The sequence below is a fragment of the Abramis brama genome, assembly GCF_963993115.1.
Source record: "Abramis brama genome assembly, chromosome: 21".
NCBI classification, from domain to species: domain Eukaryota; kingdom Metazoa; phylum Chordata; class Actinopteri; order Cypriniformes; family Leuciscidae; genus Abramis; species Abramis brama.
Genome location: NC_139983.1, coordinates 27,225,563 through 27,369,741, shown reverse-complemented (window position 1 = coordinate 27,369,741; position 144,179 = coordinate 27,225,563). Strand labels below are relative to the sequence as shown.

General features: G+C 37.8%; 3 protein-coding genes across 11 annotated transcripts; 1 reads left to right on the top strand and 2 right to left on the bottom strand.

Annotated features, from left to right (window-relative positions):
• Window positions 1–48,261: 48,261 nt before the first annotated feature.
• tmem229b (transmembrane protein 229B) lies at window positions 48,262–60,545 on the bottom strand. Of its 6 annotated transcripts, none has more exons than XR_014603989.1 (4): window positions 60,327–60,503; window positions 55,385–55,541; window positions 52,457–52,558; window positions 48,262–50,103 (listed from the first exon to the last, which is right to left on the bottom strand). XR_014603989.1 is itself a non-coding variant. In XM_084097251.1 (4 exons), the coding sequence occupies exon 4, from the start codon at window positions 50,097–50,099 to the stop codon at window positions 49,524–49,526; it is 576 nt and encodes a 191-aa protein (XP_083953377.1). In that variant the 5' UTR covers window positions 50,100–50,103; window positions 52,457–52,558; window positions 55,385–55,544; window positions 60,327–60,545; the 3' UTR covers window positions 48,262–49,523. The 6 variants fall into 6 exon arrangements, 5 of the variants coding, with proteins under 5 accessions (XP_083953377.1, XP_083953380.1, XP_083953378.1 ...); XM_084097251.1 differs by having other exon boundaries at window positions 55,385–55,544; window positions 60,327–60,545; XM_084097254.1 differs by having other exon boundaries at window positions 48,262–50,099; window positions 55,385–55,544; window positions 60,327–60,545.
• Window positions 60,546–62,628: 2,083 nt separating this feature from the next.
• On the bottom strand, window positions 62,629–107,624 carry mta1 (metastasis associated 1). Of its 4 annotated transcripts, none has more exons than XM_084097246.1 (19): window positions 107,254–107,411; window positions 93,391–93,458; window positions 92,179–92,272; window positions 86,540–86,599; window positions 83,278–83,404; window positions 81,394–81,457; window positions 79,576–79,693; window positions 78,828–78,930; window positions 78,498–78,597; window positions 76,238–76,426; window positions 74,470–74,544; window positions 74,319–74,377; window positions 74,075–74,202; window positions 71,502–71,653; window positions 71,002–71,191; window positions 68,037–68,126; window positions 67,793–67,945; window positions 65,938–66,091; window positions 62,629–64,393 (listed from the first exon to the last, which is right to left on the bottom strand). In XM_084097246.1, exons 1-18 carry the CDS (start codon window positions 107,279–107,281, stop codon window positions 65,982–65,984), a joined length of 1,908 nt encoding a protein of 635 aa, XP_083953372.1. In that variant the 5' UTR covers window positions 107,282–107,411; the 3' UTR covers window positions 62,629–64,393; window positions 65,938–65,981. The 4 variants fall into 4 exon arrangements, with proteins under 4 accessions (XP_083953372.1, XP_083953373.1, XP_083953374.1 ...); XM_084097247.1 differs by having other exon boundaries at window positions 62,629–64,337; XM_084097248.1 differs by lacking the exon at window positions 86,540–86,599 and having other exon boundaries at window positions 107,254–107,624.
• Window positions 107,625–121,161: 13,537 nt separating this feature from the next.
• crip2 (cysteine-rich protein 2) lies at window positions 121,162–139,617 on the top strand. Its single transcript, XM_084096814.1, has 8 exons — window positions 121,162–121,310; window positions 132,991–133,085; window positions 136,069–136,126; window positions 136,817–136,951; window positions 137,135–137,203; window positions 137,320–137,414; window positions 137,965–138,022; window positions 138,235–139,617. The coding sequence occupies exons 1-8, from the start codon at window positions 121,268–121,270 to the stop codon at window positions 138,300–138,302; spliced, it is 621 nt and encodes a 206-aa protein (XP_083952940.1). The 5' UTR covers window positions 121,162–121,267; the 3' UTR covers window positions 138,303–139,617.
• The last annotated feature ends 4,562 nt before the right edge of the window (window positions 139,618–144,179 follow it).

The window sequence follows — 144,179 nt, the reverse complement described above, 5'->3', positions numbered from 1 at the left end:
CGTACTAAAGCATTAGAGGTGTTGAGGTCAAAGCTCTGGCTCTTTTTGATTGGCACAGTTTGTTTATGTAGTTAGTGAACTTTTAGTGTTAAACAAGAGTGCTTTACTTATGCCTTGACCCCTTCATTTCAAATCGAGGAAGGAAAAACAACCTCTGAATGGGAAAGACAGAGACGGAGAGAAAGTGCACGCGAGAGAGATGCTGATGAAAGCAGAATGGAGGGAATATAAACTGAAGTCCCAGCAGCTGTGTCGAGGGCTACGGGGACGACTCTCCCAGCCAAGTTCCATGTCCGCTCTGATTATGAGCTTGGAACAATGTGGCCCATTGTGGGATCGCTGCTTCACCATTCTCTCATCATCTCCCACAACCCCCCACCCCATGCCTCTCAATCGGTCCATCTCACACAAACACTCGCTTTATAGATATGTGCACACTCTCATAAACCAGAAATTTAGGCAAAGAGATACTTTGAATCACCACATCTGTCCTGTGATTCTGCTTTTGGCAGGTGAGGCGGCTCTGAATTGGAAGCGTTGAAGTTAAATGGAAACACATCTAGGTGAGTCAGCCTATTTGACACAAGGGCCTTGTATAATCCTGAATCAACACGACCTTCTTTAAATAACACTCAGAGAAGTAAAGAGAAAGCCAATTACCTCCGTCCACAGAAATACAGTCCCCCTGAGCTATTAGCCTACATTTCACCACTCTTTGTTTTGTGACGCCATATATGGAAACAAAGTCATAACCTGCTTTTCATGTAATACTTATGATAAAAACGTGCTGTTCACACTGTCCTACTTTAAAGAGGAAGGTCCGTATTGTCAACGTGCCTTCCTATTGACGTATAGTCCTGAGTCAACAAGATTGTCGCTGTTTAACTTCTTATGCTCTGCAAAAACTACCAGTATTGCTAATTGACACACTAGCATTTTATTGCATAATGTGGCCTAATTCTTGCATAACCTGCGGTATAAGGGCTAACATGCATGAAAGAACATGCTGCTTTGAGTCAGATTAGATCTGGGAGTCTTACAGAGCTTTAAGTGACAATTTTGTTACACTCTTTAGCAAGGTGCACATGACCAATGTTGCTATGCAATATAGTTTAAACACCCATAAGGAAGTCATTTTAATTAAGTGTTAAAAGGTATAGTTAAGACAAAAATGAAAATGAATATCTTATCTTCATGTCATTCCAAACCTGTACAACTTCCTTCCTTTTCCCTGTCCATTTTCTTTTCATTGCAACATTACTCAAAATGGGAACTTGTTGGAACAACACGAGGCTGAGTAAATGTTTAAAAAATGCTCATTTTGGGTGAACTAACCCTTTAAGTTGTCTGTTATCATGAAATGAAGCTAACCAGCCACTTGTTGATTACAGGAATTGTGATAACATTCAAGGACAGCAAAATGAGCCTGAACTCAAACAAAAGCAGGTCACGGCACTCTGCACCCTAGTGAGCGGTAATCAGACCAAATCCTGCCTGAGGAACAACAGATGCAGAGGTGCTTTAATCACCAATATGCAACACCTGCGGTAAAGAGGCCTAGTTAAAATTTTACAGAACCTCTTGAGAAAGAAAGAGCAAGAGATAGACAGGCAGAGAGAGAGAGAGAGAGAGAGAGAGAGAGAGAGAGAGAGAGAGAGAGAGAGAGAGAGAGAGAGAGAGAGAGAGAGAGAGAGAGAGAGAGAGAGAAGAGAGAGAGACTGATTTTCATGAATGAGATATCCAGAAAAAGCGTGACGATGGTTGGTATTTTCAGGCTGTATTTGGTTTCAAGGTTCTGTGATTTGATTGGATGCAGCTGCAAGAGACACTCAGAGCACCATGGGAATGAAACAGCAGCTGGATTTGGTGCACAGCCTTAGAACCTAGAAAAACAAACTCTCTCTGTGTGTGTGTGTGTGTGCGTGGGTGCGTGCGTGCGTGCGTGTGTGTGTGTGTCAAGTAGTGCACAGTGTCCAAAGCTTTTCAGGATGGAATATTTGTGTACATATTACAAACAGATTTTAAACAAAGTAAAAAAACTTAAAGCCATTAATGTATAATGCATTATAAAAGTATTTTTAATGCATTAATTATGTCTTGTAATGAACCTTATAATGAATTGTATGGTCTCATGAATAATTGTAACCACAGTTATAATACATTATAATAAACCTTTAGAAAGTATAATGCACTAAAACACGACAAACAACCAATTTCAAATGCAACAAGGAATCTGTGAAAATTATAATGCATTAACTTTGGTTACATTTATTTATGAAAAGATATAATGCATTATGACGTACATTATGAATACCTTTATAATGCATTATACATAAAGGCTAAAGTGTTACCAAAATTAAAAGAAAATTAAAGTAAAAAAAAAATAAAAAAATCATGATTAATCTCATAATTTAATAATTTAATAATAATTAGCGGTTTCAGTTACAATGAAAACGAAATAATATGTGTAATATGTCTGGGCGGGCACCTTTTTTAACATTTCTTACTTAGGAAATTCTTAGGACATGTGACGTGTATTCCGATCACGTCATTTTTTTTGAAAATCAAAAAAGAACATATGTAAAAAAAAAAAAATTAAAAAGTGTAATGGAATAAATGCATTAATGGTTATGGGGGGGGGGTCAGACCCACCTCCACAATTATTATAATTATACACAGGGCCTTAAAATATGAATTTCTCTAAAGTGGCCCCACTTAAACTGGTCTGTTATTTTCTGAAAATCTTAGCTAACAGCAAGTCTCTGCACGTCTCTGGATATATGGCTGTAAAGTGTGGTGAAATCTAGGCGTGAAATAATTTCACAGCAGGGGCATGTGCAGGTATGCCAGCAGCCAACGGGCTTATAGAGTTCCACATCTACTATATGTCAGCAAGCGGTTGTGCAAGATCTGGCTGCGTGATGAGGCGATGATGGACATAATTTAACGCCGCGGGCCATCCAATGCCATTCACTTTACAATCTGCAGGACGAGGCTTGTAAGAGGTTGCCGGAGCAACAGGTTTTCACATGAAGTGAATATTGTCGGAGGAACAAAAGATATGACTGCTTGACCTGAATATGCTTACAGAATAAACATGTTTAATATGCCTTCATCAAACAAAGCTCTTACCTACAGTACTAATTCAATGTGATATTCTAATCTAATGAATGCTGGGAAATAAACCTATTCATTTAATCACGTGATGTCAGCGTGATTCATAGATTTCAACTTGAGATTTCTTATCGGTTGATCGCATACAGAAATAACACCTAAAGGGTTTAGCCGTGTACGTGTGGGTGTGAATATTCTTTCATGGGAGAGTGGCATGACTAAATCTCTCTAAGCCTTGAAAAAGTACGAGAGCAAAACAAGAGCACAACCCCCCCCCCCTCCCCATTCCAGCTTATTAAATATGCGGTTAACCTAAAATAGCTGTTGAGGGGAAAAAGAGTTGCTTGAAAAATCCTCCCAACCCCCAGTTAAGGTTGTGAATATGCAGGATAATACAGATTTTTTTTTGGCTGGATCTTACCTTCTGCTGAATAAACAACACAGAAGTCTATAAAAGACAGTGGGAAAAGTTGCACAAGACAGACAGTGAAGGAACTAAAGTAAAAACAAAGAAAGAATCCTAACATTCTAACATACTTTAACCTAAGACTGATTGAAAAACATATGAGAGAATGGAGCACATTAAGATAAGGAGAGAGCTGGTGGAGCGGCCAGAAGAGATACACAGGAAGAGAGAAGAGTGAGGCAGGACAACAGAGAGGGAGAGAGAAAGGGAGTGACGGAGCATTGCTTTTCAAGACCAGGCTGAACAAAGGAAGCTTTGTGTGGAGTGCTGAGAGAGTGGAGTGGAGCCAAGACTTAGGGAGGGTTGAGCGGTGTGCACTGACTGCATTCTTGCTCTGCCATTACTGGACAGATCTCATTTAGACCACTCCAGGAAACATGATTATCTCTCAATAACAAAAACAAGCTCCTCCCCTTTACATTTCTCTCTTTTGATGACTTGACATCGAGCGACATCTGGGCCAAATATAGCATTATCTGCAATCCCCAGAATCTCAATGTACTTATAAATAATATATATCCTTGAGCTGATAATAACACTCCAACTAAGATCAACTTTATGTGTGTGGCTTATGCCCCAGTGTGCCTTTTGTGGCTAGTAAATGTGATATGTAAATATGACAGCTAATGACAACATTTGACAGACTCATGAATGACAAAAGGGCATCTGAACTTTTTTCATGAGGTAATTTTGTAGCCGTTATTCTTTAAAGAGGCTCTTGCTTTGAGATGAGAGTGTACAGTCACGCCTTTATAAAGTATTGAATCCCTGCTGAAAACGCCACCATCATATGCTGTGACTTGGATGCCGGTCTCCAGCATGGGATGCTGGCATGTTGTTATCCCTACAATCCATAACTGCTTTTTTTGGAGAAATTTAAGCTGCTGTTGACCAAAATACTTGCACTCTAGCTTTCATTGAGAGCTCATGAGACAAATAGCAATGTCCAGGTCATCAGTGACGAAGAAAAAACATCAGTGAAAACTTGGAAAATCAGATTAACATGATTGAATCGAACAAATTAGTCTTACATTACTTAGTTACATTATGTAATGCATTGAAAAGTATATAGCCCCACACATGGCTTTCAGGGGAAATGGCCACAAATTAAGAATTAGTCTCCACAACTTACTAATTCATTCCCTCATTTTAGGTCAATTGTGTCCATGTTGTACTAATTTGATCACTCATTTGAGTTAAATTGAGGCCAAAAATAGCTGGAATGAATTCTTTATTTTTGAGCACAATTTCTATTTTTATTCACATGTGCAGGGCTCCAATGAAAAGATTTTACTCAGAATTATTTATTGGAATAAATCATTCTTTTGATCAAGATCTTCTCAATAAATGATTAGATGAATTGTTTTATCAGTTCAGATTTTTTCAATGAATCATTTGAATGAATCATTCTTTTGGGACAGATCTTTTCAATTAATCATTGAACCAGTTTCAATAATTTGTTCATGAATTGGACTGATCTGATTCTCCAGTTTAACTCACTTGCAACAACTGACACAGCATAAGATTATCAATTAGTAACGGCCAAAATTCCAGTCTGTTCGTCACACAAAGCTATTAAATCACTAACTTGCAATATAGCACACAATTCATGAAGACTACCTTTGAGATACTTTTATGGTGCTTTGGCATTTGAAACTTGAATGCTCCCTAGAGTTTCAAGGAAGAAAGTCATTTGGGCTTGGAACAACATGAGGGTGAGTAAATGATGACAACATTTTTATTTTTGGGTATAATTATCCTTTAACAAGCTTAACCAGCTAGACCAGCCCAAAATTTGGACCAACATGGAAATAAAGCTAGTCTAAGCAGGTCACTTCAACGGGAGTAACATGCTCAATAATGTCACAGGAAGCTTTTTGTGTCCACGTCATTTTAACCACTATCATTAAAGCCAAGACTTAATATCCCGTAATAGTGGCTCTGTCTTTCTCATTGCTCGGGTAGCTCTCCTCCCTCCAAAACTCATACACAGCCGCATTGTTCCACAAGCAGAGTGCTTCAAAATATAAGCGACTGCATTCACTATCTAATTTGGCAAATAAAATTTGGACTGCGAGCCACCTGACTTGGCCTGGTTTTCTTGGAAAGACAAAGAGGGATGTAAATAATGGAGAGCACACAAATACAAGTATCCTGAAAGTACATGAGTACGCTAATGACTTGTTGTACACTAGTGCCTGGAAGTCATGGTCAAAGTGTTTTGTCATTATCCAAAGGAAACATCTGATCTGGCATCATCTTAAACGGATGTTGCCCACTTCTTCCATTCTCCCTAGTCTGATCCCAGAGCGGTACAGCAGACTTACATAAGAGTCGTACTGGCTTGTACATTTCCCCTCAGTTTTTCCAGTGCCTGTAGTGATCCATGAAATGTGGTCTAATCATGCTTTTTATGTCATATTACCAATGCTGTTACAAGACCTCACATTTCTCCAGCTATTATTCAACTGATTTCTGAAGTGAAACCATTCCTGCACACCCTCTCCAAAGCCAACTTTTTAAATCCAGAACTGAGCCCGTAATCAGCCTCACAGACTGAGCCGAGCCCCCCCTCCCCATCGGCTTCTTTTGAGGTCCTCAGGAGAGTACGGAATAAAGGAGGAATAAATAATAATTGTGTGTAAAAAAGCAGATAGGAAAAGAGAAGTGAATGAAAGACACAAAGAAAAGAAAAGTGCTGAGATGCTGAGATTGAAGTGGCGGGACGAGACCCCCTATCAACCACCCCTCCCCATCTCCCTGTTGGACAAAGAAGAGGCATTTCCTTCAAGAGAGGAAGAAAAGTAATTAGTCCCCCCTCCCCACCACCACCACCCCCCATCCCCCACACACACGTACACACAATTTACACTCTCACTTCTTTCTTTTCATCTCTTTTTAATTCCTCTACTCAGCAATTTCTAAACCTTTTTGTTCCTCCTTACAACCCTACTTCTCTTTAAGACTCTCCTCTTGGACGACACTGGCAGAGATCGAGTGTGGAGTCTGAACCGTGTGTGTGCATTGTGAATTTAAAGCAGTGTCTCCTTCAGGGGTTTTGCATTTGTATGGAGAGGCGAGGCGGTTGGATTTGGCCGTAATCATGGCTTTTCTCTAACGCACACAGAGACGAACATTCTCAGAGTCTAATTAATGGCAGTGCTGCAGGGGTGCTTAAATCAAGATATTATAAAAGTTTTGAAGTTTTGTTGCTTCGTACCTCTGCTGTGAACTAAACTTTCCACCTATCCAGTGCTAACTAGCATCCTGAGGGTTGTTCCATAAAATACGCTTAGAAAAGCGGGGATTAAACTCCAAAACCGGACTTGAATGAGCCTAACAAATAAGTTGGGGCTAAAGTGGTTCCATAAAAGGTAATTGAAGTTCACGCAATCTCACTAATTTGATCCAGGTTTATCTAGTCTAGATAATTGCGTGTGCACGCGTTTCTTAAGCAGCCCTAGAGGTCGATCGTGGATCAAATCGATCCACCATCAAACAGCGTATATTTTGTGCTGTTTTATGCGTTTGTGACATGTTTTTTTTTTTCCTCAGTGCAAAATTTACATTTTACAGTTATATTCTCCATCTGTAAATGTTAGAAAGTCATGCAAATGTATCCATTTTGTTGCTAATCTTCATATTCATCTTCATTTTAGAGTAGATTTAGTTTCTAAAGTACACTATGGAGAGGATAACATGAAATTAAGAGCAAATGTATACATTTTGAAAAGATATGTGCAACTCTAAAATCAAAGAATATTCCATAAAATAAAGGAATATATATTAGCCTACATTAACTACATTTTTATATAACCCTCCCTCCCTTTTATTTCTAGTTTCTTGTTATTTTATTTATTTACTTATTTAATATTGAATATTTGATATTCAAATAATATTACTTGAATAACTATTAGTAATTATGTGTCATTATAAGAGTTTGATATAAATATGTGAATGTTAAATTTGTATTAATATTTATTTATTGTTTTTTGTCCCCTTAAATCATATGTAAAAGTGTCTAACTATGTACTTTTTGGTTATTGTTCTAATCATGTGTTTTTTAGGCTATGTGTTGGTGGGTATTATCACAAAAGAAAAAAAGTAGAAGGAAAAATAAGGAATATTTATTGGGGGAAAATATGATGTCTTTAAAGGAACTGTCAATTTGTATAATTGGGTTAAATGTGTTTGAATTGAAAGACATAATAAAGTACATTATAATATATATAATATATATATATATATATATATATATATATATATATATATATATATATATATTATATATATATAATCTAAATATATATAATATAATATATATAATTATAATATATATATATATATATATATATATATATTTATTATATAGTCATATTATATATTATATAATATACAAATATTTTAGCATATATATATATATATATATATATACTAAAATATTTGTTATTTGGACATTAGATGTGCCTTATTTAGAATTACAAGTGTATTTTTATGATAGCAATAACTGTAAAGGGACTATTGTAATGGGGTAAATCAAATGTAGGCTAATATACTGTCAATTACTAAGCTCAGATTCATCTTACCAGTTAAAATTTATACTGTGCTTTTGTAATTATTTATTTTTAATTTAGTGATTTTAACTTCTGCTTTACAAAGCTTTTTTTAGATTGTGTTCTAATGTTCTTCTAATCATAAACATGTACTACAGCTGCCAAACAAAACCAGAGAGAAATGTATTCATAAATCTTTAAAACAATCTAATTAAATCTTGGGCACAAAACATTCAGCCAGTAAAAAAAAGAAAACCTGTAGTATATATATTGTATTTAGGTGAGAGGATCTACCTATCTATCTATACTGTATATCTATATATATATATGCAGTGTATATATATTGTCTAATTTATCATTGTAGCCTTATTTAAGTTGATTTTCTGTATACTGTGTATTTATTTTTGGACTAATAGTGGTTAATAAAGTCCAATAATGGTACGAGAGAGTGTCAGTGGTAATATCATTGTGTTCTTGTCGGTCAGTGTTAGAGGATCTGTGTAACAACTGAGGCTTAGCCTGACAGTTAGCCTGCCCTGGACCAGGCTAGTTTCCCAGCATAAGTTGCCAGGGTAACTGAGTTTGAACTATTTTTAGTTTGCTTTATGAAACAGAATCCACCGAAAATAAGTCTGACTAACCAAAATAAGCCTGGCTTGTATTCTAATCTTGTTTTATGGAACAACCCTCTGGTCAACCTAATAAGGTCTACGTTGACAAGTTATTTGTCAATTAGCAGATGCTTTTTATCCAAAGCTTTACTAAAGGTACTATAGTTGTAACGCTGGTGAAAACTCAGAGATGAGGGAGAAGGATCCAAATGCAGTTTTATTTAGACAAACAACAATCCAAGCACAAGGAGCAGAAACTAGGAAGCACAGGACCCACCAAAGAACACAAGCAACACTGGTGTCTATAGACCCTTTTACTGTTTGTACACAATGATGACGTATGCGCGCGCATATTGGCAACGGAAGTATGGCGAGAATCAGCAGCGTGTCAAGCTACGCGAGCGGATTAAACAACAGACGCGAGCATTTTTTATTATGTCCTCGCTCCAATCAACACGTTTAATCGCCTGCAGCCACTATTCAGAAACGGCCGTGATCCTGTCGGAATCCTATAAAACGTAAGCCCCTTGGTGGAATATCGATTAATGCAACCGTAAACGCAACAACCAGACATTTTGATGCTGGGAAACCGTTTTGATAAACTTTCGGAGGTGCCAACACGTTAGAGCCAGTGGGGAAAAACACCACTTCCGTTGCCAAAATGCGCGCGCAACTATTTGATCACGTGGGCTGTAAAAGGGTCTATAGAAACAAGGGGTAATTGGCAAACAAGACACACCTGGGGACAGTCAGAAAACTAATCAAACCTACAAAATGACAAGAAATTGGCACTGGAAACAGGGAACTGGAAAAGAACCGGGCAGAATACAATAACAGTCCAAATAACAGAAATATAAGATACACAAACCAGAGAACAGGTAACAGTAGTGTTGCCGTGGTGCAGTTATGAACAGAACTTTATATACTACTGTATATGTATTTACATGGAACACCATGGCCCTTTAGATAAGACTATGGTGCACCATCATGGTGGTGTCTTACCAAGAATTACCATTTGATTGGTATTTGAATATGGTGTTTGAAAAATCTTGGCAATCCCTGCTAAAACTAAGACAATGATGACTTTCTACATATTGTCCATGAATTTCGGGCAGGTTAAATTTCAGTGCTAGTCTGATGCTAGTCTAGCTAGTAGATCATCATAAAAATGCTGTTGACTAACATGGTAGGCCTACATAAAGTTGCAATTATGAGAAAGAGTTTCAGTTGTGAGATATAAAGTCACAATAAAGTTGCAATTGCATTATATAAAGTGGCATTGTGAGATATAAAGTTGCATTATGAGATATAGCATCCCAATGAAAAGAAACAAAGTCAAAAGTGAGAGATATAAAGTTACAACTTGCAGATAAAAGACAACTACTTTTTTCATGCTTCAGGTTTTCAGCAGAGGAAATTAAATTTTCATACTAAATGGTGCCCAAGTTTATGTCAATTTAAAGGCAGACAAACAATGCAGGATGGACAGAGAGAGAGAGAGAGAGAGAGAGAGAGAGAGAGAGAGAAAGAGAGAGAGAGAGAGAGAGAGAGGCAGAAGCGTAGAGGGATAGAAGACGAAGTTTGGTAGGGGAGTGGTTTTTAACATTGATAAAAGTTAGGCCCTATGAAAATCCCCCTCTGCTCACATCAAAGCCCAGCCTGCCAGCTCAATTCAGAGAGCCAATCTGCATTCCCATAGGCTCCCCCTGTTTCCTGCCCCTACAAACACCCCCAGCCCATCTCCCGGCTCCCCCTGACCACGCTCTCTTAGAACAGGACCACCATTGTCCCTGCGCACTCCCTCCCTCTGCCCAGCGGGTGACCATTCAGACGTCCCCCACCTCGCTGAACTCCACGTCCAGGCCAGCAGACATCCTCCCTGCCCCCATGAGAGGACAGGGGACAGAGGCTTGCTTTGGGAAAAGACCGTTACATGCTGAGCAGATCAAAATGAAAGAGTCACGTGATTGTGTGTGTCATTGTGCGGGGAGGGACAGACTCTCATGTGGGGTGTGAGACAGGTCTTGACGAGGGTTAGAGGTTTGTGGCAATCTTGAAGAAGACAGATATAAGAGTGTGGGACCATGGGGTGCAAGACGTGCATGGAGAAGAAAGGTCAGGTGATGGATGGCGTATAAAACAAGATCTGACTGCCTTAACCGAAACAAAGAAAGGGAAGAGAAGAGAAATGAGATGAGACTGAGAGTGACAGAGAAACTGATCTGGAATATTTTAAGTAATTTATATTAGACTATTTTGAGACACTGATTCACTTTCAAATTGTCAACTGATAAAGGATCTATGCAGCATCTTAAAGGGATAGTTCAGCTCATCGTTCCAAACTTGTATAACTTTATTTCTTTAGTGGAACACAAAATAAGATATTCTGAAGAATGCTGAACCAGATTGGACTCCACTGACTTTTATAGTATGGACAAAAAAATGTTCCCCAAGACATTTTTCGAAATATCTTTTTTTGTGTTCCACTCTTGCTTGTACATCCTGTATGTTGAAGTAAAATTATTGAATACATACAATCTATGTGTCTTCTCTTCTTCGTCTCTTCCTGTAACTCAACTCAATTTGCCCCTGAAAGTCTACAGGTTCAGTCAAGGACAGAGTCAAACAGAGTGTTTTAAATGTCAAACCAAAAGAGCAGAATACCATGGATTCCTAAATGACATTTTAAGGCTTTACACCAGGTTGCCTAGTTGCTCAGGAAAGTTAATGAATGTAGGGCCCTGTAGGGCTCAAGTGAGGAAAGAGGCCTGTTGTACCATGCCATCTAAACAAGAAAATAAAGTGCAAAAGAGAATAAAAACAAGACAATCCCCATTACTTCACATTATAAAATTAATAATAATTTGGTTTAATGCAGAACAAAGAACTTTTGTCCTCAAAATATTGAACCTAACAAGTTCAAACGGCTTCCGAACAAAAGCCCCCAAAATTGAATACAATCCCTTTTAAGTCGGGCTTAGGGTTGTGCTTCCAGACACACTGGGGTGCTCACACTCATACACACATTTCCTCTGCTTTTCTGTTTATTGTGACAATAGGGGGATTTTGGGGATCAGCGTGCACTAGTCTGGATTTTACGCTCCCTTACTCAAAGAGAGCTTTGCTTTTCTGACCCCATAGTTTTCACTGCTGTCAATCAGCACGTTCTCATCATGTGTGATAAGACTGACTCACTTTCTTAATCTTTCTTGCATTTTTTTACCAATTCCTTCCTTTGCTTTTGTTTTGGTGATTGTATCACATCATCTGAAATTCCTTAGCACCCTATGCTAGCATGCTATTAGCAGTTCTTAGAATCACATTGATATGTGCATTCTTAGAACTTCATCCAATCTATTTCCCCTCACATTTTTCAGAATGTTATCAGTGTGCACACTATCTGTAACAGAAAAAATTACAACAAATGGATATGAATCTAACAGCTTTTTCCTCTATGAACTCTGCCCTCCTTCCTTAAAGTGACCTTGTTTGAAATCAGTGCTCTATTTAAACGATCTTAACCTTGCAGATAATGTGGCAGTGTATTTATTTACAGTATGTTACTCATATGTGTCCAGGGGTTAAATTGGGCCGAACAGTAGAACAGCGTTCTGGAACCAATATTGGTTTGTTTGTCAATCCAGTCCATCTATGTATAATGCAGTTTTTGTCTGATCCAGCAGTACACCAATTCTTTTTAAATTTAGTGTACTCGCTTGAAAAATTGTACGTTACTTGCATTGGCCACTAGAATCACCACCAGATTTTACAGTTCTCCAAACTCCAAAATCTCAGTTTAGCCCCGAGTATGGTACATTTCAGTAATGTGATGAATTTCACCACGGTAATGCAACAGTCCCGCATGTTTTTCTGAGAACAGTTTTAGATGAGATTTCCTTTTGTAAATAATTCTTATTAGAATGTCTATTCATCCTGTCACAAGTTGGACTTGTGTCAAAGAATTTAACAAATTAACACTTTCAGTGGATGTGGCCTGCCAGTCGTCATCGTACGAGAGCTTGTGGAATGAGATTGGTCTAGTTATTCGATAGGCACGAATCATCAATCGGTGTCTTTTTCTGACAGTTACCATGTCAATCGTTCTCAGCAGATCAACTACCTCACTGACTTGTGAGGTAATCTTCCAGTTATTCTTATGGGACATTATGCAAAGCTTGCCTCAGCAGAGGTCAGTGTAGCTAGTGTGAGACTGAGAACTAGAATAATGTCCCTCAGTATCACGTGGGTATGAGATACAGCGAACACCTTCTAATAACCAAGAGAAACTTTTCTGAATGGCAAGGGGGTGTTAGTTTACCTCTAATTTACGAGTCAGCAACAAGGAGAGAGTAAACCAAAGACTGTAAATACAAGGTAGCACACAAGCTAGAGTCATCTGAAGTCCTCTGATCTGCTCGATAGCTTCATGTTTGCTAAGCTTCCTATGGATGAGGTTCTAACAGTTGCTGTTCTTCAAACAACAGCACATATTCACATTTAAAATAAGACAAAGTGGCACTTGGTAATCTTTTTTTTTTTGCAAGGCAAGGTATGCGGGAATAATCAACCAACAATGCGGATTGATTCCAATGTATAATTCATGTGTCAGGGTGTATAATATGTCCGGATCTGAGGCAGGATGTCGGATAAATAAACATTCTTCTGTGGCATTGTGAGGTGGAGGACTCGAATACTGGTGACTTTGAACACGTCCATAGAGAGTAACAGGAGAAAGAGGAAATCTCAAAGATCCTGGAGATTTTAAATGTCTTCCTCTTAGCCTGATATAAGCACCTGGTGTCTCTCAATGAGTGAACAATGGTTGAATTAATTGGTTTCATTAGTGGCACTTTCTAAGGTAAACATCATTATGGCTCATACTTGGGATTTGGATTTTAAAAACTTAGGAACTTTGGCACATTAGTAGTCTTATAACAACAATAACAATGGGACACTTTCAAGTAAAGAGTTTACAGGGCCTCTGACAGGCCTGTCTGTTGTTTCTCATTTTGCTTGCATGTTCAAATAGCTACCTCACAGTTTAAGGCTAATGCTAATGTTCATACTAAAGTATTTTGTTGCCTGTTAGCACATTGCTGTTTGTTAGCATGTTGCTATTTGTTAGCATGCTCTGGGTGGTTACTTACTACCCATACACAAAATAAATATATTTGAAATATATTTTCAGTATATATTTTGGAATATATGCAAATATTTGAAATTGGTATTTATAAATATATATATTATATATATACACAATACATATATTTCACATTTAACATCATATATTTTTGTTATATTTCAGAATATATTTCAATGTATTTTTTTCTGTATGGGTCCCCAAAAGTGTCAAAATATATGTGCATATATTCCAAATACATTGAAATATATTCTGAAATATAACAAAAATATATGATGTTAAGTGTGAAATATATTTATTGGGCCAATTTCAAATATTTGCATATATTCCAAAATATATACTGAAAATTCAAATATATTTCTTTTGTGTATGGGTAGCCCAAGTCAAAAGAGCGCAAGTCTCAATGATATTTTTGTCCCTAAATATTTCAGACTACACAAGTGACACAGTTTCACATTCCCAAGACTTACATTTTCTCTTTATGAACAATAAAATACTTTATTGTCAAAAAGGCAAAGAAATCCTACACTGTAAAAAAATTGCTGTAGTTATGCAGCTGTTTGCCAGTAACTTACTGTAGATTTAAATTGATGTTATTTACTGGCAACAGTTTGTTCAAAGTTAAATGAACATTAAACATTAACAAGTCTTTGTCTTTACAGAATAAAACTATAAAATAACAATCTAATGCAAAGCATTCTGGGAACCAGAAATCTTCATCAACCTTTTTCTGTTGTTATTTTCCTTCAGATTTTGGTTCCCAGAATGCTTTGCATGAGGCTGTTATTTTAGTTTTATTCTGTAAAGACTTGTTAATGTTTAATGTTCATTTAAATTTTGAACAATCTGTTGCCAGTAAATAACATCAATTTAAATCTACAGTAAGTTACTGGCAAGCAGGGGTATTCTATTTTTGAAACAGTTTGTATTTCCTCAACGTTAAAGCTCATTAATTATCTCAGGAAATTATGTGTTTTGTATAACATTTAATTTGATTTGAGTTTTGAGATTCATTTGAGATCTTGAAAATAAATGAAAGGAAACAAGAAAGAACAAACTGTGAACTCTATGTGAACAGACAAGTGTATTCCATGACAAAGATTGGTTATTCTTTTAATTCTTATTGTATATTTTGAATGATATTAAAGTAGTTTAATATTTTATGAAATTGATGGTGCTCTTATCCATTAAAGAAAAAAAATACACAAACTCATTAGAGAATGTAAAACATGCTGAGAATGTTGTTTCGGTCTATTTGCATTCTACAGTGTAGGAATCGGAGTGTGACAGAATATAGTGGCACATCAACAAGTCTTCTCATACAGGCCAAGCTAAAGCACACATTCATCAAGAGTCAAACGTCGACACATATGGACAAGAATGTAAAGCTTCTAAGCGTCACAAGAAAGTGAAATTCTGAACACTTTATTTCCTTTTTTCCTTAAAACAACATTTTTAATTTGAAATCTTGAAAATAAATGAAAGGAAACAAGAAAGAACAAACTGTGAACTCTATGTGAACAGACAAGTGTATTCCATGACAAAGATTGGTTATTCTTTTAATTCTTATTGTATATTTTGAATGATGCTAAAGTAGTTTAATATTTTATGAAATTGATGGTGTGCTTATCCATTTTTTTGTGACACGCTCTTCTCATGTGATTTGTGAATTGGTGTGATTCGTGTCTTCTTGTCACATCTGATGTGGACAGAAAACTTGCTTGTCACTGGAATCTTTTTGGCTTTGACCCTGTGAACTCAGCCACACATCACTCACAGGTCACCAGCACAAAACAGGCGATTTAACGGCTAACGTGGTATTGAAGAACAGAGAATTTCCCAGAATAAGATTTTTTTTTTTTTTTTTCGTCATCCCTCCTGCTGTTGCAGTGTGGTTTCAAAGCCCCTGACCCTCATTACTGTCTTTTCTCTGCCTGTTTACAAAGCCTGTATAGACATACATACAAACCGGCACAAATCCAATATATTTAGTCCCAAATATTGGGAAAGAGTAGATTAATTTAATCTTACTATTAAGAATGCTACATCTATAAACGACTGCTGAACAGTGATTATTCTTCAAGAATTAGTTCATCAAGAAAAAAACACACAAACTCATTAGAGAATGTAAAGCATGCGGAGAATGTTGTTTCGGTCTATTTGCATTCTACAGTGTAGGAATCAGAGTGTGACAGAATATAGTGGCACATCAACAAGTCTTCTCATACAGGCCAAGCTAAAGCACACATTCATCAAGAGTCAAACGTCAACACATATGGACAAGAATGTAAAGCTTCTAAAGCGTCACAAGAAAGTGAAATTCTGAACACTTACTTTATTTCCTTTTGTCCTTAAAACAAAATGCTATGGTGTATATATATATATTTATAACATATTGGCATTTAATATATGTATGATTTAAAGATCTGTTAAGATTTTGTAATGTTTTTGAAAGAAGTCTCTTATGCTAATTTTTTAAGCAGCAATTACGCCAGTCTCATAAATAAAGAATTTATTTATTTATTTTTATATGTATTGCCTGGGAGCCTGTAAAGGATTTCACTTGCCTGATCAATAACACTATTAAAGCTTAATTCATTAAATGAGTGGCAAACTCGATTCAATACAGCGACCCTGTTAGGAAACAGGAAGCAGCAGCAGCACATCAAAGAGGGGCTTTGTGAAGAGAATCAGCAAATAGGTCCACTGACGCAGAGAAGGAGGGTCACACACACATCCTCAATGGCCTTTCCCCTACTCAATGTTATCGCTTTTGTCACTCTAATATCTCCTCTCTCTCTGACCATGCAAAGAACTATATAAGACCACCGTGACAAGCTCAAGATTAACACCAGAGGAGGGGGAAATACAGGGTCTCTGAGGGTGTCATTCATCATAATTACAGAAGAACTGTGCTCTTTATTTCCAAATGTGATTAAGATGATTTACACATATCTTTATGGAAATAAGGCAACAAAAAAAAAGGCACAAAGACGGCAGCAGCAATATTCCCTCTTTATGATGGAACATTCCTCTGATCTACTTTTCTCTTCATTCTTATTACATACAGTACATTGCATTATTTAGGTCAGTCGCCACAATGTATTTGAAAGCTGCTGCTTTTTTGTTGCTGTAGACTGCAGGACAGTGGCAATAATGTGAAAAGCAGTATATGGTTTGGTTTGGGTCATGTGAGCACTTCATTTAACAATAAAAACAAGAAATTATTAGTAGTAATTAATATTCATTAATCTAAAGGCCTGGGAGTTTTATACTTCTATGACACCATCTCCACAACCTAAGCTTCCTGTGCCCATACCCTCTCTCACACACACATATACCCCCCTCTATCTTTACGATGCTTTGTTTCCTAATAAACTTTTGTTGTGTTTGAAATTCATTAGAAACAATATCCTGCTTTACAAAAACATCCTGGCACAACAGTGGGAGGGGAGAAGGATTACTCTGATCACTCACTGAGGTGATTCTCATAGACCCCACATCAAAATGGATCTTTTATGGCATTTAGTTGTCTGTTAGCTTTAAACCCATCTATATAGGCTTCTAAAGCCCTATTCGGACGGGAGTAGTTTAACATGGAGAGGTGAGGTAAAGTAATAATTACCAGAGTTTCTCTGTGATTTTAGATATTAACTTGACAATGTCAGTAAAGATTATAGGGCGACTTTTACCTTTAGTAAAAAGGTCCGGAAAAATGACCTCAGGTAATAGGCTACTAATCCCGTGCGAATAGACCCGCTGTAAATATGTACGTAAATATTTCATCATGTCGTGTTTAAAAATAGTTTTACGCGTTTTTTCCAAGTATGGAGACGCTTGAAAAAGCATTCAGTTGCGTTCTAGACGCTGGGGCGAGTCTGTGGCAAAACTCAAGTGTTTTCCACATACCATTCAGATCAGAAAAAAGATCGAAAGCACTTGTTAGAGGCACGAAACATCTTTTAGCATTAGGTAAGTGCCTTTTAGAAACACAATCCAATCTGAAGTTAATTAATACATCGTTCGACCGGACAGAACGGTTTTATATATATAAATATAGGTTATATGTGTTTGCGCACTTGATATCAGGAAGCAACGTAGGCTAATACGCACATGACGACAGGAGGTTGACGGCGATGCGCAAATCGAGTTACTCTTCCCACTTCTGCTAGTTTCTGAGATATCTTATCCCGTGCGAAGAAAATGAAAATACATTTTCTTCTTCCAAGAAAATGTAAATATGAATTACTCATCCTGCACTCAGGGGAGTGTACAACTTTTTGCCCAATCAAATACTCTCTATGAGAATGTCCCTCCTCCTAATATTACCTGCCTCTGACTAGCAATAGCATGTAGCAGATGGCTATAATGTTAACCTTAACGCCTATTAGAAATTAAAAAAAGAGTCCTTTATCTAGCCCCTTTCACACAGATATTCCGGAAAATACACGGATAAAGTGACCCGGGATTTGACCCGGGTTCGTTTGATTTTGGTTCATTCACACTGCCAGTGATTTTCCGGAATCAGAGAGTGCGTTCACACACAACCCGTAAAAATCCCGTAAAGACACGTGACATCGATGTGACTTGTAATGTCTCAGCAGCGTCTTAAGTTTGCTTATGAGCTGCGATTTCTCTCTCGAGAAACCACGCTTGTGCATTTTTTTTTTCTCCGATTCAATCATAAACTTGCGCATTACGTACCGTTTCACAGCTAGCGAACGATCCCGCGCTTCAGCGTCATCACTACGACACGGCATTATTACGGCTTTTGTTCACACAGCGCGTGTTCCGGGACTGAACACGGCAATGTTACTAGGTCCCCAACCCGGCATCGATCCCGGATCGTGTTTGCGTTCACACAGAAGGCGCTCTGGCAATTTGCCGGCAATTTCCCGGGTTCAAAGCGCTGTGTGAAAGGGGCTTTATATTCCACCCCCAATTTCCTGGACCATCATGCCTAGAAACAAAACAAAAAAAAGACAACTTTTAAACACTTTTTTGATCTGTTGTCACTTGTTATAGTGACATCACACGATTTATCACCAGCAATAAACAAAACCATGGGCCACAGGAAGCACATGCGTAAACAGACTTGGTCACTGGGTATTTTGTGAGACGTGCAGACCGTGTCTCAGTGAGTACTGTCCTTAAAGCAGACTCATGTCTGTCTTGTGGTGATGTGCAAGACTCTGAGATGTCACTAAAGCACCTGAATGTTCTTGTTATGTGAGATATGTATCTGCAGAACCACCAGAGCTTAAAAACAAAAAGCTGGAAGGCTGCCAAAACAGCATGACTACACGATGAGCTGGAATACGACTGCTTAAGGAAGAAAACAACAGAGCACTTTCAACAATGTCACTTCCCGCCAAAGAATAGCAACAAAGCCTCTTCCTTTCTGCATGCCCCTTTGCATGCGCCCTCACTTCCTGTTTCAGAGCAGAGCCGGCGCTCAGACATGTGCCTGACGCACTCGCCAACTCCCACCCCCTCACAGCACTTACAAATATGCACTAGTCTATATTAGTGTTGTTTTTGTTAACTACAACTATTAAAAATTGTAAATTAATTAAATGAAGCTGAAAATATAAAAATATAAATATTAAATGAAAGACTTATAATGAAAATTACAAAGCTAACTGAAACTAAATAAGCAGAAATATAAAAAATGATTGTAATATTAGAAAACTGAAAATATAAAAAATAAAAACTAATTCAAAATAAAAATAAAAATAAATGCTATAATGATATATATATATATATATATATATATATATATATATATATATATATATATATATATATATATATATATATATATATAAAAACATTGAAATAACACTGGTCTAACACTAAAGGAATAGTTCACCCAACAATCTGATTCTGTCATCATTTCAGACCCATTTAACTTTCTTTCTTCCAAGGAACATAAGGTACATTTTAGAAGAATGTTCATATATCCCTCCTACATACTATATTGAAGCAGTGACTAATGTTTAATTCCAAAAGGAACAACAAAAAAAGCTTTTTTCAGCCTGCAAGTGGATTTTTTACATTTAGAGGCCATTTACATGACACCATTTTCAAATTAAAACACAAAACTTTTTATGCGTTTTGGCTGTCCATTTACACAAAAACAGCGTTTTGTGGGCCTGAAAACGCAAACTTGTGAAAATGGGGTTTCAAAGTGCAAGTTTTTGGAAACTGTACCGTTATCTTCTCTGTGTAAACTACGAAACAAATGCACATTACTTCAGTTTCTTTACAAAGTGACATCGCCAACTACTGGCCTGGCAGCATAATACAGCGTTTTTAGTCATTTTTAGTCATCCGTGTAAAATAGGATCGTTTTGACAATGTTTTCATCTGTGCGCAAAACAATGCAAAGGAAAAACTTTCAGTTTTTAGTACATCAGTATCGTATAAACGTACCCTTAAATACTTCAGCTAATTTCACTAATAATAAATTAAATTATAACAAGTCAAGTTTAATCGTGTAGATTTTTCAACAATTACAAAATTCAAATGACTAAATACAAAAAATACAGATTATCCCATTAAAAATGTAATCTAAAATACAAATGTACAAACTTTTCTCTCCATAAAAATCTGCTTCTTTTTCTGTTAAAATTATTAAACATTTTTACAGTATATATCAGTGCAACTTGCAGCAGTATAAATTAGAGTGTTCACTGAATACATTTTTAACACTGACATACCACATGCAAAAATGCCACAATTGTTTAATAAATTCGCTCCCACATCTTTTAAAGTAAAACGTAACAGCACAACCAACGTGAATCAATCGTCTTACTATTCGAAAACAGATTTTTAAAACCGTGGGCCACATGAAGCACATACGTAAACAGACTTAGTCACCGGGTATTTTGAAGGACATGCAGACCGCGTCTCAGTGAGTACTGTAGACTCATTTCTGTCTTGTGGTGATGTGCAAGACCCTGAGAGTGAAGATGCAAAGCAAGCGCCGTTATTTTATCGAGTACATTTTTATCTAAACAATAAGAAAGTTCCACTAAGACTAAGTCATCCTTAAGTGTACTATTGTTCTACAGAGTCTTCCTCTAAGGATACCTCCCATCTCTGGGCTTTGAGAGCAGCACGCTTTGATGAGGGAAGGGTTTCTGCAGGTAATAAAAAGAAAAGAGAAAAGGAGAACACCAGGGCTTGTGGGTAATTATGGCACAGGCGAGAGCGTTGGAGGGCCAGATGTGTGAGGAATGTTCTGGCTGGATCCGTCGACGGGGGAAGGGGTTAAGAATAGTCGACTCACCGTCTGCAGATGGTTACAGGGCTGTCGAGCCTCCAGTGGTCTATTTTATAACGTTTAGCTCAATGTCACCACCACAACGATGATAAAGATGCAGCACAACAATGAGTTATTTGCGACAATGGCCACGTTAAAAATGAATGGCCGAGATTCATTCACTCAATCTGGCAGTGTCGGCTAATGCAAAAGACATCACAGTGATTGAATGCACTGAAGTAAGTCACATGTTTTCAAAGGTGGAGTTTAGCATGAGAATGATAAATCTGCGACTAACGAAAATAAGCAAGTGGCTAATTGTTTTATCTCATCGGAAAAACAACATTAAAAGTGGAGTAAAGCAAATTAATTTGAAGTTTTATCTTATCTGTAAACAGTACCCTGGACACAAACCCCCACCCCTCATTCGCTCAGTGAGCCCATTAGTTATGTGCTGCTATGGTTGAGCAGTGCTCCAGAACAGCCTCTGTTTGTTCAGCTGTTTCAGACCGGCCGCATAAACCCTGGGAGGCCGCTGAGAATTCACAACCCCAACTCATCAAATGAAAGAGGAGATGGTGGAGGGAGAGAGGAAGAATGAGAGGGAGATGAAGAGGAAGGATGAGTGCAGCGGAGCCCAAAGATAAGATGACGATCATGATGATGCCTTCTTTTAATCACAGACCGAGAAAAGCTACTTGCCTATGATCTGAGAGAAAAAAAAAAAAATGCTTTTGGGAAACATAAGCCAGCCCCTGTGGAGCAGATTCTGGCATGTGTTGGATATATTGCAGTGAGAACTGCAAATTCATAATTCATACTTTAACCGCCTTTAACCCCTAACATTTTAGTGCTGGCTTCCACAAAATAAGAATAAGCCAGTTCCTCTCATTTGTTTGCAGTAGGCCTACTGCATGAATTTAAATGCAATGAAAACTGAATTAATGTGTCCATTGTGTTTCAGCAACCCCTTTTTGTAGTTAATATATATTTAACAGAATAATGGTTTATACATGTATTGCTGGTAAATTCAAACACAAGCAAACGCTCGGGGTTCAAAATGACTTTTTAGCATACCTGTCAATGGCGAGTAAATATTAGTCATATTTATGGTAAATATATTTACAGGCCACGAAAAAGTTTTACCCATGACCCATTTTTCCTTGCATGTTTGTGCCAAACAGCGCTCTCTTTTCAAACACAAAAAATTTTCCTCGTTTAATGCCAGGAATATTCCACATTTGTCATCATAAAATAAAATCCTTCAAAAGCTGATAACGCAAGATCATTAATCTGATTATTCTTCATAAGGTGGCAACGCAAGATCATTAAACTGTTTTTATTTTTATTTTATTTTTTAAGCAACCCTGATCAGCACGCCTAGATTTTTGCCTTTTAGCCTCATTTTTTTTTTTTACATGGTCTTCAGCATTCTGTCAGCTTATTAATTGTGTGTGTCTTTTGTACACGTCTTTTTACAGTTTGACATCAAGACCAGAGCAAAAAAACAGTACATCTTTGTCATCCAGTACATGCACTTTTTAACTTTGATCAATTGCCTGATACAGTGAAAGCCAGTCTTGAAAAGGCTCTCTGTTTGACTGATGAATTTGAGTTTTGCACACTATTTCTGGTCGTGCTGACAGATACATATGTTTTCGTAAGTGCTAAATAGGCAATCTAGTTCCATAGAGCGCAGAAGAGAATGAGTCAGTGTGTCCAGTTAGTGTTGGCATTTATATGTGCTTCCCAAAGCGCTGAACATTTCCCCAGTCATCACCAAGGCCAGCACACAGCCTCTATTCCATCCTGTTGTGTTCCGTCCTAAAGCGAGTATGGCCTTCCTTAAATGTCATGTCAGCAGCCCACACTTCCCCAAAACACTCCAGATCAGGTGAAAACACCTGAAGTCTGATGATATGCCAATCCACATGAGTGGCATATGGTGGTATGGTAAGACCAGTCAGGGTCATAAACCAGCCCATCTAAAATGCTATGCTGATTTAAGCTGAATATTTTTAGATATTCATTCCATGTTGCATTAAGGCAGCTTTGTGGTTTTTCTTGCGTAATGGACTGATAAAAAAGGAGAACAGAGACAAAGTAAGAAAAAGGCGGGAAACCCACACATCACAGTTGTTTTGAGAGCCAGGTCATTTATTGCCCTCGATTTGCAACGGGTTGAAATTTCAGCCTCGCTAAGCGGGGAAACTCGAACCGATGGTCCAGCTGTCCGCAGGCTGCCGTCCCACAGAGCCTACCGCCACACACGGTTCCCTCCCCTCTCTTATTCCATTCATCCCCTCTGTCCCAAAGAAGCAGGTGATCGATTGGAAGAACAGACCCAAACAAAACATGGTCCTGAGTGTTGAGCTGTTGCCCAGAACTCTGTTTCCCTAAACTCTTAATAAAAGCCCAGTTGAGACATGCTACTGCAGCTAAACAAATCTGTCATCATGCAAAACAGCTGTGTTTGATTCTATTAGTCAGTCATGTCTGACTTTTTTTAATCTTATTCATGCTATGGGTGGTTGCTAACAAGTCATTCATAATTGACTTTAGAATTACTTTTAAATTTCAAGTCAATTGCTGAATTTGAATTGAGGTAGCAAACGGGTTTCAGAATTGCAATAAATTGTGAATTTGAATGTGAGGAAGAAAAAATTAAATGATGTCATTTTTAACAAAGTTTCAGTGTTGGCTTCACAAAGCCATGTTTGAAACGTTTTATAAAGCAATTAAAAGGTCTATATATACTTAACAAAATGGAAATAAATTATGGACCAGAAGAACATTTCATTTCCTAGAATGCATTCTCTGTTGAATTTTTCAGTAAATTTCTCTTCATGTCATTCCAATTCAAATTCCAGCTGAACTTCCTGTGAGTTGTGGCCAATTTTCATTCAAATTCCAACTTATGATTTAAAAGGACCTTCCTTCAAAGTAAAGGTCCTTGCACACTGAGTCTGCAATTTTCGTATGCGTTTTCTCGTATTTGTCATCCTAAAAATTCCAACACTATCTCACGACCAATTCGTACGAATGATTAAAATGTGGCTAATTCGTACGAATTCGTACGACCTCACTCGTAGGAATTTGTACGATTTGTCTAAACCCACGTGATGGGTAGGTTTAGGGGCGGGGTCAGGGGTAGGTCATTCGTACGAATTCCTTAGAATTTGGCAACTCGTAAAATATGTACGATTTAGCACGAATTCGTACGAGTGAGGTCGTATGAATTGATATGAATTTGGATTTTTTTTTTATGACAGACGAAAGATTCGGAGGCAGTGTGTAAACGTGATTGACACAACGTGAGGTTTTCGGACGAGAATTTTCAGACTTCAAGGACCTTAAGTCTAAAGGATTCTTCTGTCAAGTTTATGGTCCACCAGTAAAAAAAAAAGAAAAGTCATGTCTGTAGCACTTATCATTACCAAATACAGATAATTCAAGTAAAACAATTATGAACGACTTTTGGCCAAGGTCACTAGCCTTTCACGTCTCATAGAAAGCTGGTTAATTCTTTGCTCAAGACTTATGACTAAAGTGCTTACCACTGTGGAACAAGTTGACACTGACCTGTGACATGTTATCCATGGTGGCACCAAGACACTAACAAAAAAAAACAAAAAAAACAAAAAAGGACAGAGATCGAGTTAAACCTGTCTGCAGATTTGTCAGTTGCACAAGATTTGTAAAGAATTTGAGTCAGAGTTTATTTGCTTGTTTGAACTGAGTCACGTCTGAAGTCACCAGTCATGCTGGTGTTATTACACAACCAGAACATGCCAGCTCAGATGGCGAGGGCTATATGGGACAAAACAGCTCAGCATGACAACACTGATCCCAGTAAATTGCACATACTCAGGGCTACAGGAAGGAAGACAAAATAAACTCGGGGACTGACTGACAGACTGACAGAACAATAGATAGAAGACAGACAGGCTGCAGGTTTGGTGGCTGTAACTTAAAAGGGATTTGGGTTTTATTTGATCATTTGATCAAAAATATAAAACACCAAATCAGATTAGCAATATAGTGTTAGAAACCCTAAACCAAGTTTGTGCAATAACAGTGTAAACGTGCTTTCCACTAAAGCTTGTGATGGAACTCCATGTTGCCAGAATTCGGTTTGCTTGATTGGTGTGACAGCTGTTATCTGAACAGCCTACTTGAAAAGGTGGTCTAGGGTTCAGTTCATAACCTAAATTACGGAAGTGAACCATAATAGATGACATATAATTTGTATTGCATTTCTTAACAAAAATTGCCTTTGAACTCGGCTTCGTACCAAGAAATTCAACCGAGTGTGAAAATAGCTTAAGACATAAAGTAGACAAATTTAGCCAAACACTTGTGACTGTTTGTCATCTGCTGAAGCTGTCATGACAAGCTTTGTATGCACATCTGTGCTTCAGCATCCGTTTCCTCTCGTGCAGTGCTGCGTATATGTCCTGTGGTAAACGAGTTATATGAGACAATTGCTTCAATATGGTTACATACAACTGATATCAATCTTAACTATTAATGTTCATCTAATTATGGTGTTCCTTTCACACTGTCTCTTACTATTCTTTTGGCATTGCACAGGATTGAATGGCAGGATATTACATGAAAGAGTGTGTGCAGGAACCCTTTCTTTGTCTTTCTCTTGCTCTACATCTTTAGTACTCGCTTTTTTCCTCACAAACACTCAAGGCAGAGTGAGACAGACAGTAGCTGCATTATCAGGCAGATGACTGGACAGCAACAGTGGCCTTCCCTCTGTCACACATAGTGAATTAGGGACCTCGGGTGGGACAATGAGGGATTGTTCTCTTTAAGTTCATAATCTTTCACGTCTCCATTGGAAGCCAGAAAGGCCAAAACTGCAGGAACGGTAAGAGGCAGAGAAATCTTATCTGATCATTTGATTTTTAGGTTATTCAAAAATGATGTTTTATTAAAGTTTGTGAGGATCATGTTCAGATAATCTACCCAATCAGCACGAGAGGAGGCATATATAGCCGACTTACCCACCTACTCTGGAATCGGGCCAAATTCCGAACTCGGAGCCCTCACCTCGGACAGCACACCAAATATGCATATTCTGTACTATATCTGTTTATATGCAAGTGTGAACTTATGAAATTAAAGTTCTGTCATTATAACAGTAAATGCAACTCCACTAACTCTCATTAATTTGCATCTACATGTCAGCTAACTCTCATTAGAGTATTAGACTTTTAGGTTAAGGTTAGGAGAATAAGTTGACATGGACTTGCAAAGTTACTTATACAGTAGTCAGTAGAATGTCAGTTGGGGACCATCAAAATAAAGTGTTCAAAATAAAAAAAAGGTGTTAAAATAAAGCAGACAGTCTACTAATACTCTAATGACTGGTAGTTGACCTGTAGTTGCAAAGTTACTCATAGTTAGTAGAATATCTAAAGTGCTACATTTTTCAAAAGATCTCTTCTACAGAAGATAGTCATAAGCCCAAAGTACACTTTGGTTTTTAATCGTACATTAGGGTATGTGTACAAAAAAAGAAATAAAGGAGACAGAACAGCCAACTTACTGAAGTTTGCAACAACAATAAACACCTGTGTGAGGTGGTTAAGAGATACACACAACTCTAGTTTAAATGAGTACAAAGACATTTTATCTATCATAACTTTTGGAGATAAATAGCATAGACACTGGATACTGTTCATGCAAGCTATCAAGGCTATACGTGTTGAACTGTACACGTTGGACTGTAAAGCGTTCATGTCAAAACTGAAGTAATTTGGACTATACATGTTTGGAACGATGACAGAATTTTCACTTTTGCATGAACTATCCCTATATCCCTTTGGGTGAATTATAGCTAGTCACCAGTTTATCTTGTCTGGGCTGTCTCAGTAGGGTAATAATAGAAAATGCTATTATTAAACAAATTACACTTAGTACATAAAAAATGTCTGCGTAGAAAACTTTCTCTTAGTGAGTGTGAGAACGTAACTGTCCTGTAATGGCCAGTCTGCTGGGAGGACAGGCTGGCATGGGTTCTAATTGTATATGGTGCAGGGCATGAACTGGAGAAGAGGAGAGGAAATCGGGATAGGAGGATGGGGGCCAACAGATGTTTCAGCTTTGAGTTTTTGGCTGGAAAGGGCAATTATGAGGCACTCTTAATGACGCTGGCAGCCGCCCCATAAACCTGGTTCAGTGGAAGAGCTGCTCATTAGGGTGACCCACCAAAAAACACTGCAACCTGTCCAAACTCTCCCATGTCCCCCCAAGCCAACCAAACACGCCAACGTCACGGCTACAGGAAGCACAGCTGCAAGAGTTGGGAACTGTACGGGTCCCATGGAATATGCAGACGATGGTGTTTGAGCATGTGGATCTAGGGTAACAGTAAAGCGCTCTAGACGGGAAGCGAGTGGCGTAATGATGTAGGTTTTCCATTATGCAGGTCTGTGCGCAGAGGTGTTGGAAGCTGGTGGACCAGACTGCAGAGAAAATGATAAACGGAGAGAAGGGAGAGGTGGGGTGACTGAGGGGGGTGTTGGGGAATTGGGCACATTAAAAAACTGAGTTAAGAGCCCAATATAAGACATCCTGTAATTTACACGACTGATTTTCCCACTCGTTCATACATATTAACTTCACCGGGCGCCATAAATCTGTTTAACGACCACAAGGCTCAGCACCAACATGGCTACCTCTACAAGGGGCTTCGGCTTTGGTGACGGCAGGCAGACTGCGACATGTTCCCTAGCGCAGGGGTTTACGAGAGATCTCCCCCATTCTCATGCACCTTGGCACGGCTAGACCTCAAACCTGTCTTTCTAGGCGAAACCGCTGGCACGCGAAAGCGCTTGGCACGGGCCCTGCTATTGAGTTTTCATGAAAGTAGGTCACTGCAAAGCTCCCGTTAGAGCTGTGGAGCATGAGGGAAAGAAAATAAATGAGGAGATGAATGAAGATAGAAAGAAGATACCAGCAACTTCCTATCCAGCAGTCTGGGAGGACACATAGGGACAGGAAGTTACGCAATATACTGATAACGGCCTTGTCTTCTGCTATCTTGAGACACCTTTGAAATGACAGCGAGAGATTAGGAAACACGTTTGCTAGCCATATGTTGCCATTGTTGTGGTTTGCTATGAGAACAAGCTGTGCTTGGCAGCTTTATTGGAACTATGATAGATTTAATCTACAAAGTACAATTTAAAATGTTAAAGCTCAACTACATGAGGTTTAGGTTAAGGCTCAACATGCACTGGTTTTGGTCAGTATGGACATGGAAAGGTCGAACCTGTTGAGAACGTAAAAATCTCAGTCAAAAGATTCAGCTGCAGCTGACGCATGTGTCTTCCACATGTTCAGAAGAATTAAAATAAAAAATAGCAGAAAGGTGCTATGGATCTGTGAAATAATTTTCATCCTAATTCATCTTAGCACATGTGTCTTTCCAATGCTGGACTTAACAGACACTTCATTTTCCATGTGTTTGATCTTGCACCCCATAGGTTTAACAAATCATTTGGGTCATGGAACTTTTAGGATCATTCACTCCCTCCGTCTTATTCCTGTCCATCACACATGTGGTTATCCTCCAATATCCCACAATTCCCTTGTGCCATCTCAGATACCAAATGGAATGGCGTAGATGGATGACATTTTAACAACCCGACGTGGAACAACGATTCTGAGAAAGAAAACTCAGAATTCTGTGGAGTAAATTTAAACCTAGTATAATCAAATATAAAAATAAACAAAACTACAAACTAAAATTAGTCATTTTAAATGCTACAAATTAAATGTAGGCATTACAACATTATAATGTAAGTATGAAAACTGGATATTCATTTTGAAAGATTACGGTAACACTTTGCAATCAATTTAGTAAACAAAACAATTCTAGAGCATGTATTAATCTTAGGTCATGTTAATTTCAACATTTACTAATACATTATTAAAATCAAAAGTTGCTTTCTGTGGAGTTCTTGGGTTCTTTCTTTGCAGATTCCATTCTAATAAAGTGTATATTATCAAATCATCTAATTACAGTAAAATGGGAGTACTAGATCGGATACAGGACATCAGGACAGCACTCCTCATGTCTCTTTCCCAATATGCGAGGCCAGATGGGAAAAGAGAAAAACACAGTTTTTACGTGACAGATCCAAAGTCTTGGATTTCAAAGAACACACACACCAACAGGTGTGTTAGATCATATTGTGGAGAGATTCAATTATACGCTGCGTGCATATGCACACACAGACACGTGCGAACATTCAACATGCTGGACATTCTGGCAGATATTTTTATATACGAGCATGTATTTTCAGCATGTAACATTTTTTGGCAATTAGAATGACATAAAGCACTTTTCAGTTCAGCTAAAAAAAAAAATTCACGCTTGTCCGCACGTGAAACTACTCATATCTGTATTCAGACAAAAATAATCACTTCCTCCTCTGCAACACCCATACACCCGCACATATCAAAACAGAGCCAGGCCACTGTCAGTGCGTAGGATAGGACGTTACATTACTTAATATAGACTCGTATCAAAATCCCCTTACGGTCACGTGAATCAATTGGGCTGTTACGAAACCAAATCAGAAGTGAAATTTGAATTATTTGTATACTGTACAAGTTGGTGTGTTTACAGAGTCTCATCTGAAAATGTTTTAAAGAAGTCGAAACCAGTCGGTTTGGAAATGTTGCAGTAGCATGTAGCAACTCTTTTAACCACGATATGACTAAGCTAAACTTAACCTATAACCAGTATAAAACATCATTCTCGCAGCATTCAAAACACATATTCATCACTATGGAAGAGTATAAAAAGAAGAAGGGAAAGAAGAAGTGGATAGAGGACAGTGCACTTGATAAAAGGAAGTGAGAGTGTTTCAGTGCAACATCTGCTCCTCCTGTGGCCCGTCTCACGGCGAGCCGCTCTGTTTGTCTACGGGTCACAAACGGCCAAAAAATACAAACACCAACAAAGGCATTCACGGACATGCGGACGCATAGAAAGCCAAGTTAATAAGTAAACAGGCAATGCTCCATATCTGATTTGGCATGGATGGAACTAGTCTCACTGAGAATAACAAAGGGGAGTGACAAAAATCAATGTTATCTTTTCATTTGGAAGGGAGAAGGCAAAAAGTGACGAGGGCCCACGTCAAGAAAGGAAGCGAGGGAGAGAAAGCCCCCTTCTGACTGCTTTAAACCCACATACATCTCCCCTGCTTAGCTTAACCTCCCTTTCTCTTGGCAACACAAAGTCCTGCACAAAGAATTCCAGCGTTCAGCCAAAGGTAAAAAACAGCTAAAGCTCCACCTCCCAGTTTGATAGACAGTTGCCCATGGAAACATGAGCTTGATAGATTTAACCTGTACTGTGGCTGGGATCTGTTGTAGAAAATACCCAGACATAGTATTTGTTGCAAAAACTCAAAACATTAGTTTGAGTTAGCATGGTGACTTCTTTTAGAAATGGGATAATTTGATTTAGCATAGCCGCGATGCTACAAGGGGCCTTTTTAGCATGTGGGTGTCCTTATTAGTAGTCCAAAGATGCTTTCTAACTCATTCACTGCTTTGTTATTCCACATACACACTCTCTTTAGCTCTGTTCCGAAACCTAGCAAGCTTTGCCTTGCTGTCTGCCAATGCCTTCTAAGGCAGCAAACTACATAAAATGGACCATTAAGTGACTGATTTGGAAAATTCTACATTAGTGGCAAATGTACGCAACACACAAATATAACACTTTACGTGAAGTGACCCAATTTACAATTGATTTGATGTTAGCATGTTGCTAAGCTAACAAACACAATACTTTTAATACTTGCAACAAAGAAAAAGCCATTAATTTCTAACAGTTATACGGGGGCTACATGGAGTTCTGACCAAAGGTTATTTGAACTTTTTATTATTGATATTTAACTGTTTGCATTTAAATATTTGATCTGGCGAGACTAAACAACATTTGTCTGAATGTAATGTATTCTAATCCAAATATGTGTGATAGGAGAATTGTCAATCATTTTTGTTTAACTTTATCTTACAAACATGTACCTGCTACATTGAGCAGACTTTTATACAATAAGAAATCAAAAGCAATTACTGTAAGTTAATACTCAAGCCTTGGGCAATTTATAATATGCTTCCTTCAGAAGTACTGGCAGCTAATTGTCCCAAATGGATAGCTATTCATTCATTATTCACACATCCCACAATGGTCAAAAAGTGGAAAGTAAATGGTCTTGCTTTCACACTCCTTAACAGGAGATGTAAACAAAAACTGCTTCATAAACAAATTGAATGTTGAGCTGTTGTCACTTGCAAAAAATACCCAGGCATCACTGACAGTGAACAGACAAAAATACTTTAAAAAAATAAAAATATATATATATTTTAAATAAAATAAAAATTAAATTAGAATTAATTACATTAGCATTATTTTTATCTATACTTTTCATTATATATATATATAAAAAAATAAACATTTCTCCTGACATTTCAGGTTTTGCAACACTGCTTTTCTTTCTCTTACAAACATATAGAACTGATTGAGCAGAGGTTAACTTAAGCTGATCCATCTGTTTGGACTGCATCAAGAGAACGGACATGCAGACAGGGCCCAAATAACCCACGCCACATGACACACACACATACACACACACACACACGCACGCACACACGGACGCATGCACACACACACACACACACAGCCCGCAAGCATACTGAACATAGTGAAGTGCTAGAACTGGACTTCTCGCTCATCACCCGCTTTCATCTTGGCGTTGGCAGAACTGTTCATTTTCAACGCGAGCCCACATTTGTGTCTGGTCTGGCCACTTCAGAACGACTGATGTACTCTTTACAGCTCCCTCCACCACTGCGGCTGCACTGGGCCAAAGCCACAGGCGTGCAGGAGAATCTGATAGTCGTGGAACCCGCGCTGCTCTCTCTCTGTGCTGGAATGCATTTTTGCAGCACTGCACTTTTCACCATATCAGGGGAATGATTGGAGGTCCCCACCAGAGCGATCAACTTCCATGTTCAGCCAGACAACCAAACCACCCACTCACTCACAGACACAGACACACAGACACAGACACAGACACACACACACACACACACACGCACGCACGCACTCTCCCTCTGATTCTGGACAACCTCAGCAGATTGAATGTGTGCTCACAAACATATGATTCACATGCAGAAAATGAAAATTTTTTGGAGTTCGGGTTTCACTTCTGCAAATTCTGGTGTTATAACATTTCAAGAAATCATTGTCAGTTTAGCAAACAAAAACACACGTACACTTGTACACATTGAAACACAAAGTATAATGGTCCAAGAACAAGTTACAGAAATAGTTCATTCAAAAACATAAATGATTCACATGACTCACTATCATGAAGCTTTCACATTCATGAGATTTCATGAGAAAAGTGAACATGAGAACTCAAGAACTTGTTCTTGGAGTCATATCTTTTCAATGATCTAGTTTGCTGATCTAGTTCACAAAAGCAGTCTGATTAAGTTTTTTCAAGAATTATACTCATCACTAACTGACTCAACGGTCTGGTCACAGGGGATGACTTCAAAAACTTGAAATAAAAGAACAATAATGGTGCTTTTTTGTATCTAATATCGGTCTCTCGTCTGAGATTGAAAACTGGATTTATTTATGGATACAGAGAAAAAGAAGGTGAACAAAGCAATCACTATTAAGATGTGTATGTTTTGAGTGAAATTTACATTTAGAAACTGTGTGCATGTGAAAAGTCAGTTTGCCATTTAAGACATAAAATCTATGAAACCTCAAGATCATGAACATGAATTTGTCTGACTTTTTTATGTTAAAGCCTATACTTCACTAGATGGTCTACAAAGAGAGATACCCCCCCCCCCTTAACATCCTCTGGAAACTGTTACATCGCCCCCTGCTGGATCAACTGCTATTAGCTGTTTTCAAGCTGTCTTTTCTACAGGTAAACTCCGTTAGCCTCTCAGATATAATTAAAAACACTTTTATATCCCTCTCATACTGGCTAAGCTCACAACCTTTGTCCTGCAGAGAGTTCCATCACATGATTCCGTACCTTTAAACGGCCTCAATCTTGAATACAGGCCACAACAATAATTTGTCGGTTATGAAACAAAGCACTCACAAAAATATGATGTATGACTTTTTCCACATTTTACAGCTCTTCACACAGGCCATGAAATATCTCAATGAGACAGGTTGAGGACACATGGAGTGTCCGAAACTTTTGACAAGAAATGGATTGTGTTTGGAGCATGGTTTTGCCATTTGCACTGCTTTTCTCCGTATCTAGCCATCTCTCTTTTTCCCTGAAGGTGAATGGGGGAATCTGACACCACAAACATGCACCACACCCTATTTAACTCCACACATCCTCATTTAGTTTTTCAGAGCATAAAAGGGGCAATAATCTCAGCTATATCAGAATCATTGTAAAGATATAAGGGAAATAGACTACTGTATTTTGCCCTGATTCGTTATCACTGCAAAACTCGGAATTCCCCACAAACTGGAAAGTTTCAAACTTAAAAAAACAACAACTATATATTTAAGTCAAGTCAAGTCAAGAATATTTGTATAGCGCTTTTCACAATACAGATTGTATCAAAGCAGCTTCACTGTATTAAATTAAAATAATAACAAGGTTTGATTCTAGTGGAATTTATTGATTGATAAAATTAAATTAAATATCCCCAAAATATCCCCAACTGAGCAAGCCAAATCAAGATTTACTTCATAATAACACTCAAAACTGAGAAACTCTTAATTTGGGGAGTGCAAAAATGCTTTTCCTTGGCTGTGCTCCAAATAACATGCTATTTTAGACTAAATATGCTTGGTCTGAGTATATGGCTATATGTGAATTTCTAAAGCACATAAAAACATAGATATGGCCACATTTATAAGCTATAGCTATATTTTGTGCATGTTATACACAGTTAATGTTTATTCATACAACAATGTTTTATGCATTATCGAAAAAATAACTTAATACCTATGCATTGCTGCTTCTCAAATTAGGAGGATTTTCAGGGATTTTTGATATTTTAACTGGAAATTACGACAAAAAAATATTTGTGAAGAGCAGAAGTCTTTGCAATGTATTTCTAGACTTCTGCTCCAGCGTTCTAAAAACAGAAGGTGTACAGGAATATCTTGTCAATTTGTTTTTCAAGAGCATGCGGACTTTACATTTCGGCACTTATTTCATTGACTTCACGAGTTGCCTGATGGCGGGGATTCCCAGCACTGTATTGTCATGAGATGATAATGGCTGTGGAAGCTGCTTTCCAGTGCATTCCAATTTTAATAAACTTGTTGAAAATCATTTTGTTTGTGTCCAGTAATTTCCTTTCTCTCTTTTAGAACAAAAATGTTTTGTTCTTACATACTGCGTTCAGTATCGAATGCTGTTTTTATGAATTGTATGCAGTATGGTAGGCAGTATGGATTGAATCCAAGCCCTGGCTCTCATTTCAGCTCGTAAATCTCACTGTGAGCTCTACAGCCAGTTCTGTGCAGCCGCTGAAGGTAATCTTATTGTAAAATATTTTAAAGTCCCAAATTACGTCCAGTTAAATGCAGATCTCACACCAAGTTTTACATCAACTTCAGCATGAAACTGTTGAGTAAAGACCTTGGAACATATAAAGATGCTCAGTCTTTTCCAAATCTTTTTCTTACTTTTATAAAGAAACATTATCACTGGCAAGTGTGGTGGAAAAAGAGTATTACAAGCCTTTGTTACAAGCAAACATTCTGGCTTGTTCACTTGTCAATCAGCGAATTGTTCAAGACGAAATAATGGATGAGCCGTAATGAATTGACTGGAGATTCCCCAGTGGTTTTAAGAAGGCGTGTGCTTACTGGTTTGATGGTCTGATTTCCAAGAGAACAATAGGTAGAAGAGAACACTACCTGATAAGGAAGTGAGAGGCACTGCTGTGATTTGTTTTTCCCAGCATGCTCAGAGTGCGTCCCATTCAGGTATGGTGACTCATCAAGTGCTCAGAACTGTGACAAAGTTTGTCTCAGGCAAACAGCCACAACAAAACACACAGGGCAGGCGAAAGAAAGCGACAGGGACAAACACCGTGCATCTTCAAACAAGTGATCCATCATATGCACTGGGCTGATGTACGGCCTGAAACTTTCGAGTCACTTACCACAAATCCTACCTAACCACTGAAGTAGATCTAACATCACATTTTACTATACTATGTAATGACAAGACCTACGCACAAGCGGGAAACACGTCGGTCATGTTGAAAGGGATGAGACAATATCTGAACAAACACGGGAATGGTTATACCACCCTCATTACATCTCCTCTGATCTCACACCTGCTTCAGACATCCATAAATTCTCCCATATACAGCTCAGCAATTCAGCTTCATGTAAAAGGAAACGCCGTCCTTATAAACACTAAGTAACAAAACACAGGCCTACATAGATTCGCCTGGACACTATTGACCTAAATACAAAACAAATGAGTGTTTAGAAGTCACAGTGTGTGTGCGTGTAACTTTTTGAGAGTGTACTTGATGTTACTGGATGTAAACAGAGATCGTCTGTCCATAATATGAGGAAATAGACTCTAGCTTAAGTCAAAGGTGAGTCTACGAAAACATCTCAAGGACCAAAACTGCGGATATGCTGTTAGCGAGATGTTATCACAAAGTTTTGTCTCAAGACATTGTTTGGATTTGCGTGTCATGAATTGATGTTTTCCAGTAACACTCCTTCCACCAGTATCAAGAAATCATGACTCATCATCGCAGCAACTTTTGCTACACTGACCACAGACACAAACAGCTCAAATCCGACCTTAAAAACCCCAAACAGGACTGAAAAGGTCTTGATCCCTTTTAATGGAGGCGACAGACCCTCATTGTCCAGACTGGAGATACTAGATAGGACAGATTCAATGTCTAGTGTTAGACCGGTCACGTATGCTTTGAACACGACGCAGGCTGTGCGAGCAGGCAGGTTAAGATGGATCCAGATGGGCCCGAGGGTTGGGGGCGAGGGGTCGAGGGAAAGGCACGGTAGAGATACGTAAACCTGGACGATCTAAAAACAGGGTGGTCTGTTATGTGGCTGAGGAATGTGAGGATCGCAGGAAAAGCAGACGCTCAGGAAAGCTGAGGAGCCCACATCAAACGTGATGACCAGGCGGGCGAATGTAGAGGTGACCCGATACAGTGTGTGTGCGTCTGTGTATCACCGACAATATGTCGGTCGCACGCTGCTCAAGCTGCTGTTCGTTGGATCACAGCAACCATTCTCAGATCTGTTACAGGGTCCCACGGGAAGAAAGAGCCACCCACCCACAGTGCCACTGTCAAGAGCATCAGCCCGCTATCTCTGAGCCTTAAGTACAAACACATGACCCCTGATATCTGACCCTAATATGACCCACATTATACAGTTCATTGATCTCATAAGAGTGCTGAAAAGCTTTCCTACAGAAAACAAACAAATATACGTTTTTTTTTTTTTGTGAAAACATTTTGTGTTTAAATGTTTGTGCCATTAGGTTGGTATCTATACAATAACTAACTCTTTTAAATGTTGCTCTGCCATGACAGTTGACATTAAAAAAAGATAAAATTGACCATAGAAGAAGACAATATATGCTAATGTAAACTATAGCGCCCCTTGTGTTTACATGGAGACCCCAGCATGTGGTGTTCTGACACATTTTGTGAGACAACTACATGTGAAATTAAACTTAAGCAGCTATAAGCGTTCCTGTTCACATACTAGCATGAAGTCAGGCCTAATTTCTGGAGCTAGCTGCTTTAGCATGAGGCTACTTTTGTCCGGGACATTTTTTTCTTTAAATACTCCTGTCATACAACTGTTTTTAGTTAAGCGCCCATTGTTTTGTTTTGACAATGGCTCAGGGATTGAAATTTTTGCCCCCATCTAACTCTTTTCAGATGTACTCTTTTCCCCATCTTCTATGATAACCCCAAGAACAAGGTCAGGCAGGATTAGGCCCAGTAAAAATATTTTTCCCTTATCAGTATTTTTGTCTTGTTTTGGGTAAAATATCTAAGGGTTAAATCAAGATTAATTTAATGTGTAAGATAATGGCCTGGTTTCACAGACAGGGCTTAGATTAAGCCAGGATTAGACCTTAGTTCAATTAGGACATTTAAGTAGCTTTTTCATAAACATGCAGTAGGAAAAAAAACATCACTGGTGTGCATCTTGAGACAAAACAATGGTTCTGACAAATTTTAGATATACTGTATCAGTGCAAGTTGCTTTCAGTTAAAACATGCATTTTATTTTGACTTAAGCCTTGTCGGTGAAACCGGCAGTAAATATTTCTGGAAACATTTTAATTGAATATATATTAAATTATTTGATAAATTATACACCAGTATATATATATTTTTGTTTTAAACATAAACTTAGATGTATGCTAAAAACAAGAAAATAATGATGAAGAAATAAAATTAACTGATATTGTTATGAACTGATATGATTTTTTTTTTTTTTTTTGCAAAAACATGACCGAATTTTGATTAGGAAAAAATATGTAAAGCTTTCTGCTCTGCCTGTTGACTCAACCTAGTTTCCTTTCATTGTCATCGGGGTGAAAAAGATGATTGACATCTTAGAAAAGCAAGAACAAACATGAATGAGGAGGCGTAGTAAGCTTATTAATAAGATAGGCTAAATGTCAGTAGGTGTGTTTGTGTGAGTGTGTGTCAAGTCAGTTTATCAGTGACAAAATAAAAGCCCCAAAACACAGAGCCATCTTAAAAGAGTTTTCCCACTGTTACATAATAATATATTTGGGCTTTGCTCCCTCTGTCTGGTGACGAGCTGTCAGCCAATCAAATCCTGCTGGGAAGCACCTCATTGACTGGTAAGCCTCACAACTATTGGCAGTCAAATGTAGAGGCCTGTTTCATAGCCCTAGTTACAGAAACAAAACATGATTTCTGTTATAGTCATATAGTGATCTGCGATAAGTAGATCAGTTGGCTTATGCATATAGCTTATGCAACATCAATTAATCTTTAACAATAAACAGATGAGGTGATAGTACTTGGGTTAGTAAAATTGTAATAAAACTGATCCTATTGACAGCTGTGATTTATTCACATGTAAGAAATCATGCAACCTCATCAGTCGCATGCACACAAAAAAAAGGTCTACAAAAGGCCTATCTATGACTTTGACCTGACCTAAACCTTGGAGCCGCTTCAAGTCGAACACACCTAAAAAGCTTGTGGAAAAACTGTAGTCGGTAATTAAAATGTAACAAAGGTGAGCGATGATTCCAACAAGTTGCTCAGGGGAACATAGTGACAGCAAAACCCTGTCCTGAGGGAAAAGTGCCAACACTGAACCAAACTCAAACTTGCTTCTGATCCAAGAACAACATTCCAAATGTAAGCATGGTCTTTTTTTAAACCAAACTAAATCACACTTTTTACAATCTGAAACTTTTTATAGAAACCCAAATGAGCCTCTCGCTTGAGCTCCTGTGGCTCTAGTGCGTTTTACAGGTCCACGGAGAGTCAATGAGCGCATTGGGACTACTATGTTCAGAGAGGAAAAGCACCTCGACCGCAAGACATTCAGCAAGTAGTTCAGCAGTGTATGAAGACCAACCCCTCTCTATGAGTGCAGAGGATTTGTAAATAATAGCGTCATGTTATGTTATATTGTAGGGATTTTTGAGGATGAGATTTTTTATTTTTTTATCAAAGTTGGTGGGTTGCCTGAATGACTAGTTGAATAATCAGTAGTAATGATGCGTTCGCATCATGTCGGAATTACTGTAATTAAAATTTTCTGTCTTGTAAAAATCCATTTGTGCCTGCGTCAACCTCATAATTATAGGTTGGAAATGGAATTTTCAAAGAGCTCTGACTTCTAGCACCTGACCGCTGTGATGTTGTGTTTAAACAACCAATATGGCAGAACTTTGCGCAGTAAAATGTATATCTGATGTGTATATCTGTATTTTGTAACAGCATACAAATGTGAATTAAAGTTATTGTGCTGTAGTCGACAACACAACCTCAAACATTAATTTTTGCATTAAGCGTTGTCAAAGAACAATCTTCAAGAAATCTCAATTGCATTCCGACATGACATGAGCACACCATAAGCACGTGGGACAAAACTCTCGGAAAATAATGAGAATCATAAAGACATCTATCTTTAAAAAAGGCTCATTAAAATATTGCTATAAATTTTTTTTAAAGAAAAGAGTCTACAAGTAGCTGAACAATTAGTCAACCACTGTTGACCCATCCCTAGTGGCCTATATTGTGCCTGTTTGGTTCAAACGGAATAAGAACTTTTATTAACACCCATTAAGGACAAAGACAGTGTTTATACACAAACACACATGACTTGGAGATTAGATCATAGATTACCCCACCTTTAGAGTCCATAATGCACCTCTCAGTCAGTCGTCATGCAGAAAACATTTCTTAAAATAAACCTCATCTTTTTCTCAGCTACCACATACTCTCACACATTTTCTCTCTCTCTCTGCGGCTCTCATGCGAGGAGCGGAAATTTCACTGCTTTTTTTAAAGCCTCAAATGGCCACTTTAACACCGACCGAGCTGTTGAAAAAACAGAGGTAGTGAAACGTCTCACATATTTCATAATCAGATGTAATATGCGCACACACCTGCAATAACACGGTTCACACTGTATCGTACACCCCAGCGGTGTGCTCTTACACCAAACACCCAAACCAAGACCGCTATACCGTAACTCTGTCCTCGGGCCTCATCGTCGCTCGCACCTCACTCTGCATCCCTGTACGCAGCCAAAATCTGGATTAAATCAGGATCAGACCACATTGAAATAATACAATAAAGTAAGAGCATGGTTGATACACAGTCACACATTTCAGTAAATAGTCAATACATCTAATGCTACAGTTGATGCTCTAAAGTCCTTGAATTTCATTTCCCGTCAAGGGCTGGTTTGGATGCTCTTTGTGGAAACAAATGCATAGATCTCACAACTGCCAGCTGTTCGCCTTAATACCTTATTAAAACCATACACACCCATTACACTTTAAAACTTGGATACTAATCATAAAGTTTGTACAGCTAGCAGCTGCTTTGAAGGAGACGCCCATCCGAAGTTCATTAAAAAACATAACCGATACCTTTATCTTTATTATAGTAATAATATATTTAGACTAATCTAGTTCCACTGAACCGAACGAAAACTGCCGACTTCCTGCAGTTCATTCGATAAATGATCGGTGGATATGGGAAAAGTAAGTAAGTAAACTGATCTTTTCTACATGACCTTTTGACTATCAAAGAAAACATACCGGTACAGCTGTTTGGTACCAACCGTTTGGATAGCCTAGAGCGGAACAAGCAAATCTGTTACCTGCTCTCACATGCACGGTTGCTCAACTTAAAGGGTTGGGATTAATGTCTTACGGCTTGAATCTGTCATTAGGACAAAAAAAAATGGTGTGTGACGGGAACTTTGAGAGACTTGGAGAAATGTTTCGGAAAATGGAAACAAAAAACAAAGATTAAGCCTATTGAGCCAAGATTGACTTTTGGGTTTTATGACGTCAGGTTGTACCAAATGCTTGTATTCCCACTTCAAAGGCCAAAGATGGGGGTGGATTTGTTCTTCAGGAACAAACTGGGTCTGTCGGCAGTCTTATGGAGCTTGTTAAGGACGTTAGGCAGAATGGGGCCAAGGACCGTCAAGTACCTGGCAAATGGCCTAACCATGCCATTGTGCCGAGCCAAACCAACTTCGGAAAAGTCCGGAGAGAGGGGGCTTTGACATGTAATGAGAAGACACATACAACATTGATGGAAGTGTAGGTACGAGACGGAAGAAAGTTGAGAGGCCTGGCTCTCCACCCCTGCCTGGGGTCTGGACCGCAGGATGAGCGGCAGCTATTCATTTTAATAACTGCACTTATTTTCTCCCCTGCCAGGAGCCATTACCATAATTCACACTTTCTGCACAGTACCTGGAGAGCTTTAGTGTGGTTTACAAGTTTTGGATTTAAAAAAGTCTGGATAAGTCTTTGAATTCTGAAACGGAGCAAGGCAGAGAGAAACGAACCAACAGTGCTACAGATGTTTAGCGCAGACATACAACAAAAAGAGCGAGTCAGGTTTTAGTTCACCCAAAAATGAAAACTCTAAGGTCGTTCCAAATCCGTATGATTTTCCGATTTTCCTTCTTTCTTGGAACGCAAAAGATGGATATAGAAAAAGTGTACCTGACACTCTTCCAATCAATTACAATGAACATGCACTTTCAAGCTGCAAAAAGGATGTGATACTTTCATTGTAGTAAACACAACTCTTGTGCTAATTTCAAGTCTTCTAAAGCTATATAATAGCTTTGGGCCAAAGATTAAATCATTATTTCCTGAAAATCTTGAAATTTCTCCTAGATCTAATTGGCACATTCAAGTGAGTTCATGATTAGAGCTGTAAAATTTGTAAATAAATCATTGTTTTGACTCTGATTTCTGACAAAACTGGATTTCCCCGCAAATCAGACCGGTTCGGTTTTCAAGTTAAACTCATTGACTTAAAGTGGCTGCAATAGTTAACAGCTCAATGAAGTTCAAGAGTATTCAGTGAATATTGACTAAAAAATGTTGATCTGTTTCCCACACATTACATGTAAAAGGAAAAAAAATTATATTGTAGCCATGAATTAAGAATTAATTTCCATGATTTATTCATTTGTGGCCTTGTTTTATTAATACATCCCCTAGTTTTAGGTGACATGAGGCCACATTGTACTAATTTGTTCCCTAGTTTTAATTTAGTTGAACCATGACTAAATTTTGACTAAAATGTGAGAACAAATTCTTAATTCAAGGCCATGACACTTTTAAAAAAATTATTTTCCCAAATGTCATGTGCGGGGTTCCGTACAAATCTGTAGTATGACTTCTAATGACTACTGCACGAATCATGTAGACCAGGGGTGTCCAAACTCTTGGAGGGCCACTGCCCTGTAGAGTTTAGCTCCAGCTTGCCTCAACACGCATGCCTGGAAGTTTGTAGTATGCCTAGAAAGGTCTTGATTAGCTGGTTCAGGTGTGTTTAATTGGGGTTGGAGCTAAACTTTGCAGGACAGTGGCCTTCCATGAGCAGGATTGGACACCCCTGATTTAGATTATTTTTGTATGCCTTCCTGAAAGTTGAAAGCTCACATCTGTTTATTGTAATTGCATGGAAAAGAGTGACCAGCACATTCAAAATATCTCTTTCTGTGTTCCACAGATTAAAGTATAAGTTTAAAATGTCATGAAAATGGATTTTCATTCTTAGGAACCATTCGTTTAAATTTGCCATCAACACTGAGGATTGTTTTTACAAGGCTTTGACAATATCTGCAAGATAGCGAATGGAGAGACCGCCTCCTTTAAATCACACCGTGCAGAGATAAAGCAAGGTTTCCATCCATGCTTGTGCAAATTCCTCTTCCCCATCCTCATCTACTCTGTCACACACATTGTACTGGAGCTATGGAACCTATAACAGTCATTCTGAGAACAGAGATGTGACAGCAGTTGACAACCACTTGGCATCTGCCTAACTGTTTACACAGAAGCCTTACCCTCAAGCAGCAAAGCACTAAATTTAACAGAAGATACATAAACCAGAAAGAAAAATGATGGGAAAGTTATTGCTCTTATCTCAAAAAAGAGAAAGAAAACTGCTGCTCAAATAGCCTGCTGCTCAAATACCCTGGTAAAAATGCAAAGCAGTGTGGGAAACCTCTGTGTAACGTTATGCAAAGCTGAGTGGGAGATAAGCGATGGCCGTTTACATAACAGCGACAAGCCAGAGTGAGAGGTACAGCTGTCCACCGTTTAAAAAACTGTCATAAGCACTCCTACAGGTGGCTGTTTGTTTTGGCTTTTGAAAATTACATTATTAGCGAACGATTTGGGCTTCATGTGGAGAAAAAACTGAAGGAGCCAAGGAGGAAAATAAAAATGGAGGTTTGCAGTATAATATTAAAATAATCACCCACATATAGCTCACAATACACTCAACCCTTAGATACAATCTTTTTAAATCCCATGTTAAGGCCACATTTACACTCTGGGTTAAGCAGCATTTAACCCTGGGTTATGAAGCCTGGCTCCAGAGAACTCTATTGGCAAGGGTGTACAATGTGAATTTCATACCCAGTAACAAACACAAATCTCATGGCAATTTGTAATTTTACATTTGGTGTCTCTTTTTTATTAATCTAATTTATACGTTTTCGTACAATCTGCTTGCACCCCACTGGTTAGTTTTATGGGTGGACCTTTATGCTAAATTTTTTCTTTTTTTAAATCAAACGATTTTGTTTTTGTATGGATCAAATCATATAAATCGTCACGTATGAATTTGTCATGAATTCACTAAAATGTTAAACAATGTAAAAACGTTATTTCATGAGATTTAGTTGGCACGAACAGTTTTTCACAATGAAAAGCCTATGTACATCCAATGTACAAACCATAACCACTATTTTTTCACTGTCGTGTAGAGAGGATACATACACAAAAATAAAAATTCTGATATATTTTTTAGTCAGTGGTGTTGTAAGTCAGTGGTGTTCAAACAACATTGTAAGGTCAAACAAACATATAACACAATATCTTCTGTTGTGTTTCAGAGAAGACAGTAAGTCATACAGGTTTGAAATGACATGATGGTGGTTATTTTGGTGTAAACTATCATTTTAACTACCAAATATTAACTAATATACAGTTTAAAGTGGTGACAAATTAACATGAATAATGATGTGTTGTAATATTCTAAATAACTTTTCTATCTCTAAGTGTATAATAATCTGATTGGCCAGTTTATAAACTGTCAATACCATCACTGTGTACCACATGTCAGGGTAAAAAACTGGTTTACAAAGCAGTTCCATTATGTAAAGCGAAAATAAGTAGGCCTACATGTAGTTGCTCTACTAGTCTTTTGTTAAAGGGATAGTTCACCCAAAAATTTAAATTCTGTCATTTACTCACCCTCAAGTTGTTCCAAACCTGTATGAATTTCTTTCTTCTGCAGAACACAGAAGAATGTCAGTAATCAAAACAGTTGACGGTAGCCATTGACTTACTAAAAAAATACTATGGAAGTCAATGGGGCCCATCATCTGTTTAATTGCCGACATTCTTCAAAATTTCTTCTTTTGTGGTCTGCAGAAGAAAGAAATTCATAGAGGTTTGGAACAACTTGAGGATGAGCAAATTTTCTTTTTGGGTCAACTATACCTTTAAAATGACTTAAAAACAGGCGAGAAGTGTCTCAAACCAAGCCAGTTTTTCTAGGGTCACTACCACTCTGCATCTCTAATAACTCACATAACATGAGCCCAGTTGTAAAGCAGGTTTCCTCCCATTGAATGTTTTATATGGTCTTTCTCCATTTTAAACCTGCTTTATTAATGGATCCGAGCCTTGACACTCAGATCTATTCAACATGGGCTGCTCTAGACACACACCCCTCAAATGCAGCATGAAGCCATCGTCTGCTCCACCGCTCTCCAACAGCTTTGATGACTGACATGTTTAAAGAATACTGTAGTGATAGCCCACCCCACACACTCGGTTCCCATGCAACACACTTCATTTAACATCCCCCCTTCCCAACCCAACCTCCTGGAGCTGTTTGAGCTGGAGTCTCCAATTGTGGGCCGCTTTGCTGCTTCATTAAACTGGAATGGATTAAAAAAAAAAGAGCACACAAATCAGACAGAGAGACTCTACACACACATCGGGAGGAAATAAAGGCTATTTATGTTTCACCTGCCTCTTAAAGGGTTAGGACCTGTCCATATTTGGAGTGTTGACATATGATTGGCTGCATCGCTGCTGGAGGCGGAGCCTGGGTGTGTTTTTTTAAGCAGACCACACCCACCACAGTCAGGTGAGCTCATAGGTGAGCTGTCACTGCAATCAAAGGAGATGAGAGAAGAGTTACCAAATCGCAAATGAAGGATTTGTGGTGACACATAATCGCCTTAGATAGCCGCAAGGGATTTTTGAGTCTACAAAAAGGGCAGGAAACTAGAGAAAAGAAAGAGAGTGCATAGGTTGAAAAGTCAAATTCCAATGATATATGGTGACACTTGGATTAAAATAAATTGTGATTAAGTGACAGCATGCAATCAAATTTAAATGTCTGAAGCTAAATGAGCTGGTAAATTTTCCGAAGTTCTGAAATGAATATTGAAAGAAGAAGAAAAAACAATCATAAGTTGTATAATCTGGCCTAAAGTCTCTATTATTTTGATAGAAAGCAAAACCGGCTAAATGGACTAAGATATCATGTTCATATAATAAACTGCAGATTCAAACCATTGTAGGTTATACAAGCTGACATGGGTTTGAGGTGTGACCAGTCTAACATAGAAATATACACACAGCTCACACAGCCTAAAGATATCATATTCTCTGAAAGATAACAAAACATACCACATACCCTGAAAAAAATCCTTAATGAAACTGCAAAAGTGTATGATTATGGTAGCCTATACTACATTTATGGTGGCTACTATACAATAATAATAACTTGGTATCATACCTGTCATCAAAATAAACCTGAAAGAACAAAATAAAAAGACAAAAAGGTTATTATGAGATTATTTTATAATGATTTTTATACTTGTAACAACAGCTGTAGAAACTGAGGTAGGTTAGCAGAAGCAATAATTACCTTCAACTTGTTGGTAAAGGCTCCAAAATCCAGGTTATTGTGGTGGTGCGACGCCATCTAGCGATCATGTGACAGCATCACATTTATAGACAACAATTTCAGTGCACAGATTAGATAACCGCTGATAAAAAATAATAATAAAGTCCTTCGCCGCTGGAGTTTTAACAGATTCGAGAAGCGTCAGCATGTTCACTTAACATCTCAGTGCAGCCCAACAAAAGCTAAAATCTGAGACCTCGTCACTCACAATAGTATAATTTGCACGATTTTGTGGTACTACGAATATAGGAAATTTTCAGGTAAACATCTTTCAAGTATCAGTTAGAGTTAGACAATAATTTTCTTCGGTGAATAACAGAGCAGGCGTTCCCCTCCCGTCCACATTAAGGGTCCGAAGGCCTCCATCTGAGGCGTTTGATTACCTGCCCTGAGTGCCCTCAGAAGACGACCACTAGCCAATTTCATTTATAAAGCATAGAAGGGGCTGTGAAGGAGCATTTCATTGGTTGAATATGTTTATTACGATACGCACCATTCACTGAACGAGTCGCTTTTTGGAGTCAGCCTGACTCGTGCGGCACTGAACGAGGTATAGTCACATGTAACTTTTACTTACTTGTTTTGTCGTGAATCGTGAACGACTCAGTTGAATGATTCACACCAGCAAAATGGAGTCAGAGACAGCACTTCGCTTGTTGTACCCAAAATTGCCCCCTATACACATTCACTATTCCATACATTACTGCACTATAGTCCACTGAATGAGGGAATGAAAACGAGTGTGTGAACTCGGACGCCATCTTCTGGTGAGACGCTCACAGTGCATGGATATTAGAGGCTAGCCGTTGGGTGCATAGACATAATACATACTTATTTATTATGTCTATGATTGAGTGTTCTAGTGCGTCTCAAAAAGAAAGGCCAGACCAATCTAGTGAGGGTGTGTCCATCCAGTCATTTGGAGGCTTAATGTTTAGTAAGTGCCCCCACGGTCACAACGCCTTACTATTAATGCAGTACAGGAAATTACAACAATCTTTACATTACGCACAGTTAAGCATTATGTGATTAATTTACAACAAAATCTACTATCTTTTTTTTTTTTGTGTGGAAAAGCTCAATGCAATTAATTTTTTGCTAATTCTTTTTTTAAAATTGGAATGTGTGCAAAGGATTGTGGGTGATTGGAGGACTCAAAGGATACACTTGATGCATCCTTCAAAACAGGCTGAATGAAGGATGCTAATTGCGAAACGAAGGCTGCCTTCAAAGGATCCATTAAATTGAGAAGTCCTTTGATGGAGCAGAGACATGCAGCCTTACTAGGACGCAGCCTTTCGATTAAGAAGCACCCTACATTGATTGTACACTTGTTGCTTGGCCTAAAATACTCTTGGTGAATTCTTTATACTTGAAAATATATAAGTGCCTTTTTTATCTTAAACTGGGGGTCCCTCACATGATGATGATGATGGTCCGTGGAATCGAAAAGATTGAAAACCCCTGCTGTAACCAATGCTTATTGGCTTTAGTGTCAGGTCTGCCATAAATTTGGTACTACTCACCTATCCAACAAACTAATACTAGTTGACTTTTCGGGACAGAAACAAGGGTAGAACACTGCCACACACTGGTCATCTTCCAGGCCATCTTCTGTCAGTCTCTTTAGTTGTTGTGTTTCTACTTACATGAGAAGGATCACTGTCACAGCCTTTCAACATTGACAATCTATATGTAAAACCATCACTGTTTTAATTGACTGAAAAAAAGAAAAGAAAACTGTCAAATGTATGAAAGTCTGAGTTGCAGGTTCTTATTTGCTTGAAATCACAAATTCAATTGAAATTCTAATAACAGCACTTATTGCATTGTTTCCGAACATCAAATTGTCATTGCCTGAATGCATGACCGAGGTGAACAGACATAGACATGGCATTTAGGAACGTCTCCATTTCTGCTGTACCTCTGTTGAAATGGTCCTTGTATGAGGGACTGATCTGTACAATGACATTATAGTACAGAGTGTGATAACAAAGCAGAAACACAAAAGCTGCACACCGCTTACAAATAGGAACGTGAAATTTCAAGGGGGCAGAATAGCGCTATTCATCAGTACTTGATAATCATTTAAAATTTATACATTTGACAATCATATAGCACAACAAAGAGACAGACATGCAAAGCGCTGTGACATTACAATAAACTTCAAAACAATAGATGCACAACTAAAGCTATATTGCACATTTTGTAGAAGGTTAAAATAAATACTAAGACTTTTTAACTTTAGAAATGTTTTATAATCAATAATATTGAAGAGAAATCTGACAGGACTTGCATTCAGAAATAGGTGGTTTTAATACATTTTTAGTTTGGTCAATAACAACATAACCAATACAGTTAAGCAAAACTTTCTGGCAAATCCACAACCTGTAACTGTAACCATGCGGGTAATACCAAGGTGATGTTGGCATTTAAAAAAAAATTGCCACAGTTTTTCTCAATTTTCATCCATTATTCAATGGCATATGAGAGACAATTAAAATTGACATACCTGAGGTCAATGAACCTACATATTAATGCCTTTATTGTGACCATTGTCAGATCCCTCAACACGACTCAATGAGGATCTAGCACCAGTTCATAAACACGCAATACCATTCTCTACAGTGAAAAAACAGGATACTGTGATGTTTTTATGGTTCCAGTGCTGAGCACCCGGACTCTATATATGTAACAATACAGTACTCCTTTGTGTGTTCATCTCCATGAGAAAATAATAATAAAAAATGGAGGAAATAAACTGTACACAACATCGAAGATCAGTCTCAGAATGAAACGAATCTCCTGGAAGACAACTTTCATGCACGTTCAAGCACTGAATATTTTGATGAATATAAAAAAACACCAAATTCAAGTACAAGGCATTGCTTTAGGTTATACAGTATATATACACAATACATTTTTAATATATTATCATTTCTTAACTACATTTTAGATATTAATAAATAGCACAAACTAACATTCAAAAGGTAAGCTTTTATCCTAACAGTTATTTTTGCATTTCCAACTACATATACATGATGGACAGTGTTTATAATCTAAAAGGACTCGCTTTGTTAAAAGCATTGATAGATCTCTTTTCAAATCTTTTCAAATTATGTGTCTGCGTTTAGTTTTTTTTTTTGGACGAGGGAACACAAGTCAATTTGTTTGTCCTCTCCCAGAGTGTCTGGAGTGGATGGACTGGTTTGGGAGGAATAGTGGAAGAGGTGGAGTGTTAATTCTCATTTTGCCACCGAGCACCACTCCTACTGACAAACCTTGAATTAACAGCCACTCGCCCGAAGTGAGGACAATACATTTTGAGCTCTAAGGTGGCAAATGAACATCCCTCCACGTGAACGAAGAACGCCAGCTGGACGATCTATATTAAATCAGAAAGTTCCTTACAGTTGTGCAACTGTCTCAGTTGGAGCTGCACCAACTGTGTCCGAGCGACTCTCTCCCTGGAAGCAGGTGGGAGAGAGACTAAGATATGTGCGGATAGAGTCATGGGTGACGGGAGATTTGAGATGGGGAAGAAGTGTTGAAAACCTCCTCAATCCCCCTTCACGTAGCCGTTTGTGCTGGTTGCCCCAGCTCTGGCCCCTCTTCCTCTTCTCCCACTGCCTGCTCTTCCTTCACCGCCTCTGTCCGACAGTTCTTCAGCCTGGCCGGGCCCGACAGCCTCGTCGAAGCACAACCGGAGCGTGTTGCGTATCACTAGGCGCTCAACGATAAAGGAGGCGCAGAACCAAGGCACGGCGTACTCTGCCGTGATCAGGCCCATGAAGTTATATTTAAACTCAGAGTAGTCCCACGGACAAGCGTTAAACTGCCGAAGCAGCAAACCCGTGCCAAACTCCCACAGATATGTCCACAATGTATAAATGATGCAGCGGAGAAGAACATTGCAGCGGTCCCGCAGACAAAGATACATGCGCTCTACGATCAGGATGCAGGTTCCGTAGATGAAGAGCGCCCACACACTCGTCACGCCGGGAAATTTCCAGTTGCAGTTCACCACAAACTCCCAGGCAGCCGTGAACATGACTTCACAGAAGTAACCGTGGATGGCATATAGGTACCACCGAGAGAGGGCAGTAAGGGGCTCAGGGGTCGCTGTGGTTGCCATCTTCCTTTTAGTTTGATGTGTGGAGTTAGTAGGGTTCAGGAAGTTAAAAAAGAGTGTGTTACAAACTGCATTCGCTGCAACAAAGGCTATATGTGACCCTGGATCACAAAACCAGTCACAAGTCGCACGGGTATATTTGTGGCAATAGCCAACAATACATTGTAAGGGTAAAAATTATCGATTTTTCTTTTATGTCAAAAATCATTAGGATATTAAGTAAAGATCATGTTCCATGAAGATATTTTGTAAATTTCCTACCATAAATATATAAAACATTTATTTTTGTGAGTGAGTGCAGCAATCGCGAACATAAATGTAGAGCTTTAAAGGCGATTTTCTCAATGTTTTGATTTTTTTGCACCCTTAGATTCCAGATTTGCAAATAGTTGTATCTCGGCAAAATATTGTCCTATCCTAACAAACCATACATCAATGGAAAGCGTATTTATTCAGAATTCAGAATCTCAATTTTAAAAAAATGACACATGTGACTGGTTTTGTGGTCCAGGGTCACATTTTCGAAATGAAATACTAGTATACTGCATTTTGTGCATTTTGGATTTATTATTATTATTTATATGTTGAATTTATAGTTGTAAATAATATGCCGACTGGTTGGTGACACCACAATAATGCAAAATTAAATTATTTTAAGCAAATATTTAAAGGTTTTAAAGGACCGTCCGAAAATGGCCACTGATCAAATATCTGTTATAACAAAACAAAACATAGCCAATTTATATATTGCTACTAGCAAAACATTTTATTTTTTAAAAACACATGGCTAGTTTTGAATGGCCATCAATAGAGAAAGACAACTTTTGGCTGCTGAAAGTTGGGTCATGATGACCAGCCAAGCTTAACCTCTGGAATTTAGTTTTAGTGAGTGATATCCAGTTATCATATCAGGATTTTTTACTGAAATTACTTCCAGTTTATTTTCACATGGAAATGGAAGGTCAATCTGAGTGCATTACATAGTGGGATACAGTATTTAACGCAGAGTGCTTTGTTGGCAAATCTGGACCAAATAGTCGGGTATTCTCTGCCAATAGAATCTGCAATAATATCTGCATGTGGTGGAACTACTGTTCAAAAGTTTGGGGTCAGTAAGATTTCATTTCTTTTTTCTTTTCTCTTCTATTCTGCAAGAAATCATTGAACTGTTCAGAAGATACTGTAGACACATTTATAATGTTACAAAGGGTTTGTATTACAAATAAATGCTTTTTTGAACTTTCTATTTATCAAAGATTCCTCAAAAAAGTATCACGGTTTCCACAAAAATATTAAGCAACACAACTGTTTTCAACATTGATCACTAAACATTTATAAATCAACATTTTTTATCACAAAATCAGCATATTAGAATGATTTCTAAGGGATCATGTGACACTGAAGACTGGAGTAATGGCTGCTAAAAATTCAACGTTGCCCTTATAGGAATAAATTACATTTTAAAATAAAAAACTGTTACTTTAAATTGTAATAATATTTCTTCCCAATATTACTATATTTTGATCAAATAAACGCAGCCTTGGTGATTAAAGACATCTTTCAAAAACATCTTACTAACCCCAAACCTTTGAACGGTAGTGTATACTGCAGAAATCATAAGAGTAGTGTGCACTGCCAGTATACAATTCCGAACATAGCCAAGGAAATACAAATGTTGCATGACAACACAGTAGTAGTATATACTAATGATGATAATATATAAACTTACGCATGTAAGTTAAATGGGTGACTTGAGAACATAATAGAAAATAATAACTGATCTTAGTATGCAAATACATGCACGCTAAGCACACACACTATACACAGCTTAAAATACAGTATCATGTGTCAGTGGGCCTATGGACTATCTGTGTACAAATAATATTTGAGTGAAACTGTAGAGATGAGATGACTGGTCAATTCTAAGGCAATTATGACTCTTCTGATATTCAACTGTTGCTGGAGATGTGTATAAAACTGAATTAGAGGTGAGTGTGATCTCATTACGAGCTATCGATTACACTTTAGTTACTTGCCATTTAGCAGATATTTTTCTCAGCCAAAGCTGCTTAACAGAAGGCCAATTGAGGGACAGCCTGGGAGCATATGAAGGTTAAGTGTCTTGCTCCAAGGGCATCATGGGAACTCAAGTGACTCTTTAAGTCTTTAAGTTTTAAGACCTCTAGGGACGAACACAAACTTTTACCACAAGTGTAGCATCACATCTAAAAATATATCTGCTAAGCCAATTTGAAGAACAAAAACTAATATAAGCTGTACTGTGACTAAACTAGACTGAGGATTTATTTGATGGAGAGGTTATGTAGGGAAACAAGTAATTTTTGCAGATTTTACCCAACCTGCTGTCTGGCAGTCTCAATGTCCACACTCAACACCGTCTGTCAGAGTCCAAGAGGAGCGCTACTGAGTTCTGCTGCCGATGCTGACGAGGTACTCATGAACTGAAATTAAAAACAAACAAAAACAAGTCATCAACATTAACATCCTGTTTAATTGAGTGAAGTACTATATTACAGGTGCAAAACAAGTTAAGTTAAACCTCTGTGACATGCTGTATATTCTTCCATACAAATGTACTATGTGAGCTGTAAAGTCGTCTAAATTATCCCTTTAGTGGAACTGTTCCAGACAGATAATCTTCAGTTTACTATAAGCAAAGCTCTTAGTTCCTCAACAGTGGCAAAATACACAACTGATAAATATACAGCCCTATAGGATTAAGTAATGGATACAGTAGGTGTCTTATTAATTGGCTATGAAAGCTCACATACGTTGTTGAAGGAAAATACATGTTGTTGAGATAAAACTTTTATTTGAATAAATTTCCCTTTGTGAGATTCTTGAGGGAACCTGATTGTAGTCTAAGTATATTTATATAATTAATTATTATACATTACAATAATTATACATACAGTACCATTCAAAAAATTAGGGTTGGTAAGATTTTTTAATGTTTTCTTAAATAAGTCTCTTACGCTCTTTCTTTAATCATAAATATGATAAAAACAATAACATTGTGAAATATTATTACAATTTAAAAAATGTATTTATTTGAATACATTTCAAAATGTAATTTATTCCTGTGATGGCAACGCTGAATTTACAGCATCATTACTCCAGTCTTTACTGTCACATGATCCTTCAGAAATTATCATTTTTTACCAAAGAAACATTTCTTATTAATATCAATGTTGAAAACAGTTGTACTGCTTAATATTTCTTATATATTTTTTTTTTTATGATCACATTATTGTTTTTTGAAATCATTATTGTACTATTTTTGTTTGTGTCATTTAAACAATACTGTTTTGATAGACATCGTTTGGTCCAGTGTTTTTTAAAACCAAAAAAGAAAGTGAGAGATTGTAGGTTTTGTAAATAACACTCGATAAAAACTGCATTTCATACTTGAACACTCCAAAGGTTTTTATCAGGGTAACTCCATGAGAGTGCAGTGCACACTGCTAAAAGGGTGATACACTCTAATGGAAAGACCATTATTAAATATTAATCTATGCATTGAGATAAGACTCAGCTCTTGTGCCACAATAGAAGTGCCCAGTCATCCGGACAACCTAAAGGCATTTAAAAGTGTCTGATACAGAGCCCAGTGCATGCTATGGTGTTTACATGTTGTGTTTGTATCCCATCCCCCTTGCAGTCTGCATTGCTATTGATCGCCTCCTGTCAAACCTCTATTGACCTTCTCAGCAACCTGAACAGACCAGTCAGTGATGTCAGCATGGCCTTCACTATACTAAACAGACACGCAAGCTCATCTGCACAGATCAGCATCAAAGCAGAACCACTTCTGAAAGTGCTGGTTTATGTGACGCTGGATGATGAGAATTGGTTCTGTCAAGCCAACAGGGAATCATTGTATAATGTGCAACCAATAAAAAGAGGAACTGGTTGAAGAAATTGTCTTTTAGTGAAGGCAAAATACATGGAATTTGAAGTTCATGTAATGTACAGTAAGAATGTGCACCAAATTTGAATAAATAGTCAAGAGTTTCAGCATTAGGTTGATTACCACAAACAATTATTTATCCCTTATTTTCTTTAATAAAAAAGCTGAAATAAAGGTTACGGTGAGGCACTTACAATGGAAGTGAATGGGGAAGATATTCTGAGGATTTGAAAGCAGAAATGTAACGCTTATTTTGTAAAAGGCAGGGGGCAGTAGTGGCCTTATGGTTAGTCAGTCTGGTAACCTGAAGGTTGCAGGTTCGATTCTCAATACCGGCAGAAAAAGACTGAAGTGCCCTTGAGGAAAGCACTTAACACCCAATCGCTGCCCGGACGCTGCAGCAAGAATGGCTGCCCACTTGCTCTGGGTGTGTGTGTCCACGGTTTGCAGTGTGTGTGTGTTCACTCGTAATGTGTGTGCACTAACTTGAACGGGTTAAATGCAGTTAATTGTTAATGTTAATTGTTTCAGCTGCAAAGCGGTTCAAATAATTTTTTACAATTTTTGGGGGTTTCTGCTGTTGCAGAATCATCTTTACACTCATATTGTTTACATCTTGTGAGTATTTTAATTATGTTTTATTAACAAAGTTCGAGAGGAGAACGTTCAGATAATCTACACGATCAGAGCGAGGAGGCCCATTTATAAATAGCCAACTCACCTCTGTCCCACGACCCAGCATCCCTCCTCCACTCAAACTCCTCACTCTCAACTGTTCCTCTCCCAGTCATGGATGGGGAGGGGAAGGGAAGTACTCTGGGTTCGGGCCACATTCCGAGCTCAGAGCCCTTCTCCGGACAGTACGCGTGCATACTATGCATACTCTTTAGTCTATTCAATTATATGTAAGTGTGAACTCATGCAAAGTTTACAGATTGACCCCATTCACTTCTATTGTAAGTGCCTCAGCACTGTAACCCAGATTTTTGCTTCTTTTTTTTTAAGAAAATGAAGTGGAAATTACTTTTTGTGGTAATCAACATTATCAAGTGCTGTTGATTAAGCTTAACTTGTACTGAACCCAAAACAGCGATTACCATTTTCGGTAATTTAAATAAAGCTAAAATATACACTGATGAGCCAAAACAATATGACCAGTCACAGGTGAAGCTAATATCATTGATCATCTACTAACAAGGCCACATTTTTTAAAGTCTAGGTAGATTAGATGGTAAGCAAACAGTCGGTTCTTGAAATCAACATATGGATGCAGGAGAAATGGACAGGAATAAAGATCTGAAGCCAGGGACTTTGACAAGCGCCAAATTGTTATGGCAAGGCGACTGGGTCAAAGTACCTCTGAAACGGCAAGGCTTGTGGGTTGCGCCCAGTCAGCAGGGACAAACCACAAACCGGCGACAGGGTGTTCATCGATGTTCATCGTGCCCAAGGCTCATCGATGCACAAGAGCAATGAAGGCTATCCCGTCTGGTCTGAGCCAACAGAAGGTCGATCTACTGTGGCACAAGTCACACAAAATTTGAATGATGGTTATGGGAGGAATGTGTCACAAACACACAGTGCATCGCACTCTGCTGCGTATGGGGCTGCGTAGCCGCAGAGTGCCTATGATGACCCCCGTCCACCGGTCGGACGCCCCTACAATAGGCACGCTCGCGTCGGAAGTGGACCTTGAGCAGTGAAAGAAGGTCGCCTGGTCCGAAGAGTCACGTTTTCTTTTACATCACGTGGACGGCTGTGTATTTAGAAATGCAACTAACTGAAATAAAATAAGTTTAAGTTAAAATAAAAATAAAAATAAACAAATAAAAACACAAAAATTACTAAAACAAACTAAAATGAAAATATAAAAATAAAAGCTAATTCAAAAAGTGTATAAATAATACTAAAATAACTTTAATAACTTATTCACTTAAGACTTACAGCACACACGGATGGATATATGGACTACTTTTATGGTGACAGCCCCTGGTTGTTGCTTCCACCACATAGATGAGCAGCTTATATTTTTTTTGGTGAACTGTCCCTTTAAGTGCCTATTTGAGTACTATGAAAATTTCAGACATAATAAAGGCTACACTATCCCAGTATATTTGTTTTTACTCTGTCCTTCCTTGTCAATTTCAACCACACACCTCCCAAGAGAACAATGACACATCAATGACAGTGACAATATACAATAACTTGCTCCTTTGCCGCACTGGAATGACCAGCTCTGATGCATTCTTACTGCCGCAATTTCTAGAGGTGACTGATGAGAGCTCTGGTCTCCTGCCACGAGTTCACTACACTCTGCACAAATATAAATGGCAATGGATCAATAGCACACACAGCTCAGTTACTCTAGATAGCACCTTGGCTCCAGGCCACACACAGCCTTCATTCTTCTCATCAGGTATGAGCAGTGCTGCTGATAAGCCTCCTAAGATCTGTTAAGTGATGATCATGTTTCAGAGGGAGGCAGAACCAGTTTCATTAAATTCTTCAGTATGAGGCGGACAATTCAACCTGTGTTTCACTCATAAGCGTGTTTAATGCGCCTAATCAGGCACAAACGAAACCTAATGGATAAAAATAGTAGCTGAAAGCTGTTAGTAATTGGGAGTGGCTAAATAATTATGATTTGTGATTTTCAGATTCCAATATATATAGCCTAGTCATGTAGGTCTTTCCGTGTCGACTCAACCAGAGGTCCCGGCTAAAATGTAGATTTTGATCATTTTTGAGAAATCCACTATTATTGGAGGGGGGTCAAAATTGAGATTTGGAGCCAGATTACAGGGGGATAAAAATTACTTTAAAAAGATGGCAGCATCATTATTTTATTTTTTACAGTGATTGGTAGGTCTATTAGTAAAATCTTGAGACTTTAACAATCTTTGCTGCATTATATGCCAATGGTGACAGTTAAAAAAATGGGGAAAAGCCCTTCTTGGGTTTTTTTCCCCCAAAGTTTACATGCCTGTAACTCAAGAAGTATTAAAGATCTCTTAATATCGTTTTTTAAATTGTGTTTTTTAAACCATTTTTTTTCTTTTTGGTATCTAATTTGTAAGGCCCAATATGATTCATTTCCAGAGATATGGGGATTTCAATGTGGCTCCACAAGTAAATTGGTAAATTGTACACATTTTCAGTGGTCAAAAACCAAATACTTTATTCTTTTAAAGAGCTACAGTATATATGAAGATATACTGTTATGAGTATGATATAATGTTGAAACTAGAAATGTATCTTGTTTTTTTTTTCTATCAACTCAATTGCATAGAGCATTCCTGTCTGAGTTCCATAAATATTGTTTTTCCAAAGTTTGTGCACCTGTAACACAAAAAGTATTAAAGATATCTCAATATCCGTCTAGATTCTCATTCTTAATAAAAAAATTTTTTTATGTAAACGTGGTAAATATGGTTATATCCCATATATGGGGATCCCAGGCAACTCCATGTCCAAATTGTTGAATTTTACCAATTTTCAATGGTCGAAAAACAAATGTGGGTAACTTTTCAAATAGCTGATTCTTATTGTGTTTAAAGAAGAATGTCTGAAGAATAAATAATACTGAAACTAGAAATGTATCGTTTCCCTCTATCATACCTCTATGAGTGCCAAAAAAGTATTTTTCTGAAGTTTGCATGTCTGTAACTCATTAAGTATTAAAGATATCTTATAATATAATTTTAGATTCATGTTCCAATGAAACTTTTCTTTTAACATGTACTGCATCTTTAAACTCTTGGGAGCTTCAGAAGCTGTTAAAATGAACAAAATCCCTTCTTCCAAAAATCCCTGAAACTGATTCAAATATAGATTCTTATAAATACACTTTTGAGAGCAAGTTAATGTGCCTCGACCATTTCAGTAGATTTTTTGCACTCAGACGGGTGTTCTATGCAATTGTTTTCATAGAGGGAAACAAGATCCATTTCTAGTTTCAACATTATTTATTCTTCAGACATCTCCCTTTAAATACAATAGGCCTAAATATCAGCTATATGCAAAGTGACTCACATTTGGTTTTCGACCATTGAAAATGGGTATCATATTGAGATATATTTAATACTTTTTAACTTTACAGGTATGCAAATGTATGAAAAACAATATTATGGCACCCAGGAATGTTTGACAGAAATAAATGAGATACAATTTGTAGTTTCAACATTCTGTTCTTCAGCTGTTCCTCTTTGAAAGAAAAAAAAGTATCAGCTGTAAGAAAAGTGACCCACGTTTGTTTTTTAAGCACTGAAAATGTGTACAATTTAACAATTTGCTCTTAGAGCCAAACTGAGATTCCAATATCTTTGGAATGTAACTATATTGGGCCTAACAAATATGGATAACAAAAGAAAAGTTTGTTAAGAACCAGAATCCAAAAGGATATTAAGAGATCTTTAATACTTCTTGAGTTACAGGCATGCAAACTTTGGGCAAAAAACACAAAAAGTGTTTTTTCCCATTTTTGAACTGTCACCGTTGGCATATAATGCAGCAAAGATTGCTAAAGTCAACAGATTTTACTAATGGACCTAAATGGACCTACAAATGGAAGTAATTTATACCCCCCTGTAATTTGGCTCCAAAATCTCAGGTGAAAATTGTAATTTTGACCACCCTCCACAAAATAGTGGATTATTCAGTAAGTATACAGTAAGTAGGCTATACTTACTGAATAATCCACTATTTTGTGGAGGGTGGTCAAAATTACAATTTTCACCTGAGATTTTGGAGCCAAATTACAGGGGGGTATAAATGACCATGACATTTAATATTTTGGCTTTCACCATTATTTATGTTTGTCTTTCTTCATAAAAAAAAAAATATTGACAAAAATAAAAAATTTGAGCCAGGGAAGTTTCTGAAATTTGGTTAATTTGACACGGATAGTCACTAGCGTTGTTATTGTTAGCTGAAACTAAAACTGGGTGGGCCAAGCTCATGTTGGATCAGGACCACCCAATCCCGCTCTGTAGACGGGCCTGTTATATACTTTTTGAAGAGCCCATGAGCTCAAAATTCTTACCCCGAAAGGACCACAAGTAGGCTATGTCCCAGACATGGGCCAGTGCCAAGAGATTAACAACTTCTGAGCCTTAATAGAGAGGGTTAGTCACATGACTGCACCAAGCCACCGTGATGTTAAAACAAGACTGACATGGCAAGACTTTGATTCCACCACGAAGAATAAAATAATGACAACCGTAATTACACATCTTAAACACTATTTTGAGAAGAAAGATTGAGATGTAGACAAGTTAAACTGCATGTAGTGCAGTGGAACTGATCTGCCACACTAAACACTAAATCCCCAGTTTTAATCAAGTCAGCTTTGAATGTCTTTGATCCAGCGCTGCTGATGTAAGTGGGGCTTCAGCTTAGCGCTGCTATGAAATATGAGGACAGAGTCAGCGTAGTAAATATTGACCCATCCAAACTATCCCGGAACGACCTCTTAAAGGGCAAGTATCATATTTATATACGCTTTACCCTGCTGTATAGTAGTTGACTAGGAGGGGAGAAGTGAGGTGCCAGTGCCAAATGTCTGTTTATAGACAGAGACCCAATATGTGTGAAGAACTTGAACTCTTTGGTGTGTTTAGTCACAAATACTGTCTATTTCTGAAGTGTCATCAAATATGATGCGAATGAGGCAGCTTTATTTAGCATCTGATATGTTAATAAGAATTGTTTGGGATGTGAGCATTTGAGGGTTTATCTTAAGAGACGGAATATACCGCAGTCGTGACAGCTGGCGCCGTTCGGATGCGCAACGCAGGCCTCCATGACAACCGACCACTGCAGCGCTGCGCAGACACAACTGTAACGTTACTATCACACTGTATGAAACAACATAACTATACAATTTATCACAGTATGAATCTGGAGCATTGCACTTCCTAGTTATCCTAGTTTAAAAAAATGACGTTAAATAAAGTTCCCGATCGTTACCGTATCTGACCACTAAGAAACGATATAGGCAGAATCAGCATAGCAAATGGTCAAACTTTAGCAAGTTCATTCGTAATTAAAGATTTGAGCGCAAATTAGTGCGTTTATGATGAAGTGAGCGATGGAGATGGCAGCATACTTCCTCGTTCGCCTATTTAGATGATGATGATAAAAGTCCGTACAAACAGCGAGCTGATGCCCGAGAAAACATTCAGAAAGGTGCACTGAATGGTACCGGTTTACTTTGACTCTGTCTCGCGTACATTGTGGGATAACCCATGCAGGAAACCCGAACGGGTTTACTGAAACACCAAAAAGCCGGCGAGACTTACCGTATTATTCTTCCGCCGCTGTAGTAGAGGAGCCGGGCCTCATTTTGGTGTAAAACAATAGAATTTTACAGAAAACCGTTGCACCGGTTGCCTCTCAGAGTGCATTTGTACCCGCTTCTCTCTCTCCTCTCGCTCCTGTCCGGTGATAACTGACATATTTTACTCCACTGCAGCAGTAACAGCACATGCTCAGACACCGGCTGTGTTTCAAAACACTCTGAGCTGCCTAGTGCCTACCTAGTAGCGACGGATTGAATCGTTGAATCGTTTGAGTCGAATCTTTGTGATGAATTAGTTTAATCGGTTCACAATACTGGACTTCGTTCATGAATGGGATTTAATCGGCTCTCATTCATTGATTCAATTGAGTCAAGAACCATCGAGATTCGTAATGAGCCGAGAACAGAGTGAACCGAGGATTTGACAGATAAATTGTCAATAGCGGAAAGAGACTTGGCAATTTTATCTTAAGATAGGCTACTGTATGAAACTGACATGGTTTTAATAGCATTTAAAACGCGCAAAAACGTAAGCAAGTTATGTAAATTAATTTTTGTATAGCCTAGTTGTAAATTGTAGCATATATAGAAACATAATTTCCATTGTAAAATGTAAATTGTATTTAGTTTGTCATTTACTATTGTTATAAATTGAATAATGAACTGAACTGAGACACATGATGAAATTATGTCTTTGAAAAGAACCAATTCACAGGAGATATGGAAAAACACAAATGTTCTATCACTACAGCAGGTGTTGTGCTGAATTCTGACCCAAGCCAGATTATTTCACCCCTTTAATCCCCAGTGTAGATTTACGATTAGGTGCTGGCGTTAGGATTAGCCAATCAGGTAGCGGCTTCAACAAGGGGGTAATAATTTGGCAGGGAGTCGAAAATAGTTACACTTACAATTTCTGCCATATCTTTACAGTAGTAGTATGCTAGTATGATTTTACCAACCAGTTTGTTTCAAAAAAGCTGAGCTCACACTCAGATGCACCAATGGAACGTGCTTATGAAGCCCAAAACTGCTGTCTAGGCATGCAGCTAGATTTTGAGACATGGACTCACGTAAGTGTCGACTAGGCACTATTAACTTTTTCACTGCTGTTTTTAACAGCATCATTCTTGTGTTGTATTAGCCTAAATTTCATCCCAATGTCATTTTGATGATGCATTTATAGGCTACTGTATGTTTATATGGTAAAATGACCCACAGGCAGAGTTAAAATATTGAGGACCGGTTGCATAAACTGCTTAGACTAGTCTTAAAGTTAATCATTTTTTTGTTTGTTTTTTCAAGACAACCCAATTTATATATATTCGTCTAATTTAAATCCCAAAACACTGATTAGCCCCATCTAATCGCTAGTTGGTCATGGTTAACTTAAGACACAGGCTACATACGAAATCACATACTTCTCTACTATATAGTAAGTGGAAATCTTTCGGCAAGATTCTTTAGTGTACAAACGATGGATACTTTACTATCCCATGAGGCCACGGGACAGGATTTATGAATGGCAGTGAAGTGACACAACTGACGCTGGTAGGTCACATGATAACGTCAACATGGCAAATGTAGTGGATTACATTCTTACTACACACACTCATACTATATAGAACATACTTTTTAGCAGTCGTGAAGTAATTACTTACTCAAAATAAGTAGCCTACATTCTTATTTTTTTACGCACGAAGGCACCTCACGAAACTGGTTTCGAACAGACTTGAGACAGCGCAAGTTTAATCATCTATTCTACAGCATAAAGAGAAAGCTTTGGTGAGAACTAAACATTTTTAATTACTATAATAGAAATGTCTCACTAGAAATGACATCAGAATTGGAAAAAGTTGGTCAGAAACAAACATTTACACACAAACTGACCACCAAGCGCACCTTTCAGACACCGTCTTTCTTTTTCTAGCTCAACTGTCACCGAATGGAACGCATAGGATTGTGGGATATCAAAGGCAGCAAAGGATACATCTATGCTGCCTTCAAAAATCGATCAGGTGAAGGTATCTCAGGAGACAGGAAGTGATTGTATACGAACGTGCCTTGATGGCTTCCTACCTTGGAATGCGTCCTTCGAAGGCAACGTTTTAAGTTTTCGGATGCAGCCACAATCTTAACTTAGCAGTTATGTTTATGCAACTGGACCCTGGAGTATAAGAATAGATTAAGGCCAATAGGGCCAGTGGCTTCAAACGGAGGAGTCCAACAACCGTACACCATTTAGGCAGTGCTTGAGTATGTGCCAGTAATATAATAAAACACAAATCACTTAAAATTAAAAATGCAAGGCAATATCACAATTAGGTTTAATTAAAACATTAATTACAAGGTGTCCAATATTCAAATCCTGGATTAAGTTGGATTTTACTGCTATAAACATAAAACCCTGTTTTCTATCCTTTATAGAAAAAAATAACTTCACTTTAAAGTCAGCATGAAACTGAAGTCTTTTCTTCCTTATTGTGATATATATCCAAGTGAAATGGCTTCTAAAACAAGAGGAAAAAAAAAAAAAAGTAGGACTGGGCTTGATTTTGTCCAAGGATTATTTGGAGCGTTCCTGCTATCGCTGTGATCTCATGTGAGTGACAGGTTGACCCCTCACGCCCCAAATGACAGCATTTTTTTGGGGGGGGTCAAATATCCCTTTAATAACTAAATAAAAATATTGTTCGCCTGATATCTGTTGTATAACAACTAGTGTCTCTTTTTTCATCCCATGTGACTTATTTAACATCCGTTTTGGAAGGAATTCAATGATATTCTACAACCTATTCTGCTTTAGATATGATGGTAGCTCATGAAAACATGTCTATAAAAACATACCACTCCCCAGTTAGCCTACATCCTATCAATAACCTTTTGATACCAGTTAACTCACTGTCTTTGGTTGCAGTTATACATCTTTTTTTTCAGATTTTCCAAGTTGACAGTGTTTGCAAGTTCAGTCGGTTGTATGTGTATAAAGCCTTTAGCACTCCTTTAAAAAAGAAAAATGTGTGTTGAGTTTGAGATGCTCTGCGTTGGCCTAAAGATATCAATATTTGATAAGCCAACTGCAGAGTAAACTGGGTTGTATCACATATCCCTGGTCTAGTTTTTGAATGCTGTGTGCAAATGTGAGGGAAAAACTTGAACACCACACTCTCATTCAGGCTCATTCTTAAGAAGGTGCATGATTGTATTAATGGGGAAGTACCTTTTCAGATTTCCCATCACCTCTCCGTATATGCAGGAGAGGCCTAGGAAGGTTTCCTTACAAAATGACAATTCAGAGAATACGCTGTGCATGGCAAATCCATTACAACAAGCTTTGATAACCGCCAAAGGCCCAAAATGCACAACTGTACAATAATGCCTTCCACCTGTTTTCATTTACATATTCACAAAAGAGAAAATTACATATAGAAGCAGTTGCAATACTCGTGAAAAAGGTAGAAAAAGAACGTTTCGTTGTCTTTCTGAATAATTTAAACTGCTGTGGCAGGACGGGCTAACAGAACCAGAGAATACAAGCATCCAAACGAAGAGAAACAGAAGTCATATAGTCCTTCACGTCAACGCGGAGCTGACATGTTACAAAACAACGCAAGAGACAAAAATGACAGTTCGTCCCACCTTTACATTATGGATTGGGAGCAAGCCGTTGCAAGAAACGTTCAAGATTCTTACATTTTCTCAGATCATTAAAAAGAAAATGGTTATACTTCATAAAAAAGAACATTAATAATAATTGTAATAATTATAATAATAATTACAATGACAGAAGTAACAGCTGATGGTAAATAATAATAATAATCAGTCCTGTACAATCAGGTCAGTCCTGTGATTGGCCACAGGCTGTTAGAGGACCCATGGAGACGTCAGGGCTTTGCAGTCTTTTCAATGGCTTCAGCTGTAAAAATGGGTCGCTTGGACAGGACATTCTGACCGCAGATCCTTTCTTAGGTCCGCCCGTCACTGAGAGTTGAAAAAAAATCTCTCGAGTCACCTGGAAATCGAGTGTTATAGAGATGCTGTCAGAGTCTGTAGTACAACGCAAGACACCTATTGAGAATAAAAACAACAACAAAAAAAAGCATTTGCTGTATTCAATATTCAGCATCTTAAACAAATAAATTGCACACTACAATTACACACTAAGTAGCCCCTGTTGAAAGGGACACATCATTAAAAAAAAGACTAAGTATGGGCCAGAAAGACTAATATTCTTGAGGATTTTAAAATACAAAAAATATTAACACTACCATTCAGAAATTTGAAGTTGGTAAGATTTTTGAGTGTTTTTGAAAGATGTCTCATGCTCACCAAGGCTGCATTAATTTGATAAAATACGCAGAAAAACGGCAATACTGCAAAATATTATTGTAATTTAAAAGAACTTTTCTATAAATCTTTTAAAATGTAATTTATTCCCATGATGGCAAAGCTGAATTTTCAGCATCATTACTCCAGTCTTCAGTTTCACATGATCCTTCAAAAATCATTCTGATTATCTTATTTGCTGCAGAAGAAGCATTTCTTTTTATCATCAATGTTAAACACAGTTGTGAGGTTTATTATGTTTGTGGAAACCATGATAAAAAAATGTTCAAAAGGACAGCATTTATTTGAAATACAAATCTTTTGTGGCATTATAAATGTTTTTACTGTCACTTTCAATAAATGTAATGCTTCCTTGCAGAATAAAAGTATTAATTAATTTATTTTAAAAATCATACTGACCTCAAACTTTTGAAAGGTAGTGTATAACCATATTTTATATTTGTAAATGTGATAATTATTGCAATGACCTACAAATTTACCTGTGGAAAAAAAATATGCATATAAATTCGATTAACTGTGTCGCAACTGAAGTGGCGCATTTCAAGTACGAGAATCCATGAACCTTATTATTAGATCGTTTTATAAGGCTGCACAATATATTTCAACCACTTAAAAATCATGATACAGCATAGTGCTACTGTGAAAATCACAAAGTCTGCGATTCAATTAAATAAGTATATGTGCTGCAGGTTTCAGAGTGAATTGTGAAGCTTTATTTAAATGCGTGCAGGTTGTGTTTCTCAAAGCAGCTCCGTTCACAGTAAATGCTGCTCCACATGAACTCAGTCTCTGCATATGCTGTGAGTTTGGGTTTCCAATAACGTGTTTGGGAACGCGTATAAAGTTTGACCCGCTTTTTGATTCATAGCGAAGTGTAGCACTGTTATCATTTACATGCATGGAGCGCATCTCAGCAGCTCAATTAACAAACTCCATCTCTGCATATGCTGTGAGTTGGGTTGCTCATAATGTTCATCTGGGAACGCAACGTGCGCCATTTCACCAGATTTGTAAGTCACTTATAAAAGTAAATCACTATGCCAACACAGGAGAATAAATCAATATGTTTCTAAATACCTGTTTTCAAAATAAAAGTTTAAACCCTAGTTTAAAGTTTAAAGGCTAGGTTCACTAAAGGTCATTAGGTTTTTTTTTTATTACCACATAAAATGTACCTGATTACTCGATTAATCGTTGAAATAATCGACCAATTACTCAATTACCAAAATAATAGTTAGTTACAGTCCTAGTCAGGAGACCCGTACCTGCTCATCTGGTCAACAATAGCAGACAGTCGTCAAAGTAGAGGTCAGTCCAGTTCGTGAACCTCATCCTGCAGGCCAGAGGGAGTACGGCTTTGTTCAGACACCCTCTTGGCCATTATTTCCCATTGTGGAGCCAGAACTTTGGGTTTGGGCCCTGACACACATAAAGAGAGAAAGAGAGGAGATCAATCCATCTATATATGTTGGTAAAGTAGTATTTGCAGCTAAATGTCAAAATAAATAAATTAATACATAAATTAAATAAATAAAAATAAAATAAAATGAGTATAAAAATTTAAATAAATAAATATACTGTATATGTGTACATATATTTGTATTGTGTACTGTATATTAATTATTGTGTACATTTGTAAATATTAACTGTGATAAGAGAAGCAATAAATCTCTCTATACATACTGGTAAAAAGTATTTGCAGCTAATAGTTCAAATAAAATATAATATAATATAATATAATATAATATAATATAATATAATATAATATAATATGAGGTGATAAATCCCTCTATACACCTTAAATAGTATTAATAAATGGTATCTGCAAATAATTGTCAAAAATAAATACATAAATATAAAATGTATTTACATAGAAATGAAATATATACTGTACATGTTTGTATTGTGTTCTGAATATTAAATATTGTGTGCATTTGTAAATATTAATTGCGATAAGAGAGGTCATAAATCCCTCTATACACGTTGGTAAAAACTATCTGCAAATAATGGTCAAAAGAAATATTTACATAAATAAAAATGTTTATTTACACAAAAATATAATCTATAATATGTACATCTATTTGTATTATATATTACATATTGTGTGCATTTTGTAAATATTAACTGTGATAAGAGGCGCTAAAACCCTCTATACATGTTGGTAAAAAGTATTTGCATCTAATTTCAAAATTAATGTAATGTAATTGAGTGTGCATCACATAAAGAAAGCTTTTTATGTGGCGCATGGAGCTGCTGCTTATGATCAGCACTCCAAATCAGTCACTTATAAGATTCAATTTTAGTTAGGATGTTACTTTTGAAGAGTATCAAGGCAGCTTACTACGTTTTGGAAAAAAAACAAAAAAAAGAAAAAAGAAAAGAAAAAGCTACTGTCTTTGAGACTCCAGTCACTGCTACATTCTAGTTTCATGAAGGGTCATGTCACCCTATTGGTTCTAAGAGGTACTACAGGCACTCTTCTGCTAACCCCATCCTTTACATAATACATGCGGCTCACATGACAAAGGACCAGGTTTGAGGACGGCAACATGGAAACGAGCCATTTATCACAAATCACATAACACCAACTGTAACAATACGTGCACAAAGACCCCAAATGTAAAAGCTATCTGAAAAATCAGTATGGGGTGAAGAAAACGGGTTCGCTGCTTCGGACAGAATGGTGCCAAGCTCATCAGCTCATTTATATAACCGCTGAACATTGGTTTCTCTCCAAACCCTTCATAGAGACAAGAGGGTAATGAAGCACAATGTGACAGGGGAGCATACATAAATGTTCCTAAAATCCGTGCCACGTGTTCAGGAAGCCCTCCTTTTGAATCGACATTTACAGTGCCTTTACTCCGTGTTTTTGGGGTCTGATCTCCCGCAGGACTAATGATCCATGTGAGTCACGGCTGATCCGTTACCATGACAACCCTGAAAGCCATTCAGAGATTAAAGTAGCGCGCGTGTGTGTATTTTCCTGTATGGGGGTTGGTGGAGAAAAGAGTGGGAGAGTTTAAGACAAGTGAATGAGGCATGGCAAGAAGAGTAGGAGGAGAGTGTGTTGTGTGGGCTGCACAGAAAGAGCGTCTTGCACACACAACCCGAGCTTACCGTCCAAGCCGTTGTGCTGCTCGTAAGAGCGTTTGCCCAGGATGGTTGGGGAGCCGTTGTTGAGGATGGGGGTGGATTTGATGGGCGTCAGGCTGCCCATGGAAATGGTGGGTCCTCGTGGAGGATCTGGTTTGGGTGGGCAAGGGTGGGCCTCTGGAACATGTTTGGATAAAACATGATTAAAATGGGTTTGCTTTATAAAAACAAATGTAAAAGTTTTTGAAGACAAGACAGCTTCACTCACCCAGATATCTAACCACTGACTCCAAAGGCTTCCTTACTGTTTGCTTTAGAGGTGCAGGCTTTTTGGACAAATCTGGCAACCGCACAGCACCTGAAATATGTATAAAAAAAATATTATTTTAAAAATGAAGAAACAGCATTAAAACGATATGTTCTAGAAATTACATGGTAATACAGTACAGGTCAGTGTCAATGATGCAAAGCTCATTTTTGTTTATACAGCAAGACTTGAAAACACCTCAAACAACACACGTGCTTTTCATCATCTTTTGATGTTTTTGGGGGGTATAAAGGCAAAACAATATCAGAATAGTACTTAATAATGAAAAAAATGAAAGCCACTTTAAAAGAATTTAGTAGAAGTAGCTTAGTATCTTTTTTTATTTTTTATTTGCATATACATTTTATTTTATAAGAATTTCTTTGTTAAAAGTTGTAAAAATGCATTATTAATATTGGAAAATTAATATTTGAAAAACATTAGTCACCAAATCAGTCACATGGTGCAGCCAACATGTAGAAACACGCAGAAAAAAGAAGAAGAAACACTGAGAACCCAAAGGACTGTGTTAATGTCACTTATTATATCAGATAATTTTATCTTTTCATGACAAAGTTCAGGCTGTCAGATGCCATTGTATAACCTCCCAAATCAACTTGATCATATTTATTATCAGAGGTGGAAGTAACGAATTACAACTACTCACGTTACTGTAATTAAGTCGTTTTTTTGGGTACTTGTACTTTTTTGAGTATATTTTTAAATCTGTAATTTTACTTGTACTCAAGTAGGCTACATATTAAACTAAGTAATCTACTTCGCTACTTGTAAAATCACATTTCGTTACTGAGTACAATTCGAATTGATATTCAAATCTTTGACCGGCATTTCGGTAGCCAATAAAAATATTCGATCGTAAACGGACCAATAAAACCCCTGATATTTGGACTGAATTAAAGCCGCCGCAGTCGCAGCAGGCTTTGAAGAGCTGATCATAAGTGAAGGAGGCGAGGAGCTCAGAGTGATTAATGGCTGGACTGAACGTTTGGAGAAACAACAATCTACATAGTAGTATTGTCAAAATATCTATATTTTGATACATATCAATACTGAAATATCTGTCAATACTCATTTTGGCCTATACACCGATACGATACCAGCTGCGCGTTCTCATTCTCTCATCTCAACGACAGCGAGTTTGACACACCCGCCTCCTCTCAGCGCGGGATTGCCGGTAGACCTATTACGCATAATTTTATTAATACCTGCAAGTTTCTATGGCATATTTTAATGGCAAATGTCACGAGTGCAATATTATAACGCGAGGGCACATTCATGTAATCGCAGAAAACTGGACGCGAGCTCTCAAATATACGAATGAACTGGACTCGGATATTGAGTGTGCGTTCTCGGACTGTCTCATATCATGTGCAGTCGCGATTCGCGAATCTCCAAGTGGTTCTCACTGCAGACTCAAATGATTTAAGTCTGCTCTTGAATTAAACGTTGTCAAAAGTTATGAAAATTCTAGTCTTTTTTGCAAATTAAATTCAGTTTGAAATCAAGCTTCCTTGTGCTGTGTGTGAGCTATTGCAACAGTTAACGTTATCCTATTGTAAAGACAAATACACTGAGTGAGTAAATATTTAAGTTAGATTATTGTAATGGTTATTGATCAATGTTTAAATATGTAAACAAAAGCCTAAATTAAAATCTCACTGTATAAAGTGGACGTGTCTCTTCAGAAGACTTGAATTAAACTTTTCCATTCAAATAGATCACTGTTACAATGAGTGTTGTGCTTTTCGATGCTTGAAAATAATGTTTGCCTTGACAAAATGGATGGACAAAAATGTAGATATTAAAATATTTAGTATGTGGTAGTTTTCCCGATGGTATTAAAAATGATAGGCTAGGCCTACTGAATACTGACATATTTCTATATTGAAGTTAGAAATTCCAGTATCATGACCACTAATTAATGTCCTTCGACAATAAGGTAAAAACGTATTAAAAGTAGCTATTTTCTACATAAATCTATGATTTGGTTGAATATTTATTGGTAATACATTAACTATCGCCAGCTAAAAAGTAACTAGTAACTAGTACTCTGAGTAGTTTTTGAGAAGAGTAATTTGTACTTTTACTTAAGTACTTTTTTGACACCAGTACTTTTACTTGTAATTGAGTATTATTTCAGCAACGTAACGGTACTTGTACTTGAGTACAAATTTTCAGTACTCTTTCCACCTCTGTTTATTATTAATTAAACATTTGTAAAAAATACTTTTTACCTTGAAAAATATCATTAAAATATTTTTTAAAATAATTATTAATATTTTGGTCACACTACAATAAGGTTTTGTTTGTTTACATTAGTTAATGCATTAACTAGCATGATCTAACAATGAGCAATACATTTTGTATTCATTTTTGTTAATATTAGTTAATAAAATACAGTCATTCATCGTTTGTTAGTTCACAGTGCTAATGTTAACAAATACAACTTTTGTTGATTTTAATAATGTATTAGTAAATATTAAAATTAACATTAAGATTAATAAATGCTGTAGAAGTATTGTTGATTCTTAGTTCATGTTAACTAAAGTTGTGTAAAAAAAATAAAAAATGTTAACGAATGAAACCTTATTGTAAAGTGTTACCCTTATTTTAAACTATTACTTTTTACTTGATGGCAATTAAATGTAAACTTTTCTTGAAAATAAAAAGAAACCAACACAAAAAATACAAATAGTACATTTCTCTAAGAACTTGGCGCATGTGTTTTAAGCTAGATTAAAAAAAAAAAAAAAAACTTGGACAATCTTATTTGTCAGTTACCCACAATTTATTATATAAAAATACACATTAAATCACCACACAATTCATAGATGAATTCCATAATAATAAATATCATCAGAGCAATTCAAACTTAGCACAGTCATGTATGACAGCAAATACTCACACTCGGCTTTGATAGCGGCAGTGTTGACAGGTATGTACGGGTGTCTAGCCAAGTATCTGGATCTCAACAGGTCCTGGCAGACGCGTCGAGCCGCTTTCGTCACCTGAGACGTGTGCAGGAAGAAAGCCTGTCTGGTCTTAACGGCAAACTTTGGGCTTCCGCTGTGTCTCACAGGCAGACCGTGAGGACTCTGAACACAGACAGCGAGATGAAAGTCAAGTCCTGGGTGACAGTTAAATCTAAATATTGCATTTTAAATCTGTTGAAGTGAACAAATTCCACTTTTAAACATAAATGAAAGACAAAGTTTTGCTTATTCACTCCTTCAGGGAGGGCGTTCATTTAACAGTCACAAAGAGGCATAATAAAACAGAATTGCACAGTAAAAGAAGAAACAGACTAAATAAAACCGACTCGTGGGGAGAGAAAGAGAATTTCGTGTGAAGAATTGACTCTGAGCCCTGTGGAGCATGTTTGGAGAGAATCCACTTCACACCCACCATGTTGTTGCGGTTGGGTCCGGGCCTCTCTCCATCCAGTCTGGTTGGCATCTTCAGCCCTCCGTATTTTTTCCAGTAAGTCCAGCAGGAGGCACACAGTCGGCACTGCATGTTGGGCGGCCCCCATGAGTACCACTGATACGAGCTAGTGGCTGCACACGAAAACAAAACACATAAAGCTGCATCCAACACGACTCTGCTCTACTCACTGTAGTTTAACCTTTGACCTGAACTCATATTAAAGCCAACACATAATGGGAAAACTAGCTTTTTTACTTATTTATTTAAAAAACGATCCTCTTTATTGTATTCAGTCTGCACAGGCAGGGGCATTACTTATGACTTGCTTATTTCATATTAACCAATCATAACAGATTTCATTTACATGTAGAACAGTATTACTTTTGTATTATTTATATGTACTATTATAGTCTCCATTTAAATTTTAGTATTTTTATGTGCTTTCTGTCATTATTATTATTATTTTTTTAATCTTTCGACTTAGCTATAATTTATTTTTATTTATTTTAGTAGTTTCAGTAAGTTGCCAAAACAACATTTCTCATTTTAGTTTTAGTTTTTAAGTGTTAGGGTGTGTTCAGATTTGGTAGGTTTGGTTCAATTAAAACAAACTCTGGTGCGATTGCTCTGTTAGTGCGGTTCATTTGAATATTTGTGATCGCAGTCATTGAACCCTGGTGCACACCAAACAAGCGGACCGAGACGAACTCTGGCGCGGTTTGACTGCAATATGAGCGCAATCAAAGACAAAAACAGGATGTCACAAAATGCTAGGTTGCCCATTACAGAAAATATTTCAGAAAATATTAATGAATAAGTGTCCTTCTGTACAGATTTCATTATTCCTAACAAAACAGTTAAAGATTTTTCTTAATGACTTAAGAAAATTTACTGGCCATAAATATTTTTTACCAGCCATGAAACATTAACATTATTCATTAAACATTAAAACATTATTTCTTTATTAAAGTTACAAAAGTTATACAGTGTAGAGCAGTGAGTGATTTTTCTTGTCTTTTGTTGTTTGATTAACATTTAAAGTACTTTAAATGTTAATCAAAACAACAAAAGCCAGCAGCAGGAATATTAGACTGCTGTCACTTTAAGAGCTAATGCACAGATTCAATATACTCTTTCTCAACTGTTTACATTCACTTAAGATATAATTGACTATGTTTATGAGGATACTTGCCAAGATGGGAATTTTGAAATGATTTTGTTCGAAAAATGCCTGTTCAAGTGCAAGAAGAAGTGAAGGAGAGCTCAATTTAGTATCCGTGCTGTCTGAGATGCGGATTTCTGGGCGCGCGCTTCGGATGTTTGTGCACAGAAAGCTTCCCATACTGGGAAGTAACAAATTGGGTTCCCTTTTGTGTGTTCTTGTGCTTAAATACTTAAATTGGCAAGGCTTAAACTTTTGTCATGATGCATGAACACATTAATGTTCTTCATTCAATATTGATATTGATTATATCTTTTCTCAATCCCTTAAATTGCAAAGAGTCCCTGAAATAAAAAAATAAAAAATCAATTATAGATCCTGTAGCTAAGACTAGGGCTCCAAAGGAACTTAATGTTTTTGGGTCGGTAGCTCTTACCTCAATAGTTCTGAAGTGTTTTGAGAAAGCACTTAAGGGAGAAATTCTACAGCAGGTCAAAGATAGTTCTGATCCTTTGCAGTTTGCATTTAGAGAGGGCAGGGGTGTCGAGGATGCTAACCTTACTCTTAAAATGATTGTTCAGACATCCAGAAAAGCCAAAGACCCATGCTAGATCATTATTTATTGATTTCAGCTTTTAACACAATACAGTCGCATTTATTGGCAGAAAAACGTGTTTCTCTTTTTAACTTGGATCTTCATATTTCATATTTTAATAATTAGCAACAATAACACTGATGTGGAAATGCATGTTTAGTTCTATGTCAGGGAAAACTACAACTGTAGTTTTTGATGCGAGTAACCTTAAAGGGATAGATCACCCATAAATTAAATATTTTCCAAACCTGTAAGACTTTCATTCATCTTCGGAACACAAATGAAGATCTTTTTGATGAAATCTGAGAGCATTCTGCCCCTCCATTGACAACTATGCATCTACCACTTTGACGCTACCGATAAAGGGTCAGATAAAACGATAAAGAGATTGTAAAACGAATCCATATGAATCGAGCGGTTTAATCCAAATTTTCAGAAGCGACACAATTGCGTTATATGATGAATAAAAGCCTAAATGAAATCTGTTCATCATATAAAAACAATCGATTCTCTTCAGAAAATTTGGACTAAACCGCTCAATTCATATGGAATTGCGTAAATGTCAATGGAGGGACAGAAAGCTCTCAGATTTCATCAAAAATATCTTCATTTGTGTTCCGAGGATGAGTTTGGTTGATCTATCCCTTTTACTAACATTACTGGGGGGAGAATGAAACATGGCAAAACTGTAGAGGGGAAGTGCACCATTTTTTTGGACGTACAAATGCATTTTCATATTCCAGTTTAATGTCACCTTTAACATTTCAAGTACTTGACAGCAGGTCAAATACTCACTGTAGCAGCTCTCGCACGCGCGACCCAATCCGACGGGCTGGCCTGGTGCTCCTGGAAGAGCCCCTGCTCCATTCACCAGCCCTGGTTTCACACTGTTCATGTTTAATTGGTTAGGGTTGGGCTTGTTACTGTAGGAAAAAAAGCAAACAAGGGTTACTGGATTTCATCTGGTCAAAGTGCAAGCACTCAAAGCTTATGGTGAAATTAAATCCAGGGTTGAACTTTGACTCGTTGAAGTACTCACTAGTTTGGGATGTAAACCTGCTTTAACTTGCTCTCAGCTTCAGCTGCTTTTAATCGTTTCTGCATGAAACAAGAACCAGTTAGTCTCAGTGTGAAAACTATCTAGGTTGTCTACCTGCACACAGAGACTTGAGACAGCCGTGTTGTATTACCTGCTGGACGTATCTGTCTGTGGTCTTCCACATGTAGTAATACTCTATGATGCTGGTTAGAGACTTCCAAGGAAGCTGTAATAATAAATAAAAAGGTCATTTAGAATGTATAATTCACTAATATCAAAAACAAAATGGCTGTTTATTACATTTAACCCCATATTTGTTCAATTAAAAAAATGAAATAGTCATTATTTACCCTCATGTCTTTCCAAACTCCTAAGACATTTGTTCATCTTCGAAACAAAAACATATATTTTTAATAAAATCTGAGAGTTTTCTGTCCCTCCATGCAAATCTAAACTTTGACGGTTCAAAATGCACTTTTGACATTGTCAGACATTGTAAGTTATCCATATGAATCAAATGATCAATTTATATAATGAACAAATTTAATTTAGCCTTTTATTCACATATAAACATTGATCAACAGTGCAAGCGTTTCATTCACATTTGCTATTAAAAATAGATGCGAACTGTAAAATGTATTTAGGAGCACCAGTGCAAATAAAATGTCTTGAATATCCTAAATGATATAACAAACGTGTTCATTATCATTTTAAGAGGTCTTCAATTTAGGGATAGGAAAACAAGAAACCTCAAAAGGATATGATTTAAGTATAAGTATGAGAGCTGAAGGTTTCAAAGTAAAAACGAGGCCCTGTTGTGCATTCAACAGGTTTTAGAGCTGTTTACATTGCCAATAGACTGCTTATGATCTACTGTTGAGGAATTATAACAATGTTGGCTTTATGGTGTTTATATTGTAATATGTTGGAGATGGTTGTAAGAGTGCACATTTTATCTCCCTTTCCCTTATCTTTTTAAAAGAGCAAAAAAAAAAAAGCACAAGCATTTCAAAATAAGAGTCCCAGTGAATTTCAGCCTTGTTTATAATTAAGTCTCATACATATACATACATACATATATATGTATATGTGTGTGTGTGTATATATATAATATATTCAATTTAGGAGTATGTGTGCTCTTAGGGAAAAAAGTACGAACGAACGACTGGAATACACCATGACTAGATCACCGAGTCAGTTTCACTAATTGGATTAGTCCAAATCACTGACTAATCCAGTTGCAGCGGCTCTTGAGGTGCAGCTCAATGCAGGTTTAGATTATGATGTTTCATATGCAAAGTTTTCTTATGGCTTTAGAAGATTTGAAAATGAGTCATATGAACTTGTTGGGGTGTTTTTGCCACTTTGAAAACTGTTGTTGCAGGAAATTTATTTAAAAAAATCAAACAGAAGAAAGTCATTTGAGTTATAAAAATAAATAAAAAACACCAAACATGCAAGTAAATTATGACTGAGTTTTCATTTTAGGGTGAATATCCCTTTAAGGAATCTTTCTTGCTCTTATTAGAGCAAATCTGGTCATGATGGCAAACAGAAATCCAGCTCCATTTCCCATCCTTTGTGTCCCTGAATAAGCTGGTTCACTTCTTTAGGGTGTGCCCATTTTCCATGACAGGCTCCTCCCTGTTTCTCTAAGTAGACATTTCTGATGGAAGCCCAGCGCTAAAACATTCAGTACTGCACATACAACCATCAACCACCAGGTGGCAGAGTTAAACATGCACTTGGCACACTCAGTGTCCCCTGAACAAAGGCAGTTTATCAGTCATTACTGCCACAATTATCTTAGCATATGCTGCTCAGATCTTTCTAAAGCCACACTATTCTGTAGCACAAAATATAGGAATTCAATTTGATCACTCTTCTGCTTGTGTAAATACTGCTTGGGAGGAACTTACAAAGTCTTGCTGGATGTCAGTGAAGTCTTTGCCGTATTTCTCGAGCGCTTCCTCGAACAAGTTGGCTTCAGATGCGCTCCATTCCTCCATTTCATCCCTGCAGAGCACCGGCCCACCCTGGGGTACCAGCGCCGCGATGGCCCGTGTCATGTCGTAGCCGTTCTTATGCAACGTGTCCATGGCGTGAAACTGAAGATAAAGCATTTGAGATAAGAAAACACGATAATTGTTGGCTCAAATCCAATATACGTCACCAAACACGCCATTGTTTTAGCAGTGTGTTGTCAAGTAACTCTAAAATCTGAATGGCTTAACCCTGGGAACAACACAACACTGGATACTAGACGAAGAGGAATTGTGTGGGCAGCTTGAGAGTGTGTGTTTATGCATGGGGATGTTGCCCTCTGGCGCCTTTCCTTCATGTTTTGTACACAACGGGCTAAGTTGGGTGGCAGGAGAGCGAATACCCTGTTCTGCTGCTCTTCCCGCACAGCCTATAGGCAGAGACTGAACAGAGCTGGCAACAGGCCTGTCGCAATTATTACATAATCGCCTGGTGGAGATTATTTGATCTAATCGTGATTATCACTGTGCATTTTAAATTCTAATCACATTTTGCCACCCAAATTATGGAGTTCGTTTGAGCATCCTGACATGAGTCTGAGTGAGTTTGGGGTAGGGCTATCTGTTCGACTGACCAATGGCAAAGTGTTCGCGAAACCAGTTTGTAATAGTCCTTATTTTTTCAATTCTGTTCGGCGCACTTTGACACACTTTACATTTAAGCAAAATTGAAACTGAAAATTATAGACACCGAGACAGAAGGTGAAACCAAAAATGATCATTTTAAAGTAGCCTTTGTTTTGAATAAGTATACATTTAATTAATAATATAATATAATATAATATAATATAATATAATATAATATAATATAATATAATATAATATAATATAATATAATATATGAATTGGTGTCAATGGAATAAAATGTCAATGCAAACAACTTTGAAAAATATTGAATAAACCTAAAGAGTACAATTATTTATTTAGTTATTCATGCAATTATTCAGTCTGTGTTGTTTAATGCAATTTTGACTGTAAACAAACTACTACAAACTGAGTAGATGCTTTTGTTGACCATTATGATGTGCAGAACAGAATACTAACAATAATCTCTCAAGCTTAAATTAACTTTTAGATGATATAAACAACTGTCCTTAAAAGAAGAACTGGTTCTTATGTTCCTTTTTTATAAAAAGGGATAAAAGGCTTTTTTTCCATTTCTATGTTTTTATGTATCACACAAGATGCTGGTTTAAATGGCCTTTCACTCTCTAGTGCATGGGCAAACAAGTAAGAACAAGTAAGGCTACCTATGCAAGCATGAGAAAAGCATTATTAATGTGCAAATAAAATCAAAAGTGAATACAAACTGAACTGTGAATTGCATTTGTCTGCAATTTGCTTCCATAGACTGAGATTGTTGGGCACTTGCACATATCTCACTGGATTTATCCATTTATCCAACTCTCACAGCATATACAGAGAGGTCTGTGTGTCTCAAAAAACAATATATTCTGTAAACGCAATCTCTTTTCCATCAATATATCATCCTTTAGCAGTCACATTAAATCGAACTAAACCTGGATCTTTTCATGTGCACAGTGCTTCACTTCATTGCTTCTGTAATCAGATGTTAACTGTTTCAGTTCAAATTTGCAGGCTATCTTCTCTTTCAGACAAAAAAAAACAAACATGATAATTTATGGCATTTATAGCTGAAAGTTTTTGTGGCTGAAATCGTAGTGTATCCCTACAGCTTACCAGACAAAGCTAAATAACGAGATGAGATTTGGAAAGAGGAGCATACAAAAAAAAAAAAAGATGAAAATATGATGAAAAAGCATCATTGAGGCTTTCAGGATTATGTATTTTTGAATGAGTCATTTATTATATCTCTACTCAACCATGACAGGATTCATATAGTCATTTTAATAATAATAACAGTAGAAATAACATTATAACTACTATTATCTGGCCATAATACACTATAAGATGATTAATTGACTATAAATACAAGAAATAAAATATTCCATTCGCATTTACAACCAGTTTCAAAATTGGACAAGTGATTCAAAAAGGTATTTTTTTTGGAAATGTCTGGCATTAATTAGTATGAACCTGCTGAGCTTAACTAAAGTGTGAAGTGTTCCGGCAGTGTGTGGAGTGTGCGAGAGTGAGAACATGAGATGTGCCGTACCAGTGTGATGTCTCTGGAGGCTGCCGCAGCGCTCATGTGAAGACTGGGCTGCCGAACTGAACTGCTGCAGTCTAGAGCCCGCGCAAACGTACCCACAGACCTGCAGGGGAAGTTTGAGAAAAAGAGGGAAAAAAATGTGAAAGAGAATGAGGGAGTGAACTGAGCAAAACATGCAGTTTGAAATAACAAAATGAAACATTATTTTGGAGGCATCTTCAGAATTTCATAGTTGAGGTTTTGTTGTTTATGGTCTTTTAAACTCAGTGTTCTGTTCACAACAGATTGGCGCACAAAAAATAGAGCAAAACCGCTCACGCTGCAGAATCTTACCGAGCCACGACGAGGAACTGGTCGATCTGTTTCTCGATGAGGGGGCTGCTGGGATCCCACACCTTCTCCTCCAGTTTCTCAAGCTCTCGACCATCATTCTCTCCTGGCAAACCAACAGCCACAGATCACATTCACTACAGAACGCATACTGCTTTGAAATGAGACTTCTGTTTCATCTTCTTCCTGAAGCCAACATTCATCTAATGTGAACTCTATTTAGTTCTTACAATTTTATTTTCCAGTATTTCCTTTTGTGTACCATAAAACAAAGCATTTTATCTATCAAACCAACACATTAAACACCACTACACTACTCTGTATCCCCCCAAAAAATACTATTAAATATACACTACCAGTCAAAAGTTTGGTAGATTAATAATGTAGGTTTTTTTGTTGTTGTTTTTGTTTACAAGGCTGCATATATATTTGATAAAAACAATACTATTGTGAAATATAACTCTTAAATATATTTTAAAATGTAATTTATTCCTGTGATGGCATAGCTGAATTTTCAGCATCATTACTCCAGTCTTCAGTGTCACATGACCATCATTCTAATATTCCGATTTGCTGCTCAAATTTCTTAGAATTAACAATGTTGAAAACAGTTGAGCTGCTTCATATTTGTGTGGAATATTAATATGAAGAGAGATAAACAAGCTGAGATAGTGTTGAATATGTTAGTGGTCTCATCTGAAGAGCTCAGAGCTCTAGCTGTCTAACTCAATATGGTGAAGAGACATCTTACCCTCTTTGAGGAGGTCAGTGATGTCCGCCTGGTACTTATTGCCCACTCTGATCTCTCCCTTATCAGCCAGCAGAGTCTTCTGCTGAGGATCGTACACCAGCGAGTAGAAAAAGGCATCCTGCAAAACCAAGAGACACCCCAATAAAGTCTAGGCTCAAAACTTACTGCACTAAAGTACACAAACGTAAAGCTTGGATTTGCGCTTAACTGTGTCCCAAATGGAACCCTAAACACTCGCGGCCTTCTTCCGAGTTCACACTTTCGTGACGTAGTCGTAGTGCCACTTTGACTGTCGGGTAGAAGTCTGCATCGAGGGCACTTAAATCGGCCGCTTGCGAGCAACCCTTCTAAAACCTAAAATGACAAATGGAACACCCTAGGGACTTGTGGACTTAACGGACATGTGCATGCGGTGGCCATTGTCCACAAGACTGAGAGTGCACATGAAGTGTGCCATCTGGGACAGAGCCCAAGACAACAACGCACACTAAAGAAGCTGATATTACTTCAAGCGAATTCGAATTTCAAACAAAATCAGGCTAAAGCGAAATTCGTTTGGAGTTAATTTCGTAAAATCGGAACAGCTTAAACTATCCGGAAGAGTTCCCTCTGGCTGGTAAACACCTTTGAACTACCATTGCAATTACGTAATTTGTAGGCCTTTAGGGTGGAAATCTTCTCTGGCTCATTTCTTCTGTTCAGTCAGTCGAGATCAGATGCAAGAAAGAACAAACACAGGAGTAGAAATTGAACTTGAAATTCTAACTGAAACAGTCACGGACACTGCGTTTTCAAGTTTGAAAAAAAAAGCTGCTTGCTTAATATATTGTATAAAGCGCTATATAAATAAACATAATGTGACTTTACTGGAGAGCTGAATTGGAGAGCATGTGCAAACATCGCTATGATCAGAAGCTTTCTTAACAGCCGTTTTCTCACCGCTGTCAGTTTTATTGTGTGTTTGTGTAGTTATTGAGAGGAAAGCACGCAGCACATATTTACATATTCTGTAACACTTTATTTTACAGTGTCCTTGTTACAAATGTTACATGTACTTATTGTTACACGTTACATGTAATTACTATAGTAATTACTATAAATTGTGCATAACCTTAACCAAATCCTAATCCTATAATAAGTATATGTAGTTAATTAATATTACTCAGTACTTAAATGTATAATTACCCTGTAACACGGACACCTTAAAATAAAGTGTAACCAAAAAAATCAAATCCTAACCCTATAGTAAGTACATGTTGTTACTTAATATAACTCAGTACTTAGCTGTAACAATGACACCTTAAAATAAAGTGTAACCACATTCATTTAAACACCGCTTACAGAAGTATAAGGTATTTCGAACTTCTTTTGAAAAGGGACTTCACCGTGAATATATAAGGGAATTAAGTGCAGCGCACTTTTAATGCGCTGACGAAGTTAATGTGCATGCATACTCAATTAAAGCATTTTTTTCTCTTTTAATATAAACAAAAACAGACAAATGAACCAGTGAAGGCCAGTGTTTGATATATTAGAGGACTGGCTTTACTCTGTAGAGTCTCCAGTCTCCTCATTACTAAATATGAGGAGGAACATACTGGGTCAACACACTGAATAATTCATTTGGATCGGGACTCAAAACTAGCTCCCATACACACACACACACACACACACACACACACACACACACGTCAGATAAACATTTCCCTCTTGAAGACATACTGTGAACAGAGATACTAAGAGTGAAAAGCAAACACATGCAAACTAAAGATTTTGCACATGCGTACAAACACCTTGGCATAGTGCTGTGACACTCACCTCTCTGTCTAAATAGGACTTGAGGGCTTCCGTCTCATTCAGAAGCGTAACACAGCATTTCCCCCTGAAAACGCAACACATAACAGTTTTAACACTGGCTGGACTGAATCTCACAGTCCCATATGTCGTTAAACTGATCTCAATTACTTTGCGCAGCTCATTAACAGTGCTGATGGACAGAGATTCGTACTATAGTGAAATTGTTGTAACAGTAATCATAACAATCGTAACAATAAACGTTACAATCACACAGTGTCTGTGACTGTTGCCTGGTTGTAGTAAGACAGGTGTATTCATTCACAATAGATTATCTAAATCTCACCGACTGAGCTTGGGGTTAAAAATTATATTTAGGAAGTAATAAAAAAAAAAAAGTGAAATATCAAACAATGTTATTTTCTTTCTGTAAAAGTACACTTCTAAGAGGTTTTAATATGCATAAAGTTTGAAAACTTATAAATAAAAAAACAAAACTGGTCCCCAAGATATTAAGATACAAGAAAAGATGCTCAAGTCAATCATTAAAAAATTTATTTGTACTTTTTTTTTATTAAGTTTGCATGAATTAGCACTCCTGACAGAACCCAATAGACCTATAACACATCAAAGTTAAAAAAGCAAAAGTTAAAACTGGAGCAGTAACATATGCAAGTAAATATGAAAAATGGCACATCTTGGCCTCTTTCCAGCATCGCATCAATAAGAATTATAGCAAAAGGGCCATAAATAGAATTTTAAAAAATTAAATGCTACACTGCAAAAAAAACGTTTTCTTATTCAAATTTGTCTCGTTTTCCAGTAAAAATATCTAAATATCCTTAAAACAATATCAAATAATTCATCAGTAAAATGACAGTTGTTAAGACTTGTCAGACAAATCTGAGTAAACTTAAAAGTAAAAAAGAGTAAACTTGTTTCCCCTATGAAGACCCCTTATTTTTCCCAAATAAATCTATCTTGTTTCAGGAATACTTAGATGTTTATTTTCCTGGAAAACAAGACAAAAATACTGAATATTAAGAAAGGTTTCTTGGCATTGTAGCCAAAGACCTCACATGAGATTTGAGTAAATCCTGCACTTAACATTCATTAGCTATTGTTGTGGTTAATGCCAGTCACATTTTAATAACTTTTAAAGTTAATTATCTCAATTTTTAAATGAAAAGGTTTCCAAGCATAATCCTCTTTTGGTATTCACTGCCAGTATCCTTGTCCATGTTTTTTGGTTCACTGCAAACGTTACAGTAAGGGAGGAGGAAAATGCTAATCAACGTTATTTTAAAATTGAGTCACTCGATTAATCGTTCCAACCCCTGAGAGGCTTGATGCTGGCCATCCACCTCCCATCACCAAACAACAGTGAAGAACCCGTTCATCCAGAAAGGATTAAGGTCAAGCTCGCTCCACCCTTGAGTCTGACTTTCTCCACAAACTCGAAAGAAGATTTACATGTTCGTGAGATCCAAGTCGATCTGAGACAGACGTGACCTGGCCAGTGAGATATGGTGGTTGAAAGCGCAGCCTTCTGCTGACTGGCTGCTTTCCTGAGAACATTGATTACCCAGCAACTTCCAAAATAAAAGTGGGAGTCATGATTCTCATGAAATGGTCCTATTCACATGTATAGATGACTTGATGAAATATACAAGCCCTTGAAGCAAAAACGAGATTGACTCAATCTTCACCTGCTCTCTGCTGGATTCGTACCAATGAAAGAGCAGCGTGAATGAACGAGAGGCTATCACTGTTCTGTGCTGGGGATTCCATCAGGCCAGAACATGAAAAAGACTGAAAGGAGCCGGGATGAGCGCTGACGCTAATGAGAGCGTGTCTAGTTGGCTGCAAGTAAGAACACGTATATCGACAAAGCTTTTTGTAGGTTACCTGATGTGTGTCGCAGGCAGAGACTCCAGCTGTCTAGAGAGGAAGAGCTCTCTGTGTCTCAACTGATGCTTCTGTATCTCTGGGAGATCCACCATTTCGGGGTTCTCCATCTCCTCCTCCATTTCTCCTAAAAGTGAAAAAGTGAAAAAGATAAACATGTCAATCACCTTCACTTGTTCAACCTTAATCAATATTACAAATGTGATTCTGTATGCTGATACTAATCGGCAGATTTCAACATACTGAAAAAATTACAATCAAAGTAGGTATAATATATAGGCACCATAACAGTTTTCAGTATAAAAGCAGCATGTGATTTTAATATTAGCCATAACATGAAAACAATAAATGGCTTTGAAGCAACGGTTCTTCCTTCTCCCTTGTGTCAGTTCCACATACTGGAACATTATTGATTTTCAGATATTCTTGAATGAACTTACACAATATTTACTCAAAACCAATGATCCCACTTCATATTGAGTCTTTAACTACTATGTACTCACATTTAAATTAATCGTTTTAACACAATGCACTTATTGCGTACATTTGTTTTTACATGTATTTCTGTAATAACATCTATAATTACACTATTGACCCTTCTCTTACACCTTAACCCATCCTTAAACCTAACCATACTGACCTGTCCCTTACCTTAGCCGTATCTCACCTCAGAAGAAGCAAAAGTGTTTTGCAATTTTGTTTTGTACTTGTAGAATTTTGTTTTGTACTTGAAGGTTTTTTTTTTTTACTTGGAGGATATTTTTGTCATTGAAGAAATACGTTTCTTTGTATATGTAAAACATACTGTATTTGTTTGATAGGTACGTTTTTTATTTGCAGAACAAAATGCATTAGTTTGCGAGTGATGTTTTGTATTTGCAAACCACACTGAGTTTGTTTGTGAATCGTTAGATGTGAGTAAAACACGTTTTGTGTGTGTGTGAGGTTTTGGCATGATTCTAACTCCATATTGCAGGGTTAAACCTACAACACCTACAAGCACTACAAAGACCCTAATCAGGGAATCAGTCCGTCTTCACAATTCGACTGAAAAGTTGAAACTGAAGTGCGGATGAGTTTGTGATAGCCATTCATCCAACCTAAAACTACATCTTTTAAACACAGACTGATCAAACGCAATGCCTGCAAATGTGAAAATGACTGCGAACGACCAAAAGAGAGCGAGACGAAGCAGACGCCTTCTCTTAATTCAGTTTATGCAAACACATCATCACCCTTCTCTTAAAAAGATTACTAGGTAGGTACAGAGAAAGGAGACATCTCTCTTGACAAACCACACATATATGTGCAGTCTGGAGGCAGAGTGCGGCGGAGAATGATAAGTGGGAGAGAGTCGGATGGGAGGGAGAGAAACCAGTGAGCGTGCTCCAATTCATTTGGAGTTTCATTAGCGAAAGAGAGAGAGAGACAGATGGAGAAACATGGAGATGGAGGAAAAGGCAGAAGAACAAAAAGAATCAAGGGATTTTCAAAAAAAAAAAAAAGATGTTTGTCTAAAATCAATAAGTATTCCCTCCCCTTCCTCACCCTCTCCAGTACACGTATACCACTGCTCTCCACCTGTCACATGCTATCCGGTTTTATTTTGCCATTAAGAAATCTGAAACTACATCGAACACGAGTGAGCGGTCACTTTACAGCGCTGCACATCAGTAACCATTCTATTACAGCTGCGCGTGGAGTATCGACAACCCCTGCTGAGGTGCACGCGGAGCAAGGGATCGAGATGGAGCCTGAAACAAAGAGTAAATGGGAAAAGATGAAGAGAAAAAGAGTGAGCAAAAAAGAGAGAGAGAGAGGAACAGCCCTCTGGCTAAGACCAGCCTGCTGCGCCCTTGAGAGCCGGCGAGAAGAGGAGCTGAACTCAGTAAACTCCATAGTTCTGAGAAAGAAAGAAAAAAAGAGAGAAAGAACCCAATCATCTGGCCCTGCACCCTGCCTATACTCAACAAATTACCTCTCCATTTCACCTGTCTTCACCAATTATCAATTATTGATGAATGAATCTCCTTACCAGGTGGGGGAGGAGGAGGAGAAGAAGAGAGGAATGAAGGGAGGTCGGGTTGAGAATCAAAACCACAAGGCTTCATTTTTGAATGATTTAAGGCATTTAGTTTAGCGGTTCTTGAAAGTCTGCATTCATCTGTTGGTGCGGAAGCATTGCATGCGAGTTATTTGTGTGTACATGCGATAAGCTTTGTTGTGTTCTGATCAAAGGGTAAAAGAGTGCTAGAATGAAGAGAGGTGAAGTTGGGAACCACCAAGAAATCGTTCTTGTTCAGGGCTGCTTAATTTAAAACAAATACTGAATTTAGGACACTGGGTTCTGTTAATGGTTCTTCAATGTCTGGATCCTTGCACTGATGAAGACAGAACTCTGTACTAAAACACTCTGACAGTGTTTCCTGCACCAGCATTCAGCTGTGGCACTGCAGAACTAGTGAATCTACCGCCACAGGAAAAACAAAGTTAACAGTTCACAAGAGGTGTGAATTTGCAGTCTGAAGGGAATCCTGAAAAAAAATATTAAGCGTCCGGCATAACCGTTTTTGACTGACAATGTTGAGAAATGTTTCTTGAGCAGCAAATCAACAAATTTGATTTCTGAAGGATCATGTGACACAAATAATAATCTTGTTAGTAATCAGACTAACACAGACTGAAAAGACCTCAATCAATCCGACTGAGCTTGAACCGAATTAAAATTTTATTGGATTTAAATGGGTGGTGTAGACCTGAAATAATTTGATCAACAGTAAAAAGATTAAGTATGTAAATGCTTGAATCCGACTATTTCCTCAATTGGATTCAAAAATACCTTGTGCAGTGCCATGATGCATATGTTTACATGCGTTTTACGTCATAAAAACATGCATATGATTATTTACGTCTCATGTCTTACAAACTGGTCAGTGGATGAGACTGAATATTTACAAATTTTTGCTAAAAAAAATAATAATGACAAATGTCAGGTCTCTTTTTTAGATGTCATCAAGGCAAAAACGACAGTTATACTCATGGTAGCTCCGATAACATTATTGCAGTGGCTTTCTCTGGTTCTGAAAACGACGACTGGGCACTGCACATGCTCTGAAGTTTTGTTTGACATACATGTAATGCACATTGCAATCCGATTTACATATTCGGTTATATGTTAAGGGTTCATATAAACAGAACGTCCAAAATCTGAAACTGGAATGAATTCATTCCGACTGACGAAAATTACTGCATATAAACATACCAACTGAAGACTGGCGTAATAGCTCCTGAGAATTCAGCTTTGCCATCACAGGACTAAATACTGAAATAGAAAACAGTTATTTTAGTTTGAAATAATTTCACAGTATTACTGTTTTTACAGTTCTGATCAGGTAAAAAGATTTATATAGACCTTATAATTCACATCTCTAGTTTTATTTACAGTCATATCTGGAGGTCAAAGACTATTTTCATTCATTCACCTCTCACGTGCACACACACACTAGATACAATAGGTAATGCCCCCATAACTACGCTCTAAAACCTCCATACAAAAACTTGCGGCCACAAGTATGGACGTTTGCTTCGTATGTCCTACGTGTTCATATAAACCACCATGCACAACCTTTCTGTTGACAAGGACATGAGATGATACGGAGATGAATTCCGGTGTCTTTTTCCAACCGCTGTTTGTTTATTTTGCCCTTCCAGTTCAGGAAGAAATGTAAAACACACAAACACAGCTCACACCGACAGCTGTGACTCAAAGCTGTTGCACTCAGTACCAAGAGGTCGAGCAGAAAGCACAAACAAGTGGAGCGGCTGAGGCCAACGAGTGAGGTGATTCCAGTGAGTAGTTCACAGCAGAGTCAGGTCTCTCTCTCTCTCTCGGCACACATGGCGCCTCGCTGCCTCATGCTCTCAGGGCCCAGCGAGGCGGAGCCAGCATCACAGAGAGCAAAATATTTCATCTGTGAGTCACAGCACCCGCACGCTGCTGACTCCTCCGACGCTGCAGAACTGAAGTTTACACACCAAAAGCTCTGTTGATTTATATCAAGGGTCAAAGAGCACTAGAAACTTTCTACAAGATTTCTACAATCTCTGGAGGAAATAAGAGTCATACTCGCCTGTGCAGAACTGGAAGGAAGGAAGGAAGGAAGGAAGGAAGGAAGGAAGGAAGGAAGGAAGGAAGGAAGGAAGGAAGGAAGTAGAGACGTAAGGAAGGAAGGATGTGGGGACGGAAGGAATGACATAAGAAAGAAAGAACGGATGTAGAGACGGACGGACGGACGGACGGACGGAAGGAAGGAAGTGGGGACGGAAGGAAGGAATGATGTAAGAAAGAAAGAAAGAAAAAAGAAGAGACAAAAGAAAGAAGAAAGAAAGAAAAAAGAAAGAAGGAGGGAAGGAAGGATGTGGGGAAGGAAGGAAGGAAGGAAGGAAGGAAGGAAGGAAGGAAGGAAGGAAGGAAGGAAGGAAGGAAGGAAGGATGGATGTGGGGATGGAAGGAAGGAATGGCGTAAGAAAGAAAGAAAAAAGGAAGGAAGGAAGGATGTGGGGACGGAAGGAAGGAAGGATGTGGGGACGGAAGGAAGGAATGACATAAGAAAGAAAGAAAAAAGAAGAGAAAAGAAAGAAGAAAAAAAGAAAGGAAGGAAGGAAGGAAGGAAGGAAGGAAGGAAGGAAGGAAGGAAGGAAGGAAGGAAGGATGTGGGGACGGAAGGAAGGAAGGATGTAGAGACGCAAGGAAGGAAGGATGTGGGGACGGAAGGAAGGAATGACGTAAGAAAGAAAGAAAAAAGAAGAGACAAAAGAAAGAAGAAAGAAAAAAGAAAGGAAGGAAGGAAGGAAGGAAGGAAGGAAGGAAGGAAGGAAGGAAGGAAGGAAGGATGTGGGGACGGAAGGAAGGAAGGATGTAGAGATGCAAGGAAGGAAGGATGTGGGGACGGAAGGAAGGAAGGATGTGGGGATGGAAGGAAGGAATGACATAAGAAATAACGGATGTAGAGACGGAAGGAAGGAAGGATGTGGGGATGGAAGGAAGGAATGACGTAAGAAAGAAAGAACGGATGTAGAGACATAAGGAAGGAAGGAGGGATGTGGGGACGGAAGGAAGGAAGGATGAAAGAAAGAAAGAAAAAAGAAGAGAAGAAAGAAAAAAGAAAAAAGAAGGAAGGAAGGAAGGATGTGGGGACGGAAGGAAGGAATGATGAAAGAAAGAAAGAAAAAAGAAGAGAAGAAAGAAAGAAGAAAGAAGAAAGAAAAAAGAAAAAAGAAAGAAGAAGAAGGAAGGAAGGAAGGAAGGAAGGAAGGAAGGAAGGATGTGGGGATGGAAGGAAGGAATGACGTAAGAAAGAAAGAAAAAAGGAAGGAAGGAAGGAAGGAAGGAAGGAAGGAAGGAAGGAAGGAAGGAAGGAAGGAAGGAAGGAAGGAAGGAAGGAAGGATGTGGGGATGGAAGGAAGGAATGACGCAAGAAAGAAAGAAAAAAGGAAGGAAGGAAGGAAGGATGTGGGGACGGAAGGAAGGAATGACGTAAGAAAGAAAGAAAAAATAAGAGACAAAAGAAAGAAGAAAGAAAGAAAAAATAAAGAAGGAAGGAAGGAAGGATGAGGGGACGGAAGGAAGGAAGGATGTGGGGATGGAAGGAAGGAATGACGTAAGAAAGAAAGAACGGATGTAGAGACGTAAGGAAGGAAGGAGGGATGTGGGGACGGAAGGAAGGAATGATGAAAGAAAGAAAGAAAAAAGAAGAGAAGAAAGAAAAAAGAAAGAAGAAAGGAAGGAAGGAAGGAAGGAAGGAAGGAAGGAAGGAAGGAAGGAAGGAAGGAAAGAAGGATAATAGTTGGGTCAACTAATCATTTAAAGCACATGGTTAGGTATTTGAACAAACCCGTAACCACAAGTATGTGGAACAGCAAGAGTGATGCTTGTAAGCAGCTCTAATAATGCACAATGGGCCGAGTCGCTGCCTGTAACTTTCATGAAGGCGCATGAGACCTCCTCCAGCCGGCACTGAACTTGTGTCTTCCTCTTTTCATTGGTGCGGCTTTTCCCTCAATCTCCCTCCACTTGGTGACTATTCTTTTTCCTTGCGCTCTTCCACTCATTCTTTAACTCCCTTTCCCTTTTCCAAAGGCAGAGACAGGATGTAGCCCACACCCATGCGGTGAACGACCATTCCTGCCACGCATTTTTCACATATTGCAAATGTCTGAAGGTCCACGGAGAGGCTGCTGGCATTGAGGAGAGGTCCACAACACACACAAGCACACACACAGAAAGAGAGAGAGTTCCTCTTCACTGCATCTGTGTGGTCCACATGAACAAACAGGCTTCATGGTCTCAGAATCAGACTTGTGTGCTGCGGACCAAAGATGAAATCTCTTTTATACACATAAGCACTGTCTAACCCTGTACTTACAAACCCCTCAGATACCCTTCTGCTGATGAATCTCTACAGCAGCCATTTTGGAGGAAGGTTCTGCTCACAGCAGGAACAGATTCTCTTTTAAAAGACAGTTCATTCAAGGTGTTTTAAGGGTTGTCAATCATCTGAACATTACATAATGGACAAGACAATTATCTTGCAGCTTTTTGCCTGCACCTCTAACAAGATTTAAAGGATTAGTTTACTCCGTAATGAAAATTCTCTCATCATTTACTCACCCTCATGTCTATCCAAACCCACAACTTCCTTCCGTGGAACATAAAAGGAGATCTTTTGAAGAATGTCTAGGATGCTCTTTTCCATACAATGTAAGTGAATGGGAACCAGGGATGTAGAGCTCCAAAAAAAGTAACGCACCAAGTCTGACGCTAATGATAATCACGAGATGCAAGAATGACATTTTATGCTGCCTTTTGTCACACTTGGAGTTGACAGCACTGGTTATTCGCTTTATGGAATACTATATGCCATTATTCTATGGAGCAGCAACGACATTCTGCAAAATACCTCCTTATTTGTTCCACGCACACTGTAAAGAATTATTGTTGGTTTAACTTAAAGTCAGTAACCTGGTTGCCTTAAAATTTTGTGTTTATTGAACTTAAAATTTAGTTAAAGGGATAGTTAGCCCAAAAATGAAAATTGTCATCATTTACTCACCCTCATGTTGTTCCAAACCTGTATGAGTTTCTTATTTCTGTTTAACACAAAAGAAGATATGTTGGTAACCAAACCGTTGACGGCAGACGTTGAGTATGTTTTCCCTGCTATGGAAGTCAATGGCTACCGTCAACTGTTTAATTACCACCTTTCTTTAAAAATTCTTCTTTTGTTTTCAACAGACGAAAGAAACGTATACAGGTTGGGAACAACGTATAAGTGAATAAGTGATGACAAAATTAAAAAATTTGGGTGAACTATCCCTTTAATACAATGAAGGAGATTGGTTTAAATCAACAGAAACTCTAAATATTATGTTATCTGAACCACATTAATTATCTAAGCTGATTTGACAAAAGAAAAAAAAGTTGTGATACATCATGAAAATAATTTTTTACAGTGCAAAAATCTGAAACAATGAAGGTGAGGCACTGAAACAGGATTCAATTAAGCCAAAGACACTAATCCAAAAATTAAAGCATTAGAGTTGTTCTTCACAATGAATCTGAATGCTGAAATGACAACAAATGTGTTCAAAAACCTAATATAGATTATAGAGACTCTAGACTGAATCAAAGAAATGTACACTACACACTGCACAGTCAGCACTTTGGTGGTCTTCTGATAATGGGCAGATGTGAAGAAACAAACTCGAGTGTGTGATCAAAATCAGCCTGCTATCAAAATAACTTGCCACACAATGACACACACACACACACACACACACACAGGCTTTTCAATCTGTGTGTGGTAATTAGCCAATAAAGACTTTGTCAACTTTCTTGTGCTGTCATCTATTAGACCTCATTGTGAAAATAATATGTAATTAATTAACACAGAATTTAAATTATGTTAATACATTTGACCAGATTTGAATGAATTTTTTTAAACTTCAAATTAAAAGACAAAATTGTCTCCGTTTAACAAAGTTTCTGCTCTTACGTCTCAGATTCTTATTTAAACTGACATAACGAGACACCATTCAAACAATAATATCATAGCTTAACATGTCTGATCCAATCAAATCTAAATGGATGAAATCAAGCGCCACCTACATTATTTCCCAATGAATATTCTGTTTTACTAAACATAATTCAAATGAGTGTGAATGGCGAATTGTGTTTTAAAGAAGTAAACGTATCGCTCAATATGAGATGTCTGAAACTAAACAGGCTCATTTCTAGAGCAATTTTTAAAAAAATATTAGGAACGATCATGTGGGATAAACAGACATTTTTATTTTAGCTCTGTATGATAACAGCCACCAGGTGGATGTCTTCGAAAAGAAATTCAGGTTTGGTGAGCTGATTGTGGGTGGCCATTGTGGACTGCAAACAAACTGGAAGACAGCTGCCGAGGAAGCATTAGGTGCACTCCCAATTCAAATACTCCAGAAAGTAAGCAGCAGAATTATTTAGCCTAATAAGGTACATAATTTTGGCCAAAAATCACATTTGATGTAACAAGGTTCCATTTCAGTTAGGATGCATCCTTAAAAGGTGGCTGTCTATGTAGGTAGTAGACAGCAAGGCACAAACCAAAACTGAGCAAATTATTCTTTTAAAAAGTTAAATGCTAATTGCTGTCAATTTAAAACAAAAGAAAAAAGACAAAAGCATCCATCTACCGTTTAGAGAAATGGGTTCAAAGGGTAAATTGTTTTCCAAATAACAATAAAACCTCAAGGAACAAACTTACTCCTAACTAAGTGCTTTCCAAAGTCAAATCTATTTTTATGAACGGTCAGCTCAAAGCATTGTGGGTAAAGCAGTCTCTCACAGCTACTCACGTGCATGCTTATCCGCGAGGGTGATGAGCGTTGTGGAGATGTCTCTGCGTCGGTAAAAACACACCACTTTGGCCTCCACGTTCCCATTCGCCGTCTGCAAACGGAAACAGTTGTCACAGCAACAGCCTCTAGACTAATCAGCTGCCTTGGGGAAGCCTTGATATGCAAACTGAGGACTAAATCATAACCGTGACCTAAACACCTCTGCACTTCCTGGTTGATTTGAGAGGGTCTTGTGATGGAGAGAAGGTGAGGAGGGCAGAAGGGGGAGCAGTGTGATGTTAGAGGAGAAGGCTTGAAAGTGTGAGCACGGTGAGAACAAAAAAAAAAAAAGTCTGAAAACTGTAGCTTTGAGATTTGTCAGTCATTTAGGTGTGGGTTTTTCCGTGCGCACACTGCAAAACTGAAGCTTGTCAACCTGCATATATTTAAAGAAATTGTTCATCCAAAATTTTTAATTCTTTCATCATTTACTCATCATGCTGTTACATACAAACCTGTATGAATTCCTTCTTTTGGAACACAAAAGCGATGAAAGTGAATGAGTACTGGGGCTGTCAAGCTTTGAAAAAAGACAAAAAGCACCAGAAAAGAATCATAAAATTGGTCCATATGACTCTAAGGAGTATATTCTTCAGAGTATTTCGAGACCATACAATAGGTTTGCGAGATCAACATTTTTGACATGGACTCTGATTTAGTTAGTGCGGTAAATTAACAAACCGAATCAGTTGAATTAGTGAATCAGTCATTCAGGGTTAGGCTTAAACCTATGATTCAGATTTAAAAGGACTGGATAGCTTAAAAAGAGTCAACTCAAAAGAACGATGTCTTCCTGAATCAGAAATTGCTCACCAAAGCAAATTATTTTGTCATGCTTCTCACATAAATCTATCATATGTCTTCCAGTCTTATTTTACTATCATAGTATTTTTTTTTCATATTTTGAATTAGCTTTTAATTTAATATTTTCTGATTTCATTTTAATTCAAGCAATTTTATTGTGCTTTTGTCGTCATTTCAATTTAGCTTGTATTCACTTTTTATCTGTATTTTAGTTATTTTGGTACTTCAACTCACTAGAAGAATGCTGCAACTTGGCTACAATCCTACAATCTTTTTGTTGCAGACTTAAAGCATTAAAGGGTGACAAGCTTCAGTTTCATGGTGTTGGATTGGCTTTAGCAACACGCACATTCGTTTGTCACTCACCTTGTTGAGTTCCTCTATTCGCCTGATCAGCAGTGGGTTACTGGAGGAGTTTTCGAAATAAACATAATCTGTGAGGAGAGAAAGAAACAAGCGTTAGTGTTAACACACCTCCAGTCTGTCAGCGACAGGCAGCATCTCCTGTCACGCTCACACACCTGCTGAGGCTTACCGGACTGTTTCAGAGACTAAACAGAGCATTCTCCGTCGGGCTACATGACAGGAGCGCTGCTGCGTTTGGCCGGTTCCCCAACAACGGCACTTGAAAACAAATGCGTTGACGCTGTGAAAAGCCATGGCGTTTGTAACTCAACCTCATGTATAACCTTCAGTGCCCACTTTTGACTGGCACCAAACGACATGCCAGTATCAGGACTGTCACGGGCAAAACAGGCCATTAAACACAAACAAGTTAGACATGACGCTCATTTTGATGCCCTACATCAATTAATTTGAACCTACATTAAAAAATGCAATTCAAACACACAGCTCTTCTATAATTAGCATGTTTTTGATTTGTGAATTTAAAAAAATAATTCAAACTCAAATTCATCAAACCACAAGATCGCTTTATATGATGAACAGATTTAATTTAGGCTTTTATTCACATATAAACATTCATCAACTGTCAGTGGAGGAACAGAAATCTTTCAGATTTCATTTACAGATCTTCATTTGTGTTTCGAAGATGAACGAAAAGCTTACAGGTCTGGAACGACATGAGGACGAGCAAATAATGACATTTTTTTCTTTTTTGGGTGAAAAATTGTCACTTTAAGACAGAAAACAGAACAGGAAATATCATAGAGAGAACCCCTGTGGACTCTCATGACAGTGTCAAGGTCAAGAACACAACACTTTTGATACGAAGCAAGTAGTATAAAGTAGTATATATAAAGTAGTATAACGCCATGTAAAACAACAACATTTATTAATAAATAATTTACCTTGAAAAATTAAAAAATTTAAATATTTACACATTCACGTATTCAGGGCATAAGGGACATACTGTACTTTCTACTTGAATAACATGAGGAGTCATTAAAATTAAATGAATTAAATTAAAACTTTTCTTAAAAATGGTACAGCATTTTTGGATGAAATGCTATATAAAAACATAATTTCTAAGAACTTAGCACATGATAAAAATTATTTTATCATAGCCTCACTTTTATGTCATTGACCCTCCTACCGATTCTCTCAGTCTCTCTTGTGTCAACCCTCCTTTCTGGATGTGTTTGTGTTTCTGTGCGTGTGCTGTTGGCCTTGCTCCAGGGCGTGTGGGCTCTGTGGAGGCTTAGGACTCTGCGGGACGTCCCCCGCAGGCCTCAGGCTTGGTGGGGTGCCTGGTCTTAACCCTGTGTGTGCCAGGACCTCTGGCAAATTACACCCCGCATACGGCAGACGGCATAAATACACACACACACACGCTACAACAGTAATCCCATGGTTTCGGGGGGTGGCGGGACCAGAACACCAAGTCTGGCAAAAACACGTTTGCAAACTCAGTGTTTGGAAACACAGCCATGTGAGACGACACTTCCTGTTTCATAGAGAAGTCTGTTTACCCATATATCAGAATGGTTGAATTTGCTGAGAATTTAAACGACAAAAAACAAGTGGAACTAAACTTCAGGAATGAAGGTTGAGAATTACAAACTTTGATCTTGAAAGAATACACTAAAATAAAACTGTGAAAAAGTTTTTTTTTTACAGATTTTTTATGTTCTATATGAAAAGAGAAAATCGCTTACTGCACCTCTGATGCTGTATTATGTGGAGCAGGATTTTAGACCAATGACATTTTATGGTGGGTGGGCTGCCCAGCTCAATGCCAAAGAAAAAGACACCAAGCAACCACTCGTTGTGGTCACAGCTGATTAGATTGAAACGTAGATTTAAATGTAATAGATAGCTTTTATCACTTGTCACTTTATACAGTCAGGCCTGGAGAGAGCACAGTGCTGGCCCTTCATATGTCCTGTTGAAAAAATTCTGTTTATGGCAACATTGGCTATAAAGAGACAGGAAGCGACTTTGGTTCTTGATGACCTAATATGTTGTCTTGGAAAAACTGGGAGGTTCCTGTATGCTCCTGTTTGTTGGTTTTTCTTCCACCAAGAAGTGTGTGCTGGCTGGTCTCTAGCATTTTACTCAGACTTTCAGACAGATGTTACAGCATACACAGTGGTCTACTACAACTGAAAATAAACGAACACAAACACAGAACACCAGAGATTTAGATGTGATATTTTCTATGTACTGTTTAGGATTTTTAAAGCATATTGAAACTATATACACACACAATCAAATTTACAGCTTTTGCACTTCTCTATTAAAAAGGGGTCATCATATTTGGGGTCCTTGGCAACAGTTAAGATGAGATGCACACTTTCAACTTAAAACAAGAACGCATTCTTGCATTCAAAACAGCTAAGCGTAGTACAGCAAAACTGAGAGTTCAATTTTTTTAAAGATGCAAAACACAAGCAATTTATAAATAAAGCGGATTGAATAGTAAAATGAGTTGTTAATCTTACGAATGTCATTTGCTGCCTAAAGTGTACAGCTTAAAGACCCCTTGTGGTTTATTTAATGTTTATATGCATATGTGGTGTTTTTAAGAAGCTTTAAGACAAACCATGTGCAAATTCATCAGTCAACACCATTGATGAGTATTTTCTCCTTAAAACTGCAGTGGGAAAAAAAAAGTGGTTTGAAATCACCGGTGTTTCTTACATCCCAAACTACCCTGTAACCAATCACGTCAACGTGCGGAAGGGCTTTAGCATATCATTAACTGTGAAGCAGGGGAGTCTCAAGAGAAGCCAGGTTATGTCGCTAGATTTTTCTATTGATATAAAAAATCGGGTACATTTAGCAAATTAGCGGGTGAATTATGTATATTATGATGTTATGATGAACTGCATGCCTTTCTCCACTGACGATCTAAGTTGTTCAAAGCGTTTCTAAGGATGCTGATTGTCAGAAGGCACCTGCCTGACTCTGAGATGGCGAACGGGAACAATTCATGTAACATTAGCAACACATTATTAACTGTTTGATAACGTAGTCAAGCCAAAGGCTAATCATAGTAATTACCATTATGAGTCCGACACTGTAGAGAGCGATACATAAAGCGCATTTCCATTCTGATACATTGACTTGTAGACGAGCTTGTGTGAGTGAGTGGAGGCGGGGCTCATTCATGGTTCCGAATATACTAAATGAAGCAAAGGTGTAGAGTTACATTCAAGCTATTTTAAGGCATGAATACATTTTCTTTCACTGGGAAAAAAACATTTAAATATGCCATTTAGGTGATCAAAGTTAAGTTTTAATGGATACAATTATTGACTACATGGGGACTTGTGCGTAACGTTTTGGGATCTCAAGAACCTTGGAACCTAAAAACATTGATTGTGGATCAAAAGAGGTTGCGAATCCCTGACATACACAGTCATGAATCTTCCACTCCATCTGAGACTCATTCAGCCATGTGCGTTTGACCGTATCTATCAGTGTGTATGTGTAAGACTAGGGCCGCACCTCTTTGCTGCTTATTTAACGAGTATAAGTTCTACCAGAGGCCTCCCAGACCAAAGCAAAACACAACATGGAGTCAGAGCCACGGAGAACGAAGAGGAGCATAGAGAAGACCAGGATGCATCACTGCTGTCTCTCTCAGCTTCTGACAACCCTCCTGCCATCTCTGCCTGCCTGTGCCCACAGCAAATGCTGTGCCCCCATCCCCCCACCAATCAGCAAGCGACACAGCCTGTGACATCACAGTGCAGTCAAATTTCCTGTGATCCAATCCGTGCATGTTGTCGAGCCTTACTGAGACTGAGGGTGAAGGAAAGACAGACAGAAAGAGAGTGAGGGAGAGAGTTAAGTATAGGGAGTGAAGTTGAGTGAAGAGAGACAGACAAAGAGCGAGAGATACAACGAACAAGCCAACATTTAAAAAAAGAGATACAAAAAAAGTTTAAAGGACAAACTAGGGATGAACATTTTGTAAAATGTAAAATATATAAACTTCTCGACTTCATTAAATCGACAGGCCCACATGCAATCAGGCTGGACTTCAGGAAGTGTAGGCTGCCCTGAGCTCAACTCAGAGGAAGAGGTCTCCGTGACCCAGCCGCTGCAGGAGACCCCAGCCTGCACAGGTCCTCGGAGGGTACAGAGGCCATTCAATCCCTGTCTTAGGACAATCAGACCCGGACCCACGAGAAATCCGTTACTATGGCAATGCCAGTTAATTCAAGCTTATGCACCAAACACATACAGAGCATTAGTGCAGATCTTAGGTTATTCTTGCTCTCTGCCTCCGGCTCAGGGATTCGAGTTATACAACACCTTCTCCAACCAAGTGCGTGTCTTACAACCTAAAAACCAGTGGTGGGCCGGAACGCACCAGACACTCAAGTTAAACCCGCTTGTTTCAAAGCAGGAACTATAAATCTGAGAAGCTCTCAGATTTCATCAAAAAGATCTTCATTTGTGTTCCGATGATGAACGAAAGTCCTACAGGTTTGGAACGACATGAGTAAATGATGACAGAATTTTCATTTTTGGGTGAAGTATCCCTTTAAAGCTGATGTTTGGAGGGTTTTTTTATGTTTTTGAAAGAAGTCTCTTATGCTCACCAAGGCTGCATGCATTTGATCACATAAAAACAGTAATATTTTAAATAACTTTTATGATTTAAAATGTTATTTATTCCTGTGAGGGCAAACCTGAATTTTCTGCATCATTATTCCAGTCTTCAGTGTCACATGAGCCTTCAGAAATCATTCTAATATGATGATTTGGTGCTTAAGATGCAGTCCTTATTTTTATTAATGTAAAAATAGCTGTGCTGCTTTCTTGTGGAAAATGTGATACATTTTTTTCAGGATTCTTTGATGAATAGAAAGTTTAAAAGAACAGCATTTATTTTAAAATATTTAGTAACATTATGAATGCATTTACTTTTACTAATTTAATCCATCCTTGCAGAATAAAGGTATTTCTTATTTCAAAAAGAATTTTACTGACCCAAAATTTTGAACTGTAGTCTTTATTTATACACTTTCTATTTTTTTTTTCCATTCATAAATTCTAAAAAAAATATTTTTAGCTATAGATTTCTGTAGTGATGTTTCGGTTTATGTCTCTGTGGTCTTTCAGACGAGACTATTCTAAATGAAAGAGAACGAGGCGTTGTGTGTGAAATTGCAGGGTCTGTAATTGTGCCACCTTCATTTACACAAAGATCCTGACACAATGTCCACTATGTGACAAGCATTCAGTAGCAAGACATTTTTCTGTCCACACTGAAAGCAAAAAAGCAGCATGAAGTGTCTAATATTTGATGTTTAGTCAACATCAAACGGCATTCATTCTCTACCATTCACTTTCACTGAATAGGGATATTCAAAGAGAAATAAAATGCTTTATTTTGATACTTTATTTTATTCATAGGTCATTTGTTGGATTGAAAAACTGGTCTTCCACTCCACAATAAAGCCAGACATGAATGGACGTGAAACACAGCCGGCATCAATTTTTGAGGATTTTTGACTGGAACATCAAGTTGGAAGGTCATTACAAGTTACAAGATACAAGATACAAGTATCCCAATGTTTCAATGTGGAGTTTCAATATTGACATAGCCTTTATTACTTTTACTGGGATTGGTAACACTTTATTTTAAGGTGACATAGTTAAACATTACTACATGTACTTACTATAGTAATAACAGTGAATTATGCATAATTACAAGTAACTAAACCAAACCCAAACCAAACCCTAACCGTAACTCTATAGTAAGTACATGTAGTTAATTAATATTACTTAGTACTTATTTGATTAAGTACAATGTGACTACGTCATCTTAAAATAAACTGTAACTCTGGGATTAAAGGGGTGGTTGATTATGATTCACTTTTCTAACTTTAGTTAGTGTGTAATGTTGCTGTTTGAGTATAAACAACGTCTGCAAAGTTACATCGCTCAAAGTTCAAAGCAAAGGAAGATATTTGCTTTTAAAGAAATCGTTTAAGGACTACAACAAACGGCTGGTAGGGACTACACGACATTCCTCCTGGGTTAGTGACATCACTAACCCTAAAATTTACATAAACCCCGCCCCCGGAACACACAGTCCATGTTAAGAAGAGTAAGATTTGTTGTAGCAGAGCACATTTATGAGTCTGCTCAAGCTGTCGCATCCGTCAATGCAATACAGTACAACACAAATGCAATAGCATGTCACTCTATAGGCATCTTACAACCGTTCCCAAACGAGCGATTTTATAGATTATCATGACAGAATATGCTAATTGAAAATAGTTAACTCCACATCAGCAACATAAATTCATCAAATAACCATTCAGAAACGTCCTGTTGCATTCTACATGTTGTCACTTCTTCTTGAGTCTCTCCATCATTGTCTTACTCCAGTTTAAACATAAAAGGCAGAACAATTTGTGACATTTTAGTGCTTGTCTGCATGAGGTAATCGGAGCTGCTAACACAAGCTCTTGAAGCTCCGCCCTCTGTGCCGGGAGCAGCAGCTCATTTGCATTTAAAGGGACACGCACAAAACTACGTGTTTTTACTGAGCCTCAAAAATAGACAATTTTAACATGCTGTAAAAAAATTATCTGTGGGGTATTTTGAGCTAAAACTTCACATACTATTTTACATATTGTAAAAAGGGGCATTATACCACCCCTTTAAACTACAGCAAGGCTTGAATTTCCTAATAATAGCCTAAATAGCTATTTGGAAATTAGTTAACAAAAACCCCCCCAAAAAAATTCTGACAATGACCAAAATGGAAACCACAGGAGCATTTTATTTAATTGGAATAACATGCACTGCAATCATGCACAATAAGTTTAGGAATGTGCAGTAGAAAGTAAATGAGACCAATTTTGACTGGCATGATTTGGAACAATTAGATATCACACTGTTGGCTGAACATCCCAGTGCGATGAGTCAAAAATAGAGAGCTAAAATGTATTGTTTGTCATCACAGTCTTTAGGAAAAAAACGACATAATATTGAGCTTGGTAAGGTCATGGAGTAAGACACGTGTGCAAACAGTCACGGCACAATAAGCATAATGAGCAATGAATAAAAAAACGCCAGAATAGGTTCGCCAAGAACGCAGCATCTGCTTGCAGGCATTTTTAGTGCAAATGGATCAAGGGTCAAATCAATTTTTAAAAATCAATACAATTTAAACACTTTATCATAAAATAAAGCTACAGCAAAAGTAATGGCAGAAACTAGTTAGCTAATCCTCTGAGCATTTTTCTCAGAAACAACGCCATTCCACTCCTCTCATTAAAGAATCTCTGCCAGCTGAGGAACTATTGAATAAATGATAATGTTGCTGTTTTAACTGTCAATCACACAACTGTACTAGAGAGATAACTGCTCCTGTGGAGGTGCTTCAGGACTCTGCAGCGCTCAGAGCAGCCTGGACTGATGCTTTGCTCGGCAAAGACAACTTGCAGTGTCTGCATCATTACCTGTATTTAAATATTACAGAACTACAATCCCTGTTGTCTTGCTTTGTATACTCTAGAACAGGGGTTCCCAAACCTTTTCATTCTAGGACCCACCTAGACAAGTATAATCAATCTCAAGACCCACTTGCACTGGTGCTACCAACTTTCTCAGTTGGTCGCACCAGCATGATTTGGTCGCACCTTTTCTTTTTTTTGCTACATGCCATGGGATTAATCAATGCATGCTGATGGTCTTAATCTGCATACCCTATAGTTTTGCATTGATGTAAAAAGACTGACAGTGACAAGACCTCATGTTAGCAAAATATTTTAAACTTTTAACTCTTAAAAAAAACAAAAAAAAACATGTTCTTTAATGTTTGATTATAATTTTACCATCTTCACATAGGGATGGGAAATGATAAGATTTTATCAAGAATAATAATGCCACTGACGATTCTGATTATCGATCCGATTCTTTAACGATTCTCTTATCGATTCTTGATAGCACTGTGTGGAAAAATGTAGTCATATGCTTTTCAAAAAAAACAAGGGGTTTTTATTTATTTTAAAGCTTAAGCTTGAGTAAGCAAACTGTACTTTTAATGTAATTTATGTAATAAATAGAACCTTATTGTAAAGTGTTACTGATTATACACCGATTCAGACGATTCAGTTCACTGTTGGAAAGATCAGTTGTTTTAACCTTTCATTAAAATGAATCGTTCAAGGGAGTCATTATTTCGCGAATTGGACGTGTGCGCGTTGTGTGATTATCCCAGCAGTTAGGACATGGACATCCAAGATTTCTGTCAACACAGAAAACATTTCATCACTGGATAGTTTTTTTCGTTTAATTAAAGTGTTGTTTTATGTCAGCTGAATGTCTGGGACGCTTTTCAGAGAAGATAAGGCAACAACTTATTTAGCACAAGTCACACCCAGCCCAGCGGTAATTAAGGAAAAAAAATCTCAGAATGCTCCACATGAAACTTTGGTCTTCCGACCTTTTACCACCGTGTCGATTTATTTTGATTAATATGTGCGAGGGAGGGCGAGCAAGACAGCGCTTAGTTTGGAGACGGTTTGGAGTCTCTCTCTCTGCTCGTTCTTTCAGTTAAACATGTATTGTGACTCTGTCACAAGCGCAGTAGTTCATCTACATTACTCACCGATCAAAAAAGACTTTGGCGGGACAAAATTTCACTTTGGCGGGTGCTAAAACTCACTTAAGAGTCGTTTGGTCATTAATCGGACTGGTTTTGTTTCACTCATCATAACGTAAATTTAGCTGCAGCTAAGTGCCTTTGTGCGACCCACCTTTTCTCACTGTGTGACCCACAAGTGGGTCGCGACCCACAGTTTGAAAACCACTGCTCCAGAATACTAAATGGCCCAGGAAGAATATGGGAACTTTTTTCTCTCCATCTTCTGCTGTGATTCTAAGGTGAGATCAGAAGAATTCTGTGGAATGGATTATCAATATACATTCATATTAGCAATTAGCATCAGTTATGAGTAGAACCTTCTGGATGACGAGCATGTCTAATTCTACTGAAATCTCTTGAGCTTTAAGGGTCATTGATAAGTCCCCACTATAAAGAAAAGGAAAGTAGTTTAAAATGTGCCATATTCTTACAAATGTAATTCTTGAATTAATGTTGGTTTAATAGATTTATTTTTAAAATCAATCATTAAAGAATCATTCTATAGTTGTCATGTGGTGTAACCATCAAGTAAAAAATAACATGCTTTACTTACACCTTGAATACAAGTGAATGTAAACATTTACACATCATAATAATAATAAATTACATATCACAATAAATTATAAATGGATTAATAATTCATAAATATTAGATTTTTGGGGAAGTCAAAACCATATGACATTTTACAACCTGTAGGAGATCCAGACTCCACAAACACCCATAAGACTGATTTTGTATATTACCTTATATTTTAAGAGCCTATGATATCACTTCCTGTTTTATTTTTCTGCATGTTGGTTGGGCCACATGACTTTGATTTGTCAGGCAATATTAAAGCGCACATATGCAATTTTAAAGGTTCCTAATTTTGTTTTACAAGTCTCCTACAACAGGTTTACATGCATCCAACCAAGGTCATCAATAAAATGAAAAGAAAATTCATAATACACATTGCACATCACCTAATTTCTCAAAGAGTCTGAAATTGGTTCATTTGAAGATTTAGTCTCTCTAATCCCTCCTTTCCATGAGCCTACTCTGCTCTGATTGGTCAGACGACCCAATCAGTTGTGACTGATCTACCGAGAAAGAAAGAAAAAAAACGCCTATCCCCATATCTGAATTTCAGCTCCCGAGGTTTCGTCAGCGCTTGATCAGTGTTTCGAAGAGGAACGATGCCGTCTGTTTGTCTGTATCAATTCCAATGCAAGTCCTTTTGAAGTGCATGCAAAGTGGATTTCCAGCGTTGAAAATAGCATTTTCTCAATATGTCAACAACAGGAACCAAACTCTTCCAGACCTCAGCTGCAATTACAGTATACAAAGTAGACGTTGTTCAGGGCAGCCAATGAAGACCATAGGCTGGCATTATGCAAATGTGTTACATTATTACGTAGGTATGTACGTAGGAAGATAGACAGGAATTGCTGAAAACTAATTTTGGCAGTTTAGAATCAATTCTTTCTTTTTGGAGACAATAACTTTATTTGCCATGCACTTCAATCTTAGTTGAACTAAGATTAAACTAAACTACTTAAGTTCTTTTCAAGAATTTAATGATTTTAATGAGGTTCTTATCCTCATTATGATATCAGAACATCTGTATCACCCTAACATTCTGATCTCCAAAAATTATCAATAACTTTTAATTCATTCAGTCATTGCATTAATTAATTGCATTTTTCTGATTTTTTTTTATAAATTACCAGAAATGCCATCACAAGGAGTGTCACGTCATAGACCCTTATGCAAAGTTCTGCAGGCACAGATTCCTGGCCAGTGATTTACAGAAGACTCTACTAGGCTCACTTCAGCACAAACAAAATGTTAAAGCAGCTGCATTTTCCCCAAGATGGATGGAGAACAAAATGCTTTTTCAAAATGTACCACGTAAGAGGATCCGGCTATTGTATTTGTACCAGACAGAAAAGTATGAAATTTGCTTGCTTTGTGGTATCATACATCATTTACTCCCAAGACCAACTGCAGGGCAAACACCCGCACAGACCAGACACATATTAGAGATAGCGGACGCCTGGTAAAGCTTCCCAAATACCATATATCTCTGCTCACTGTATCCATTGGTTTACGTTTCTCATTCATGGCTCCCAACTCAAACCTGACCCATCCCGAAGATAGCCAAGTTCAACGCCACCAATCGCAATGTGATTCATTCAATTTCCATCATTTCTCTGGCTGTTCATGGTGGTCTGTTTTGAATTTTTTTTCCCTCTGATTTTCTTGGCACATTTATTCTACGCTGGAGTCTAGGAGAAGCCTCCCTTCTGGGAGAAGAAAAGAGAGCCAGAGAAAAGCCGTTAGCTCAATGAGAGAGAATTCAGGCCGACTACCTTCTCCATCAAGTGTGAGGGAGGACAAAGGAGGAAGAGAACGCTGAGGCATTGTTTCTCCCTCACAGGGCATTGTTTTAACCATTATGGCTCCACTTCCAAATTCAATACCCCAAAATCCACTCAAAGGAAAACGATGATTGTATTGGAGCTATCAGGAGAATCGCGAAGAAGGTATCTGGGGGTGCTTTAATGAGATCCAAATGACAGTTATGGCACATTTCAGCAATTAGTACGGCTGCGCTAAGTGTATAGGGTGCACAGCAGAGGGCTGAACATGGAGGTGTAAAATTTTGCAAAACTGGCTTCATTCCAGTCTGAGGTTGGTCAATGTGCTTCGTTTGGTCCACTAGACCGATGAGAGAAAAAGAGAAATGGAGAGAGTGCAGATGTCGTCGATCAGTCGTATCAGGTGATGCAGTAGCCAGCGGTATGGAGGCCCTTGGAGACTCTCTGCTGGATGAAGCGCCTGGGGCCATTTTCAGCCTCAGCAGCCAAAGATGTTGCAAACACTGGGAGGAGCGTGTAACAGAGTAACAGATATTTTTGCAATGATCTTAAAGTGCTGAACGAACGCATTCACAAACCTGTGATTCATCTCCGTACAGGACATCCAGTGAGAGCAGCGACTGTTCAGAATCTGCTAACTGTATACTGAGTATTGCAGATCCAATAGGATCTATTGCAGATCTATCTAAATTGCAGGTCTAAATACTATGTGAAAATCGTATGCATTATTCCACCCTTTCAAAAAGTGGTAGACTTACCTTGTCACATAAATACATTTATGTCAAAATTAAAACTTGAGATAGATAAAAACTTCTTAAAATAATAGTTCAATCAAAAATGAAAACTGTCATCGTTTACTCACCCTCGTGTCGTTCAAAACGAGCTTTGTTCTTGTACTTCAAGCGAGTACAGTTGAGCTTTTGATGTGCTCTATGCACGTGCATTGATCAATATTTATATATGAATAAAAGCCTTCATCTTATAAAGTGATCGTGTCTCCTCCGAAGACTTAGATTAAACCACTTGATTCATACGAATTCTTGTCTTTATGAACATTTTGAAGTGTGAAACTTTTGGTTGTGTGTACTTTCAATGGACAAAAATGATGAGAGAATATTAAATAAATTTTCATTTGTCTTCAGAAGATGAATGAAAGTCTAATGGGTTTGGAACAACAGTAGGGTGAGTAAATAATGACAGGATTTTCATTTGTGGGTAAACTACCCCTTTAAAAGTTGGTAAAAACTGTGTCAGATATTACTAGAGTTCATTTGTGACACTGCAAATGAAAAGTCAAGTCATGCATCCTGCTCCTTTTCACAAATAGATAATCCAGGTACTCTATAAAACACAGAACATCTGAATACTGTATACTTCATATATTAGAAACATGTTTAAACACTAGAAACATCTAGACAGAAAAGAAGAAGACTCCCGATCGGATGTCCGCAGGTTAAACCAGAATATGTAAATTCACTTGTAACGCATCACCTGATGAAAGATCAGCTTTTCTTCAGGTTAGACCAAGTTCATCAACTCCCCCTGCCTCAAGAGTAAACTTCCCAAGCCAAATACTCTCATAACACCAATAATTACACTATGGACACTGTAAGCACACATTCATTCTCCCTAAATCAGCATAGCCAGGATCCTAATGGTTAATTGATACCAACAGGGAATCCGTTACAGAGCCAAATGCAATCACTGGAAGGGATAAATGATCAAAAATGAAACTTCTGGCATCATTTACTCCCCCCTCATGATGTTTCAAATCTATATGACTTTGTTTCTTCCGCAGAACACAAAAGGAGAGGTTAGGCTCAATGACAGCCTCAGTCACCATTCACTTTCATTGTATGGAAAAACAAATGAAAGTGAATGGTGACTGAGGCTGTCATTCTGCCTAGCATCTCCTTTTGTGTTCTGCGGAAGAAACAAAGTCATATAGATTTGAAACATCATGAGGCGGGCGAGTAAATGGCAGAGTTTTCAATTATTTACTGTTCTTTTAAATTGATATCTGAGCTTCAGCCACAATAGATAATTGAGTTAGAGATCATTGTGAACCTCTTTTAAATGTGTTAAAAATATTAAAAGGCAGCAGTGCATTATTGGCATCTTCTTTCTTTATGAAAACAGACAATTTGGGTATGCCAATATACATCTCCATTAAGTTAATTCTTTGACACATAGCATTATTTATTCTATACTTTACATCTACACAGCTTCTCCATGAGCACTGAAGTCACTGGACTCAATCTACTGGCTTAAAGTTTATGTGCCAAAACTTTCTCACTTCATCCATTACATTCAATATCTATAAAAAGTAAATTACAAGACAAAGATTTGACACTGTACCATCCTCTCCCATTAAAACAGAGTGTTTCTGACCCGTCAGAGTGTCTTAAGTGGGGCGTGCAGCTCAAACTTTAACTTAAAAAAAAAAAAAAAAAAAATCAAACGCTTCTCTTCTGTGTAAATTTAAGAGTTACCCGCTTGTTACTAACACTCAATGACACCCGCACGCGCTACATCATGCTAACGGCAATAAATGTAGCGGCAGTAAGTAGTAAAAACATTCTCGGGGTCCCGAAACGAGAGTGTTCCTCTTCATCTCGCTGCTCGCAATCCCCATCACCATCATCATCCTCTCACTGTAGTCCTACAGTACTTTAAAAAATAAAAGAGGAAGGACAAACCTAAAACTGCTAAGCCCTGTTGCGAAAAAGCATGAGCGAGAGCGACACACACAAAAGGGCACGACATTTTTTACCCAGCATGATCTCTTACCTCCGACCCGGTACATGTTGGCTGCCATGACTGCCCCCGGTCCTGCCTGGCGTCTCCAGGTAGGGCTTTCTCTCTCCGCCGCCGCCGCTGAGTGCTGTGCGCTGGAAAATGGTGGATTGATCAATACGAAGCGGACTAGTGAAGGGATCTTAAAGAGACAGTGCACATATTTTTACGAAGCCGCGTTCCACGGGGCGGTGTGAGGGATCTCGTTCAGAATCACCCGCGTGTTTAGAAACACCTTCTCAACAAAGCGGGATCCTTACGCAGGAGCAGAGACTCGGGCCACGGGACTGGAGAGCAGCGCGAGAGGGGAGGGGAAGGGGGTCTGCACGGGCAGCATCACTCGCGTTTCCCCGCCTACTTCAAATGACCAAAACCATTGCTGCTGTACTACTTTGGACCCGCTAGAGGCGAAATGAAACAAATAAACAACTGTTGCTCTCAGACTAAGTTTCAAACAAAGATCTAAACGAGTTGCCTATAATAGAACAAGGAAAGAAATTCCTCTCTGTGGAGGATCGTGTTTGAGTAATTAGATCTTTTCTGAAGAAAAGCTGAGTGGCGCCTTCAAAATGTTGGATTTGCCTCTGCATGGTGCTATGAGTCCAAAGATTGCATCCCAGTATATATAATATTCTGATGCTGAGATTTGGCTGGGTCATGGGTCCCTATATGGTTGCTATGTGTGGCTAGTTACTAGGGCATGAGTAGGAAGTTGCTACAGTGTTGCCGAATGGCTGCTTGTTGGCCTGAGTCAAGAGAGGACACCCAAAGACTCTGATATGATTCTTTTTCTACTTTTTTCTTTACTTTTCTCTTCTTCTTTTTTTACATTGTTGCATTTCATTTATTTATTTTTTGTCTTGTCTTCGTCTTCGTTTGTCTTGTCTTTCCTCAGTAAGCAGAGGTTTTGTCTGGAAAAAGAAAATCAGTTTTATCTGCCAAGCAATAGTTAGAGACAGTCTGAATATGCCTAGTTCCCTATAAGTAGTCAAAAATAGTATGTGTAAAGAGTAGTACACTGTGTCTGCCTTAAATTTTTAAGTACAATCAATTTGGATGTCATTTCAACTTACATTAAACTGACTTAAAAAATTAGTTGATTCTTGTATTACATAAAAAAGGGTTGAAAATTAGATTTTTATGAGTTAAAGCAATGTAAAAAACATATGTTGTTGTCATAACTTATTGATCATATAATTTTTACTGAGTATGTCCGAATTCATATGTTCATAAAACACAATTAGAAAAGTACCCGGATGACCTACTACTTCTGGCATGAAGTGTGCATCTGATGGACGCTATCCCATGAGGCCACAGGAGAGAAGCTGGAAATGGAAGTGAAACAAAACTTACGCCGTAAGTCACATGACAATGGTGACATGGTGAATATACTATGTCCGGACTATGTTCATTCATACTAAATACATTCATAGGCTACTACATAGAAGTTAGAACATAGTCATTTTTATTCAGATGTAGCTACTCAGACAGTAGGCTATGTGATTTCGGATGCAGCTGGGGATTGTGGCAATGGAGATGGATTTCGCTAAAATATGTTGTGTTTTGGATGCTGGTCTCCCCATAGGCCATTAAAAATCTTTTCAAGACTTCCTTGGTTAATCCGCTTCACCAGCCAAGTTTTGCTGGTCAACAGCATGGCATGGAAATTCATGCAGGTCTAAGTCTAATTCAACCTGAATAAATCACATAATTAACTATACTTTTCACATTAAGCTTAACTGTGGGTTCATGTATTTTATTAAACCTGGGCTGAAGCCACTTTTAACCCTGGATAACATTTTACATTTGCAATTTTAGGGGTTAGAATTTATTTTAACCGCTTTTAAATGAATAGTTCACCCAAAAATTAAAATGTTGTGATTATTTACTCATCATCATGTTGTTCCAAACCAGAGTGCGTTTCATTCTTCCGCTGAACACAAAAAAAAAGATATTTGGAAAAATGTTGGTAACCAGACAGTTGATGGTAGCCATTGACTTTGATCGTAACCAGTGATTTTGCCAAGTAAGACATCAACATATTTTGTTGATCCTGGAACATTACCATCCGCAAACATAGTCCTAACCCTATCCCTACTCCTAAACCTAACCCTAACCCTACGTACCCACAAGTTATCCCTAAAATCAGAGGGAAATGATAGGTGAATAACTAGAAGCCCCTAACCGTGGTTTTAAGCCTAAATTTGACATGGACTGTAAACTTGTCCCTCAAATCTGATTGGTTGATTTGAATGTTGTTTCAAGGTCAACAAAGATGTTGATCCAGGAACATGTTATACTTAGAGAAATCATATTCACCCCATTGACTTCCATCTTTTCCTACTGTTTGATTACTAAAATGTTTTGTGTTCAACAGAGGAAAGAAACTCATGCAGGTTTGGAACAACTTTTTCATTTTTGGGTGAACTATCCCTTTAAGGTGTACAGTGTGACACATGGAACAAGACAACCAGGATTTCGTTAGCCCAGGCTTAAAATGGCTCTGGGGTTATATGTCAAGTGTGAAAAGCCTAATGGTCATCTTGTGGAGCTAAGGGAGATGATTTTAATGACTACCAAAAGCTGTCTTTCTGCCTGAAGCACCTTCTGGTACATAATAAAGAAATGTGGTAGTTTCTATGTCTGTTTAAGTTCTGAGCAAGTAGTCTAAACATTGGTTGACAGTTACTTAACCAGATTTTATAAACTGAGGTCCTGTTTTATTTATTTGTTCACTAGCCTTGGAATAAGCTCAAAGTCTCAAAAGCCAGTTTATAATTATACTTTCCCAGCATACACCACTACAAAGATTTAGCCTCTTCTAAGTTTGGTCTGAGGGAAAGCGGAACACTGCTTTTCAGAAAGGCGTTGTGGGTGGCACAGAAACTGGTCATTAAATAATCGAAATAATCAGATTAAATAAATTTCGCTAACAAAATTCAACCAACAGTCCAATCAGATTACTTCGTTCAATTCTCTGTTCAAAGAATATGAGCTCACACTGGTACACAGATGCAACATACAAAAATAGGTCATGAGTAAACAGGGCCGTCGTCGCCCACTCTTCGGCCCTAAAGGAGGGGGTGCCCGTGAACATAAGCAAATAAAAATGAAGATGATCTTAAACTGATAAGCAAAACATATGTGATCATAAACGCTCCTGACTATTTAAACAAGGCTTGACACGTGATAATGATGTCATTTGGCGGAGGTGATTCAAGGGGAGCTGAGTATTTCGTGAGCGCTGGTTTTGGCACGTAATGGTAAGGCACCTCATGTTTGGTGGTTGTTGTTACTGAAGGCAGAGTGGAATGCTGTGGTGAGCAGCTGATTTACACCATATGAAAACCTTACAAACTGAGCTCTGCCTGGAGCTGTAATCTGCAATCACATGACCGGCCTCAGCCAATGGCAGGTTTCAACTTACCCTCTGTGGAGACTCACAACAAAGCAAGTCCCTGCTGCTGATTTGTGTGAGTGCCTATGTATTTATTGGTAGATATGTGTGTTTTTAGGGCCTGACTTCAAATTGAAGCAATTCAATTAATCTTACTACACCAAGCGATCATGAAGCGGTTATCGTGATGTAATGATGTGTTATGAAGTTGTAGTGTTCATTTTCTGCAGTCTGTCCAAGGACTAAACACCTCTAACATGTAGTAGAAGGCTTCGGGATTCTTGAACTCTGTCTCTCGATCTTCCTCGCTCTCGGCAGAGCCCCAGCTGGCCTTCTCCCAGGGCTCTTGCTCTAGCACAGCAGGCAACTGCTAGAGAAACAGAAGAAATCAATTAAGGCGTGTGGCCTGATCAAGCTCCGTCCTTTGTTGGGCTCTCTTTATTACGGACTTAATTACAGCCAAACACGGTCCACAAATAGTATAACCGTTGTTTTCCTTCCATGGATGTGACTGTGAACTGCGGTCCTTAGAATCATACGATAGCAACTGAATCATATTTTCACACTGTCTGCATAATTTGACAGCTTGACTACTACAACTACAGCTTGATTAGTAGGCTAATGACACACAATAAAAACAAAATGACATCTATAATATTTATATACTGTTTTTTTTTTTTTTGTCATGTCATGTCTCGTATTCAAGCATAATTGTTTGGTGTAGTGGAATTGACTTCCAAACAATATAGCAGCTGTAAAAAATTAAAATAGGCATTGATTATTTCCCTAAAAATAATTATACTAAAATATATTTGAAAGACATTTAGTATTTTAATTCATGCAGTGCAGACTGCTTGATGACTTTATTCAATTTCTGTATATTTCACAAGACACAGGTAAATGACATTTGTGACCCTGGACCACAAAACCAGTCACATGGGTCAATTTTTTGAAATTGAGATTTATACATCATATGAAAGCTGAATAAATAAACTTTCCATTGAGATATGGTTTGTTAGGATAAGACAAAAATTGGCCTGAGATAAAACTATTTGAAAATCTGGAATCTGAGGGTGCAAAAAAATCAAAACATTGAAAAAATCGCCTTTAAAGTTGTCCATTTATGTTCGCGGATGTGCTGCATTCACTCACAAAAATAAATGTTTTATATATTTACGGTAGCAAATTTACAAAATATCTTCATGGAACATGATCTTTACTTAATATCCTAATGATTTTTGGCATAAAAGAAAAATCGATAATTTTGACCCTTACAATGTATTGTTGGCTATTGCCACAAATATACCCGTGCGACTTGTGACTGGTTTTGTGATCCAGGGTCACATTTGGGTTTATGTGAGGATTGTTTTAAGTTCACTTAAAATAAAAGTTGTTATATTTTTGAAGCCTAATAAATATTTTTTTTAAAAATGATATATTTAAATTAGACTGTAATGTTGAATGGCTATAATTAATGTAAAAAAAAAATAAAAAAAAAAAAAAAATCATTTTCATTGAGACATTATTATTAATATCAGTGATACTGGCCTTCATTCATAAAAAGATGCCATTAAGCAAGTATTTAAAAGACTTAAGCAAGTATTTATTCAACATAAAGACAGAAACTGTCTTTATGTTGTTTCTACATTAATTAAGAGATTAACTGTGAAATGATTAGGCTACATTATAAAATATATTTAAAACGTATATAAAAACTTAAGTGTTTTAATCGCAATTAATCACAGAAAAAACGTGTGATTAATCTAGTTATTTTTTTTAATCGAACAGCAGTATGCTGATCAGTTTCATGTGATATATCATATATAAACAAACATACTGTTAAAAAAAATGTTGTTTCAACTTTAAAAAGTAAGTGTTTGTTCTGCCTTAAGATTTGAAGAGTCAACTCAAATATCCAAGTTGGCACTTAGTACAACTTCACATTTCAAGATGACAAAACGTAAAATTTTAAGGCAGCACGAACAAGTGGAAACAACAATTTTATTTTTTTTACAGTGTATCAGAAATGCAGATAAAATTCACCCAGTGACAGAAGTGCTTGTGGACACAAAGATTTATTGGTACAGAACATCAAAACAGAAAAACACAGATCAAATGAGAAAACATCTGATCAACTTAAAAGTCACAAAGCACATAAAAAGGAAATGACATGGGAAATGACACTCACATTATTGTCTACTGTCTGCAAGCCACTCAAAGCAGAAGCAGCATTCTCCACTACAGTCAGTCCGTGCGTGTTGCTGACCATTAAATCCGCTTATTTTGTTCTATAAATGTTAGTGTTGTTAATGCAAATTATATAATTAGACTGTAACAAATTTTTTACTATTTTGTAATATTGTTTAATTAAATCTCAATAATTGAATGACATGCACTGACAGATTTTGTAATGATTTGTGTCTTATCAAATGATTATTGTGCAATATAAAATAATTTTACATAACTATTGTATCTTTTAGTAATAGGAATGTTATAGTAAAATAGGTGCATTAAACAGGGTGCATAAATTAAAATCTTATGTAACTGTAAAGGGCAGCGCCAAAAATATTTCCAACATGTGCCCCCTTTAAATTTATTTTCAGGGGAATTATATTTACATATATGTGCATTTAAAATATCAAAACATTTTTAATTTGAATGAATCAAAAAAAAAAAAAATATTTGGTGACTACAGGTCACTTATGAATATTATGAAATATACCAAGTCAGCTGCATTCAGATGCACATTCTGCTGCTGATCAGCAGGAGGCGCTAGTAAACCATCTTTGATCACATGTCTTTGTCCTCACGCGCTGGCTCCAGAACACAGTGTCCAATCCCAGGCGCAGAACACAGCAGCACTGACACTGCTGACGGAGGAAATGACACTCAATTAATGTGCTCATCTCGCCTTTTTCACAACACATCAGGAGATTAGATTTGGGCCTGATGACAGATATTTTGTCACAGCAAACCCGACGCTGACCTCATCTCATGCATTGTGTGACACAAAGCTTCTCTTTCCAGAACTATCGGTTTCCTCTTCCTGTTCTCTAGTGTATTAGATTAGAAGAGAAAATTGTGGGGTGGAGATGTGATAAGTGTGTTTGTGGCATGCATGTGTGTGTTTGTGTGCTATAGAGGCCTACGTTTTTTATACATTCGTTCATTATAATGACACATGGAAGCAAAACGGGATGCGAATACCATTTCATTCTGACTTTAAGTGCAACACATAATGAAGATAGACCAACAAAAGGCACAGGCCTTAAAGGGTTAGTTCACCCCAAAATTCTGTCAGTAATTACTCACCCTCGAGTTGTTCCAACCCTGTAAGACTTTCGTTCATCTTCAGAACACAAATTAAGATATTTTTGATGAAATCTGAGAGCTGTCTCACTCCTCCATAGGCTTCCATGTTATTGAAACCTGCCGGCCCAGAAAGTTAGTAAAGACAATGTTTAAAATAGTCCAGGTGACTACAGTGGCTCAACCATAAGTTTATCAAGCGGCGAGAATACTTTTTGTGCGCCAAAAAAAATAAAAAAATAATGACATTATTCAACTATTCATTTTCTTCTGTGTGAGCCTCTGAGTGAGTTCATGTAGTGTAACAGCGCAGCGCTTCTGGGTTATACGTCAGAACGTAGGCTCACTATTGGCTAGCATCACGCACATGACCAGCGTCGGCCAATATGAGCCGATAGTGAGCGCTGTTACACTACGTGAACTCACTCAGAGGCCCACACAGAAGAAAATTAATAGTTGAATAAAGTCGTTATTTTGGGGTTTTTTGCGCACAAAAAGTATTCTCGCCGCTTGATAAATTTAAGGTTGAGCCACACTTAGACTATTTTAACAATGTCTTTACTAACTTTTCTGAGCCGGCAGATGCAATTACCTAGCGGCCTATGAAGGAGTGAGCCAGCTCTCAGATTTCATCAAAAATATCCTTATTTGTTCCGAAGATGAACGAAAGTCTTACATGGTTGGAACAACATGATGAGTAATTATGACAGAATTTTCATTTTTGGGTGAACTAACCCTTTAAGGAGAAACTTTAGAGGGGGTCAGAGACACAAAAAGAGAAAGCACTGAGTGAATGAGAGGCAGTGGGACGGGATAAAAGACTGCACTTGTTTTGGCCAGACGCAACAGGATTTTCAAACTCTCAGCTGCTGTGGATTGGGAAGAACTGTGTCTCCATCTGCCCTGCCCTGCTGGAGAATGACACCAGCCTCTTTTCACCAAAACCACAGAGCGCCAAGCATCAAGGGTGCAAGGCCTACAAGAAGCCAGCTGTCCGTGTTTTAATGCGCTTATCTGTTCTACAGGCCACGAACAGTTGGGAAGGGAACAGTGGAGTCATCTGTATGCCAAAAATCTTGAGAAAAAAGCAGCAGCTGACCCCAGAGACCGCAGGGCTGGCTGGGTTACTGGCTCCACGTGCAAATCAATAGATTTGTGAGTGTGTGAGTGCACTTCCCTGCTCTGCATGATATACAGTACTGCAATATCTGGATAAAAGTAGGGCAGTAAAGGGCTACAAGTGACGCGTTTCCCCAGGCGAGACTGTCAGTTTAACAGGACTCGACAGTTTTACGCATCGTTACGATACGGTACATGCATGAACTCACATGTATGCGCGTATATATGCATGTACAAATTATCATTTACGATCATTGCGTTTGCGGTTCGTTATATAATGACGTAAATGAGAGTCTACTTGTTCACACAGCCTTTAAATCAATCACTGTTTCTTTCTTGAAACTAATTTTTTTTTCCTTGAATACTGCAAAACCCTTCATTCTACGCCAGGCTAAATTATAAGCATGTAGGCCGTAACCTTCATTTTGAGAGCGCAAATTATATTGTAGGGAAAATCACTTGCTTTATTTAGTTTTTACAGTTTGAAAAAAAGATTTTTTATATATATATCCCAATCATCCCAATGTGTATAGAAGCCTATATGACAAAAGTAAAATAAATAAATGTAAAAAGAGGAATTTGTTGCAAATAAAAAATGAATTTATATCTTTCTTATATATATAACAAATATTTATTTTGTGACTATATTTAACATTTGCAATTTTTTTTATAATATGACTTATTTTAAAGTTAATTTCAAAATTACATTTTTATTTTTTTACTTTTAATTTATTTTTGATTTGGGGTATTTTTGATTCATGAACCAACTATACATTAGAGAGTGAAGCTGTTTTGTATGTAAAATTGTTCACTTTTAAAACCTTTTTTCTCTTTATTGTACTGTCCGTTAATACAAGGGTATTTTTGAGTTCCATAGTTTCATGTTTCTTCAAAGGCAAAATTACAGATGTGAACTGTGATGTATACTTGACCCAAACCCAAAAACTGTACACTAACTGTTTGTCCTGTGCCAGGGAGACAAATGTGACTTTGGCGGCTGTGTGTTTAAGGAATAGATCTGTTATTGCTCTGCTTGGTTTGAATATGTCTAGTTTTGGGATTCTTGTGTGGGTGTTCACATGCTGTTTTGACAAAGGACGTCTCTGGACAGGTTCAGTTTGAAACATTGTGGAAGTGATCTCATATCCCATAAGAGAAAAAAAAAAGAGAAAAGTTAGGCCAACTGTAAAAAGCAATATTATTCTTAGTTATCTCTGCAGGAAGCTTTTAGGCAAAGTCTGACTTGGAAAAGGGCTAAATCAGTTGCTAGAACAAATGTACTTCACATGCAAGCTTGTGTCATCTTAGGCAGTTTACTTTGAAGAAAAGCGTGAGGGAAAAGCCTATGCAGTTTTCATAGAGATGCAATTTGGGTCCAAAAAGAACTTGGACATTTTTTACCCTTTAAAATAAGAATTCATAGTAAGAAAAAAAAGTGGGAAAATGTAAAAGCTTGTTATGCAACAGATATCCAGTTAAGATTTCCAAAGTTTAACATTTAGTTAAAGTGATGTTCCTGAGTTAAAGTGATGTCACCTGTTCCTCATCATCCTGTGTATTTATACCCTCAGTAATTTTCTGTTATTTGTCTTGTTAATGTTTCGTACTGGTGTTTCTCAGCATGGATCCTAGTTGTTATTATATGGGAGTTTATCGTCCTTCTCTGCCATGCATCTCTGTGGCTTATCAAGTCAAACCATTTTATTTTATTTTATTTTATTTTATTTTATTTTTTATTTTATTTTTTATTTTTTTTTAATTATTATTATTTATCTTATTTGACCTATAGGGTTTGCAGGGTGAAAATTGTTTTATTTTATTTTCATTTATCATTTTTATTGTTTTGATTTATTTTTATAATAAAATATTTAGTAAAATTAAAATACTTTTTTCTATTTCATTTGTTTTGTTTTGTTCACTGGGTGTTCCTTTTCATTTCAAAAGGGAAGTTATATGTCAAGCTCGCATCAGCTGACTCTCAGCTGATCCACGTCTACCTATGAATATGATGCCTATCACTTATATTCATATAAGCTCCTTCAGTATTATCAACAGCTATCCCGTTTCTCAGAAGCTAATTACCCTCCTCCGTCCCCAGCTCCTCGTCTGTCAGGATTTGGCATTCTGATTCCCCTTTGACTAAATTCTCGAATTATGTTGTACATTAAAATATTGATATTAATGATATCTGCAGTACATTTATGTTGGTTCTGTTCTGTTTACCCTAAGGGGGGTTATTGCTGCTCTCCCTGCTCTTATCCATGCTAGACTGCATGGATCTTGCCCAGAGAACCATACCGCCAATCCTAACTGTGTGCTAATTGTCAATCATCTTTGACTATAGTGGTCCTGACAGAAACAGTACATGCATGGTGTAACAATAACTGCAAAAATAGCCACACAGTAGTATACACTGATGTACTGCTTACTATACAAGATGTTCTGCTAACTACTAGACCAATTCAACAAAGGAATCACAAATTAAGCAGGTGAATTACAAACAACAAATGAAGAGATGCCTTTGGCAAGCAATATCCACTATACACGCACAAATCAACTACTGGAACCAAAACATCCTTAACATCCTCAAAAAAATCCCTCATTATGTAATCAACAGATTTGTGGCTTGCATTTTCCTGTCAGGTGCTTGAAAGTACTTTTGACCATCAAAACAATCTTTGAATCCACGTGATTATGTTCTAGCTGTGACTTTTTGTGGTTATCAAGTGACCGAAAGCATTATTTTTCCACTTGAACTTAGACAAACAATGATTTGACAAAGACATGAACAATGTGTGAGCAAACCAGCTAAATATAGTAGCTCTGATTAGATAAAACAAAGATACACTGGAGAGGAGGAAACTCCCAGTGGAGGGCTACTAGAAAGCTAACTACATCTTCCCATCACTACAAGTGTGTGTGCGGAGAGTATAGGATGAGGTCAGTGCACTGTTATCTCAGGCCGAAAGTCAAGTCAAATACCAAGGGATGATTTTGACATTCCTCAGCATCTATTTCAGTTGAAGCTTGAAGTATGAGGGACTTTTGCAGCTATGCCATTTGAATGATTTTTTCCTCTGACTTCTAAGCGTTTCTAAGGATGCTGATTTTTAGAAGGCAGAGATGGCGTACGGAAACATGGTTTGTGTAACATTAGCAACACATTATTAGCTGTTTTATAACATAGTCAAGCCAAAGGCTAATCATATTAGTGTTATGTGTCCAACGTTGTAGAGCACGGTACTTAAAACGCATTACCATTCTGATACATCCACTTGTATATACGAGCCTGTATAATTCACTCTTCTTCTGAATCAGTTTCTGGTTCAAACATACAGTATATGGCTGAATTAAAGCAATATTTCCACTTGCCATTGTGTAGCATTTACTACAGTAAAGTTGATCAAGAGGATCAGGTAATCTGAGCTTGTGTGAGTGAGTGGAGGCGGAGCTAATTTGCATATTCATGGTTCCACATATACTAAATAAAGCAAGGGTGTAGAGTTACATCAAGCTATTTTAAGGCATAATGAAATTATTTTCACATGCAGGAAACAAAATTTTAAATATGTAATTTTGATTATCAAAGATGTGTTTAAAGGTATAACATTTTTGACTGCAGCAGAGGTCTGACTTCAAACTCTCTCCTTCAGTCTCTTGCAGTTCATAATTTCCAGAGCCACTTTAATATAATAATAGACAAGTTCTGCTTCAGTACATCCAGATCCTCATTCATATTTGCATATAGCTACCAGATTGGATACACTTATGTGACTAAATTCTTGAAATTACCCTCAGAATATATTTCATTTATGCTGTTTGAAATATAATTCTTCTATTAGTGTTATTTGTGTGGTTTATCCCATGGAATTACCAAATTAGTACTAAAGCCAAATACCCTGCTGAAAAAAGCATATCATATATAGAGACTTGGTGGGCTCTTGTGACTTTAACCACCCTGAAACAGCCAAGAAACCACCCAGAATACCCTAGCAACTGCAAAGCAACACCCTATAAAGCCATTCAGAACCATTGCTAGTTATTATTATAACAATATTTTGAATAATCTTTTTTATATTTCTTTTTTTTATTTTATTTTGTACATTTTTGACATTTTGCAATGTGCAACATTTCAAAAAAATGTTTTTATAGTTTTAAATTTTTAATGTAAACATTTCAAATGTTTTTTTTATCTAATATTTATATTTTACTTTTAGTGTTGTCAAATCGACTAATTGCATCTAACATAAAAGTTTGTGTGTGTGTGTATGTATATATATAGACCTACACACATATATTATCTATAGACACACACATATATTATATATTTACAAACTTTTATGTTAGAAGCAATTAATCATGATTAATTGATTTGACAGCACTATTTATTTTATTTGAGATTTATCTCAATTAACAATCAAATGTTTTTTTTTTAAATATATTTTAATTTGAATTCTCTGGCAATTACTAACAACCGTAGCATCATAGTGGTGACTGGTTGTGAAACAGCATTCATATTTTACTCATAAATCTTTTTGTTAATTATTATTTTAAAAAACATACTCTTAATTAAGAGCATAAATGCTTCACCACACCTGGATTATGACTTGACATTTTTTTGCGATCATTCTTAAAAAGCATTAATAATGCAGATATTCCCACATGAATCATAGCACGTGTTTGATGAGTCGGCCTGGGTTTGGGTGTGTTTGATGGGCGGTGTGGTTGTTTGGGTGGAGAATGCACTGAGGGTTACACACGTGCTTTGGGGTGACATGTGGCTCCAGATCTGTCGCATGGGAAACTGGTGTGAAAGGAAGACTGGGTATTTATGGAGGCTGAGGGTATTGGGCATCTGTTTAGCACTTTAGGAATAACATGGGCTTGAGGTAAAAGGAATTTGAAAAATTATGTGCAAAAGTTTGGGGTCGGTAAGATTTTTTAAATGGTTTTGAAAAAAGTCTCTCCCAGAAAGAAGTCTCTCTTGCTCGCCTATATATATATATATATATATATATATATATCATAATTTGTTTTAATTTGATTTAAACATTTTAAAAGCCCTAAAGCACACTTGTGTAACTGGACTCTACTCATTTAGCCAAGGCCATGTGACAACTATAGCCCAGTCTCATCTCACTGATTTTAATGTGGTAAATGCTATAATTTTCCACTTTTCAGTCATTTAAAACCATTGTTTTATAGCTAGTATTAAGGTTTTGTCCCACCTAGTCAACACAGCAGGTCCCTGCTTTGCAAATGTGCTAAAACAGCAAACTTACTGACGCTGTAACACTGACACACAAATGAACGTGAATACGCTTGACTCTGCAAGACTCACATTCCTCTCACTGAAATCAGCTGTTGGCAGAGAGAGAGAGAGAGTCAATATTCAGTTAGATGTCAAGAGGCACTTTCACAATACTAGTCAGGGGTCTGTCTGTTTGACTAGTAGACTAAGCAATTTAGAGATTTATGGAAGTCAACAGGACTCGGTTGTGTGTTACTGTGAACGGGTGTGGATTCTGGAAAGGTGCACAGTTGCTCTGCTCAGTGCTGAGACTGACTGATCAGTACGAGGGAGAAATTACGTGGACACGTGGTTGAGGCAAAAGCCTGTAAGAGCTGGCAAAGATCTGAGTCTAAAAAAAGACGTGGTGACACACATTTTTGGGTGTGTGGAACAGTGATGTAAACTAGTCAAAAATGTAATTCTGCCATTTAGTGACCTCAACCCAAACAAAAAGAGAAGTGTTGTAAGCACGACTAGGACCTGCCAATATCATTCACCCACTGATTTCCACTAGTAACGGTCTGGCAAGTGTTGAAGAATCCCTATTCATGCGAAATGAAAGGAGTTATTGTTGGATGTCTTTCACATTCCCGTTGAAGGATGTAAAAAGGAAGAGCCAGTGGCGGTAAGTAAGCAGACTAAAGCCCCTGCCAGCAGCGCTGCTGAGCCAGACGGCCCCGTCCACATGGTGACTGACAGGTTTCCTGACCAATGAGAAAAGCTGTCAGAATGAAGCGCTTGAAGGGAGACCTGCGAGAGAGGGCGGGGCTATGCAAATACAGCGCGGTGCTTTCAGAAGGATAATAAGAGATGCGCTCCAGCTCTCAGCCATTGGTCGGATTGAGCGCGTGCAAGACAAACCTTGTGAGAGAATCCAGTTTGAATTCACCATGGCTTCAAAGTGCCCTAAATGCGAAAAGACTGTGTATTTTGGTAAGTTTGAGTTTATGTTTACGTTTCTGGTTTATTCTGTAGGCTACCTCTTTTTAAAACTCATTCACCGTTGTTTTGGTATGATGAATGACATCCACGTTGTAGCCTATAATCAAGGAAAGCGATAATTTGTTTAAACAGGTGTTGATAAAACCGATTTATATTGCTGAGGGTTTGTGATAGATCGCATAAATCACTCGCAATTAGGAATCTAGTTTTACTTTCTAGTGGCTTACTTGCCCGCTTTCAATACTCTCCAAAATTAACACAATCTTGAACTTACTGACGAGGAGATGCGGCACCTTCCATGAATACGGTACACTTTGGTCTCCCATGACTTTTGCAAAGCATTACAGGGACAAATTCTATGCTTTTAAGATGTGAGGAAAACAATTAAACATTATTTTATTAATAATTGTGTCACACAAAATTAACTTTGTATGAAAAGTAACTAGTTGTAAACAAATCAAATGTCTGCATCCTCCCCACTGACACTTGGCCTGTTCCACTTCAGACGTCTTGATCTAACAATTAAAATCATGGCATTTATTAAACTGAAATTCAGTTAAATGTAATAAAACTGTTTAATTAACTAATTTTACTGATCAAATGTGTCCAATCATTTAACATATTGTAAGGGAGGAAAAAATCGTTTTTTATTTTATTTATAAATTGTATGTTATTTTATATTTTTAAGAATTTAAAATGTTTATATTTATTTATACATTATATTTATTCTTGAATTAGTTTTATACATTTCATTTTTATATTTATTTAATGTTTTATTTTATGTGGAAAATTGCAAAATCTCACAAATCATGGATTTAAACTGTATTTAGACATGCAATGTTGCATATTCAAATTAGTTTTTGTGGTTGATGATCATCATTTTCTGAAGGCTATTCTCATCCTTACCCGGACCATTTGTTGAGAAATGAATGCATCATTTTTTTAAGCTTTTTTTGGCCCTATTTTGTACTCTATTTGTGGAAAGTACCATATGTAAAATTAAATATGTAAAAATAAACTTTGAATGTCAGCTTTTTACTTTCAGACTGCTGAGTGCAATAGCAGCCAGTTTATATTCATACAATTTATTGCCCACTTAATAAACAGTTGTGTAAGTCCTGTCTGCAGTTGTTACAATCATCTTTTTTTTCCTCTCTTTTTTTTTTACATAAACTTTATGTTCCACTCTCTTGGCCATGATGGGCTATTTTTATAAACACTAAAATGAAAGCTTGAAAGTTGCTGCTGTACATAGACTTAAATGTTTTCTTTAATAATACAGCATGTGGCTTTTGTGGAAGTTTGGGGAGCTGAAAGATGTGTAAATGACTTGCCTCTTCTCTTCATTTATACCCATTTTCTAGTCAGCATTGATGTCTGCTCAATATATACATCTCAATCCATTAAACGGTTGAATAGCCTCTCTCCCACTTGACCTTATCATCCCTGCTCTCATATTTATAGGGTTATTCATCAGTGCATCAGAGCCTGTGTGCTGGAAACTGAGATGATTATTCAGCTCTTATTTATGTTATATTAATCTGTGTGTCAACCGAAAAGCCATAACACACGACCAATAAAGCCGTCGGGTTGTTTTGAATCGATGGTGTGAGGGAGGTGCTGTTATATAAAAGCATGTGCAGCTCTTTCCATGGCTGTGTGTTTAGTGGGTGGGCAGAGATATCTCTTTTGTTAAAAGCTGGTTTCAGCTTCAGGGACAAGATTTCACAATGGACATCTTAGACCCAGCAATATGCAAAATGATAAACATGACATAGATCAAATACAAAAATGAACTATTTTGTTTAAAGGGTTAGTTCACCCAAAAAATGTTGTTTCAAACCCGTAAGACTTTCGTTCATCTTCGGAACACAAATGAAGATCTTTTAGATGAAATCTGAGAGCTTTCTGTCCCTCCCTCCACTACCACTTTGACGCTTCAAAAAGTTCATAAAGAGATCGTAAAACTAATCAATATGAATTGAGCTGTTTAGTCCAAATTTTCTGAAGAGACTTGATCACTTTAAATGATGAACAGATTGAATTTAGACTTTTATTCATATACAAACTTCCTTGACCGTCAAGGAAGTACAGTTGAGCTTCTGTTTATGTTCACTGGTCCATGTTTATATGTGAATAAAAGCCTAAATTAAATCGTAAAAATATTTGGACTAAACCGCTCAATGGATTAGTTTTACGATCTCTTCATGAACTTTTTGAAGTGTCAAAGTGGTAGTTGCGTAGCTGTCAATGGAGGGACAGAAAGCTCTCAGATTTCATCTAAAATATCTTCATTTGTGTTCCGAAGATGAACGAAAGTCTTACGGGTTTGGATCGACATGAGTGCGAGTAAATGATGGCAGAATTTTCATCTTTGGGTGAACCCTTTGAGACACAGGTTCTTAAGTCATTATGGCTGGGTGCAATTTGATGCAATATTTGATAGATGTTTGTTTTACCATAAGGGAGGAATCAGAGCTGTGTTGCACATGTTGCTGACGCCACATACAGTGCTAGTGGTTCATGATGCCATAGTCCAGAAGAAAGGACAAAGCAGGGTTTCACCCAAGACCTCGGCTTACGTCACGAGGGAGCTGTTTGAGATGCGGGTGACTGTGCTTTTATTAGACTCACGTTGAAGCCAAGACACATTCCATACAGCTGTGGAAGAGCAAGGGTGCGGTTCTCCACTTCTGGTTGTCAGAGTCAGTCCTTTCCTCTGAATATGAAAATGTCACCGAGTGGAATATTTGAGGGTGAAGGTGAAGGCTGCATCCAAATCCACAGTCTAGACATGGAACGAGCGGAAAACAGTTTATGAAATAAAAATATTTAATCAATTGTTTTATTTATTTATCATAGTTTATATTCAATATAAAATGTGAGTAATAATTATTAAATAATTTGAAAAGATCAGTATTACCAAATTCAGTTTTTTTTTGTGCAAACGCAGCTGCTCCAGATGCTATTTCCAAATTGAGTTTGTGGGAGTCAGTGCATGTGTTCCTGTAAATTCCTTCCTGACTATATCCTGTTTCAAACCTAATTGGTAAGCCACTGTATTGAGTGGAAACTTTTCAGTTGAACCTTTTATTCATTTATTGGACAGCTGGTAGCAGATGCTGTGGGTTTTCTTGTTTCTTGTTTCTCGCATGCAAATGTGACGCATGGAATCAGTGCTTTCCCATTTTTCATACTTTGCTTCAATGAAAATGGGTGGAACATTTGAATTTAAGTCTGTTTGAATCTGTATATTCTGCAAAATAATTATTATCTGCATTATATCCATTTCTAGATCTGTACACACACATTACACAACACACTTTTAAAAGCAATTATGCCTATAAAAACAAATGCAGCTATGTAGGTAATTCCTGCAACATCTTTCATCTTTTTTACTTTTCTCCTTTTGAAAGCTTGCACTCATTCTTGAATAGAAGTGAAGAATGCTTTCTTTCTTAGATGCCAAGCACATCAAAATGTGAGAGGGCATCTCCATCATGTCATCCTTTGGTTTTAGTTTAGATGCAGACAGAACTCATTGTCCTCCTGTTGGTTTAATGGAAAGTCAACCCTCATTATTCCTTTTTATCTATTTTTTTCTTTCTCTGTCCCCAACTCTTACCGTCTCTCATGCACTTTTACCGGCTGTGTCCATTATAAAACCCTGTGTCTTCCAGATGGCTGCCCCACAAGCTGTTTGAATGTGCAGAATCTGTTACATAATGCCACTTTTTGCCTACTGTTTAGGGGCATTGCGTAATCTTGGGAGTCAGAATTGGGGGCCATTCTCCTTGTCTGTCAGGATTCCTGGCAGGCATGAACCTCCACCATAGTTGCAAGATGTTTTTTTGCTCTTGTAGCAAGAAGAAAGACCTAAGCCATCATGTAATTATATTTGTGTTTTATGCTAGTCTTTAAACTCACATTATTCGGATTCGACCTACCCGAAGGCCTATAATTTGTCTCCATAAATTTGCTCTACCTGGAGGCACATCAAGGGAAATTTAATGCTGCTGCTTGTATTTTTTCCCCTCTAGATTGTTCATAAATCAACCCATGCATGTATTATTAGAATTTATTTAAATAAAAAAATCTGAATTATAACTGGGCGAATCTTACAAAAAAAAAATGTCTGGGTCAGATTTCACCCCTAAATCAAAAGGCAAAAAAACAAACAATGTTGTAGCATAATTAAAATGATGCTTATTTTAGGACCATTGTTTTTGTATTTTTTTGTATTGTGATTTAGTTTCTGGGCTCTATTTTTATGACAATTAACATTACCCCCAAATTCCTATTAAAGTAAGACATCCAAATGTTGTTTTTTTCAGCATTTCTTATTATTTTCCAATGCCGATTTAGATTTGTTTTACAGTATTACAGTTAAATTACTGTATTTACAGTGTTTTTTACTACTTAAATCAGCATGATTTAGCCTACAAGTCAGCACAGAAAAGGCAGCCATAGTAAATTAAATTGAAATATTTAAGTATTATATACATATTTTTCATATTATGGTAATGAATACTGTTGCATTAATGAGAACTAAACTGAGAAATGGGCTTAATTGTCATGAGAAAATTACAATGCAAAAGATCCCCTTGTAGTCAATAATTTTATCCCTTAAAACTCATCTTTGATTAACAAATTGTTGTAACAAATAACGTAAAAGTGTGATCGTCAACGAGTGGATCTCTGAGCTGGTGTGAGTGGAGGCGGGGCTAATTTGCATATTCATAGAACTGCATTTACTAAATGAGGCAAGGGTGTAGTTACATTCAAGCTATTTTAAGGCATTTTTTCAAGGAAAAACCGTTTAAATATGTAATTTTAGTAGTTTGTGGCGTCAGAAACACCAGCGATTTCAAACCTCGTTTTTGAGACAGTCTTTGGTTCACTGCAGATTTAAGGAGAAAATACTCAGCAATGGTGTCGACTTATGAATGTACACATGGTTTGTCTCAAAGCATATTAAAAACGCCACATAGACATATAAGCAACATTAAAAGCTTGATTTACACCACAAGGGGACTAGTTTAAGCAACAATTTCCTACTTTTGATTTTGGAATACAACCTGATCCTGGCATGTTTATGTTAATAGGTTTCATGATATCCACACAACCATTGAAATGTGTGGATCACTGATCCAGGATCAGTAGTGTTTTTATATTGACTATAATAGGGAAACTGTGAGGCTGAGCTCCACGAGGCAGCATTGATTTGTACTGACAGCCGTGGGCACCACAGTAGCAGCCCTACATTACATGCAGCTCTCATTCAGGCCAGACAACTGAAAATCATGAGGTTGCTTAATTTATATCAAGAGGAAACTGCGCTAGACTGAAGAGACCGACATCTTGCCGTGCCTTGCGTCAGCAGAGCCACATCTGTACAGCATGGGCCTAAACCACACCCAGCCTTTCCGCACTCCTGTTAGGAAATTCACAAGCCACTGTAAATTGGAAAACCAAGCTCGCAATCAGACGCCTATTGAGATTTGTTTGGAGAAGGAACTGCCATTTAAGGAGTTGATGGTTACGGGCAGCGTCTCAAAGAAAGGCACTGTTTGCCACCATAGAAGAGTAGGGTCATTAACAGAGCTACAAAACATGCTTTGAGCGCAGAACATGCTATTTATAGTCTGAAAAAGCTAAGGATCATGGGAACTAACCACAGCAATCATCTCCCTGGTTAACTGAGCCAGGAAGTGCATGTAATGATTTTGTGTACATTTGACAGCATGATTTGACCCAGTTTTATCTTGGTTTGCGTATGGCCTGCAGGCCCTCAGGTGCAAGGATAGCGGGTCAGGCTGTAATCAGTGACTCGAAGAAAAGCGCCATGTTGGACCCAGATGGCGCGCATCATGTTGCTTTTGCAGTAGGAGAGGATACAGTCAGGGAGAGAACGGGTTCATTGTAGTGCTCTCTGAGCAGATGGGTCCACATTATTGGCTGCTGAAGTGGAAGCAAATCTGTCCTTGCCTTTCAAATTGATTTCCATGTGTACGACCACAGTGAGTAGAAAGATATATAACACATGTCATTTTGCCAATCGTTTGAGTCCTAATCGGTCAGGGACTTGCATGGCTGGTTCTTCAAACCAAGTACAATTAATATCAAGCCAGTGCCACCCATTGACTTGTAATCATATTCTTTATATATATATATATATATATATATAATATATGTTTTGCTTTTTCAGTTCTATAAAAATCATTTTTAACATACAGAAAGTGTCTGCTGAGGATAATGGAGTAGGTTTTAGAGTGCATTCCTGCTGCGGAGCCCGTAGGGTGTTCAGCTGTGTAAATGTTGTTGAGGCCTAGTGCTGTTTATTTGTGATTACATCTCAGGCAGTGTCAGCATATAACAGACCTTCCTTATCATTCTCTCCTTGCATATTATGCACAATATTCTAAAGAAAATGTTTGTCTTCATAATCTTTAATCTAAAAGAATAACAAATTGGAGTTAACTATTAGCTCTAGAAATCAGTGTGATATTTATTTTTGATAATAAATGCAAATAATATGACAAGTTTTCAATATCAAGAAATATAACAAACTGTTTTTGTACAGCTAAAATAAATGATAGCGGCTAAAACATGCAGATATGTAAGTTAATAATGTCCATGCCCACTCAGGTGGATACATTTTCATTAGCTTAAACCCACCTAACTGACCCTTCGCTAAATCCCTCTTTAAAACTACTTACTGAAGCCATAGCCTTGTGGGTAGCGCTCTGACATATAGCGTTTGGACATCCGAGTTCAAGTCCTGGCATGTGGTCCGTTCCCTTCTGTTCTCCTATTACATCCTGTCATTGCTTCAACTGCCTTATCAATAATAAAGGCCCAAGTTTTATTGACTAATTCTACCTTAACAACTTTTGTTGTCCTTCATTTTCATAGTGTAAGTCTATGGATTGTTTGAACGTTTGGATAGTTTTTATGGAAATTATCCAAAAATATGTTAAAACATTGTTGCCAGCTTATAATAGACACAGAATGTACCCAGAGAGGATAAAAGTGGCATTTTTTTTCAGTTCATCTTACAGCTCTCTTACAAAAGGGATGTTCTGTAAAGCTTGTCTGAATTAGCAAGGAGGTGGAGAGAAGGGTCAATCACATCAGTTTCAAAAATGATAAGCCATGATGGCTAAAGAGAGACGCTAATAACTACGAACACGGTGTCCCTATGTTCTAGAGTGATAGAGGCATTATGTTGTGCCTAGACAAACTTAATAAGAGTGATTAAATGGAGACTGATGTTGATGCATCTCTCTCACGGCTTGAGTTTTCTGGCAGTGTAGGACTTTTTGAGAGCCTCTTCTATTCTGGAACAACCCCAGGATATTGGGCATGACATGTTTACAGAGAAACCTGTTTATGCGACATTAGTTTCATAAATATTGCTCTGTATTGTTGACTTCATTAAATCTCATGTGACTCTCGTTGGTTAGAGAGAGTTGTGTGTTGTGACTGATTTGCTTTTGAAATGATTGCTGACTGCATAGTGTAGTTCCATTAGCCCACATCCAAACCTGCTGAGATGGCACAAGCTCATTCGTGTGAAGTCGCTGAGGGTTTTGTTTACTCTCCCTTCGCGCCCCAGCCAGAACACATTAAACGAACCTCCGTGTTGCTCACGGATCAGTTGACCCGATCCGTGGTGTTAGAAGTGTTGTCATCTGATTTAATTGTGGGAGCAAACTGAGGGAAAACACACAACCCATGGCTGACAGATGTTACCTCTACAGACATTACCGGCAGGACTAAAGAGATTATCTCTGCAATTCAAAACAAAGCACTATGCTGCTTATCTGCAATCAGGTGTACGTATTGCACTCTTAACCTCTGCTTGTGCTCATTAGAGCTGGTCATTGGGAGGTATTGCAGCCTCTCGTATAATCTTACACAACCGCCCATTACGGCTCTCATGCATCTACGCCTCGCATCCAAGGTAACCTGACTCTCTAATGAAACACTCTCTGGTCTCCCGTGTCTCTCCGGTCGAATGGATCCCCTCAGGGACGTACGAGATGACAGTGCTGTTAGGATATCGCTATAGCCGTTTCTGTTGGAAAGCAGAAACCAGGCTTGCAATTTTTTTTCTGCGGACAAAGCTGCTTGTAAATATACCACCCAAGACACTGATTTCCTTTGGCCGTAGTAAAAGGATGTGTGTTAGACTGTGACTGGAGGTCGTCCAGGGGTATTCTGCTTGATGAGCGATTAGTGATTCCCTCCGCCCACGCCAAACAACACCAATAACTGAAACGGCTTCCCAGCAACCTCACACTTGTACAACAACAGAAGCCCTTTTAATGGCAGCTCTGTTCATCTGCACTTTGTCAACCACCATGTACACACACTTATCGTTGTGTAGTACTCACTGGCTTTGGCTTCTTCCCTGTGGAGACGGTCTCTCTCTTTATATCCAGTTGAGCCATTGCCTGTGAAATCACACTTATGTTGGATTAGCCTCCTGCTGTAAATCAGTGATTTATACTGTCTGGGCCTCTGTTTCTCCAATGTGAGCTTAGAATTCATTTATAGGGTTACATTTATAGTACATAACGATTTAAAAAAAAAATAGTTTTGTACATGTTATATTTCTGCATGAAACCATTATGTTAGTTAGCTATATCAATGTGCACAGGACATCAATGATTCCTTAAATCATGTGTCCGGGTAAGGGAAGTTGTGCTGCCACTTTACTAGCCAATCAAATTTATAATGTTATAAGACGTAAAATAAAATGTTAAAAAATCCTGCAGACTCAAGAAGGGACCCGCAGTTTATAGAGACCAGAACTTGAGGGTGGACTAATTTGACTTGGGCCAGTAAAGGCATTGATATACCCACGGTATCTAAGTTGTTCGCTTAAGGCCCCGATATATACTTCAAGCGAAATCAAAAAACGAACTGCTGTGACATAATTTCGAACAAAATCAAGCCAAAACAAACTTCGTTTGGAGTTTGTTTTGGGAGTTCAAAACAGCTTACCAAAGCGAATATTCCGGAAAAGTTTGCTTCAGTCGGTAAACACCTTTGTTCTACCATTGGTCCATTGCGATTACGTAATGGGTAGGTGTGGCTCTGAGTGGCTCTTCTTTCAGTTGGAAATCTTTTCCGCTTCATTTCTCTTCCCGAGTCCGTTGCGATCAGACGTCCGTGAGTGAAAACATGAACATACTAGAGGAGCTGCTTAAGTAGAAAATGAAGTTGTACTTCTGATGAAACGAGACACTGACACTGTTTTTCATGTTTAATACGGTAAAGCTGCTTGATTAAGCAATTACTGAATAAAGTGATTTTTTATATATATATATATATATATATATATATATATATATATATATATATATATATATATATATATACACGTGACGTGACTTTACTAGAGTGCAGAATTGCAGAGCTTGTGCAAACATATCCACATTGCAATGATCAGATGCTTTTCTTATGCTTTATTAAAAAAAGCTTGGTGTTTTCTCAATTTTGTTGTGTTTATTTGTTACCGAGAGGAAAGCATGCAGCACATATTTACATATTCATCTAACGGTCGCTCTCAGCAGTGTGGGCGGCATGAGATGATCGATAACAGTATATCGCTGATCATGTATTTTGAACTTCCGATTTACCCCTAAACAAAGAATGAAAAAGAACTTCGCCGTGAGTATATCTGGGTATATCTAAAAGAAGTTTGAAATACCTTTGCAGCAGTATACTGTTAGCGAACATCTACATGTCCTGGAGATTATCACACTTTTTAAAGATCCATGCCCACACATTTCAAATTGTTCCTTTGCCTCCATATGTGGATATAGTTGGGTATCTAAGTGAAGTAGGAGTTCTTGCTTTACTTTAGCTGTAAAAAAAACTCCTCCACTGATGGTGAAACTGATCTCTGCTATACTGACCTAGACCCCCCCCCAAGAGACGGACTAAGAGGGCTGTTAAACAGACTGAACGAAAACAATGCTTTTCCAGGCGGGAAAGCAAGGAAGGAGAGGAAAACAGGAGGAAATGAACTCTTCTCTCCAGCCGATTGTGCCCCTTTTTGATAAGCGAAGGTGTTTCCTCCAGAGTGAGAGAGTTGTCCCAGCAGGCCAGTGTGTTATGCATTGTCTTGAGAGCGAGGTATATAAATGGAAAGAGTAATATTAGGTCTGGGGAAGTCTCCCGGGACCCTCCTGAAGAAACAGGACAGAGGGGGAAATGGAGAAGTGGGTCTCTGTACTAAATGTCGTCACTTAGCTGTCCAGCTGTAATGGCCCCCTGCCACTGCATTTCCTTGTGTTGCACGTCAACACATTTCTGCTTAGAAATAAAACGCTGTGACCCGGACCCCTCATCATGAGGCCAGTACTTTTCATTGTTTTTATGGAATATGATCTCACATTGATTGTCAAAATGAAAATGCACAGACCAGCAAACATCCTCAAAATATAAAGCTAGCCTGGCTCTGAAAACTATACAAATCCACCATTAATAATCTTGTGTGGAGACTCTCGCTCACTTTTGCCTTCACGACAGGGAGAGGCTCTTTGTTTTAACCTTCTGAGGAAATGCACAACATACTTTGGTACATACTTTTAGGATTGTGGATTCTCAGACAGGAATTTTCCATGGCATATTCATAGCTAATCAGGAGCTGCAGGCATTCATATTTGAGTGGAAGGGAAACTTACAGCATAAAACTAGCTTCAAAATCCTTCTACACTGTTTAGATAAGAGATTCTAGGGTGTGGTTACGGGCAGGTTCACTATCAGCAGCAACACAATATTATCACAAATTCACAATGTGGCGCATATACTGCTTTCAAAGTTGCATACTCCCTGAGTAATGCATTTTAAATGAGTACTTAAAACCATTTTAAAAAGTGAGATCTATATAGAATGACTGTAACCTGGATATTCGTTGTGTCATTGTCATGTGGCCTACCAGTGAGTTGCCTCACTTCACTTCCATTCACAAATCCTCTCCTGTGGCCTCTTGGGATAGTGAAATGTCCATTGGGTGCACACCTCAGAATCTCGCCAGTAGTAGTATTTCATCTACTATATAGTAGGGAAGAATGCATTCAGATATAGCCATAGTCTATTATAATAAAAAAAAGTGAAAGTGGCATGCATGGAATTTGCCTGTATTTAACCCATCCAAGTTAGTGCGCACACATTAAGAGTAGTGAGTAGTGAACACACACACACACACACACACACACTGCAAACCATGGACACACACACCCGGAGCAGTGGGTAGCCATTTTTGCTGTGGTGCACAGGGGGCGATTGGGGGTTAGGTGCCTTGCTCAAGGGCACCTCAGTTATTTCCTGCCGGTATTGAGAATTCAACCCAAATTATGTGTCTCATTTGAAATTCTAAGACAAGCATCACTGTTATTGCTACTCCGAGTTAGGGATTTGAACAAGCACCTAACCCTAAGTTTTAACCATTAGTGTTATGTACATGAATTAAACCTCAAATTCTGAGCTGAAAAATCCCATAGCAATGCCTCAATACCGTAGTAACTCTCTAATAATTACACTGACTTGGCATCCACTGACCAACCCTAGTATTGGACAGGTTTTTCATGTGCAAACTCACATTTTCTTATCAAAAAGTGTAAAAATCAATCTTTCTCTCTTTTTCATCTCCCAGCTGAGAAGGTGTCGTCACTGGGGAAGGACTGGCACAAGTTCTGTCTGAAGTGCGAGCGCTGCAGTAAGACCCTGACAGCGGGTGGCCATGCTGAGGTAAGACTCACTACTAGATCTCACACTACCTCTTTGCAGTCTAGTTGGGGAAACTCAAACTCCAGCAGCTGAGTATTGACTTTATGACACTGCACGTTTCCATCAGAGGATCAGTGCTCTATTTGAAGAGTCCAGCACCAGGACTGATGCCCGTCATGTGGCATTATGTCTGTCGGGTGCTAGCGTGACATAATGTTTTAAGAGGTAGTAAATATGAAACAATCATGAAAATACAAAAGCAAACCAAACCGTCACAAAGCCTATTCCATGCTACAATAAGCATTTTCCCTTCTTTTTTGTTTTGGAAAGCTGTTGTAATCGTGCCTCGTGATTGTGTAATCGTGAATCTTGCCTCACTCGTTTTCAGTGATTTGTTGAAAACTTGCTGGACAGCTTTGTACGTCCTGGGTGTTCCTGTGTGCATGACTGTGAGCCAAATTAAATTCTCCGCGACCTTCCAGCATCCTGTTACATCACACTGTGATGACTGTGTCTAGATCGGAATGGCAGCAGAGGGCAAAGGACAGGGCTGTGATGTTTTAGAGCCAGAGGAATTGCCGTCATCATGTTGCCTTGAGTCTGTATTCCACAAGGATAAGAGTAGGAAACAGAAGTGTTGCATTTACTCCAGGAAGAGTCACACATAGAAGGAATTCTCTCTGTAATCTCTGTGTAAGCATATTAACATCCTCACAGCTCACATTAGCCTAAATGTGGATGTAGGTCAGGTTGCCATGTTGAGATTTCTGTTGGTTGTTACATGGTACGGGAATGAAGATGGGTTTGTGAAGACGGGTAAAGCACATGTACATTTCTCTTTAAGACCATTGACTGAAGTTAAGATGATCACCCCTTAGTGTCCTCAATGGATTTAAGCAGGGTAAAGTGAGATGATTTATGGGAATAGGGGTGGATGTGGTTCTTGTTTCTGGGAAAAGTGTGGGCTGGTGAGCTGCTCTATATGACCGGTGAGAGTTGACCAGTGAGAACTGTAATGGGAGCTGGTGGACTAAGTGTTGTATCTGACTTAGACATCACACCCACAGACTATTCACTGTCCATCTAATGCATATTTCACACAAAAATGTTCTCAAAACAGCAAGATCCGATCTTGATTTTGCAATTTACAGGAGTCAAGATGTGTGCATCAGAGGCGCTGTTTACACCTGGAATTAAGATGCGTTTTGGTCGATCGGATCACAAGTAGAAGAGGCAGACACATTCCCGTTTACACCTCGTGTTTTAATCCGTCTCTTTTATCCACTTTCAACCACTTCTGTCTTGATTTCTTTAAGGGGAGAGTCTATGAGCAGGTAAATGTATCAGGGTTTTTTTTCAGATCAATCAATCTAATGGACAAAATAAGCTCAAGCAATTTACACATGAACGCGAGACAATGGAAAAATATATGGAGAGCAGCAGCTTTAGTTTCTGCTCTGAAAGCCGCAAGATCACGCCAAACTCTGTGAATGCATGTTCGAAATCAGAGATGGTGAGAGAACATTGTTATTGGTACGTTTTTCGTCTTCAAACCAAACTTGGGTCTTCAGCCAACAAAGTTTAAATCCTGTCTGGCTAGCACGCTTCCCATAATATTTACGCATTAGTTCGGTAGGTGGAGAGTGTACTTTTGTGGCTGTTTGAACACATTCGCCCACATGAGTGTTTACACCACAAAAGCAGTCCGGACAAATGCGTTTGACTACTTTTGGAAAAGGTCGAAAGTGGACAAGCTCAAAACGTTTTAGACCCCGTTTACACCTGTATTTAGCGTCGTCCACTTGTGATCCCATCGACCAAAACGCATCTTAATACCAGGTGTAAACGGTAAAAGTGGGTGAGCTGAAGCGATAATAACCTTAGAGACCATTGACCACCATTTGCCAATGCAGAGTGACTCCATGTGGTGATTTGCTAATGGGAGTGCAGATAGTGAAGCTCACATGATCTGCCGTTGAATACTGCAGTCTGCAGAACGCCTGCTGGCAAACTAACTAGTAATTCAGAGATTTGATGACCTCCAGTGATTTAAAACGCTGTCAGTGTAACAGCATCTTTAGGGTCTAAACTTGATTCTTTTTCAATCTGCCCGGAATCTAAACGGTCAAGATGTGCTATTGTTAGCGGTTTCACAGAAGAACTAGTCACTGGATTTGATGTTTATGAGGTTGATGGCATTTAATCTTTTAGAAACAGCTAGTATATTTCCTTGAGCACACACTTCAGATTCCCCAATAGGATCTTTGCTAGAATAAGCTGTAAAGTTGACCAGACTTTATGCTAAAGTCACATGTGAGACTAAACTTAGGAGTGTTGGTGAAGTCCTAAAATTCCCTGCTAGTCGTCAGGTTGGGCTACTACTTCAGGGTCCCGACTGATCTACACCAGAACCACCTCTGTAGTACTCCGGTGTAGCTTTTTTTGTTGCCTTTTTTAGAAGTATTAATATGTTACAACATCATCAAGTTTTCCATCATGGGAATTGAGGCGGGAAGGTGTCTGCAGTCTTTGTTGGAATGTGGGGCTCATTACGCATTTTTCTTCTTTTTTTTTTTTTTTTTCTTGCATACTTCTGTACTGGCATATGGCCAATGTTCTCTGCCCTTTCCGTTCCTTTATCCTGACCTGCACAGCTGAAACGGTCACACAGTTGCCGTCTGACGGTTCCCATGGCAACCCTTTCCCGCCATGGCCCTCACCAAAGGGGTCTGGGAGCAACTACCACTGAAGAATGATCTGTCCACAACCTTCCATATACACACACAGAGACACACTCAAAGCACGCAAAGACATAGCCTAGTAACTGCTGTGAGTGTTATCAGGGAGAGGAAACCAAGATAAGCACCGTCTGTGACATTTACTGTAGGATGGTGTACGAGCTAAACTTAAGCCAGCAAACTCGCACTCGTTCAATTGTAGTGTCTTGATTGATGGAATATAAGCCTGGAATGACTGGTTTTTATTCTGTTTTACATCCTCACAGCATGATGGGAAACCATACTGCCACAAGCCATGCTATGCTGCCCTCTTTGGTCCAAAAGGTGAGATAACACAATTAGCATTTCAAGTCGAAGTCCTGTGACATCAACATAGACCTTCTTTCATCTTTGCCATTTTTAAAAGGAATGAAAACGAGGCTGTGAGGGATAGACATACATCTCTGTTTTTGAATTGTTATGCTGATGAAACACTGCAAAAAATATCTTTCCAAGAAACTTTAATGGAACAGAAACTCCAGACAACATGAGCTGTGGAAAATTATAAGTGATCTATAGGAGCTTTACAGCTTTTTACAGCGCTATCCCTCACAGCCTCGCTTTCATACCTGTCATGGCGCTGCTCTGAATAAGGTCTATTAACATGGAACTAACTGTTCTGATCTCTGCCCATTTATATACCGTGTATTAGGTTGTGAAATGATTGATTTGACTTAGATTTTTGCTCTCTGGTACATATAGCCCATGGCAAAGAGTCTAAAAAATTAATAAATGGTTACATATAAAACATTGTTATTCTGAAAATAAAGAGTGCCCTCTGCTGGGCATTAGGAATCTTCTTTTCTTCCAGAAAGACTGGCAACTGGCAACACTTTACAATAAGTATCAATGTTATTAATGTAGGTTAATGTTAGATTATACTATTGTTCATTGTTAATTATACAGTATGTACATAGTACATGAATGAGGTGCATGATAGTGGGATATTTTCATGAATGTCTGGTTAATATGTAGGTGTGAACATTGGAGGTGCAGGATCATATGTGTATGAAAATCCCACCAACAATTCCCCACCCGGATCCACCGTGGACTCCGCACCCAAACCTCAGGAGAAATGGGTCCCAGCATCTTCAAGGCTGCCATCTAAAGGTACAAACAACAGTAGAAATCAGCTGACTTATTCTCATCTGTACTGAATGTGTAAGCAGCAACATAGAGGTTATATGCATCTCCCTTCAGCTACAAACAATTGTGTTTTAAATGTTTTGCATTATGACGTATGACAAATTACAGTTTATTTGAATCATAGAGTGAATGCACCTCTCATTTCAGCTGGAAGCATCACCACCTTCTCCGGGGAAGCAAACCTGTGTCCCAAATGCAACAAGAAGGTCTATTTTGGTATGTTTCTCTCTGTCCTAATAACATTTCATACTGTGTCTTGGATTTTAATTATAGGGAATGAATAACAGGAAATAGCTAGCAGAATAACATGTTCTTTTACGTACTTACGGCAGCTGAGAAGGTGACATCACTGGGGAAGGACTGGCATCGCCCGTGCCTGCGCTGTGAAAGATGTAAAAAGACCCTGGCAGCAGGCAGCCATGCAGAGGTGAGAGGAAAATAAAGGTTGCTTATAGTAGAAGTGCATAGATGGATGCCATGTTGCTTTTATTAATTCTGTCCATGTAAAAGAGGTTAATCAAGAATCAATTTTACATTATAAATCTTGAATAGACCGCAGGGCATCTGTGGGTCATTAGGTAATAAATCAGTTTGCTGGAAATAAAGGCCATTAACAAGTATTAAAATCTTAATTTACAATTCCTAGTTTGTTTGTTTTTGTTGTTTTTGAAAATGTTCTTTGGGAGGAAGGCTGTACAATTAGTCGTAATAAAAATGAAATCTCAATATGACTTTGTGTGATAATTACATTGTGTAAAACGAATATTACTTTTGTATAAACTTTCCTGTGTCCCCATAGAAGCCAATGAAATAATGTTTTACATACTGTATATGCATGTACACAATCAATTTTTTAGCTGATGTGCAGGTCTTAAGAAATGAAAAGGCATTGTGTATTCAGTTGGTAGTGATGATACCTATACAATTATCAATTGAATGCATGAATCGGTCCTAAAATGTGTTTTTATGTGTTATAGCACGATGGTCAGCCCTACTGCCATAAGCCGTGTTATGCTGTCCTCTTCGGTCCAAAAGGTACTGTGAGACTTTTCAACTCTAGGGGGCGCTATTGCTTCATTTTCTGATAATAATCTGGTTTCAAAATAGTGTAGTTTTTTTATTAGCATTAAAGATAAAGCAATTTTTTATCTTCTATGATCCTCTGCTTTCTTAATTACTTGATAACTGTATATGTCCGAGTTAAATTGGTTATTAACCCAGTCTGATTGACTCTTTTGGATTTCTAGGTGTAAACACTGGTGGGGTTGGCAGCTACATTTACGACAAGGAGCCCAACACGGAGGCTCAGCCTTGATTTTCAGTCTTTGGGAAGCCCAACTACACTATAACAACAGCCACTACCAGTACCTCACGCACTTTCACATATTGCCCCACTTTTTGCCTTATCACGGATCTTTCTGCAGAAAAGTGACATCACATGCTACAACCATGCCTTCAGCTCCAACTGCACCACTGACAGTCCCTTGGGCTCTTCTTATTGGTCCACTTGATAGTCCTCTACCCCGATTCCAACGGTCCGCAACAAGAGGAAAATTTGAGCTTCGTGATATACACGCACTGGTCAACATGATTGTTTCTGACTTGTCCTGCAATTAATTTAAAGATCATTTATTTAATTGTATATACAATCTTTGTTTGTGTAGTTATTACAATGTTGCATATAGCTCCCCTACAAAGGACAAAACCAAGACCCCACTTTCACAATACTGCATGTACAGTAGGACGTGTGTGTAATGTGTGTTCTAGTAGCAGATAAAACAACAGAAGTTCACTTGGGAAGCTTTGTTTTATGCAGAGGAGCCGGGCTGTTTGAAAATCCTGCTGACAGAGAGCAGAATCTCTCCTTAGAGGCTTCGTGCAGATGCTTTCAGGAGCACATCATCATAAATCTAAAAAAATATTCTCAAACCCAGATTTACTTTTTGGCCATATGGCAACATTCCTGAGTTAAAAAAAATGTAGGAGAAGTTCTTCAGGATGTACACGACAGTAAAGTAAAATTGCCAAGCTCCTATTTTTAAGAGGAGGACAGATCCTGCTCCCGGAGGGCCACCGTCCTGCAGAGTTTAGCTTCAACTCTAATTAAATACACCTGAACCAGCTAATCAAGGTCTTCCAGATTACTAGAAACTTTAGGCTGGTGTGTTGGGACAGGATGGAGCTAAATTCTGCAGGAGCAGCCCTGGACACCCCTGATTTATGGGGTAGCTAGTGGAAGCCCACAGGGACAGTTGGTGTATGATTGGTGCTTGGTGACCAAGTAGCTGCAGCTAATATTTCTGATGCCAATCTAGTACTGTTACATAACGCATGGAAATGGATTAAGGAAAAGATAAATCTTTTGTATTGTTTGTGATTAAATATTTAGATGAACCCCAGTTTCTTAAAGTGTTGAAACTGAAGTATTACGTTTCCCTTTAGTTTGTAGTAAGTTCGACTACATTCTTACTGAATGTACATTTGTACTCTGACTGTTATTGTTATTTTGATTTTTGCTGTATCAGGCCTATTTTCTTTTGAGAACTTTCTTATGCAGAGCCTGCAAGTCAAGTCCTGCTGCTTCTGTATGTTTAATCCCATAATAAAGTTTACATAGTGCTTTTCCCTCATCTTGGATTTCTTATTCTTAAGTCTAGCTGAATGTGACTGCTGTATTGAGACATGCTATAACAAGACACGAACAATTTGGGAGTGAAGGTAAATTGATGTAGATGATCTTGAATGCTCTGCCATTGTTACTATTTACTACGGTGGCCGAGAGAGCTCAACGCGCAGCAACGGAAGAAAACACATGCAAATAGAAAAAAAAAAAACCACACAAATTAAGAAAACATCTTCATCAGTTTCACAACACACGTGTGCTCCAAATACTCACAACACAACAAAATACAGAAATGCGCTGCAAAAGTTCACAACACGACCAAATACAGAAACGCGCTGCGGTTCGTCACTTATTTGGTTCCCCTGGAAACATTTCCATTGTGGTCTGTGTTATCTGCAGTGCGTTTCTGTATTTGGTTGTGTTGTGAGTATTTGGAGCACACGTGTGTTGTGAAACTGATGAAGATGTTTTCTTAATTTGTGGGTGTTTTTTTCTATTTGCATGTGTGTGTTTTTTTCTATTTGCATGTGTTTTTTTCTGTTTGCATGTGTTTTCATCATTTGCAGCCCGTTGAGCTCTCTTGGCCACCGTAATTTTCCATTGATAAATATATTTATTTATTATATCATTAAAGGTGGGGTATGTGATTCTCTTTTTTGTCCATTTTTTCTAAATCACTTGAAATCCTATTCCTAACCCACTTACAGCCACTGAGTTAGAAGCACTGAAATGAAAATTAAGCAATTTAATCATCTGTGGAACGGACAGGACTCGAAAAACTCCAGCCAATCATTTCCAAGACCACCTAGAATCATTGGACAGTAAGTTCGTCAATCAAACGGTCGTACGTGGTTTTGGGAATACTCTTGTGATCTTAGATTCCCCAGTTAAGGCTATATTCAGTCAAATTAGACCTGCTCAGTTTTGTCCGTGTATTGATTATTATTTATTATTAATAGTTTCATACATTTGCTTCAAAGAACAATGTAGAACTGTGTGAGTCTGTAGAGCATTGGTGCTTGAGACGGGTATATTTGAAAACTTTTTTCTTTTTCTTTTTTGAAAAAGCTTTTGTGAATAGAGCTTCATTCATTTTTTTTTTTTTTTTAATCTGCTTCCAAATGAGTTTCAAAATTAGTGAAATTTAGTGCAACAAAAAAAATCATTTTCTGTGACAAAAACAGTATGACTGCAATCCCAATGCAAACAGAAGAGTGGATAACCTCTACTAACAAATCAAAGCTGTAGAATAGAAGATTTATGATGCCGTGATAACTGTCCATTAGTATTCAACATGTTTAGAGCTGTGACTGTCAAACTCACACTCTTTAATGTTCTCACTGGGCCTGTGGCGTGTTTGTTTTCAGATCACAGCACCTTCGTCATTCAATGCCATAAACAGTCCCATTTTAAAGCTAACAATGACTTGCCCATCAACACTGTCACTGAATGCTGTCATCTAGTTGAAATATTGTAGGTGTGTTATCATTTCTGTTATAAAGACATTTGAAATATATATTTTTAAATGTCAGACAGCAACAAACATGGAATTAAAGACAATAACGATGGTTGTTCTGGAATTCTCTCAAACGTTATTGGATCATGTTCAAAGTCACCTGATGTGCTGATGTGCTGAAGTCACTATGAACTTTATGGAAATACAGCCACTGAAAATAGGATCATTTGGTTTAAAGTAATGGCTCAGAAAAGTGAATTTAGTTCTGAGAAAAGGTTTAACGTCATTTGTTTGCAAATGCCACTTGATATTCTGCCAGTTCGCCAATGTCGTTATCTAATGCAATTAAACTCACATTTTTTGAAGTGTGGCATAATTGTCCGGATACTTTTTTTTTTTTTTGGGCCACTGTTTATAACCACAGGAAGGGTAATAATTGTACACACATGGTATTTGACTAAGAGTCAGTTGCTGTGTGTGGAGTTTAACCCTGACATCATTGTGTAATGCATACAGTAACCATTACAGTTTCTGCCTACACCCTGAGAACTGGTAAAGCTGCTAAAAATCACCCCAGGCTGAGGTCTATCAACCACTGTGCTAATCTAAACACTGTAGTAAATTCCTTTAAACCGTCAAAACTTCCTTCTTACAGTGTAAACTGTAGCCTTTCAACAGATTACATAAATGCTGTTTTGAACATTTCTATTCATTTTCTTCATCTTCCAAATTTGGTAAGATCCTAATACTGCAGTTCTGTCTTTAACTTGACTGGACAGTGGCTGCTGCCCTACACAAGGGAGCAATTTGGTTACCAAGATACACTTCCGGTCCATTCCCAAATGTTTTAAACTCACTCAACTCCATGACTGGAAACAAACTTTTTCAAAAAAACAGCCTCTGCGAAGTGGAAATAAATAAAAACAGCCACATTGGCAACACAGTCTGGTTAAATATAGAGCATAATTTAATCATATTTGTAAGAAAGACTACTCACTTCTTTGGGGTAAAACTGTACAGTAGTAAATATTTCTGTGTGCAAAATTAAGGCTTTTCATTTACTTGTATATTTTTGAATGTGCACTGTAAAAAATGTTATGACCAATAAGTTATGACAACATATGTTTTTACATTGCTTTAAGTCATCAAAATAAGAAAACACTTTCAACTTTTTTATGTTATACAAGATTCAACTCATTTTCTTAAGTCAGTTTAATGTCATTTAAGTTGAAATGACTTAAACATCCAAACTGATTGTACTTAAAAATACAGTGTACTTTTAAATAAACATTTGCTTAATTTTCACTTAAGAATGTTTTTAATTTCCTCTTCTAGTTTTGTGGGGGGGAAGTATAAAATTCATCCACCAGATGGCTAATGTCTGCTGCACATTTCATTTCTCAACTTGGAACAGTTTGGCTATTGTCAGGCTTAGTTCATCAGCACATTGCCCAGAAATAAAGGCCAGACCCATGGGCGGCACATGGACAGAAATTGGTGGAAACACACACAAAAAAAGTGGAAAATTTTTGCACCTATTCTTAATATTATCTTTCATCGTGCTCTGAATGAGTGTTTGCTTAGTCTAAATTCTGAAACAGGATTTTCCTATACAGTGAAAAGGCCATAGATTCATCCACCAGATGTTTTTCACCTAAATAAAGGGACTGTGGTATGTGGAGTTTGAATAGGTCACTAAATTACATCTAGGACCAAAATCAGTATCAAAAGTACCTATTACGTCATCTCAGGGTTGACTGAGTTCGTCTCCATTGAATTGAATTATTTCACAGATTCCTGCTAAAAGCATTTAGTGAAGTCAAAGACTCAATAGAATGATAAGATCTGTTTTTCTGTAGTGCTCTGGAAGGCTTCATTTATGGTCTCCATAGAAAGACATAGCAATTTATGTATAGCAATAATGTATAAATCTTCCAGACCTATCCTGAGTTTTGAGGTCAAGCAAAGGTATATGCCTCTATGGAGGCCGCGAGTAGTGTGATTTTAACTTTATTTTAAAACAATTGTCGAATTGTCTAACTTTTTTGATCCACTTTAAATGTTGACTACTGTATATGGGAGTGCATTTAAAAATACATTTCTCAATGTAGAGTTTTTATAAATACCATTAATTCATAAATATCTTTAAGTTTTTTTGGACGGTTGCACCACATGACATTTACAACTTGAACTGACCTTGACACAGTCATGAGGATCTGCAGGGGTATTTTCCTGTTTTATGTTTTTGTTTATGCATATTTTGCATGTTGGTTGCACCACATGACTTTGTTGGTTGCACCACATTTTCAAGAATTTTAACTTTTTAATTAGGCTTTTTTCTTCATTATATCAGGACAGTTGTATCAACCTAATATTTTTTACTTTATGCCACAAAAAGAATAATCAAAATGAATTGTAGCCTTTATGCCTTATCAGCATCTTAGCCAAAGGGATGTTATCTATCCTGAATGAATGAAGTCATCGTTTGGCTCCCGTAGAAACTGCACATTAACTGCATGTGTTTATCCCAGATAATTAAACTGTTAAATGTCAAGACAAGGGTGAATGCAATGTCTGCTTTTAATAAAACTTTGCCGGCTCCCTATGAAGTAGCACTTTACTTGACATACAGAAAAACTCTCCGCATCTGAATACTGTAATTAAACTACTGTAAAACTACTGTAACTACTGTAATTCAACAAATCGAATCATTCAACAACTTTGACTGCAAAATCAATGCAATGTCAGTGATTTCTCTATCACTTCATTGTCACACACTTGCAAAGCCTTCAGCACTGACCTGCCTAAAACAATCTTTTATTGTATATTATCCAAGTCTCTTTCACTACTCAGTGTGTTTTCTTTTCTTTCCTCTTGTAATGATACACAGATGTGCATCCGCACTGGCATGAAAACACTTCATGTTTACAAGTCCAATTTCTTTCTTAAGCTGCAAGCGCAGCCTTGATGCCACATGTGTTACTGGGATTTGAATGTTTGGTGCATCATGGGAAATTCCCTTCTTTTTGTATTCATCTCATTCCAGCCTGCAGGGAAAAACACAATACTGATATTTAGCACTGTAAGCCCTGATTTTCATAACCTCAGCAATG

Bases quoted from the DNA above. Each gene is read 5' to 3' on its own strand.
- tmem229b (XM_084097251.1), bottom strand. From the start codon at position 50,099: ATGGCAACCACAGCGACCCCTGAGCCCCTTACTGCCCTCTCTCGGTGG.
- mta1 (XM_084097246.1), bottom strand. From the start codon at position 107,281: ATGGCAGCCAACATGTACCGGGTCGGAG. The intron at 86,600-92,178 runs GTGAGTAGCTGT...TTTCTATTTCAG, and splicing joins CCTCGCGGATAAGCATGCAC to TATTTAGTCCTGTGATGGCA. The intron at 83,405-86,539 runs GTATGTTTATAT...TTTCACTTTTAG, and splicing joins ATTACGCCAGTCTTCAGTTG to GAGAAATGGAGGAGGAGATG.
- crip2 (XM_084096814.1), top strand. From the start codon at position 121,268: ATGGCTTCAAAGTGCCCTAAATGCGAAAAGACTGTGTATTTTG. The intron at 137,415-137,964 runs GTGAGAGGAAAA...TATGTGTTATAG, and splicing joins CAGCAGGCAGCCATGCAGAG to CACGATGGTCAGCCCTACTG. The intron at 138,023-138,234 runs GTACTGTGAGAC...TTGGATTTCTAG, and splicing joins TGTCCTCTTCGGTCCAAAAG to GTGTAAACACTGGTGGGGTT.